This window comes from Pinus tabuliformis, chromosome Q, assembly GCF_031772625.1.
Source record: "Pinus tabuliformis cultivar Carrire ecotype Pingquan chromosome Q, CPIR1, whole genome shotgun sequence".
NCBI lineage: Eukaryota > Viridiplantae > Streptophyta > Pinopsida > Pinales > Pinaceae > Pinus > Pinus tabuliformis.
Genome location: NC_142296.1, coordinates 664861663 through 665005841, shown reverse-complemented (window position 1 = coordinate 665005841; position 144179 = coordinate 664861663). Strand labels below are relative to the sequence as shown.

The 144179-nt window shown below is 35.5% G+C and overlaps 1 protein-coding gene and 1 long non-coding RNA gene across 3 annotated transcripts; both read right to left on the bottom strand.

Annotated features, from left to right (window-relative positions):
• Positions 1 to 48595: 48595 nt before the first annotated feature.
• On the bottom strand, positions 48596 to 143364 carry LOC149221298 (acyl carrier protein 1, chloroplastic-like). Its single transcript, XM_089382951.1, has 2 exons — positions 143246 to 143364; positions 48596 to 48749 (listed from the first exon to the last, which is right to left on the bottom strand). Exons 1-2 carry the CDS (start codon positions 143321 to 143323, stop codon positions 48603 to 48605), a joined length of 225 nt encoding a protein of 74 aa, XP_089239077.1. The 5' UTR covers positions 143324 to 143364; the 3' UTR covers positions 48596 to 48602.
• On the bottom strand, positions 81952 to 82857 carry LOC149221299 (uncharacterized). Of its 2 annotated transcripts, none has more exons than XR_016248836.1 (3): positions 82584 to 82857; positions 82398 to 82479; positions 81952 to 82290 (listed from the first exon to the last, which is right to left on the bottom strand). It is a non-coding gene; the product is annotated as an uncharacterized LOC149221299 (long non-coding RNA). The 2 variants fall into 2 exon arrangements; XR_016248835.1 differs by having other exon boundaries at positions 81956 to 82290.
• Positions 143365 to 144179: the final 815 nt, after the last annotated feature.

Sequence of the window (144179 nt, the reverse complement as noted above, 5' to 3'; positions counted from 1 at the left end):
TTGTCTCGCATTGTAATGCTCAATTTCCCGAGAAACCATGACCACTCTGAAGCGAAAAATGAAGCAAATTGTTCCAACGACAATTTACATACATTTTAATGTTAATACAGTTCGCTCGAACTATTAGTTCTTACTCAGTGTTGCATGAAGCTTTTCTTTTCATGCTTATGTTAATTTTCTTGTAGTTCATAAGTTATGAATATGTATAAATTTTAAAAAGGGTTTCATGAATATACACTGTGGTCGTTTGTTGTTTTCACTTAAATTAGAAGATCGCTTTAGGATTTCCCCCCGCTGAACAAATACTGAGGCCTTGCCCAAGAACTAACTTAAAACTTGTGTCATAGCAAGTTTGTTGATTCAAACAATTTTGTTGACTCAAATTTTATTATTATTGAATACATCTAGATTTATCATTATATTGTTGGGATAGTTGATCATTATATTGTTGGGATAACTTTAATATAATCTAGGTTTAGCTTTATTATTATTGAATACATCAGGGCGCCAAGAAGAAAACTGAGGATCTGCCACACGGGAAAGTTAACAATTTTCATGCTTTAGTTGCAATTACTTCTTCTCCTGATGCATGGATTATAGATTCTGGTGCATCACATCATATGGCTGCTGCAAAAGAAGTCTATTCCTCTTTGGATGCATGCCAAGGACCTCCCATCCTCATGGGAGATGACTCACCTATTGAGGTCACCGGAAAAAGGTAGAGTGGAACTTTTACACGGAAGCTTTGAAGATGTGCTTCATGTTCCAAAACTTTCGGTAAACCTGCTTTCAGTTTATCAGATCACTCATTCTGACACCGGAAAGAGAGTGGAATTCACTCCAGATGTAGTGAACATATATGATCTAGTTAGCAGCACCAAAATTGCAACTGGTGAGGTAAACAATGGAGCCAGACTGTATGCATTTTCTGAATTTATTGAATCTGAATCCTCCTTATTGCTTACACATGCTGATGATAGTAGTAGGCTTTGGCACGAGAGGTTTGGTCACTTAAATTACAAGTATATGCAGCAGCTAAGCAAGAATGAGATGGTGGAAGGCTTGTCAAATATCAGTTTCTCCAAAGGAGTCTGTGAAGGGTGTGTTCTTGGCAAACATCCCAGAGAAAAGTTTGACACCGACAAGACTCACAGAGCATCCTCTCCTCTAGATCTGATCCATAGTGATCTCATGGGGCCTTTTCCTCATCCTTCCATCAACAAAGCAAGGTATGTGCCTACATCTATTGATGATTTCTCACGGTATACTTGGGTGTATCTTCTCAAGAACAAATTTGAAGTTTTTGAGCACTTTGAAGATTTCAAAGCACTAGTTGAGACACAGTCAAAGAGAAAGATCAAAGCCCTCCGTACAAACAATGGGGGGGAATATGTTAACACAGCACTTCAGAACCTTTGCCTTCAGTCCGGCATACAGTTGCAATACACAGTTCCATACACTCCGCAACAGAACGGAGTTGCTAAGAGAAAGAAACGATCTCTCAAAGAGATGGCTTCCTGCGTGTTGCATGCCAAGTCACTGCCTCATAAGCTCTAGGCTGAAGCACTTAATTGTGCTAACTACATCCAGAACAAATCTCCTCATAGGTCTGTCAAGGATCAGACCCCCTTTGAGGCTTGGAGCGGCACTAAACTAGAGGTCACTCACCTCCGTGTTTTCGGCTCTCGAGCATGGGCCCGGATCCCCTCTGAAAAGAGGAAAGCTCTTAATCCACAGAGAATTGAGTGCATCTTTGTTGGATACCCTGATGGTGTGAAGGGATATCGACTCCTGATTCCCTCTACGGACAAGCTCATCATTGAGCGAAGTGTCAAATTTGAGGAAAGTCTCTTGCATGCACCTCAAGCGCCGCATACAGATACTTTTTATCTACCTCATGTCCGAGATGATGACTTAGTTCACTCAGATGTAGATTCAGATCACGCAGATGCCGAGGAAGAGCATGCAGTTGCAAAGACAGAGTCTTCAGATACAAATCTATTGCATGCAAATGATGATCCACATCCAAGCCCAGATCGGGCTTCCAACAGTGAATCATATTCCCCTGTCATAAATCGGAGAACAAGGAGCTTACATGAGATATATGCACAAGACCAACCAGCTACTAGAAATGGTCTTGTGGGGGATAATTCTGATCTGCAAAGGACTAGCTCAGAGTTTATTGAGCCTCCTCTTGTCCTCACCGCCACTGAACCATCGCCCTCCTGGCATTGTCATTTGGTTCAGTCTTTTGATCCACAGTCTTATGCTGAGGCTGCTGGGCATCCATCTTGGGAGTCCACCATGGAGGAGGAGTATAACTCCCTCCTCGAGAACCAGACTTGGGATCTGGCTCCCCTTCCTTCAGGAAGGAAACTTGTCCGATGCAAATGGGTCTACAAGACCAAGAGTGCTGCAGATGGGCAAATCACCAGACAGAGAGCAAGGCTAGTAGCCAAAGGCTTCCAAGAAGTGCATGACATTGATTATGATGAGACCTTTGCTCTAGTAGCAAATATGGATTCCATACGCCTTACACTTGCCATTGCGGCTACCCAGCGGTGGGAAGTCCATCAGATGGATGGGAAGAATGCCTTTCTTCACGGAGACCTATCTGAGGAGATCTACATGGAGCAGCCACATGGTTTCATTCAGGATTCATCTTTGGTCTGCAGACTGAAGAATTCTCTCTACGGCCTTAAGTAGGCCCGAGAGCTTGGTACGGAAAGATGGGTTCTTTTCTCTTATCACAAAACTTTGAAAGATGTAAGTTTGATCTAAACGTTTACATGCTTAGGACACATGATTCTCTTCTTATCTTAGTTTTGTATGTAGATGATCTTCTAATCACTGGCAGCTCGGCTTCAGCCATTGCTACAGTCAAGAGGGCCTTGCATGATAGGTTCTTGATGATGGACATGGGTCCACTACACTTCTTTCTTGGTCTTGAGATTAGTCAGAATGCCACAGGCATCAAACTCTCTCAGGCTAAGTATGCACGGGATCTCCTCGAGAGATTTCGCATGACTGACTGCAAGCCAGCACCGACTCCTTTTCTGTCTGGGGTCCGCCTTGAGGATGGAGGTGACACTCCATTAGTTGACAACACTCTCTACCGACAGCTAGTGGGGAGCTTATTGTACTTCACCCACTCCAGACCAGATCTCTCATATGCAGTAGGGGAAATTTCCAGATACATGCAGGAGCCGCATGAGCTACACTGGAATTCTGCCAAGCGCATCCTCCGATATGTGCAGGGCACCATCACCTTCGGGATTCACTATGCAGCAGGCACTGCATTGAATCTCCTTGGCTTCACAGATTCTGATTGGGTAGGAGACAACATTGATCGAAATTCCACCTCTGGATATTCACTAACTCTAGGATTTGGCCCTATCTGTTGGTTGAACAAGAAGCAGGCTGTTATTGCTCTCTCTTCAGCTGAGGCTGAGTACCGAGGAGTAGTCAACATCACCATTCAAGCTCTGTGGCTACAGCACTTCCTCACTGAGTTGGGCGTCCAGTTCCACCAGCCCATTGTCATCTGGTGTGACAACGAGAGCACTCTCAAATTTTGCAGGGATCCAGTACAGCGGCAGCGAACGAAGCACATAGAGATCCATATGCACTACATCAGAGACTTAGTACATGATCGGGTCATTGATTTACAGTTCTGTTCTTCAGCAGAACAGACTGCAGACATCTTCACCAAGACATTCACTGAGCAAAAGTTTCGCTCTTTGCGCGATCGTCTTGCAGTGAAGGACACGATTGCTTAGCAATTGTATTTTTCTTCCTCTTTTCTTTTGATTACATTGTATTTTGAGGGGGTGTTTTCCCACGAGGTTTTCCCTCTTTCCTCAATTTTAGTACAAGTTGCACTGTATTTTGGGTGACCTTTGGCCTTAGTTTCCAGGGCCCATTTTCTATTTTTCCCCATAGTGGTGTTAGTGGGGGTGTTGGAACTACTACACACTTACATGCAGACTCTTAGTTAGAGCATGGGACTGCATGCAAGATTCCTTTTGCATGTTGGAACTACTACACACCTACATGCGGACTCTTAGTTAGAGCATGGGATTGCATGTAAGATTCCTTTTGCATGATTTACTCCTTGATTTGCTCCTTCTTTAACTCCGCAACTGACTAGTTATCTCCATAACTTCTTGTAGGTGTTGAGTCTTCTCATTGATCACCACTAGAGTGTATTACCTTGGGATGTTCACCCAGTGATGCTATATGATGAACATTGTAACATATTTTCGAATGTATCATTATTTTCTTCTTTCGATTTTCTTTTAGTGTTGTTGCTCTGCAAAGGTATGTGTTCAACCTTTACTAGCTAGATTCATCTGTCGAGGTTTTCTAACACATTTACATAGATAAGATAGCATATCTATTTGCTGTAAAATAAAACCAACAAAACAAAAGAAATAAACAACAACACATAAACAAAGAAACAATAACAACCAAAAAAAACTTGCATCTGTATTGTAATTAGTATTTCCATCTGCATATGGGTTCTGCTGTAAATATATATATATATATATATATATATATATATATATATATATATATATATATATATATATATATATATATATATATTTATATATATTTATATATTTATATATTTAAACCAGAAAACATACCCAGTAAATCAGAACTAGGGCGTCGGGCAAGAGAGCAAATTTCCTCAGTCAAGCAGTAAATGGAAACAATCTATGACAGCGCGCTGAGGAGGATCTAGGGTGGAAAATTCAGGTTTTCTTTTGTTCCAAGTGTTATCAAGATTTACGTGAGGGTATTACCTCCGTGTGGGAACTTAATTGTCTTAGCGTAGGAATTTCACATGCCTAGGCCGCAAAGCTGCCCCAGGAAGCCGGCAAGGGTGGGAAGGGCTGTAAGCTACGTCGGGACTTCGGACCATGGGGTAAAAGGGTTTCAGGCATGTATGGTAATGGGTCAAATCCTCTTAAACAGATAAGGAAGACATGACACATGCATCGCCGTGGTGAGAATTGTAACCATTGAGCCATGTAAATAAATATTATCCAAATAGAAAGCCAGAAATTTCCAAAACCATTTGATGGAAAACCGCAATTCATAAAATTAAAAGACTGAAGGGAAAACCTATAACAGGAAGCCGTGTAATGGTACTTTCCTTGACATGATTAACATTAAGTTTTCATAAAATCTATCCAATGAAAACGACAGACAAATGAAGCAGTAACCCTGAGGAAAAAACAAGATATCTATCCTTCAATTGGTAGTATGTAGAATGAAATGTACTCCATATATTTACAAATGTCGCGAATGAGCAGTAAGCGCTTATGCGCATATAATAAGAGTATTCACATACATATAAGACGAGCCGAGAACTATAGTCGGCCTAATAAAAACAGGCATTATTCGCACAATAAATACAGTGCGGAGCTGCTCCTAAACCATGCCTATTAACATTTACCAAGAAATGTAAAACCCTGAAATTTCTTGTAACAAAAGAGCTCTTGCGCTGGCCAGCAAAAGCTGTAGCCGGAGAAACTCCCGTACCTGCGAATGGAAATGGTAGAAATGGGATTTATGCCTAATCCAAGCTAGCCACCGAACTAGGGATGGCGCCCCGCCTGAAATAACATAAGGATAGACAAACAAATAAACTCAGGTAGGTACTAGGCATGCGGCAGTCAGTGATATCTGCATAAGAGAATTAACTTAGCTTATCATAACTTACCTGTAGAAATCCCCAGCGGGAGTGAGTGCGGCAATGTTTACTTTAGTAGTTTTGCTGGCTGACTCATAACCGAAGCCTGTCGCTGCATTATACGAATCACATCAGAAGCTTAAAAAAAAACAGAACAAAGGTAAAAGAAATATATAACAAAGGCAGCAGAAAATTCATAACCCTGTTCGCTCTTACCTAAGGAGCTTTGTACCAATCGCGGGTAGTTGTTCAGAACCTGCAAGTCGCCTCCGGGATAAGGGCGGACAAAGAAAACTAAACAAACCCTCCGGGTGGGAAGAACGACTAACCCAAATGAGCCGATTTCGAGGCCCGCTGCAGAATAGGTTGGTAAGCCACGAATATGCTACATCCATTCACCGTCGGATTGACTGAGGTAACGCCCCTCCATCGATTCAGCGAGATTTACCATGTAGAGCAGAAGGTAGGACGTGCCTGCATGCCTCGTATAGCAAGGGGCCAGGCAACAATTAATTCCCTTGAAAAACGGATAAGACTCATCACCGGGTGGCACATGAAAAGTCCGGGCTCAGCTCGGCAGCAAGCGCCGCGTGGAGTGTTCTTGCATCAGGTTTATGATGCATCAAATGCCAGCAGTACGATGTTAATGTAGGCGGTGGAATGAGTTAATAAATCTTTGGGAGATTCATAGCAATAAGGATTTTATTAAATGTCAATCCGTAGATTTTAATTATATATGTGTGTAATTTTTTTTTTTACGTGTGGAGACATTACAATCGGTTTATTCTACAAATAAATGCTTTTTCATGACTCCATGTGCGCTATTTAAGAATAAAGAAGATATAACTTCAATCTTTAAAAATGCCTTCAATGTTTGCGCTATTTAAGATATAAAGATATGCTTTAAAAGTAAAGAAGATAAAGAATAAAGAAGACCTAACTTCAATGTTTGCGCTGTTTAAGATAGAAAGATATGCTTTAAATGTAAATATGACTTTAACATTTAAAAGTAATCAGATTAGGAAGGCTAGTTATTATCATATTTTTAACTGTAATGACCCCAGACGATGTAAATGTGAAATTTTACTATGGTAAAAGACAGTATGGCAGTTGTTGTTTTATGTTTAAAAAACAAAACTTTGACAAACTATTTTATTAAAGTAATTTAAATATTTTCTTGAAATGCTGGCAGCCTCTAGGGGGTGGATTTCAAAGAAAGAGATTAGTTGTAATAACTGATTGAAACTACCCTCCCAAACAGGAAAAGTCCTGGCTGTAGGGAGGAAGTTCTGTGCTGTTGGGACAGACAGAAGAGATCTTTTCCAAGGAAAAGGAAAAGGAAAAATACAAAAGGAAAATTGGTTAAGTCTGGTAAGGACCAGATAACCAGGCACAAGGTGCACAGATCTTGTTGAGGGCTTGAGGCCTGCAAGATGGCTCGGGGGGAGAATTCCGTCTGAGAGATGGATCTCATGGCTGGGTGGAAGAGCAGAATCAAAGTACAGGTGACTTGCTTGAGTACCTATTTACGACTCTGGTGAACCAGGTATGGTTTCAAACTGCAGAGTCTCTGTTGAATTCAAATGAGAAAATATACAGTGAACTTACAGTAGTCAAATAAGTCTGTGTTTCATTCTCTTAGAAACTGTCATATTATTAATGTAACTGCACAGGTGTAGTATTAAATTAAAGGACAGATTATCAATCGATAGACATGACCTGAAAACTAGTCATGCTGTTAATAAAGCTACATGGGTGTAGTTTGATTCAAAGACCGATTATCGAATGAGAGTCATGGCACGAAACAATCAGAGAGACAGAGGTATTTTAAGTAAAGAAAAGCTACTAACGAGACAAACAGTCCCGAATACCTTGAATATAATCAAACTGTTAATATAAAGTGCCAACAAGAACGAGACTAGAAAACCTCAGAGCCTGGGTAGAAACCACCGGCTGTAGTCGGATTCTAAACACATCGACAGGGAAGAGAAGAATCCCCTTTTTATAAGACAAACTGTTGACAATGCGAATAGTTAACATACTGTTCCAGACAAAGAAAAGCAACCTCTGCAAATTGCACGAGATGAAGAAAGAGTCAAACCGTATTCAGTTACAATCAATGTTATCAAACAACAGTGTTGCGGTTATGGAAACAGAGAAACCAATTCATTAGAGTGACAAAGAAAGCGAAATATCAGACCAAGAAACCTGTGTATACTGCCATAGGAAGAGAAACTTCATAAATGTGCATATTCTGACATTCTCAAAAGAAAAGAAGGAAATATGGTATACTGATTGAACTGAACCGAGAACATCCATTGCAAATCTATTAACGACGAGAGTCGCATGGGAGTACCAGAACGATTTCCCGATAAATGTAACATAATCTAAGTAAATTTAGGAGCCCTGCTGTCGCTGTGACGGGCAGTCTATTCATAGATGAAGATGAAAATCAACGGTAAGCAAAGCAAACAACCCGTGCATTACACAGAACATATTAACAAATGATTCAAAGCGTAAGCAGCCCGGAGGGGCTCAGACAGAGTAACATTTACATATACAAAATAACAAAAATAATACCCAGGTAGTATAACCATGGAAGAGTAACATTTGTATGCATTTATATAAACGGAAAACTTCAAAATATAGCCGCTAACCCAAAGCTGGGCATTACGGTCAAACCCTGTGCAGTATGTCATAAATTAAACACAGAGACCCCATGTCCCGATATGCCGAAAGAGCGGTTAAACAATAAAATTAATCCACAAATAAATGACCACGAGCACATGGGTTCCGCCGTGAACCATATCTCATCAGGGCTGGTCATAGACTCAAGCCGGATAACAAGACACAAATGTAAACCGTGAGGGATCCCTTTGGGAAGACCTCGGCAAATTGAAGCAAGAGAAACCAGCACACGGCCGACGGTCTGCAACAAATCATAATGCGAGTAGATCAAGGTCAAGGGGCTCTGAGCTCTCTTATGCCGAAGGAAAGTGAAATAAGAGATGTAAGCTTACCCGTAGTCGCTGTGAGAGCCGAGGCGTTGAGGATTAGTCACCTTGACACCGTTGGAGGGGTTCGAACAATCCCATTTGCACGTTCTACCAGTGAAGAAGAAAAACCATTCAGCACGAATCGCTACAATAAACAATTTAACTCTAATTGCAAACCAGTAAATTTAGAGATAGACGGTCATTACCTGTGTTGGCTTACTGCTGGGCACTCCACGGCCTCTAGAGAGTTAGCAGGTTGGGAGAACGACGCTGGTGGTCTCGATCCAGTGTCTGAGCACGAAAGCGGAGCCGGAAAGACTGTGCATGCAAATGAACTCTGAGCTCGCCCCGGTGTGTTAAGTACTGACCTAAAACCCTCGGGCTCTTTCCAGCCCTTCGATCCAAGGGTTAGATCTTGACCGTCAAAACAGAGCGGGAAACTGAGGTGAGAAAGCCGAGAAACCCGAACCCGAGGTGTCACATGGCCGGGTGGGCAAGCCATGCCACCTGCCATGGTGTGTACAGAAGTCATTAAGGCAGCGGATGACCTGGCACCTGCAAGGGCTGCGGTCGGACCACCAAATCCCGCGCCTAGTTAATATACATCGCATCGCATACTGTGGTAGGTTAAGAGTTAGGCTCCAGCTGTGAAGTCAATATTACTCATAACCAAATTACCGTGTAAACATAATACCATGGCAGCAAAGGCCCGACATGTGGTGAATGTTAGGCTATGCAGCATACATTTGCAAAATTAAAAGAATATATATATCAAATGTTAGGCTAAGTGGTATGTGTTACGATGTACATGATATAAAGCATTAGGTAATGCCGCATCGAGTTAATATGTGGCATTGCATAGGTTATAAAGTTTATAGAATAGTGAAGATCTGAAGTACGATATTCCTTAAAGTTTTTTTTTATGTATATGTAAACAGGGGTGTGACATTAACTACCACTAGATATTGCCATTTCTGATTGGGTCATGGGTTCGATCCACATTGACTGATGCTGAATGCATTTTAGCAAACAAGAAACCAAACAATACCTCCATTACAGATCAAATAAAAGGTTTAGAAACTCCAAGAAACCATGCAGAATTTGAAACAGAAGGTTCTAAACTTCATGAAACTACGGATAATTTGAATAAAAATAGAACTCCATATATGATGTATATGTATTCTAATTCTTCAATTATTTAAGAATGTCGTTAACAAAATTCTTGCCTGGTTTTGGTGGGTGGATGGAATGAGAGTAGCCCCGATCCTAATCGAACTCGTCAAAGTAGTTGCCATGAATCTTCAGATATAAAAATCATAATATGAAAGTAATGAAAATAGAATCCCTGCAAAATCAGATACAAAGAATAGGAATTGCACTTCAAGAAAATGAGCAGAACCAAGGACTAGCTAGAAAAACTCAGACACTTCAGAGGTGAACTCGTTTGAGCTGCTCGTTACATGAATTCAATATATACACACGCAGGCTTTTTCTGTCTTCATTTATTGCTGTTGGAGAGCGTTGTTGTTAGAGCGTTGGTGAGCCAACATGACAGTACCTATTCTCAGTGAATTGTCAATATAATTAGTATAGATTTATTTTAATTAAGGATTAAATTTCAAACTTGAAAATATTTACACATAAGAGATTTAATTTTTTTTGGTACTTGGTAAATATGTAATTAAGATAGATCTATAGTGGTAATTTTTCATTGTTTATATTATATTTTTTAATATTTTACCATTATTAATATTTAACATTAAAAATTAAATCAATTACACATTTTTCTTTTTTAACCAGTGACTACATTATTTTATCTTTAATTACTTTTTCTTTTGAGCATTGAGATATTTTACTAAGGTAAACATTAATACATACATAATAGAAAGAGACAGAGTTCATAGTGAAATGTATATATATATATATATATATATATATATATATATATATATATATATATAACTTTATCTCTATAAAATTATATTATTTAAGATAGACATGGAAATATTTTATTTATTATTTGAAGAGTGAAAGTGAAATGTCAAAGAACTAAGTATAATGAAAGTGAAACACTCGATTGTAAAATGAGTATCTTGTAGATTTTTAATTGTTTATTTATATGGTTATTTAATTTTTGTTTTTTGTTTTGGTTGACATTAGCCAATTTTATTTTTATTATTTTTGAGTACAATTACATACTTACAAGTAGCATGAGCCTCTCCGTGATTTCTAATTATTTATTTATATGGTTATTTAATTTTTGTATTTTTTTGTTTTGGTTGACATTAGCAAAAAATATTTTTATTATTTTTTGAGGACTTGACATACTTACACGTCCCTCATACTAGACTATAGAATAAGTCTCTCTTCTATTTTTACTTATTTATTTATATGGCTATTTAATTCTTGTTTTTATTTTATTTTGGTTGACATTGGTTAAAATTATTTTTATTATTTTTTGAGGACGTGACATACTTACACCAGCTTATATGAATATAATTTTGGTATTTTTATAGCTAAAAAAATTCATTTAAACAATTTAATATTCATAATTTAAAAAATGGTAATTAAACTAATTGTAATATTGTAATTCTGACCACTAAGATTTTTAACATTTTAACAATCCATTTTAAAAAAATTCAAATAATTCTCTAAAAGTAATTATGTTCAAAGTTATATAATTGCAAGGGTTAAACATGGTATAGTTATTATTACTAGCACAACTACATTAATAAGTGGTTGATAAACACATATAGGCCTATATCAACAACATTTATAAATACACATTAATATAGAATATTGTATATGAACTTCGCTATATACAATGCATTGAAATGTACATTAATGTACTTAACTATATATACACTATTATGTATATTAATGTACTTAATTACATATACATTTCTGTTATGCACACTAATGTATATTAATGTATATATGTATAGTAATGTTTACACGTGACAAGAACTTATACATTTATGTGAACTTATCTATATACAATGTGTACCAATGTACATTAATGTACTTAACTATATATACAATATTGTGTATATTAATGTACTTAAATACATATACATTACTATTATGTGCACTAATGTATATTAAAGTATAGATGTATAGTAATGTTTAGTTATGGCAACTACAATGACAAGGGACATTATTGCACTATGAAAAACATAATAAATTTAAAGTAGGGTTTAACATTATTCCCTTGAGTTTTTGCTAGAAAACCAATGTATTATAATACGAAGTGAAATACAAACCAAAGGGGTTTGTGAATGTCTAGCATTAAAAACCCAAGGGATAAAGGGGTTAATAGCATTATAAACCAAAGAGAAAAAGATTATAAACCCAAGGTATATAAATCCCACTTGATAAATATTAAAAACGCTTAAATGAACATGTAAAGCCTTAAATATTCACACAATCCTTCATAGAATAATAAATGTTGGCTTGATAATACATTGGGGTTAATAAGCCGAAGGGGTTAATAAAAACCCCATAGGTATACAATATCAATCCCTTCACTCACTACTATTATTATTAATAAATATTATTGACCCAAGTGATTAATTCTACAACCCATATGTTTTGTTTACAGAAGCAAATAATATTGTAAAACCAAACTATATAAACCCTTGGATAAATATTATAAAACCAAACAAATAATAAACCTAAAGGATCAAAACCAAAAACCGAAGAGATTATAAATCCAAGGAATAATACGAAACCCAATCGAAAATATCATAAACCCAAGACATAAATATTAAAACCATTAAATAAACATGTTTGACAAGAGTTCAACACGGTAGATTTAGGACCAAAGAAGCCCTTTTACAATGCAAAGCTCGACTATGGTTGGCTACATTTGGGACAAACTTTACCAAAATGCGACATCAGACAATGGCTTACCATGGGTGATTTTTCTATTGAGACAATATTTGTCATTAAGCAACATTGAACCATGGTTGATAATGTAATTTGTACAAAGAGACAATGATTTCATTACATCCAACACACACATATGCTCATCAATAAAACAAGGATGGAAGCCATGTTTCTTATCTAGTCTTTTGCAAATATATGAAACAAAACTTATGGTTGCAACAATAGATTTGATCATTTTAATGTAATAATTTCCATCATGGTTGTCCATAAATGCATTTCAATGAAAGAAAGACTTAATAAAAATTAGTACATAAAGAGAGAAAGAAACAAATATGTAGAAACATAAAATAGTTTGAGTTTTTTCATTTTTGTATTTTCTTTTATTGCCCAAAAAACAATTTATTTAACATAAATCTAATACAATTCAAAGTAAGGAGAGAAGAAAGAAAAACGATGTTATAATTATAAAACCAAGGTATATAAACCCTTATATATTTTCTTTAAAAGGCATGAAAAAATTAATGGTAAAAAAAGTAATAGCATTACAAAAAATGAGAAAAGATAGAATAAACAGGTCAAATGTAATCAATCAAACAACCAAAACACCACCAACAAATCAAAGACCCATGCAATATCATCCAAACACTCAATTTACTAACTTTATCAATCAAAATATATATTCAAATTGCGAGTAAGAAAGACAAAGAAATTATCAAGCCGCACAAAAAATATGCAAAAAACAACAACAATTATATAGAACTAATCATCTTTTTCTCAAAGGCATGAAAAACCACTAAACGTTCGAACAATATTATACCCTTACACTTCGAATATGAATTGTAACATTAATAAACAAAACAAATTGATAATATAAACCAAGTTATATTAACCGTACGATAAATATTACAAATGCAAAGAAATAATAAACAAAAGGGATTAATACTAAAAACACAAGACATTGTAAACCGAAGGGAATTATATTAAACTAAAGAGACAAAGATTACAGACCCAAGGTATATGAACCCCAAGACGCACTTGATTTTTTTCCAAACATTCAATATGACAACTTTAACAAAAAAAACAAAACTAATAACTAAATCATGGTACAAAAAAACAAAAACCATAAATAGAATTTCCAACCACTCGGCCACACCAGTGAACTTAGTTTCAGATAAAAAACCTCAAAATGACATAGGCTTCAATCACTCCTCCTTTTTTTTTCGTAGTGTAACATAAGAATTGTTTTGCATTTTTGCATAACGTTGATAAGAAAAAGGTGGTGAAATCCATAAACCATCAATCGTTCTCACTGTCGATGTAGCTATAAATGTCAAACCCTGCCTCTCTCTCTCTCCAATATATATAGTGGATCGTTCCAAAGTCAGCCCTTGTGAGTTATGTATAGTTAAGCCCCATGTCATTTTTAAAGTCATTTATCTAAGGTTCCCTCTAACAAAAGGTGTTATGGGCACAACATTAGGACAATCATTATCAAATGGAACAATAATGTACTTCTAGAAAATAATTGTAGCGAACTATGGAAGTTGAGGCAGCTGTGTATGAGGTGAATAAAATATATCTTCTACAAACCCAACAACACCATTTACCAAACCAACTTCCACCCACCAATTACACATAACCATGACACACTGACCACAACACAACAAAACCGCACGTTCCAAGACATCATCATCACTATCAACAATATCCAATCTCCTAGAACATTTCAAAACACATCTTGCAACTCGTCAATTCAAGTATTTGAACATTTTACAATTGTGAAAATTAATGAGATTATTCATTGCAAACAGGTGAACTAAAGAATCAGATAAAATATTTTCCTCACAATCCAAGCAACTATCGAAACACGTCATAAGAAGATCCCAATCATCAAAATAAGGCTTCACATTTCTTATATTAGTTAAAAGATTGAAAAAATATGCCTACCTAGGATCATCTCCCTGTTACCTATAAATTTTATCCAAAGTGACAACAATGTTTAATCTTTCCCACAACACTTTCCTGGTTGTTCTTCCTGCATACATGGGGTTTATCCTTAACTGGAGGAATCTTCCCAAGCTCATCCATAAGAATCAACAACCTGCCACCAAAAGGATAATCTTTCTTTCTTGGAAAGGCTTCTCACAAACATGAATCTATTTGCATAAATAACCTTGGCCCAAAAAAGCTTATTTCATGAATTAAGATATAACAAAACGGGCCTCATTTCTTCCTGGAACCTTGATAGAGCTTGAAAATTTAGTGGTTTCATATCTTTAATAGGTATTCTCAAAGGGCAGTGTATTATTTTTCCTTGTATATTAAAAGCAGCTAAACCTGTTGGAGCAAGCAATAATATTGGATTGTTTTCACCCATTGTTGAAGTTGAAAGAGCATTACAAATACAATGAATAAGGGAATAATTTCTAGTTCCAACAGTTCCTTGAATAATAATTCACAAAGCAACATCATCCTAGGCATTAACAAAGCGGCGAAACACAATTTCAAAAGCAACATGTTGTTTTTTTGATAAATTTGAAGGCAAGAAAATTGTCTCCCTAGCAAAATTCATATTCAGAACACCGAAAGACTCTGTGTCTTGTATAAAGTCAATTTCTTGTTCAATACTTTCATCTAACAACATTGTTTGCTACCAAATATGGTGAATATCAAATTCCCTTCTAACAAGGTTTTGAAGATTTGAAATGTGCACATTGTTTGTGGGAACTATTCGAGAAAAAAATTGCCACTCTTTAGAATCCTAATCAAAATTCTCCTCATGCACTACGGGATCAACATCTTCTTCAATTATTTTAATTTTGTAAAGGAGTGTGATCAACATGCCATACATTATATCTCATATTCCTCCAATTCTCAATGATTATTTGTCTTGTGATCCCAATATCCAAAGCAATGTCATGAAATGGCTTGCACAACAACAACTTTGTCCAACAAAATGTTTCAAACTCTTCACACTCTTCATCAGGAACAACATAAAAACATGGCTAGACATGAACAAAAACATCAGAATTTCATGCTTTCTGTTTCTCAGGTCTACGCAAACATCAAAACTCCATGACCTCGTCGTTTCAATGAGGCACAAATGGGCCAAAAAATGGGCCTCGTTTGATAAATCTCGATAAAATTTTTCCCACAATAAATGTCATTAGAATTTACTATAAGCCTTTGGTAAATGTTTTTCCCAATGTTCAACGTGAAGAATTTACGACTACAAACAACAAGAGGTAACTTTAACAACATATGGAAACTTTCCTGTGCTCCAATTTCATGCTCCACAAGTGTTTCATCAAGGAACCTTCGATATGAAGACAATGCAAGAACAACCCATGCACTGCCAGAAGAAATTGTTGTTAAAATATCATGATAAATTTCATATCTTCTTTATTCCTATGAAGAATACTTCACCATATATTTCAACACATCATAATGAGAAACAGGTTGCCACATAGTCAATAGATATACATTGTGAACATTTAAACAATCATCGTTCTAAGAAGGTTCACATTTTTTTCCTTTTTCATCAACATACAAACTTGAATTTGCATGAACATCCCATCGAGCTTCATACCGGTAGGAAATGATCAACCCTTTCTTCCTCAAACACGAATCTACACTGCATTTCGTGTGTCTATGCACTCGATTGACAAAATGCTCATAATATTCTTCAACATTGTAGGAAACAAATTGGTGGGTATTTAATAGGCATGGATCATCATTTACGCTTCTAGGTATCATGACATTCCAACAATGTATGCCACGTGGATTCCAAGTTGTCACATATTTGTCAAAAAACGGCTTTGCTGCGTAGAGACTGAAAGGTTTCAACCAATCCATTCTTTCCACATCAAGAGCTCCAAGAAACCATAGGAAAATTTGGATGTGTGTATAGCCTCTATGTTTCGTCTCATATCCAAAAAAATGAAACATGCAATCAAGAAATATAAACATAAGACAATTCCAAACATTATGTTGAAAATTTAGTAGGACAAAACAAAAAGAAACGAGAACAAGCCTTTACCAAAAATCTCTTGCCGCAATATATTTATGTAAAAATCCTCCGAAAAGTAGTGAATCTTTGGTGCATATAATTAGCAACAATATGTGAATACTTAATAACATTATAAACTTTTCTCACATGCTCATTTTGATGTCCACATTGGTTATTCAAAGGCACAACACTATGCAAGTTTGGCCACTTTGTGTCAACTACAGTTAACGTAAAGAACAAAGTAGGGAAACCCAATTGGGTGCTCATGTGAGTCAACTTACACTGACACTTTGTCTAATATTCCCTTATACCCCTAAGAGACAAACCAAAATGCACTAATTTTTTAGCCAATTTATTTTTTGGCAAATCATGTCAAAGTTCTTGATGCAATTGTTCAAAAATAGAAGGTACATTTTCACGTAAATACTTAAAAAGAAAAAAAATATTGTTCCTTGATTATGATGCTGCATAATCATATTAAGAAGAAAGTACTGAAATATAGGATGCCCTCCAAATATTTGATCATAATATCTAAGCATGTGCAAACCATATTGATGCATTTCAATGTTGCAAATATGAGGATGCAACCAATCAGCATCTCCAGTCGGGAAATACTTGGGAATGCAAAGTCTAGTAACCCTTCCATATTGTATTCATTAATAGGAGATGTTCCAATATCTGCCCATTATAAATACTCTGCATCTATAGATTTTTCATTTTCAATAAATATTCTTATTTGATCAACCTCCTCGAATCATTAGGAAAGCGAGATATAAACGACGACAAATGAAACAAAAAATAATTAATACCCTCTCTTTCTATGTGCTCCTTAGCCCTACTTGTTTCATCTAAATTACTATAGACATGTTGTAGCATGCTGGACACATCAGTAGGTCTTTCTGGGAGAGTTGAAACTCAATCCATATCAATTTCAACATCCCTGTAATATTTATCCATTTGCATTTTGTAAATCAATGCATACATCATATGTTGTTTCTCCATGTAGCGTTCATAATATCTCGATTCAACACCGCGTCTTCTCACAATAACATAATCAAGTTGTTCAATATGTCTAGAAAGTTTCTTTGCAATATTAGATATATCTTGTGGACTTATTCTATGACCACTATTTGTATATTGACCACTACGAGCATGTGACACATGCAGTATTCAGTTCACCATTTCTATAAGCATATCTTCCACTTGTGTTAAAACTCATATAACTTGAGGCTGCTCACCTATATCCATGTTTTTAAAATGAGAAAAATGATGTGACCCTATATCTCCTCTACACCCTTCTATAAATGGGCCCTTCATGCCATCTTAGAACTTGTATACTTGGATAACATTCATTACACACTTGGCACCTATACAATAGATAGATCATCAACCTTGGAATGAAATTTTCTATGTGCTTCAAGCATGTCGTTGCTAAAACAAAAACAACCAGCTATGTTCCACCTACGAAAATGCATTAAAACATGTCAATGATATGAAACAACGGGGATGGTTATGGCACGAGAAACGTAATTTCTTCCCATGGAATGACGAACATCCATTCCCCTTACTTCATTTTAAAAAAAATCGTTCTGCAAACCAAAATATAAAAACCATTGTGTAAAGTTGAAGAACGTTAACAATGAAAACACAATTTCTCCAAATGAGCAACCATTTGAAAATAGAGAGAATATCCATTTTAGTCATTACTGCATTCTCCAACCACAAGTTGAGGAACCGACATAGATTTTGATGCATGCAAATATGATTGTCGTCACATATTGAATTCAACATTGTTATAAACAACATAAAATAATGATTAAACAAAAAAACCAACTCCTTTATTGAAATATTCAAAACATAAGAAAGTAGAGAAAACACCTACGCATTCCTCAAAGGACAAGTTTGGAGACTTTCTTTGTGGCGAACAACATTAGCAGCAAAGTTACAAGGAGGGAAATTATGCACAACATACCCAGTAGATTGTCGCAAATTGTGAACCATCCTAGTAGTCATGCTACTATCAACAAACAAATCATATCCACGCAGTTGTTCAAGGACTTCATTTCATCCACCTTCCATTATGGAAATTCCCCCATTGTTTCCAGACTGCCCACAATTCCCACTTCTTCGAACATGGGCTTTGTAAAGATAATGCACCGAAATAACACAAAAAAAGAGCAAAATTTCATAGAAGTGGTAAAGAATTATGGAACGAAGCATGCACTAAAATGAATATTTCAAAACATTTTTACTGGCAAGGAACACCAAATCTTCCATACTATCTTCAATAGCACCAGGCTCAACATTTGTTCCTATTTCACAACCCAATCAACAGGGTTCAAATCTTACAAACGATTCTCTCTGCCCTAACACCGAACATGAACGAACAACAAAATTCGTCACCAAAACATTAAGGGAAGAAAAAAATGGAGAGAAGAAAAACTAATTGACATCAAATGTTTTTTGATCAACACCAAATAATAATTTAAAGTAAAAAAAAGTTGAACTACCTGTACTTATTCAACATAGATAGCACACAAAGATTCAAGCGGACTAACAAAGTTGGCTATATAACTACTATTTGGAACACCAAAACCAACATTTCTAGTAGATCGATCTAAATTGTCGAAAATTCGAGGAAACATGTCATTATCAACAAATAAACCAGAAACCACAAATTTTCCATTTGCAGCTGACAACTCTTCTGGCAATGATGAATTTCCTCGATTGTGTTTAGATGATGGTTCATTGTTCATTGCTTGGCTACTCTCTTAGAGAAGAGGAAGGTGCATAAATAAGTCAAATTTAAATTTGTTTATAAAGATAAACATTTTTCCAGAATAAATGTCAATGAAATAAACATTCAAACAAATTATCATTCCAAACACAATTTTCCTATTCTGATACTCACGAATGTCAACCGTGGCATCTCTATGGTTTGTTTAAGCATTTTTCTTTCGTTGGTAAGCATACCGTATACAATCATTTATAACTTCCTTGTTCTATTGATACCACTGCCTCTGATATTTATTTTTTATCTCACGAGAGGAGGGAGCAAACTTTTTTACCTACACCTTTTCTCGTTTCTTCACTCCGCATTTCTACAACCATTTTAAACTCTGTTTTTTCAAAACCCCCAATGATGGTAAACAAACCATATTCACAACATAATGAACCCCTAATAGTTTTCAAAAATAAATCTATAAATGAGATGAACACTTCCTAAACATAAATAAAAAACAACCAACAAACTATGAAACAAATGGCAAAAAAGTAACGATATATTAAAAAACTGGGAAACAAATTTCCCACCGTTTCCTTTTAAACAACTAATGCCCAAAATAGTATTTTTCCCACAACAATGTTAAGAGAGATTTTAAAACATGACAAAGAACATATAAATTAATATTGATCTCCAAAACAAAAAATCAATGTCAACATAAATATGTGCTAAGTAAAACATGACAATTCAAAACACAATGATTTCAAATTCAAATTTGAAAATATTGCACAAAGTCTACATTTCGAAAAATATGTAATAACAAACATATCCAATAGTCAAAAAGTATATTACGACACCCACAATTAATGGTTGTATGTCTACAATAGAATCAATCTTTGGAAGAAGCGAGAATACATTCCCATTTTCGATGTATTCATTGAAACGATCAATAGTTGGAACATGGAACACTAATGTTTACAACATGGAGACACCGTCAACAATTGCTTTTGTGCAAGGCCCACTCACCAAATCATATAGCTTTAATTGCACTTTCATGGAACCGAAAAGAAGCACTTTTTCCTGCACAACATGACAAGGAAGTTACCTCGGGCATTTACTATTTATATCCACAAACATCTCTTCAAGAAATTTCCAACTGAACCCCAATCATCTTCAAAATACTCAACAGTTCATTCATTCGAAGGTTGCCCAATTACAAAATTATCTATTTCTTCTAGTGACCAAATAGACATAGAACCATTATTCACAAACCAAAGAAGTTGGTTCTTGTAGTGGCCTATTGCCATACACCGTATGTTTGAAATAGGCACAAATGCAAAACCCTAACTCTTCCTTTCTAAGTCCAACCAATATATGGTTTACCCATACATAGGATAATCATCATAATCTTTGTCCAAATACAACAATTGTTTTTTTGCCCTTATAAAAGATAGCCTCCTTTGACAATGGCATGCCACCATAAGGAAGTATTTTTCTCCTCCAAACCATGTAATCACTATTACAGAGTAAAACTTTAGATCCATATCATAGAAAACATGTTTTAAAACAACCCAAACATATTTCCAAGGGCTAGTGTTTTAAAAAAAAAATAAGAATCCTTGCTCGCCAAGATGAAGAAAATAAATATTTCTATACGTCTTTGTAAAAGGGCTGACAACAAAGAAACTCTTAAAACCAAAAGAATTTGGAGGCGAACTAAATAGCATCATCGAGCCAATAACACTTCAATATGAAATCCAGGTTCAAGAAAAGGGAAAAGCATGGAAGTATTACTCCCTTATCACTAAGGTAAATATAATCATCGAGCTAATAACACTTCAATATGAAATTCAGGTTCAAGAAAAGGGAAAAGCATGGAAGATATTACTCCCATATCACTAAGGTAATACCCAAAGAAACAACGAGGGCCCATATGAACTGCTAAAGCAATAAAGCCAAAATATTTGACACCACAACGATCACAACGAGTAAGAAAGATTGGGTCTTCCAACAAAAGACACCATTATTAAATCTCATCAGCACAAATGAAGGAAATGAAAAACAAGTGCAATAATTTCAAACAGTAAAAATTCCCAAAGAGTCACATCCATGGATATGGGAAGAACTTTGGTGAAAGAAAAGAAGACGTCGCAAGTTTTATGGCATAATAAAACAAAAAGGATGTTAACAAAATGCACACAATATTCAACATTGAAACATCTAAAAACAAGGTAACATTTTTGAAAATATGGCATATAGAAAACCTCAAATGTAACTATTGTCCTGTGAAAAACAACCACATCATAACTTCTTTCCAGAACCAAATGTTTTCCATTTATTAAAACTATAAAGAGGAGTGAAACTATAAAGAGAAGCGAATAATAAATCGTAGCCAATAACACTATAAACCCAAGAAAATAACTTCTTTGCATAACCAAACATTTTCCATTTATAAAAACTATAAAGAGAAGTGAATAATAAATCATAGCCAATAACACTATAAACCCAAAAAATAAGAATGGTTAGTAATACAAAAATATAAATTTTTTTATAGCAATTTCAACTGAACAAATTGTAAATGTAAGGAAAATTAATATCTCTATTTCTCAATTTATATGATAAGTTAATAAGCAATTTCTCAATTGATATCATAATTTTCGAAATACATAATTTTTTTTAGCAATTCATATGTAATCTCAAATATTTGATATGTGAACCACAATTTTGTTAAACACATATATTTTATTTATACCATTGTAATAACTTTATAAATTTTTGATTTCAACTTTTGTTTAATTAATTAATTAAACATCAATTAATTAAAAAAATATTATAAAAAAATCAATAACATATTATGTAAAACGGAAACTTAAACAACATCAACATAAATAAATTCATTAAAAATAAAGATGTATTTAAAATTTGTGTCTAAGAAAAATATACATAATGTTAATATACATAAATTATTAATATTAAAAAAAAAAAAAATCTTTGCTAACATAACATTCACCCAACCTTACTTATCACAAAGGTTCAATATTATTAAATGCTTATTGAGAGTACTCCTCTTACACCCATAATTTATGGCTTGCCCAAGATCCATAAAATTTGGGGTCCGCTTGAGACCTATTGTCAAGCGGAGGCAAGAGTCCACTTTTAGAAGGATGTCACCACAAAGTATGCAGACACCATAACAGACTACCAAGCTTCACATCAGTTTGCCACTGTCAATCATCACAAGGATGTCGAATATTTAGACTTCCCACAACATCTGAGTCTTAGTGATGCCTTGTGTGGCTGATTCAAGCCTATTTTTTCTCACATGGGTACATGTGCATATTTTAATGTAAACATGTTGCACAAGTGAAAGACCAAGTGTCAATAGTAGAATGTAACAATCATGTAGTAGTTGAAGAGTCATGAGGGTAGGTGAAGAGTCACAAAGGGGAATGTCAAGGGTCACCCCGCCCTTCTCTATTTATAGAACCTCATAACTCATTCTATAGGATTTTGGGAGCCAAGCTTCCTATAGGTGTAACTTAGAGAAAGCTTGGAGTGTATTATAACGAGCCTTGGCTTCTCCATAGTGCAAAGCTAGTACATCTCCTTAGAGGAGCAGGGGCCAGTGACTGTAATGTTCTACTATCGGGGCTAGTGGAGGTGTTGGGTGTATGTATGATTGGATATTTCACCTTTTTAATATAATAGAGCCAACACATTTCATGCATATGTTGTTATTGTTGTTCGACTATCTTGGTTGCCTTAATGATGCATGTAGATGTTATTTACGCATGTATGTATGGACTATTATGTATGTGATTATATGAATGTTATCCAAGCATGTTGTGGATATAACCCATCACTTTGGATCATTGGCTACCCTTCTTTTCATCTCGTGATGTCCTTGTACTCATGTGTTCCCTTTCAAGGTGTGTGATATCATAGGTTTCTAAGGGGCATACTCACTCCCACTTCCCTGTGTTAGAGCCTTTCATGCACCTTCCTTGACGTGATGCAAGGTCACACCCTTGCCACCAACAAGGACATCTTACTTAACTATTCACAAAACTACAATCAAGGCGATACAGTACTACCCACTATTGGGACTCCTACACCAAATAATCTGAGGTCTGGTTGGGAATTCTTATCGGGGAGATCCCCTAATATGTTGGCGGGTCCATCACCATAAACACAAGGTAAAGCCAAAATTAATAAAACTAGAGGAGAAGGTGATGCTTTATTAGTTCAAGGGTTAAAAGTAGAATAGTCTAAGTGTAGGTCAAATGGAAAATAAGGGAAATATAATTTTGTTTGCATCAAGCAAGTGCAAGGTTATGAACGAATTAACTAGAAAATTCATAGTAAGAGGATATATAAATCCAAACAAATTATATTTATTTGAAGAATGGAATTCTCATAGATATGAGAAATATTCACACTTAGAGTAAAAGAAGATGGTGCCCATTGCAGTCCATTATTTCTTAAAGGAATACTTCCAACAATGACTGCAAAAGTGGAAGGAGGTACTTGACCTTATGAGAATAGAAGATGATTATCGGGTCCTCGGGATCAATGATTTGTAATCTCAGGGGGAGTAATACATGTTTTTCTTCATGATGATTCCCATGGTTCTTTTTTATTTTAATGCTGCCTATACTACTCGCAATGCCTCTAGTGTAGTAACAGTAAACAGGTATAGAAAGAACAAATTGAAGGGGCGCTGAAGGTGCAAAATTTTAGTATTTCACTTTCTATACATGGATCCTATGAAGACATGTTGCGTATATACATGAGTTATGAACTGATTAGTCACGTATATCTTGGTATGATGAAGAAACAATGGGACAAACTCAGGAAAAGGGTCTGATCTACTTCAGTCAATTATTGTTTGGTTTTTCATGTTCTGATGGTTGATGATTACAGTTTGTTGATTATATTTAGAAGTGTTTTTGGCTTTTATAAGTTATTTATATCCTAATGGATGACTGGTTAATGAAGACACTTTGAAATTCTTGATGATATATGAGATGATATGATCAGATCTGACAGTGAAAAATTGGCACGGGTTCAGGGGGACCATTTTCTATGCTTCTAATAATGCGTTGTTGGCATTATGTTTTCTTCATACATAATGGTGCTTATTAATAGTTTGATGATATTGAAGCTACATTGTCTTACCTTGAAAATTGATGATGGACATGTAGCTGTTGTTATTCTTGCAACTGCTGACAGATGTTTATGGTGTAGATCATATATGGTGTATAGTTGTTGATGACTATCATGGTCTTATTGAGATATTTTGTGTCTTGTTTATAAATGGCATATCTATCATATGATGTAAAGGTCATGTAAGGACCTATTATGTAATCATTGTAAAATTCAATCATGTAATGATGTCAAATATGTAAACCCACTGTGATTGGGTGATTCATGTAAGATTGAGTCCTTGGTGATAAGACAATTCATATGAGTCATAGAGTCATGTACTTCATTGTAAATCATTCAGAAATTTCAACATGTGCTCAGAGGGAGCATGGTTAGTATTCAGTACTCAAAAATTTAGATCTACATTACTTAAGATAGAAGCATTCATTCAGTATTAGTAAGCCATTTTCCCTTGATGTCAAAGGGGGAGAGTAACTTGGCATTCAAAAATCTTGGTGCTTGTCTTGATGTGTTTTACAGGTATCTACTGGTTGTGGTGACCAAACATTAAAGTGGTTCCCATCAAGTCCAAAGGGGAGATTGTTGGAAATATGAATTATGTGTTGCCCTTTATGGAAACCTACCTGATGAGTTGTCCTTTGATGAAAACCTAGTTGATGAAGATGTAAATAGGATGTGTCTACATGTGACATAGAATTTGATGAAAGGCGTAGTAGTTCAAAGGTAAAGGAATGACAAAGTTGAAATTTCAAGAAGTATACACTGGTTCTATTAAGAAAAGTCACGTGCACATGTGGGTATGAAGGAGCAAAGGCACATACAGTTTCCACACCATGGTATTCTAAATACCAGGATTCCTTACCATGGTATTTCCCTATGGTATTAAGCCCAACAATGGATGTTTTGATCGTGTGTAAGAAAACCATAAGATAGAGTACAGTTTTCATGTGTGGTATTGGATAAGGGCTATGCTATATAAGGAGATGGAGATTAAAGTGACAGAGTGTGAAAGTGATGAGTACTTTATGAATAGTTAGATTTGAATCAAATATGCATGTAATGGGTTGTTGATGAAACTAAGTATGCACCCTAGAATTTGATGATCGATCAGATCCAATAGATCTGAGATGACAATATTGATTATGAGGTAATTATATTTTTGTTGATAGTGTCTTGACACATGATTTTTCTGTGTATGCTGAGATCTCGATATGTCTGAAGTTATGTGTTACAGAAAAGTTTTGAATCATAAATTACAGATATGTAAGGAGGTTTTATAGCCTAAAAGGTGAGTACAAAAATGGGTGTGATATTCGTAAGTCGCATATACGCAGGTTTGCTTCCTAAAAATCACATATACACATGGATATGATTTAAGGAAAGCACTTACAAAAAATAGGGTTTTGATGAAACAGATGTTTGATTAGTTTAATCAGTCTTGTTGTGTTTATCTTGTCTTTCAATGAAGTCTTCAATGAAGTGTATGACACAGTGTTAGTTCAGGATGACAGTGGTTCACTTTCAAGATTTAATGGTTTAAGATCTATATGCGGGTATGCTTCATGGAAAACATGTACACACGCGGGTTTGCTACTGTAAAGTAGCACACACACACACACACACACACACACACACACATATAGATAGATAGATAGATAAATAGATAGATATTGACATATAGTTGATCAAGGTTTGCAGTAATAGAATCTGGTTTTTATGATGTGTAGTATGTTGATTGGTATCATGGTTTCAGTGATTGATTGGTTCTATTGGTTCAATTATTGGTTGGTTCAATGTTTGAGTTACAATGATAAGTTTCAGTTTTGATGATTGGTTTTGACCTTAAATGTTGGTAGTGGGTCCAGTCTAAAAATTTGATGAAACATGGCCTACAAGTTGTGATGTGTTGTATTAGGTCGATCTAGTATGAAAATTTATGAAACATGGTCCCCGAAGGTGTCGAAGGTTGGAGACTTCAATGATGGAGTTAATTCTTCCTTCTAATGGTAGCTAGGAAGTCATGCTGGGGGGTTGGATCTCCCTTCTGCTGGGTGCTCGTAAATGAGATGAGGGGGTTGGTGTTTACTTCTAGTGAGTGCTTGAGAACGAGTGAAGTTTGCAGCCTTCTATAGGTGGGTTCCTGTTGAAAAGTGTAACTAGGTTTGGTCTTCATAATTACTCATAGTTGTGATGACGTAATAACAGGAAATAAAATTATTTTTGTAAGCGTTGCTTCATGGGTTTCATGAGCAAGGGATTTTATTTTAGATGGCTCGCATTGAGGGCCCTAGGATTTGTCATTAAGAATTAACGTCACATATGAAGAACTCTTCTCGAGCATATGTAAAAAGTATATGAGTCTATGTGTATGTCTAAATAGCCCTCCAATGAGAAGAACAATCCTGCTCTTCATGTCAACTTCAACTAAGAATAAGAACTCATGTCAGCTCACAGTTAAAGGGACACATCTCTTCAATATAACATGTCGGCTTATTATGGTGACAAACTACTATATATACCTAGGAAGTCTCTTCGAATTAGTGAGAAAATAAAGCTGCGAAATTTTGGTAACAAATAGAAGACAATTTTAGTCAAAATACAAAACTGTAATGAAGACAAGTTCAGACAAAATACAGAAGTGTAATGAAGGGACGACTAGGGTTTGTTTAGGGCCAAACATAGAAATATCAGTTTAGATTTAGGAAGGAAATTCTTGGTATCTCAGAAAAGGAGCACTTCCTAATCAAGCACATATATATACTGCAATTTGGTACTATGGAGAAGCCACAACTCACTGAAATGATAGGACTATGATTTGGTACTGTAAAGGAGACATCTTAGTAATATAACATGGATTTTAGGTGTTGCTTCAGTCATATTCCAGTGAAGTATTTGGTGCTACCTGAAGAGGAAAGTCAAAAGTGTGTGATATAATCTCAATACTAGTACGAGGGAAAAATATCTCTGTGTTATCAATAGTATCTATGGTGCAATAACATGACTTCAGAATTGGTGCTATAGGAGAAGGAGAAGTTCGACATCCTTAACTAGTGATTACAGTTCAATGTCATCACATATGGTTCAAGATATCAAGTAGGATAAAAAATGTAAGTCTAAACAAGAAGGTGAAAGAGAACTTGTTTCATGGTCTTGGAGGGGTTAATAGGTCAAGCATCTTGGTCTTAGTATTTGTCAATTGGAATCTCTATAAGAATAATTTGTGTGGGTTTTCATCTCAAAGAGTGAGAGGTTTTAGCCCTAACTTATAGCCTACATGGTGTGTCTCTTGTGTATTTATGTTCATGAATTCATTACTATTTGATGAATAAGAACACTAATAATCTAACGTGAAGAAGATCCTAATCTAAAGAAGTAAAAAGAATTCACAAGCAGTCACTAATGGAAGAGAAATCAACTAACACTAATGCCTTATATTTCTCAACATGGTATCATAGCTAAGGTGTTGAAGTCAAAGGAAGGGCATCTAATCAAAGAGACATTGAAGGATCAAGTTTCAAGGAAAGGCATCAAATCAAAGTTGAAGACTATGAAGGAGAAAGATCAAGATCCACATTGAAGAATCAAACATTAGATCAAAAAGGTAGTCTGCAACAGCAAGAGATTTTGATTTTATAATTATCATAAAAAGGCCACAAATACTCTCATCACGTTATCTACAAGAAAATATAGCTCGAAGGACTTTAAATATGAAAATCACATCATCTTGGAAAAAATTAAAACCCTAGAAGCATTTATGGTCTACATTACAAGAGAAGTTGAAGTCTTGTGAAGGCGATAAGGCATTGTCATAATTTTCAAGTTTATAAAGCAAGCAATGATCCTCTTTTCCTCAAGGAAGTTCATTCAATGAATAAGAAAATCATTCTCATCAAAAGGAACAACCTTCACTACTAAAGAAAGGCTTTTTGATTTCGAAGAAGATCATCCAAGAGGGAGCTCTAATACATCTTCTTTAACCATCATCAAAGTGATAAAGGTGAATATTTCATGTTCAATTGTCATGTAACTATCTTTTATTCTTTAATGAATTTGGTAAATTAACTTTGTGTTTTCAAGGGAGTCTATAAGTTGGATGGGTCATCAAAATTCCTTGCATGAAAAAGGAGGATAGACATAGTCCTCTAAGAAGGTGAAGTCATTGAAAATATTAAAAGGTCTCCTCTAAATTCATGGAAAATGATTCTTATAAAACATTCCCTCATATAGCCATACTAGAGACATCAAAGAGATGTATATGATAAACTCATAAGAACTCTGAAGATTCGGTAAAGAATGTCACATGACTTAGATCTGATATACACAAAAAGTAAAGGTATCAAAGGATGAAGGATATCTTCATAAGATCTCATCTATGAGATCTAGGAAAGAAGATAATCGTCATTGATCTATAATGCACTAACTGATAATCAAGGTAACAAATATCCATGGGGATAAGAAAGTTACCTCATTCTACAACTTGTGGTTTCTATGAAAGGTAAGAAAAAGGAAAGTTGAGGGAAAACGTGTTGAAGGATCAAGTGAAAGGATTCAGACACTTTGTCAAAAGGAAACAAGAACACAACTAAGAACATTACAGGAAAGAGTTTCCTTTTCTTAACAAGGACAATAACAAGAAGGATAGAGAAGAAGTCCATTTCACCAAGTGGATGAATATGAAATAAGGAAGTCCAAGGAAGAGAAGCATTAAAAGAAAGATCTCATGACATCACCATATGGAAATATGAAGGACCACTCGAACAAAATCTATGGTAGTCAACTTTCAAGGCTATAGCTCTTAGTGACCTCATTATAAGATCAAAGGAAGATGTCATCCAGGATAAGTCTCATCATACATCAGTTTAAAAGGGAAACATCTCTTAAATAACGATATGTGAGATGGAATCCTTATTGAAAGATTCACCGATTTATAAAGGCAGTGAGTGTTTCCTCACGAACTTCAACTTATGGAGGTCATGGGATGATGGTATGATGACATAAGAGATGAAGAAAATCAAGGGGTTGGAGATAATTTGAATCAAGGAAGGTGCTGAAATAAGCCTAGATAAACTAAAGTTAAATAAGGTATGCTTGTATTTAGTGTTATAAATTCATGTCATATGGTTGCAGGTAATAAGGATCACTACTTCTATTTTAGGAATGATGATCAAAGGAAAGGAATCTCCTCCAATGAAATAATATCTAAAGGCATGAGTCACGGTAGATGAAATCAACATTAAATGTCCTCATATGAAGTATGAGGTGGTTGACTATGATAGAAGAACTCTGATTGGAAGCCCTTGGGAATGAAATGCGTGGAAAGATAGGAATATATCATGATAATATGCAACAAATAAATAAGGTGTTCAACATCCAAAGTCCAATACGATTTGACTAGAAGATCTCCTGGAAGAATGTGAAGATTTAGATGAAAGTTAGAAAAAGATAGAGACCTTTGACACTGAATATATGAGGGAGATGTGTCAATATGCATGCGGGATGTTGATACTTACAAGAATATGTCATGGTGAAATATCATCACAAAGGTAAATCTTATTTTAGGTGTTCAGTGATTATTTTTGAACTAACAACTGGTTGGGCTTATGTACGACTATCAAAGGGAATATCTGTGAATGACTTCCAAGCAGACCATATAAGAGGATGTAATATCATTCCAAGAACATGGCATGAAAGAAGAATGACATGAAGTAAAACCAGATGGAAAATCTGATGGATCATTTTATGATGAGTTAAGGACATGACTAACTCATAGATAAAAGTGATGGATGATATGTGCCCTACATATAGAAGTTCCCAAAAGTTGAAGACTCGTTAAAGAAATTCATGACATCGAAGAAAGGAGCTCTTCATGTAGATGATTTTTTTAGGACCTCCACATGAAGAGATGCTATAGGTCCCCGTTAAAGAGGGAGCCTTAGAAAAGGTTTCTTACATGGAAGAAACTAAAAAAATATTAAGCCAGAAGCTTAGCTACATTCCTCTGTGATAAGAATTAGTACATTCATTTAATGGAATAAAACCTCCCGATATAAAAGGGTGTGATAGACACGTTGTTATATTCTTCAGTTGGTAAGAAAAAATGAAGGATTGTGTAATCATTTGGAATCCAATGCTCTTGCGGGATGAGATAGGGCATCCTATGAAAGAGTAATCATGGAGGAACAATATTCTTTTGGGACTGGGGAGTCAAATAAAAGAATAGTCCTTATGGAGCATATCTTGAGAGAACCCAGGTGGGGTATGTTCCGAGAGAGACAGTGATGAGTATGTCTATAAATGATTGGTCTTACTAGCAGTGTGCTCTGATCTTATGGAGAGATAGATATGTTAGTCAAGGCCTTTCTATATAACAATTTTGGTTGGTATGATTCTGTAAAAAAGAGTTACAAATCCAAATTATTCTTATGAGAAATTATTTAGATTGAGAATAACCAAGTACCATTATGAATACCTCCCTAGTTAAGAGGGAGTGTTTGAAAGTGTAACTAGGTTCAGTCTTCATAATGACATGTAATTGTGATGATGTAATAAAAGGAAATAAAATCATTTTGTAAGCCTTGCTTCATGGGTTTCATGAGAAAGTGATTTTATTTTAGATGTCTCCCATTGAGATCCCTAGGATTTGTCATAGAGAATTACTGTCATGTATAAAGGGTTCTTCTTGAGCATATGTAAAAAGTATATGAGTCTATGTCTATGTCTAAATAGCCTTCCAATGACATGCACAATTCTACTCTTCATGTCGTCTTCAAGTAAGAATAAGAAATCATGTCGGCTCACAGTTAAAGGGATGCATCTCTTCAATAGAACATGTCGGCTTATTATGGAGACAAACTACTATATACAACTAGGCAGACTCTTCTCATTAACCAGACAATCAAGCTCTGAAATTTGAGTAACAAATAGAAGACAAGTTCGGAAAAAATACGTAAGTGTGATGGAGGGAGAATGAGGGTTTGTTTAGGTCCAAACATAGAAATATCAGTTTAGATTTATAAAGGAAAGTCTTCGTATCACAGAAAAGGAACACTGACTAATCAAGGACATATATATATATATATACTACAATTTGGTACTATGGAGAAGCCACAATGTGTTGAAATCATAGGACTATGATTTGGTACTGTAAAGGAGGCAGTTCAGTAATATAGAATGGTGTTTCAGTGATTCTTCACTGATATTCCAATGAAGTATTCGGTGCTACCTCAAGAATAAAGTCACAAGTGTGTGACATAATCTCAGTATTTCTATGAGGGAAAAATATCTCCATGTTATCAATAGTATCTATGGTGCAGTAACATGACTTTAGAGTTGGTGCTATAGGAGAAGAAGAAGTTTGACATCCTTAACAAGATGAGTTATTAGAGTTGATTATCATCACACATGGTGCAAGATATGAAGTAGGGGAAACAAGGGAAGTGTAAAGAAGAAGGTGAAAGAAAACTTGTTTCTTGGTCTTGGAGGGGCTAACAGCTCAACAGACTTGGTCTTCGTATTCGTCAATTGGAATCTCTATAATAATAATTTGTGTGGGTTTTCGTCTAAAAGAGTGAGAGGTTTTGGACCTGGCTTATAGCCTACATGATGTATCTCTTGTGTATTTATGTTCATGCATTCGTTACTTCTTGATAAAGAAGAACACTAATAATCTAACGTGAAGAATATCCCAATATAATTAGGTAAAAATAATTCACAAGAAGTCATTAATGGAAGAGAAATCAACTAACACTAATGCCCTAGATTTCGCAACAGTGCCTGCATACTAGTATGAGTTTGCACCACTACAATATTTTAAGAATCTTTTCTTTATATTAAAAGGAAGACAAAGACAAAAGTCGTGGTGGTTTTTTTCCACGTTGGGTTTCCACCTTAAATCCAAGTGTTCATGTGTGTTTATTGCGTTTGATGGTTTATTTTATTCTTACTTCACGTGGTTACTATTTATATAATGTTGAATAAGGTACCGATGAACTGGCTTAAGATAAACAAAATATGATTTAACTGAAAAATATGTTTTAGTGGATATACGCTAGTTGTATGAATAACAGTTGCGTACACACATGAGTTCCCTTCAGTAAAGTCGCGTACAAAAATAAGGATATGAAATTGAAAAGGTTAATGGTTTGATAACACTGTTTCACCCCCCTGCCTCTCAGTATTTTTCCCAACAATAATATAGAATAAATGGAAAAGACAAAAAGAGTGAGTTAAAACAAAATAGTGTATGAATTCCAAAAAGGAATGATGTAGATTTGTGAAGCTACACTTTGTTGTTTCAACCATGAAACTTGAGTATGTCAATCTATCCATTAATTACTGATGTTTGTATTATGAATTTTGTATTTTATGTTTCCTCATACTTTTGTGGTTTAGTTTTTATGCTTATGAACAAGTTTGAAATACGTGGTAGAATAAATAGCAAGGACTCGACTAAGTCCACTTTGGAATGGAATTGACAAATAATATAACAACCACGAAAGTGATAGAGACAATAGGTTGTCCTACAAATTAGTTATACATTAAAAATCCATTTTTGAGATTGTGATATCAATATAATATCATAGAATGTTACGTGATATGTCATGTAACTAGATGTGACTGACAAGGAGTAGCAAAGTAAGTAACTGGACCTTTAAATTTTATTTCCATTAGGTAAATGAAATTAAAATAAATTAACAATTTTTGTTTCTATAGATATTGCAGAAGAAACATTCGATGAGATCCATATCACTTGGCATAACCAATGGTTAAGTGTGCAAGAAGGGACTTATTGTTATTGTTGAAATGCTATATTGATATTGATGACACTGTTTGGTGCAAGTTGATGACCCCGTTCAACATGTATGGAAACATTTTAGGAAAGAAGGGTGAATTAACGATGAGAGTAGATTTTACTCTCGAATTGTGCCATTGCTCAAAATAAAGTGCAATGTAACCACTTTAGCATTGAATAGACTATTGTGAAAAAAAAGAGCCTTATAAAATTGCACTTGTGAAATCTTCAATTCTTGATTGCAAATTGTGTAGAAATTTCATTACTATGTTTCATAAGTGGGGGTTTTTTACGAGAAACTAGGGTTTTCAGGATAAATGAATCTGAAGTGATATATCTTTTTAATATACTATGTGGTTCCAAGAGAAAAACTCAACCAAATATTTTACAACATAAATTAAGGAGGATAGACCATACTCTTAGATATAATACTTGATTCCCTAGTATGTAAGAGTTATATTTTTTATTGTTGTTCTTGGTGTACTATAGCAACAATGTTACTAATAGGATGTTCACTTTAGGTGCACCTAGGGAGCTTATAATTAACACAAAAGCAGGTAGAAAAAAATCCATATATAGCTATTGTTTGATTTGGTACTACTTAAAGGGGTGTTTAGAGAGGTTACAAGGGTTTCCAACTAGGTGATGCCTATTGTATCTTCTATATGCATTCTTTGCCAATAGAATGTCTACTTACTTTTTTTTAACACAAATGGATATATTTATATTGATTTAGAAAGGTTGAATCCGTGTTCAGCTACACATACGTTTATAGAATTGTGTTGAGCAAAAAGCTTCCATCAAGTTTGAAAGAAAGCAGTTTGATTGTTTCTTTAGCCCAAAAATTCTACTAGAGAAACTACTAACCCTATTGAAGCTACTATAAAATCTATAAAATGTAAACAAAATGTAAAATTATAACCACAACATTGACCCATAAAAGACCTATTAATTTGAACCTGAATCCCAGGCATGTGCTACCTATGTCTAGATGATCACCTCTAGAATTAGTGCCCAAATTCAACAAGGAGACAAAACCTTACATCCACCTTTGACCCCAGGCACCCGTGAATGGAGGATATTACTAGGAATTATGAGGTGATGTGACTTGTGTTTGTTACATAAAAGGAGCCTATGTGTGAACGTAAGCTTCCACATGACAAACACGTGGCCTATTAATCCCTCAATCATGACACTGATCCACATAAAAACTATACTTAAATTAATCATGGGATGGGGTGATGAAAATATTCCCCTCCGATTTTAATTCAGCCTTGCGGAAAGCGAGCTTTGAAATTAGCTTGTTTATCTGCCTAGGTGTTTTGGCCTCGTAAGATATGAAATGCTTCAATGTGGTCATCTTTTTTAATGAGCTCTATGATTATGATCCAAAAGGGTTTTGAGGGAGTGCCCGCCTTATGGTAAAATTTCTTGATCTTTCTGATAACCAAGGTTGAATCCCCTATGACTCTCAAATTTTTCCAATTTGATTATAGAGATATTTTGAGACCTTTCCAATGCGCTAGTGTTTCTGCCTTGTTTTTTGTTAAATTTCCCAAACCCCAAACACAATTTAGACTCCCTAGTTCTACAGGGTGAAGGAAATTCCCTACCGCTCATGCCTCTCCTACATGTTTACCTACTTAATGATAAATATTTGTGTTATTTCAAGATATTAAAACACATCTATATCCTAAAAGAAATTTTCTCAAATACATTAGAGGAAATTTCATCCTAAAAGTTGCCTCCTAATGAAAAATAATAAAATACGAGTTATGAGATTTGGAGAGAAAAGAAAAAACTACTTTTTTAATTGTATTTTTGGCTTATCTCCTTATAGGTTTACCCAAATTTCAAGTGTAGACACTTGTTGGAGGGGGAATTAAATTTCACATCCAACGAGCACCTATCATGCATACTTTTGAGAAGACTGACATTGACAAAAATGAGGATACATTAAGAAAAGTGCATTGAACACACTTTTTCAATGTATCTTCAATTTTTATCAATGTGGATCTTCTAAAAAGTATGCATACTGGATACTCGTTGGATGCGGAATTTAAATTTGCATCAAATGAGTGCTTACACTTGAAATTTGGGTAAACCTATAAGGAGATAAGAAAAAAATACAATTAAAAAAAAATTAGTTTTTCTTCTTTTCCCTCCAAAATATTATTTACATGTACCTCTATTTAAATATAAAGGATTTTGATTGGTCTACATGCTATAACATGGAAATTATGTGAAAATTTCTTCGGCACATTTAGGCTAAATTTTCCTCTAATGTGGATTGGGTGTTGGCCAAGAAAGGTTCTAATACCACTTCTTTGTGTACTATGTTGAGGGAAGAGAACTCTAAGTTGGGGTTTGGTCCACAAACCTATTACAAGTAAATTTTGATATAAAACTTTTGTTAGTTCTTTCATCAAATATTGAATCCATAAAATAACAATGTACTAAAAGAATCGAACTATGAATTACCTATAGGAATACCAAGCAACCCTAAATTCAATTTATTTGTAAGGATTACATGAATATTTTGGAGTCGAATAATGATCTAGAGCCAAAAAATTAAATCAAGGATAAAATATTTCATAGATAAGAGACTCTTTATTATAATGATAAACTAACAACAATTCACAATAAAACAAAGTAATTAAAGAATAAATGGTTTACAAAATAGTAACAAAGCTAGTATAAAACTTGATAATAATTATTTTTTCTCATGGAAAGCTCAAACTCTGAAACTGTCGAGTGATTAACTTGACTAGTGTACTTTGCATCCAAACCTTGTAAATAAGTGAGGAAGGGAAAACCTTTATGAAAAACTCTAGTTGAAAACTCCTTTTAACAAGTGCATTAAGGTATTGAGACTCAATTAACAAATTAATAATAACAAATGAGAAAACGGGTCTATAGTTCCCTATATCATTTAAATGATATTAATGTTTAGTAAAAGAAAAAACAAGAATGATGAGAAGAATATGGATAAACAAGCCTTAGAAATGGGAAAGAAGAATATTATTAAAGAATTTGGTGGGGCTCTGTGATAGCCCCAGTTATTTTCCACTTATGTATACAATGTAAATATTGATAATGTAGGTTTTAACCTTGTACAAAAATTACCTGCATACGAATAATTTTAAAAACATAAAATAAACAATGGTGAGAAAATTAAACATAAAACATATATACATAGAGATTTCCCCTGGATCCCAAAACTAGGACTACCAGATTGATTTTTCATTACGTTCCTTTCAATGTTACAATACATATATATACACATGTCAAATAATTCATAAACCCCAATCCATTAACCCTAGATTAGAAAATAACTACAACTCTCTTGACCGGATCTACAAAATACCATAGGCACCAAACCATCATGCCCAAAATCATGTGAAAAGCACATGCAAAAACTATAGGTAGGTCTGCCCACCTAATATAGGGTCCAAAAAAAATATCCTGGGGGGCTGCCCTAGACCCTATGCATGGGGACTATCGCTCCCTTGAAACTTGCCGACAAGGGGGTTGTGTCCGCCCTATGATTTCCCTGCTACACCCGACACAATGAACAAGGGGGCCTCTCATCCCCTTGCACGTACGACTAGTCATGGAAATAATATATAACACACACACACACAAAATTCTCCCACTTTTTGTTTTCTTTTCTACACAGGGGGTCATAGGAGAGTTTAGTCATTGTTTCAGCCCTGTAATGCCCATTGTTTCTCTATACCAATAAAACTTCTCAATGCTCACATAATTCGTCAATGCATCACAACATTCTTCGAAGTGTCCACCTTTACCAACAACACCTTTTTCCCTCAACCATATCCCTCACAATGTGATATTGAACATCAATGTGTTTTTTCTTTGAATGATAAGAAGGGTTTTTTTTCCAAGAAAATTGTACTTTGACTTTCACAGTCTATCATTATAGCTCATTGTACTAATCCCATAATTGAACACAATCTATGCAACCAAACTGCTTTGTTGCTTGCATGAGTGGTTGCCATGTATTCTGCCTCTGTAGTTGAAATGCCACTACAGACTGTCTCTTGCTCATCCAAGTGATTGTTCCTCCAAGTAGGTTAAACACATACCCACTTGTAGATCTTCTTTGATCTATGTATCCAGCTTAGTCCCAGCCTAGTGTCCATCAACAAAGCCACGGATGTCCAAAAATTTGTCCAATCCTGGACTTCCTTGGTAGCACATACCATATTCACTAGTGCCATAGAAATACTTGAAAACCTGCTTAACTATTATCCGATGCCCTTTCCCTGGTTTTAACATAAACCTACTTAATACTCCCACTACATGTGTAATGTCTAGTCTAGTACAAACCATCGCATACATCAGGCTACTGACTGCACTTGCATATGGAAAATGGTACATGTCCTCTTCCTCTTCTTGTGTCTTGGGACACTGTTCAATGGATAAATTTACACCTACAAGAATAGGAACCTTCATCGATTTACTATCCTGCATATTAAACCTCTGGAATATTATCTTACAATACTTCCTCTGGTTTAACCAGAGCTTCCTCCTTTCCCGATCTAATTTAATTTCCATGCCCAAAATATAGTTTGCAACACCAATATCCCTTATTTTCAATTTGGAGGACAACTGGGTCTTCAAATGTTGGATAATTTCTTTGTTATTTCCAATCACTAACATATCATCGACATACAAGACCAAATAAATAACAGGGTCACCAATTAATTTAAAATACACATAGTGACCTGATTTGCTTCTGGTCAAGCCATGTCCCCGTATATATGTATCAAATTTATGATACCACATCCCTGGTATCCGTTTTAACCCATAAAAAGACTTTTAGCCTACATACCCATTCTTTTTTACCCTTCACAACAAAGCCTTCAAGTTGCTTCATGTATATCTCTTCTTCCAGATCCATGTGAAGAAATGTTGTCTTCACATCCATCTATTCTACCTAAAAAGAAAAAACAGTAGCACCAAATAAAAGTAATCTAATAGAAGCTACCTTGGCAACATGAGAAAAAATATCACTAGAATTAATTCCCGACCCTTGGGAATAACCTTTTTCTACCAACTGATATTTTTATTTCTCCACCTTGCCTTCTACATCCATATTCTTCTTAAACATCCATTTTTTCCAATGAGTTTCCTTCTAGCTAGAAACTCCACGAGATCCCAAGCCTCATTTTTGTCCATAGATTCCATATCATTAACCATGCCCTCTTTCAATATTTTTCCATCCTCTTTTTCTACAGCCTCCCTGATAGTTCGAGGATCATCATCAATAATAGATAAAGTAAAATTTGAATAGAAAGAAGATGGACTATACCTTTCTTGCTTCCTTCTTTCTCCAACTGATATTCTCATAGCTGGAGTTTATGGTTCTTCATGTTCTAATTCTTGTTCTACTGTAGAGTCTGATTCTTACTCCTTTAGCTCAAACTCTATCTTCTCAAGTTCCTTTGGTAGGACTTAATGTTTAATAACACTTTTCACCTCTCTAAACACCACATCTCGGTTGTACAATACATTCCTTATTTCTGGGTTTCAAATCTTATAACCTTTTAAACCATCCTTATACCCAATAAAGGCACACCTTTTAGTTTTACTATCCATCTTGGTTCTTTTCTCCATTGGAGCATGCACATATGCATCACAACCAAATTCCCTTAGATGTGAAAGATAAGGTTTCCTACTCATTTGTACCTCATATGAAGTCTTATCTTCCAATGCTAATGAAGGTGATCTATTAACTAGGTAACATGTAGTCTCAACCGCCTTTGCCCATATTTCTTGTCCTAACCTGACACCGTTGAGCATGATTATTTCCTTTTCCATCAACATTCAGTTCATGCTTTCTGCAACTCGGTTTTGCTGAGGTGTGTATAGAGTATTCTTTTTCCATTTTATACCACACTTCTTATAAAACTCTTCAAATTCCTTCTTGTATAACTCTCCACTATTATCTGTCCTCAACACCTTTATCTTCCTCTCAATCTAGTTTTCCATTAGAGCCTTAAATTTCTTAAACCTATTAAAGACTTCATATTTCTTCCCAAGGAAATATATCCATGTATTCCTTGAGAATTTATCTATAAATGATATATAGTACATAGACTTACCCAGTGGCAGAACCGACACAGGTCCAAACACATCACTATGCACAAGCTCTAATATCCCTTTTGCCCTCTTAGCACCCAAGGGGAACTCACCATATTCTTCTTACCATAAATGCAATGTTTATAGAAATTGAAACCCAAAGAGAAATTAGACATATCTTCTACCATACCATTACCATGAAGTATTTGAAGTACCTTCTCTTGAATATGTCCAAGACTTTGATGCCATAGTATGGTATTTTCTCTATATACCACTAGATTTTCTACTCCACTTTTGATAACCACAGAACTGTTGCACCCATCAATAATAATATTACACAAATGCTTGTACAAAGTTCCAATCCAAACTCCCCGCGCCAATACCAGTGCTCCCTGAAACATCTTGTAGGTATCTTTCTTAAACACTTTTTTATACCTGCATCATCCATCTTACTTACAAAAATCATATTTTTAGCTAATGCAGGAATATGTGGAACACTCAAAAGGGTTTTAATCCTTCCACCTTGCAACTTCATCTTGACTTTTATGTGTCGAACGATTCTAGCTTTCCTATCATCCCCTAAGAATACATCACCACAATCATATTTCTCATACTCACATAACCACTCCCTATGGGGCATGACATGAAAGGATGCACTTAAGTCAATCAACCATGCCTCATGATCTACATGTGTACTTGAAGAAGAATCCAAGTACACATCCCCACCTTCATTTGAGGTGGTTTTTGCCTGAGTGGATGGAGCATCATCATATCCCTTTCCTTTCTCAGGAACTTTAGATCTATAGTCCTTTTCGAATTTGCCTTCCTTCCTAAGTTTCCAGCACACCTTTATAGGTTTTCCTGAAGATTTAGATCTCACTCTAGATTTAGATCTACAACTCGAGTTTTTTTTTTTTGGGACTATCCTTATACAGAAAAGGCATCTCCATTCTAGCCCTCCATATTTTTCTGTCTCATCTCCTCCAACAGAAAGGATGAGACAATTTCATAAAACTTCAAGGTAGTTATATTGCTAGCTATTGCCACAGCCAAACTATCCCATGAATTTGTAGAGAACACAACAAATTGATGCACTTATCTTGATTTGAATATTTAATATCAATAGATAATAACTGGCTTACCATAGTATTAAAGGCATTTAGATTCTCTGTAACAAAGTCTCCATCCTTTATCCTCATGTTATACAACTTTTTCCGTAGGATAAATTTATTCACCAGATACTTAGATTGGTATAAAGTCCCTAACTTTTCCCACAAAGCCTTCATTGTATCTTCCCCTGTTACATACAACAATACTAAATATGAGATACACAACCATATTGTGCTCTTTGATTTCCGATCCAACTTCATCTAGTATTCATATGACTCTTTTGTTGGTTTAGTACCCGGATCTATTGTGATGCACTGATCTTTATCCAGTAGTAGATCCTCCATCTTGAGTTTCCACAACTCAAAATTATGACCATTAAATTTCTCGATCTCTATCTTTCGATTGCTCACGATCTTCTTTCACCACAAGAATCGATCACGTAGATCTCCAACTAAAAAAGGTCTACCAGAAGCTTGAGAAAAAACCCTAGCAGCAAAGGCATCCCTTTAAATATGAAACGTAGCTCTGGTAACAAATGTAGGTTTTAGTAATATACAAAAATTACCTGCATACGAATTCTAAACAGATAAAATAAACAATGGAGAGAACATAAAACATAAAACAAATATATATAGATATTTTTCCCTAGATACCAAAGTCGGGACTACCAAATTGTTTTTTCATTACATTCCTTGCAATGTTACAATACATATATATACATGCCGAAGCATTCATAAACCCCAATCCATTAACCCTATATTAGAGCATAATCACAGTTCCCTTGACTCAATCTACAAAATAACATGGGAAAAAAACCATCGCGCCAAAAACCATGTGCAAAACCCATGCACAAAATCCTTAGGTAGGTCAACCCAACTAATATAGGGTGCATAATTTTTTTGTCGGGGTGCTTCCTCAGTCCCTGTGCAAGGGGACTACCATCTCTCTGAAACCCCCTGACAAGTGGGGCTGTGCACCCCCTGTGGCCCTCCTGTTGTGCCTGATGCAAGGAACAAATGGAGATCTTTCCCCCCACTCGTGCAACTAGTCATGGAAGGAATATAAAACACACGCAAAATAAAATAAAACGGGCTGAGTCAAAGGAACATGAACTCCGGCGTTAATGGGGTTACTTGCTTGGGATAGTTCAAGGTTTCTTTATAGTAGGAAATATGAACTGGTTCATTGAAGTTGGTAGCTGCGCAAAAAAGGACAATTTGTATTATCTTATTGGCTAGAAGCAAAGAAAAAAACATGTCCTTCTTTGCAGCAATATATAAAGAAATAGGGAAAATAAAAAATGGGAAAACTTCCAGTTCATAAGATGCGTTGGCCACTCACTGTAACAAATTAACCAAGAACAAACAATCAGGGGGACATACAGGCAAGTGGCACCATTTCAATATGCTATTAAGATTTTGGTAGACAGAGGTAATTGTCTAAAGGACTATGGAAGGGACAAAGGAAAATATCATTCGAACAACCTGGTATGGAGGGAGAATATTTTTCTGAAGTTTGTTGTTGGACGGAGAAAAAAGAGATAGGGAAGACAAGGAGCAACATGAATGCAACGGAGAAATCAATTTTTGATAGGTATGAAGGAAGGAAGAAATTTCTCTCAAGTGAGGAAAAATGCTCTCTAAATTCCTTGAAAACGAGATGGTGTAGATGGTTTCCTTTGGATTTCCTTAATGTTTGGGGTGGAGAATCTTAACACCCATATGTATTTTTTTTAAGACATGAATATTTTTAGACTATTATATTATTTTTGGACTTAAAGTCTATGGAAGTAAGGATGGAAACTATGTGATGAGGCAATTGTGTTCTATTTTATTAAATTAATAAATAAAATTTCTTGAGAATATTCTAGAAAGAGCACTATTATATTAGAGACTTCTTGTAAACTCATGCAAAGTTATTAAGTGGTTAGTCCACATGGTGGGCCTTGCCTAAAATTATCCTAAAAATCCCTAGGAGAAATTTGTCAAATATATGACCATAATGAGAGAGAAATATTATGTTAATAACTTAGATGGATAGAAATGCTAAGTTGGGTGAAAGGAGGAATAAAGCACAACACATGATTCAAAAATCCCATGTTGATCCATGGAAAGTGATTGTTAGACATGGGATTTTCAATGGATCAACATATGCATATAAATTATATGTAAGAGAATATGTTTCTTTTAGTTATTATTTGAAATTTTATAATTAACTTATAAAGGAGTTGGATAGATGAGACCCTCTAGTGTCTAGTTATTTCTTTGGAATAAATGTTAGTGTTAAATTATGATACAAATAGAAAAGAGAGAAAATGTATTATTGTATAATTGTTCTACTAATTTAAACTGTAATAGACTTACTGTAATGGGAATGAATAAAATATTTAGACCTATGAAAGGAAATTGAAATAGACCCTTAAATGGGTAACAAATCCTTTATGGCTTAGTCATGGAAAATGAAATATATATAAGGTCTATATGAATTACAAATGAGTATGGATAATTGATCAAATTGGTTTATTTTATATGCATGATCAATATATAAAAGAGTTGATTGGTTGAATTATGTAGTAGGATAAATAGGTGGACATTGAATGCATTTTTTGGAACAAACCCATGGAACTGCAAAAATAAAATACACATGATACAACCCGAGGATAATGTAGAAGTTTATGGTTGAATGGTGCAACCATAACTACGAAAGGAAATATTTTAACATGAAAATTGTGTAGTCTCTATAATGTTAAAATAAACACACACACAAACACACACACACACACACACACATGTGTGTGTGTGTGTGTGTGTCAGAGAGAGAGAGAGAGAGAGAGAGAGAGATAAGATGTCTTAAATGGATATGCTAATATAGTGTGTTTTAAAGTAGCCGATGTGCATGGAAATACAAGGGAAAGACCCCATGGTTATACAAAGGAGTAAGATGCACATAACCTTTATCAATAACCTGCAATACAAAATAAATGGAAAATCTCAAAAGAGTGAGTTAAAGGAAAATGGTGAATGAAGTGCAAAAATGAATGTTGTAGATGTGTGAAGCTACATTTTGTTGTTTCGACCATGAAACTTGAGTATGTCAAGATACCTGTTAGTTACCGATGTTGGTATTATGAATTTTGTGTTTTATGTTTCCTCATAATTTTGTGGTTTAGTGTTTATGCTTATGAACATGTATGAAACAAATGGTAGAATAACTAACATGGAATCTACTAAGTCCACTTTGGGATGGAATTGACGAATAATATAACAACCATGAAAGTAATAGAGATAAGAAGTTGTCCTACACTTCAATTATGCATGACAAATGCATATTTGAGATTATGATATCAATAGAATATCATAGAACGTTACCTGATATGACATGTCACTAGTTGTGACTAGTAAGGAGTAGAATCGTAAGTAACTGAACCTTTAAATTTTATTGCCATTAGGTGGATGACATTAAAAGAAATTGGCAATTTCATGTCTATAAATATTGTGGAAGGAACATTCAATGGGATCCATATCACTTAGCACAGCCAATGGGTAAGTGTGTAAGAAGGAACCTATTGTTATTGTTGAGATGATATATTGATATTGCTGACATTGTTGGGTACAGTTTGATGACCCTATTCAACATGTATGGAAACATGTTATGAAAGGAGCATGAATTGAAGACAATAGTAGATTTTACTCTCAAATTGATCCATTGCTAAAAATAATGTGCAATGGAAGCACTCTAGCACTGAAGAGACTATTGTGAAAATAAAAATAAAAAAGCGATAAAATTGCAATTATGAAATCCAAACTCTCGATTTCAAATTGTGTAGAAATTTCATTATATATGATGTAGAGGTGGGGGTTTTAGGGAGAAATTGGGGTTTGCAGGATAAATAAATTTTAAGTGAAATATATCTTTAATAGACTATATGTTTCTAAGAATAAAACTCAACCAAATCCTTCACAATATCAATTTAGGAGGATATACCACACTATTAGATATAATGCTTGATTCCCTAGTATGCAAGAGTGATATTTTAAATTGTTGTTCTTGGTGTACTATAGCAACAATGTTACTAACAGGTTGTTCATTTTAGTTTCACCTAGGGAGCTTCTAATAAACATAAAAGCATGTAGAAGAAAAATCCATATATAGATATGGTATGATTTGGTACTACTTAAAGGGGTGTTGAGAGAGGCTATAAGGGTTTCCAACTAGGTGCTGCCTCTTGTATTTTCTATATGCATTCTTTCCCAACCAAATGTTTACCTAATATTTTTTTATCACAAACAAATAGATTTATATTGATTCAGAAATGCTGAGTTTGTGTTCAACTACCACATAGTTTTATACAATTGTGTTAGGTAGAAATCTTCCATCAAGTTCCAAAAAAAGTAGGCGAATTGTTTCTTTAGCCCCAAAATTCAACTAGAAAAACTAATAACCTTATTGAAGTTGTTATAAAGTCTATAAAATGTAGTCTACAAAATGCAGAATATTAAGCACAACATTCACCCATAAAAATACACATTAATTTGAACCTGAATCCTAGGCATGCTCGCCTACGTCTCGACGATCACCTCTAGAATTAATACCCATATTCACCAGGGAGAGAGAACCTTGCATCCACCTTTGATCCCAAACACCCATGAATGGAGGATATTACTGTGAATTATGAGGCGAGGTTACTTGTGTTTGCTGCATAAAAGGAGCATGTGTGCGAAACATGAGCTTCCATATGACGAATGCATGCTCGATTAATTCCTCCATCGTGACACCAATCCACATTAAAAATATACTTAACTTAATCATGGGATGGGGTGATGAAAATATTGCCCTTCGATTTTGATTCGGCCTCGGGGAAAACATGCTCAGAAATTAGCTTGTTTATTCGCCAAAGTGTTTTGGCCTCGTAAGATATGAAACGCTTCGATGTGGTCAACTATTTTAACGAGCTCTATGATTATGATCCAAATGGGGTTGAGGGTAGTACCTGCCTTATGGTAAACATTCCTGAGCTTTATAATAACCAAGGATGAAACCCCCATGACTCTCAAATTTTTCCAATTTGATTGGAAAGCTATCCTGAGACCTTTCCAAAGCGCTAGTGTTTCCTCCTTCTTGTTTGTTAAATTTACCAAACCCCAAGCATCAGTTAGACTCCCTAGTTCTGCAGGCGAAGTAAAGCCCCTCCTGCTCATGCCTCTCCTACATGTTTACCTACTTAATGATATATATTTGTGTTATTTCAAGATCTTATAACACATCTATAGCCTAAAAGAAATTTGCTAAAATATGGATTGTGTGTTGGCCAAGAAAGGCTCTAATATCACTTGTGGTGTTGCAGTTAGCGAAAACCAAATATTCAGAGAAAAATCAAAGGAATATGCTATATGGTTGTGGGATGTAGTTTAACATAGAAAGACATATGTAAATTCAACTTTGGAAATTAAATAAATGGAACTAAAATTGGAAAATAAAAATAATAAGAAAACCTTTATTTGTTTTTAGAGGTAGATGAAATGTTTACTTTCCTCTTCAAGGGTAATATTTTACATGAATATACATTTGAATATAATAATATTCACTTAAACACCTATTACATATATTTTTCTACTATATATAGCAATTAATTGGCAAAAACCCTAACCACCTACTAGAACTCGATAAATGAGGCCTTAACCATTGGCTAGTAGACGTCCTTTAATGAGACCATTTACATGTATTGATGTCACAAACTATTAACTCATGGGACATTATTTAAAATGGATGGCTCTTAATACATTAAATGCTTCAACCTATTCAACTACAAGGGATATTGGGTGGGGCTAACAAGGATAATGTTGAATCTTCTCAGCCTTAAGAGCCTTGAATAAGCCCTCAAACCAACATGTGAGTCCTCTATAGCATTTCTTAATAGACTTTTGATTCAAATATAGTTGTCATGAGTAGGTAAATAATGGCCTTACTCCGTAATTTAACCATCTCGAGCTAAAGTTCTATGAACAAATTGTAAACATTGGAAAACGATCTCTCACTAGGTAGATTTTACCCTAAGAGTTAGATGTGGGTCCCATTAGGTGTTCCATGCATTGTAGGTGGGCAATGAGGCCTTAACCACAACCAACTTAGATAAAAAGCATCCCTAGGCCGTTGAAATTGATCTAGGGAGGGAAATAATAACCTTATGGCCTAAACAAAGATGCTTAGGCTCAAGCACCATGAACATATAATCATACCACCACATGAAATCATGGATTTTTTGTGGGGTCTTCATAGTCTTCAAACACTGAAATTAGGTTTCTTATGATCTTATTGAGGATTCTTAACATTAAGAGGCTTAAAAAAATACTGAACCAACATTCATTGTAGGGAGTAATTGGCCTCAGAGTGGAATACATGCACCATGGTAGAAGTTTTTCACTAGAAACGTGTGCCTAGGCATAAACATGGTTAGGGATAAAGTATGGCCTTAAGCCCTATTGAACCTTCTCAAGCTTGATGCAAATACACTGGAGAAGGACGTCTCTATGGAGTTTCCTAAGACCTATCACCCATGGGCTACTACATAACACAATCTTCCTTTTTTATTATCTCTCTTTATCCACACTTAGCTGCATTGATCTACTATGGAACAAAATGCAAGAAAATAGAATGGAAACCATTTTCCTCCTGGTAGCATAGTTATAACATGCATTGATAATCGACTAGGGGTTAAAATTGACTCATTCAACTTCAACATGAGTTTAAATTCAACCCCTTTAGAGTCTTCATTATCATCCTCATCTAGCTAGCACCCTTTCCATGAGTAACAGGGGTTGATGTGGCATCCTCTCGAATTATGGTTGTCAAACATGACATGCCAACTTCTGGGAAGCATAACTTTTGCATTTGAACTTTGATTGATATCTTTCTTTGACCATTGGAAAGCTCTCTAAGTGTTGAATAACATCAAAGGGTGCCACACTTAAGCAAGAAATTTTAACCTGGAAAAGCATCATTTAAGGATTCAAATTGGCCTTAAAAGGTTTCTAAGCCTCACTCTCCAAATTGGGTTAGGTTCTAAATATGCTGTTGTAAGTTGACCTTTTTTATTTTTCGACCTTGAAAGCATCGGGATAAATGAAAAACAATATAATGATCCAATCTAGATCATCAAAACTTCACATCTAACCTTTGTTGGTTATCAATCACCTCTAAGGTTGTTATGGGCACCATGACTAGATTAATTTTGCTCCAAGAATGTATCTAAATATCTAACAAAAGTCATAAGAGGATAATAATGGGCCTTGTGCTCATGAACAACACTTAGGATCAACAAACATTACATATCTTAGGCATCTTTCAACTATGAGTAGTTGAGTAGGGGGCACTATGATGTTTTCGACAATACTAATAGGTTTTTTTATCTTCACAATGATTAAGTAAATATAAGAAGAAATTGGGTATTTTTTTTCCTCTAAATATTGAATGAGTTAGTTGGTTCACTTTTATGGTGATCCCAGATACATAAACAATAACATATCCATTTTTTTAGTTCCCTATTTTTATCTCATTTTAAACCACTTCATCAATATAATGCTCTAAAAAACCAATAAACTCTACATTTATATAGTTTTTAACACATATATATTACATTTTATTGATTTTATTTGTATGTATATCATAATTCTTAAATATAAAATTCTTTTATAGGTATAGTAAATTTATATTGTCCTATACCTCATTGAAATAAATTATATAATAAATAAATATAGAGTTAAACCTTAAAAATAATTAATAATTAAAAATTAAAATTAATTGACTGTGTTAAAACTCCCCCATCATAATATTAATAATTAAATTCATAATTTTGAAAAGGGAAAAAAAAATATTTAAAAGTATGGAAAAATAGCACACATGAACCACTTCTATGTGTATAACCATACAGATTTGTTTCCAGCAGCATATCTTTTTCCATATTAAAATAATATTTATTTATATGTGAGGAGTTCTAAAGTCATAAAGAACAAAGATAACAATTTATAGGTTCGAAGTTCGAATAGCCCAACTCCCTAATAAATAGATAAAAAATAGTGTAAATCCCCTACTAAAGAGTGACGGTATTTGGGTGGCTATGCCCTCAAGCTACTTTTACTTTCTTCCAAATATTTCTCTATCTTATCCGCTACCGCCCGCACGGTTATGATATTGTCTGAACGTCCCTTCTCCTCCTGTACGATGATTTCAAATTCTTCCTCCAGAACCATTAGTATCTCCAGCTGAAAGTAAAGTAAAAGATGTGACTGTGAGTGCAGAAACGGAAAATAATGAGCTAAAACACCAAATACTTGTTGTGCACAAAAGAAAAAAGATACCATATCAAGGGGGATGGGCCCCCTTGATATTTGAAGATTTGATTCTGAAGGCTAGTTCTTATATTTTTTTAACTACTACTAGATATTGCCAGTAATACACGCTAGCTGCAACGATGTATTGATCAGCGCAACCAGGGTGACAAGTTCACTCAAACAACCTCTCAAAGCAGGATTCCCATTAGCGAAATTTCTGATTGGGTCATAGGTTCGATCCACTGACTGATGCTTCAATCCATACAGCACGTTTCAAATACACCATGCAAACCATACAACCTCACCCAAATAAAAATTTGAGCTGAATGCGTTTTAGCAAACAATACCCAAGCATCTTTGACCCAAAACCTCGATTACACATCAAATAAAAGGTTCAGAAACTCCAAGAAACCATGCAGAACGGAAGGTTCTAAACTTCATAAAACTACGCAAAATTTGAATCAAAATAGAACTACATATATTATAGATTGTTTTCTAATTCTTCAATTATTTTTCAATTATTTAAGAATGTCATTGACAAAATTCTTGCCTGGTTTTGGTGGGTCGGAGGAATCAGAGTAGCCCCGGTCCTGATCGAACTGGTCAAAGTAGTTGCCATGAATCTTCAGATAAAAAATCACAATATGAAAGTAATGAAAATAGAATGCCTGCAAGATCAGATACAAGGAACACGAATTGGACTTCAAGAAAATGAGCAGAACCAAGGACCAGCCAGAGAAACGCAGACGCTTCAGAGGTGAACTCGTTTGAGCTGCTAGGTACATGAATTTAATATAAATACACGCAGGCTTTTTCTGTTCATTTATTGCTGTGGGAGCGCGTTGCTGTCAGAGAGCGTTGGGCCAACCTGACAGTAACCCATTCCTACTAAATTGTCAATATAATCAATAAAAATTTCCATAGGGTGGTCCGGTTTGGAACACATGATCCTATAGCAGTTTATTTATTCATGTTGCAAAAGTCCCAGCTGATCAGCTATCGCTGTTTCGATACAATGAATATAATTTTGGCAAGTTCGTAACTTAAAAAAAATTCATTTAAACAATTTAATATTCATAATTAAAAAAATGGTAATTAAATTAATTGTAATATTGTAATTCTGACTACTAAAACTTACAATTTTAACAATTCATTTAAAAAAATTCAATCAATTTTCTTAAAATAATTATGTTGAAAGCTATATAATTGGAAGGGTTAAATTTGGTATAGTTATTATTACTAGCAAAATCAAATTAATAATGTGGTTGATAAGTAAGGATAAACCACATTTATAAATACACATCAATATACAATATTGTATATGAAGTTATACATTTATATGCAATGTATAACAATATATTGAAATGTGCATTTTTTTTTTTTTTTTTTTCTGGGTAAAGGCTACTTCTATATTAAGAAAGAAAAATATTTACATAAATTACATCATCCAAGGGGGACGAGGCCACCCTCTAACAAAGACACCTGAGACAACTGAAACAGACTTTCAGACAACTGAGCTGGCATTACAAAAATGTCCGTATGAGTTTCTTGGATCCCATATGGTTTCGGATAGGCAAAAATAGACATTTTAAGCTTACTCACTCTGACTTTTAACAAACTGCCTCTATAGGGCTTATAACAGAAACTGAACAAAGGGAAAGTTTAACCAACACAGACATGAACAAGTGAGCAAAAACCTTGAGAAACACCTCCGAACAGGTTCAGGTAAGGTGACTGGGCGATACAGGTGGCTGCCTCTGCTCCGGACTTGGCGGATCAAGCCAAATGACCGACTCCTCATCATCCTGCTGCTGGCCCTCCGAACCCGGATGAACCGAATCATGTCCTTCAATTCTATTCTGATCTCGGTTCCGCAGAGGCAAGATCTCCTGCACAGAAACATCACGGAGTGCGTTGTCCTGTTCCGGAGCCGGCTGAGGCGGGTCTACTTGATCTGCGGCTGCCAACGGATGGGGCATACGATATACTCTGCCCTGCATATCCCCCATAAGAATTTCGCTGCCCTGGAGGCTAGCAGAAGCAGGGGAAGACCATGAGGGGCTGACCGAGGGCGCTTCAGATAGATACACAGAAAAATTAACGATTACGTCCGACTGAAGGATCCTTCGAGGAATTCGGAAGCGAAAAGTCTGGTAAAAGTCCGGCAAGAACAGGAATTCCTCCTCTGAACTGGATGACGAGGTGGTTCTGGCCGCTATGGGAGCTATGGGATGCGGCGCCTCCTCATCCCTCACAATGCGCACCCCAGAACGACCGCCTCGACGAGGCACTCCTCTCCGACGCATGACAGTATCCAAATGGAGCGTCTGGAGCCTTTGCTCCGTTTCTTTGATTAACTCTTGCAGCACAGTATCCTGCCCATCGCGCGCATCAAACGACATTCTCTGAGCCTTGGAGGTCTGGGCAATGTGGTTAAATAACCAGGCCCCTGCCAATACCATATTCCTCGTACCAAAATCCATAACTCCCGAACTCCTCGAGACCGGAGCAGACTCGTTCGGCTTCAATGCAGTAGCTACCATGCTCTGCCTCTCCTTACCATCGTTTGCCCTCAGCATTAAATAAAAACTGGTTGTCATCACTGTCTTGTACCTGCGATCCTCCTCGGCCTTGTCAACATGTGTTGAGGCTCGGGATGGCCTTAATGGCATGTCAATACACCCGCATCCGGGTGATGAAATGTGCATTAATGTACTTAATAACATATACATTAATATTATGCACACAAATGTATATTTTTTTCTCTGTAAAAACTATCTAAGTAATATATTATATGTACAAAAAGATTACAAACTGCATGACATGCCTTCCAGAGCCTGAAGAGTAGCCCTGGGACTCCTGACTGTAAACCTTATAGCTCCCTCGCAGGGGCAGCTTCTCCAAAACCAAACTGAATTATCCATGAAAACAAAAAACCCATACAGGGGCAGCAACGAACCAAACTCTCAAGACAATAAACTAGACACATGATTGCCCACGCAGGGGCTAGCAGCAGAGATAGTCTGACCTTTATATCTGACAAATGTAAGCGTGACTGTGTTACTGATGTCAGCTATCCAATTCGACTTCCCAATGATGAGGCAAGACCATAAACATGACCAAAGACTCAGAATTAACCAGGACCAAGAAGTAAGAAGCGAATGCCAAAAGACTGAGACAGAGGAAGCAAAAGCCAGAGGACCAAAAGACAAAATCAAGGCGTTACCCGCCACAACTTCAATCTTGGGGACGAACTGAAGATGGCTGGATGGACGCGAAGTATGCATCTGCCGCCTCAGCCAGGCTCGGATCTTCCACGACATAAGCCCACCCGTCACCTTCCGCGCGCCCTTCCCACATTTTCCGCCATGTATCTTCTTCCACACTTGGAGGAGGTGGCCCCATCGGAGGGAAGCGGTCTTGCAGACTTGATTCCCCCTTGCTTCCAACAACAGACGCTGGAAGCACCTCAGCAGCGTTCTTTTCCACAGACGAGTGTTCTTTTCCAAGACTGATCTCTCTGCCCGAGTCTTCCAGTTGTTTTTCCTGCGGGTCCTGGAGATGTTCTTCATCTGGAATTTTTGTAAACATGATGGAGATGTGGGCGTTAACGCCTGCATTATCCTCGGTGCTTGGCAAGGTGAAAACCACGGAACCGAAAGCCGGGAGCTCCGTTTTCCTTTCACAGGAACCCCCAACCTCCACATATTGTCGAATGGGAAGCGGGGTTGCTCTAGCTCTCCTGTGACAGTAGCAGCAGCAGCAGTGGTGGTGCTCATCTGCTGCAGGTGATCTTGAGGAGGACCCTCTAGATGGGCCTCTTCTGCATGGCTGTCGTTCGCGAAGTTTAGCCATTGTAAGTCTAAAGCTACCTCTGTATACTCGATGGTGAACCTGGAATTGGTAGCAGCAGCAGTTTCCTTCCAATTCACTCTCAGATGTCCAGCTTTCCCCTTGGCTACCTTCGCTTGAGAGCCAACATTTTCTTTTCCAGACTTGATGCTGCAAAGCATCAAATTGCCATCTCCTCCCAACCCAGCAACCAGAATGGCCACCAAGACAATTCTCCAGGCTGCAGGGGAATGAAACGGTGCTTGGCCGGAGCTTGCTATGCTTCCACGACCGCCAACTTTCCTCAGGCCAATATGCCTTGAACGAGCCATCAAACCTGTGATATTTTCCCCCAAATTCTCGTTGCAGGTGCACATTAATGCCGCCCTGCTCCTCCATCTACCCCGCCTCTTCTTCATTGAATGCATTATCAACTTGGGTGGCTTAATTGCCATACGACGGCCTCCATTACACGAGGCAGCCCATGCGCTGCATGTGGCGTGCCTGTACTTCTCGACTCGACACCCGCATCCGGGGTTTCATTATCCCTGAGAATGAGACTCTCACAATCCTGCTGGAGTTGATTGTTGGGGATAATGTTCAGATTTCCTTCAAGGAAGGGCTGGTCTGAGTCTACCCCTATATTAGCTAGAAGATCGGCTACCTTATTGCTATCTCTTTTAGTATGATGAAAAGAGATGGCATTGTAGCTGCATATTTCCTCAACCATGTGGCTAAGCCTGGCCTCCAATCTCCAGCTGTTGGCTACCTTCCTGGCTTGTGACCCATTTTGAATTCGAATGGCCATATTTATGAGAATTTGGGAGTCTCCTTCTACAATCAACGGTTGAAGATTGTGTCGTCTAGCTGTAAGTAATCCTTGCCACATACCCTCCAGTTCTGCTGAGTTGTTGGTGTCCCAACCTAGGTTGCCAAAGTAAATCTGTTGTAGGATTCCTTGGTGATCCCTGATGATTCCGCCAAATCCTGCAGTGCCCGGATTACCTTTTGAAGCCCCATCAAAGTTGAGCTTGTATGAGTGCATGGGTGGAGCTTCCCATCTCCCTTCTTCCTTGCCTTTGCAATTTGTTGTCTGCTGTGTAGTTAATTGCTGTAGCATTTGCAGTCCCCAGTTGTTTAAGATATTTTTCTCATTGTCTTCAGTGGGGAGATCCTGTTGAGTCCAAGTTTTTAGTAGCATGGTTTCTTGAATGTTGGCATGAACTCTGTTCCAGATGTCCTCCTTATTCGAACTGAGGTTTTTGAATATGCGCCTATTCCTTTCCTTCCAAATGTTCCACAGCAAAATACCTGGAATTATGTTCCATAGGTGGTTGAGCAACCCATTGTTGTAGGGGCTTTTCGGCCATTGCCGTATGGTTTTTATTATGCTTCCCGCCTCTCTGCATCGTCTTTGACTCCTGAATTCCACCTTCTCCCAAATTTGAGTTGCAAGCGGACAAGTATCCAGTAGATGCTGCAGGGTTTCTTCATTCTGATGGCAGTTGTGGCATAACGAAGGTCCTTGGAAGTTGCGCTTCTGCAGTTTATCCCATGTAAGAATCTTTTTATGTCCCACCATCCAAAGGAAGTGAGATATTTTGGGCCAAGTCTTGAAGCTCCATATTCTTGCCCAGAGAGGATCCGGGATGGTGGTGGTACCTTCTAAAAGGTTATAGGCTTCAGAAGTGGAGTAAGAACCTTTGGGAAGATAGCCCCATCTAAGTATGTCCTCCCCATTATTGTACCTGATGCTCCTCTTTTTTAATTCACTGTCAAGAGCTGCTGCTTCCTGGGTGTTGCTGGTGTTGGTTATATGATTACTTGATTGCCATTTCCTGAAGCTCGTGCCCGAATCCGGACTCCAAAATTGATGAACTTTATCCTGCTGCTGCTCTTGTTGTCCCGGAATTAAGGTAGCTGGAAGAACCGCTGAGAGTTTAGGAAGCTGATTCCAAGCGTCGCTCCAGAATCTGGCACTATGTCCATTTCTTATTTCCCAGAAGCTGTGTTTCTGAACCAGCTGGTGGTGGAGTTTTGCCGCATTCCAAATGAGTGAACCTGTGCTGGTAGGTGTAAATCTAATAAGCTCTGCTTGGGGCATGCTGTTGGTATATTTGCCTATCCATAGTTTGGCCCACGGTTTGTCCGGGTTTGTCAACCATTGCCACCAAATTTTGGCGGTCATGATGATATTACTGTGCTCAGGATCGCGGATGCCTATACCACCTTTGTGCTTGGGTTTGCAGACAGTGTCCCATTTCACAAGAGCCCACTTGCGATTCGTGGCTGAACTTCCCCAAAGAAAGTTGCGCTGTAGATTCCTTAGGCTCTTTAAAACCCACTTTGGAGCGGTCAGGATGGAAAATAGATAGAGAGGCATGGCTTGAAGGATGGACTTTAGGAGCACAGCTCTGCTAGCCAGGTTAAGGGAGCGGTGTGTCCATAGGTTTAGTTTGAATTCCAATTTTTCAATAAGCCCACGCCAAGCTGGTTGCTTTATTGCTGAAGCCGTGAGAGGCGCCCCAAGGTATGTAGAGGGGAGAGAGGCAGATTGAAAACCCAATATGCGTGAGACAGCCCTTTTTACAGAGGGAGGGGTGTGGAAGAAGAAAATGTGGGATTTGGCATTATTGATTTGAGTTCCTGAGGCGTTGGAGAAGTCATTGAGCAAAGATTTCAGACAAGAGGCTTCTTGAGCAGAGGGGTAGCCATAAAGCATAGTGTCATCAACAAATTGCTGATGGGAGGAGGCAGGGGTATTATGAATAGAAATTCCCCGGAGTTGATTTGAACACAGGGCCTGCTTGATATGCCTTCCTAAACCTTCTGCCATGATAACAAATAAGAATGGGGATAAGGGGTCCCCTTGCCTAATGCCCCTGGAGGGTTTAAAGGGGCGAGAGGGCAGGCCGTTTACAAGAATGGAGAAATGGGAGGAGGAGATGAGGCTCATTATCCATCTTACCCAGGTGGCGCTAAAGCCAAAGGCTCTCAGCATGCTCTGTATATAGGGCCAACTGAGTTTATCAAAGGCTTTTGAGAGGTCGAGCTTGAGTAACATGCCCGCTTGTTTATCCACCTTAAGCGAGTGAATGATTTCATGGGAGAGAATTATACCGTCCATTATCTGCCTGCCCTCCACATAGCCAGACTGCTCCGGAGATATAATCTGAGGAAGAAGGGGTTTGAGTCTGTTGGCTATGACTTTGGAAATGACTTTGTAGAGAACATTGCAGAGGGCAATGGGCCTAAATTTGTCAGGGGTAGTGGGGTTCTCTTCTTTGGGGATGAGAGTGATGAAGGTGGAGTTAAGGGAGGGTAACAGCCAGCGAAGAGCTCTAGACTCTTCTACAACTTGCCAGATCTCTTCCTTAATCAAATCCCAGAAAGCATGGAAAAAATTACTTGTAAAGCCATCAGGGCCAGGAGCCTTACCGTCTTTGAGCTGCGCCATTGCTTCATCCACTTCTTGGCTTAGAATAGGGCTCATGAGCAAGTCGTTTTGCTCATCTGTTATTAATCTGGGGATGTTGCCGGTGATTTTCTCAATGGCAGCCTTGCGATCCATTATTTGCTCTTGGTGAACCTGTTGGAAGTGATTAAGGAGGATTTCCTCTATTTTTTCATGCTCCTCCTCTTTCCCTCCTTCCTGGTTTTTTATGAAGGAAATCTTGTTGTGCATTCTTCTTTGCACTGTGGTGTTATGAAAGAATTTGGTGTTGCGTTCCCCTTCTTTGAGCCATCTGATCCGCGATTTTTGTCTCCAATATATTTCTTCTTGCTTCCTTCTTTCTTCTAGCTGACTGTGAATGTGCTTTTCTTGTTCCAATGTTGCCTCTGTGTGCCCTGTATTGATAACTATCTGATGGAGAAGCTTGAGCTCCTGATTGAGTTGCAGTTGGGCTTCAAAAATGTTCCCAAAGGTCTCCCTATTCCATCGTTTAAGATGTCCTTTTAAATATTTTAACTTTTGCTGAAGTTGGAACATTTTGGTACCTTCGGGAGGAACAAAGGAGGCCCAAACGGATTTGACGAAGTCCTTGAATGCCGGGTGAGATAGCCAGAAGCTTTCAAATCTAAACGGCTTCCTGGTGCTGTTCCCTGGCCTTTGCCATTGCAGGGCTATTGGCCAATGGTCCGATCCCGAGTGTGCCAGGATCTCCGCAGTGAAGTCCCCTCCAACGTGCACTGCGTTGTCCGAGATCAAAAATCGGTCTAGCTTGGAAGCGATCTGATGTTTCCCCTTTCTGTGATTGCTCCAAGTGTAAGTTCCATTGCAGAAGGGCAGGTCGATGAGTGAGGCGCTTAGTATGAAATCCTTGAAGTGTTCTACTTCAGGTTCCATTCTAGTTCTTCCTCCTGTTTTGTCCTCGATCTTGGTGATCATGTTGAAGTCCCCCGCTACAATCCAGAGTGGGTGCGGTCTGTAGACATTAAGCTCCTTGATGGTGTCCAGAAGCACTTTTTTACTGCCTCCATCCTGTGGGAAATAGACATTGGAAAGGTTTCCATGAACCTTTGTGCCTAGGATGTGAAAGGCAGCTTGTATGAGATGGTGTGAAGCATGGAAGTCAGTGAGCGCTATGGTTTGAGTGTTCCAAGCTATAGCAAGCCCTCCCGAAGCGCCAGTTGCGTCCACGGCCACTGAGTGGCAGCCTGGCCAGGCCTTTGAGAGTATTTGTCCCAGAGTTATGCTGTTGCATTTTGTTTCTTGGAAAAAACATATTTGCGGTTTTTCCATCTTGATCATGTTTTTGAGCATTCTGTATTTTGCTGGGCCGTTGAGCCCTCTAAGGTTCCAAGAGATGAGCTTCATTGATAACTGGGTTGAGAGGGACTGAAGTACTTTGTAAGCTGCGCATAGTGGCCTGAATCCACTAGGACTTTGCCAACCTCTATTGTTCGTTGAAGAACGGTTTTCCTTCCCCTTTTTTTGAAGTCTTTTGGACGTAGTCTACCATCCCAGGTGCTTCCAGCTTGAATCCCTAGCTGATGTTGTTGGTAGACTTTGGAGATGACTATTTCTAATTTTTCCAAATCGGTTGCTGCTATAGTTTCATAAGCTTCTTTCCTACATGCCAGCTCTAACTCATTTATATCCAGCCCTTGAAGGTCTACAGTGTCGGCCTCTTCATCCATTATCTCCACAGTATTGGCATCTTCCTGAGTGTTCTCTGAAATCTGGGTATCCTTCAATCTCCCATCTGTCTCCATGTTCTTGGGGGTGTTCATCGGGTCCTCTTGGACTCTGGATAAAATGGTAGGGATGATAATGGGGGCTTTCGAGTTGGGCGGGGGGCTAGAAGGGGGTGGGCGGCTTGAGGAGGATGGGAAATCTGATTTGCTGGGATTTTCTGGAGGTTGTTCTTCCGGCATGTCACTGAGGGTTTGAAAGCTGTTCTTGGACGCTTGATCTTTGAAGTTACTCTGCTGAGACTTTTGCCCACTGGCATTTTTCCTGTTCGAACGCCTTCTGTTAGTAACTTTGGTAAACCCATCTTGGTTGGGCTTGGCTGCAGGGTTCTGAGATAGATCTGGGACATTTAGAGGACAGTCCCTGAATAAGTGCCCAAGAGCATGGCATCTCCTGCACCGGAAGGGCACATGCTCATAGTCCAGGGGCTGAACCCATTCTTCATCCCAATGGGAGAGCGTTATCGATTCTGGTAGCGCTTCATTCAGCCTAATGAAAACACAAATTCGTGCATATGATATGAATCTGCGAGATTTGGTTTCCTCAGCTGTTCTGATGTATTCTCCCACGCCATTTCCAATTCTCCGGAGGGAGTCTTCATCCCAATATTCATCAGGGAGTCCATATAGACGAATCCAAACTGGTGCCCAGGTTAGGTCTTCCCGATCTGGGTTAAATCTGGGCTTCCAATCGCGCATGTACAGACCCGCTGCATTGAAGAAGTGTGGGCCTGTTCCTAGCACTCTGAGTTTGTCTTCAACACAGTAGAAAATCACTGTAAAAAAGCCCTTTGGTCCTAGTTGCAGTAGGACATCCCCTTTCGGTTTCCATTTGGCAGCTATCCAACCAGAGAGGGCTTTTTCCGTAGGCCAGAAGCCTATAAATTTCCCTATTATGGCATGTTCCTTCATGAACTCTATTCTGGCGTTTACCAGGTGTCCCTGTAGTTCGATTCTTGGCCTTTCTGCAGCTACAGGTTTGCAGGTTGCTGAGGTCACTTTTGGCGTTTCCTCTTTGTCTTTTTCCCTTTTGTCTTGCGGTCCGATGCCCTGGCCATGCGGATTTTTCGATTTGTTTTTCTCCTGCTGCGTTGAACCATCTTTATTCAGGAATTCCTTATTGAATGTACCGAAGAGGAGGTCATTATTCTGCTCTTGCTGCATTGGGGAGGGCCCTGACGCCCCCCCCTCTGGTGTCTCCATGGCGCCTTGACTGGCGCAGCAGACTACTCTGATCGCTCAGAGCCTAGAGTAGGGATGATTACAGGGTCTCTGTTCGGCTGTTTGCGCCGTCACGGATGCAGAGAAACCCTAGTCGTTCTTGCAGAGCTCAAGTTTTTTGAGTTTTTTCGCACACAAATGTATATTAATGTATATATGTATAGTACTTTTACACAAGACAACAATAATGACAAGGGACATTATTGCAATATCAAAATCGCAATAAATTTAATATAGGGTTTAATATTATTCCCTTGAGTTTATAACATTGTTCCTTGGGATTTTTATACTAGAAACCCAATGGATTATAATACGAAGTGAAACACAAACCAAAGGGGTTTGTGAATGTCTAGTGTTAAAAACCCAGGGGACAAGGGGTTAATAGCATTATAAACCCAAGTGAATAATAATAAACCTAAGGGAGAAAGATTATAAACCCAAGGTATATAAATCCTAAGATAAATATTATAAACCCTTAAATGAACATGCAAAGCCTTAAATATTTGCACAATCCTTCATAGGTTAACAAATGTTGGCTTTATAATACCATGTAGTTTTACAATATCAATCCCTTATGAAACCGTTGTTATTATAATAAATATTATTAACCCAGTTGATTAAATCTACAACCCATACATTTTGTGAACCTAAGGAATTAATATTATAAAACCAAGCTATATAAACCATAGGATAAATATTATAAACCAAAATAAGTAATAAACCCAAGGGATCAAAACGAAAATAAATTATACTAAACCGAATGGATAAATATAGAAAACCCAAGACATACATATTAAAACCCTTAAATTAACATGTTTGACCAGAGTTCACCATTGTAGATTTTGGACAACATAAGCCTTTTAAGAATGCAAAGGTTGCCTATTGTTGACCACCTTTGGGACAAGCTTTGTCACAATGCGACATCACACAATGGTTGACCATGGTTGAGAATGTCAAGTTGTACAAAGATACAATCCTTCACACAATAACAAAAGTAGGGTTTATAATCCTTTGGAATTCTAATTCTAAAAACCCAAGGAATTATAAAACCAAGGGATTATAATCGAAAGGGAAATATAAACCGAAGATGTTGATAAAAACCCCTTTTCGTTACAATATCAATCTGTTGGGTTAGTAAATATATACTATTATAGAATTATAAATGCATGCGAATAATCATAAACCTAAGGGACAAATATTATAAACTCAAGGTATATAAACCCCAAGATAAAAATAATAAACCCTTAAATGAACATGTAAACCCATAAATATTCGCACAATCCTTCACAGAATAACAAATGTTGGCTTTATAATACCTTCCGGGTTAATAAACCCAACGGGTTAATAAAACGACTGTAAACCGTACAAAGATACAATCCTTCACACAATAACAAAAGTAGGGTTTATAATCCTTTGGAATTCTAATTCTAAAAACCCAAGGAATTATAAAACCAAGGGATTATAATCGAAAGGGAAATATAAACCGAAGATGTTGATAAAAACCCCTTTTCGTTACAATATCAATCTGTTGGGTTAGTAAATATATACTATTATAGAATTATAAATGCATGCGAATAATCATAAACCTAAGGGACAAATATTATAAACTCAAGGTATATAAACCCCAAGATAAAAATAATAAACCCTTAAATGAACATGTAAACCCATAAATATTCGCACAATCCTTCACAGAATAACAAATGTTGGCTTTATAATACCTTCCGGGTTAATAAACCCAACGGGTTAATAAAACGACTGTAGGTTTACAATATCAATCCATTCGGTAACCACTATTATTATTAATAAATATTATAAACTAAATTGGTTAATTATACAACTCACATGTTTTGTGAACCCAAGGAATTAACATTATAAAACCAAGATATATAAACCCTTGAACAAATATTATAAACCCAAAGAAACTAGAAATGAAAGGGATCAAAACCAAAAACCCAAGGGATTATAAACCCAAGCGAACAATACTAAGGCCAATGGATTTTTGTTATAAACCAAAGACCTAAATATTAAAACCATTAAATAAACATGTTTGACGAGAGTTTAGGATGACACATTTTGGGAAACATAAGCCTTTTTACAATGCAAAGGTGGGCCATGTTTGACTAAGGTTGACTACCTTTGGGACAAGCTTTGTCAGAATGCAACATTAGAGAATGGTTTACCATGGTTAATTTTTCTACTGAGATAATCTTGGTCATTATGTGACATTGGACCATGGTTGACCATGGTCAAGAATGTCAAGTTGTATAAAGAGACAATCCCTCTCACAATAAAAAAAAGTTCAGTTTATAATCTTTTGGCATTCTAATACTAAAAACCCAAGGAATTATAAATCTGAGGGATTATAATGGAAACCCCTTGGAATTATAATCCCAAGGGGTTGATAATAACCCCTTGGATTTACAATACCAATCCATTGGGTTAGTAAATATGCAGTAAAGATATTACTACTATAGCATTATAAACCCAAGCAAATAAAAAGAAGCCCAACAGAGAAACATTATAACCCAGTGTATATAAACCCCAAGATAAATATTATCAACCCTTAAACAAACATGTAAACCCTGAAATATTCGTACAACCCTTCAAAGAATAAGAAATGTTGGCTTGATAATATGATGGGGTTAATAAACTAAATAGGTTAATAATAACCCAGTAGGTTTACAATATCAATGCCTTCGCTCACCAATATTATTATTAATAAATATTATTAACCCAAGTGATTAATTTTGCAACCCATACATTTTGTGCACTGAAGGAAATAATATTATAAAACCAAGCTATATAAACCCTTGGATAAATAATATAAAACCAAACAAACAATAAACCCAAAGGATCAAAACCAAAAACCCAAGGGATTATAAACCCAAGTGAATAATACTAAACCCAATCGACAAATCTTATAAACCAAAGACACAAATATTAAAACTATTAAATAAACATGATTGACAGAAGTTTAGCATGGTAGATTTAGGACTATAGAATCCTTTATACAATGCAAATCTCGGCTATGGTTGACTACCTTTGGGTCCAGCTTTGTCAAAATACGACATCAAACAACGTTTGACCATGGGTGATTTTTCTATTGAGACAATCTTTGTCATTATCTGACATTGAACCATGGTTGACCATGGATGAGAATGTCAAGTTGTACAAAGAGGCAATCCTTTTTAGAACAAAAAAAGTTGGGTTTATTATCCTTTGGTATTTTAATACAAAAAATGCAAGGAATTATAAACCCAAGGGATTATAATTGAAAGGGAAATAAAAACCCAAGGGGTTGACAAAAATCCCTTGGCTTTACAATATCAATCCATTGGGGTAGTAAATATACAGTAAAGATATTACTACTATTAATAATAAATATTATATTTATTACTACTAAAATTAAAACAAGTCAGTTACCACAATAGCGCCAATGAATTATAAACAAAACAAAAAAATATTTAACCTAAGGGAGAGATATTATAAAGCCACGTATACGGACCAAAGCAAAAATAAAGAAAACCCTTGCCTATTATGAACCAAAATGCATTCAGCAATACTAACAAGAAAGTAGAATGTTTCACAAACGCACGAAAAAAATATTCAATAGAATGGAATAATATTAAACACTATGAAAAAATCAACTATGTAAATATAAAAAATTAAAAAAAATTGACAAACCATATAAGGCATGGCAACAACAATGACAAGGAAATCAAATTTCCTCACATTTAAAGCCAAAAAATAAACTTTTTATTGCCATTCTATTGAAATCTCTATATAGATAGAGATTTATTTCACATTTCTTAACATCTACAAATTGTACAACAAAAATGCAATCCAAATACTCAACCATAACAAAACTATTTCATGCGAACTTCTTCCAAAAGACACCGTGAATGTTGAAAAAAGCATCACCAATTCAAATCAACAGGATAATGCTCATGATATTTAATGCTCTGCAACCAATCCCTTCTCGTTTTCCTCCAAGCTTCTCTTTGGTGCAAATGATACAAGGTTTCCACATATGATTTCATTACATCCAACATGTGGATATGCTCATCATTAAAACAAGGATGGAAGCTATGTTTCTTATCTAGCCTTTTGTGAATATATGAAACAAAACTTATGGTTGCAGCAATATATTTAATCATTTTAATGTAATAAATGTCATCATGGTTGTCTATATATACATTTCAATGATAGAAAGACAGAATAAAAATTAGTATATAAAAAAGAAAGAAACAAATATATAGAAACACAAAATAGTTTGAGTTTTATCATTTTTATATTTACTTTTATAGCTAAAAAATAATTTATTGAACATAAATCTAATACAATTCAAAATAAGGAGAAAAGAAAGAAAAAATGGCATTATAATTATAAAACCAAGGTATATAAACCCTTATATCTTTTCTTTAAAAACCATAAAAAATTTAACGGTAAAAGATGTAATAGCATTAAAAGAAAGGAGAAAAGATACTAGAAACGTGTTAAATGTAATCAATCAAACACCCACAAAACCACCAACAAATTAAAGACCCATGCAATATCTTCTAAACACTCAATTTACTAACTTTATCAATCAACAAATCTATTCAAATGATGAGTAAGCAAGACAAAGAAATTAAAGTTGCATAAAAAAAATTGCAAAAAACAACACCAATTATATAGAACTAATAATCTTTTACTAAAAGGCATGCACAAACACTAAACATTCGAACAATATTATAACCTTCGAATATGAACCATAACATTAATAAACAAAACAAATTAATAATATAAAACAAGTTATATTAACCGTATGATAAATATTACAAATGCAAAGAAATAATAAACCAAAGGGGTTAGTACTAAAAACGCAAGGCATTGTAAATCGAAGGGAACTATATTAAACCAAAGGGACAAATATTACAAACCCAAGGTATATGAACCCCAAGGCGCACATGATATTTTTTCCAAGTATTCAACATGACAACTTTAACAAGAAAAAACATAAACTAATAACTAAATCATGGTATGAAAAAAAACCATCAATAGAATTTCCAACCACTTTGCCACACCAGTGAACTCAGTTTTGGATCAGAATCTTCAAAATGATATAGACTTCAATCACTCCTTCTTTTTTTTTATCCATAGTGGAATAGAAGCATTGTTTTGCACTTTTCCATAACGTTTATAAGAAAAATGTTATGAAATATGTAAAGCATCAATCGATATCACTCTCGATATGGCTATAAATTTCAAACCCTGCCTCTCTCTCTCTCTCTCTCTCTCCAATGTCTATGGTGGATCATTGCAAAGTCAGCCCTTGTGACTTGTGTATAGTCAAGCTCCGTGCCATTTTTAAAGGCATCTGTCTAAGGTTCCCTCTAACAACAGGTGTTACGGCACAACATTAGGACACTCGTTTTCAAATGGAACAACAATATAATTCTCAAAAATAACTATAGAAAACTGTGGAAGTTGAGGCCATTGTGTACCAAGTGAATAAAATATATCTTCTACAAACCCAACAACACTATTTACCAAACCAAATTCGACCCATGAATTACAAGTAAGCATGACATGCTGACCATGATACAAAAAAACCTCACGATCCAAGACATCATCACACTGTCAACAATATCTGATGTCCTAGCACATTTTGAAACACATCTTGCAATTAGGCAATTCAAGGATTTGAACATTTTGCAATTGTACAAATTAATGAGATCATTCGTTGCAAAAAGTGAACTAAAGAACCAAATAAATCATTTTCATCGCAATCCAAACAACTATTGACACACGTCATCAGAAGGTCCCATTTATCCAAATAAGGCTCTGCAATTCTTATATTCATTAAAAGATTGCAAAAAGATGTCTACCTAGGATCATCTCCCTATTGCCTATAAATTTTATCCAAAGTAACAACAATGTTGAATCTTTCCCACAACACTTTCCATGTTGTTCTTCCTACATACATGGGGTTTATCCTTAACTGGAGGAATCTTTCCAATATCACCCACAAGAATCAACAACCTGCCACCAAAAGGAGAATATTTCTTTTTTGGAAAGGCTTCTCGCAAACGTGAATATATTTGCAAGAACCTTAGCCAAAAAAATCTTATTTCATGAATTAAAATATAACAAATGTGACTCATTTCTTCATGGAAACTTGATAGAGCTTGAACATTTAGTGGTTACATATCTTTAATATGTACTTTTAAAGCAGAGTGTATTGTTTTTCCATGTATATTAAAAGCAGCTAAACGAGTTGGAGCAAGAAATAATATTGGATTGTTTTCACCCATTGCTTAAGCTGAAAGAGCAAGAAAAATACAATGAATATGAGCATACTTTCCAGTTCCAACAATTTCTTGGGCATTAATAAAGTGGAAAAAACAAAATTTTAAAAGCAACATGTTGTTTCTCTGATAAATACAAAGGCAAGAAAATTGTCTCCCTAACAGAATTCATATTTAGAACATTAGACGACTTTGCACCTTGTATAAAATCGATTTCGTGTTCAATAATTTCATTTGACAACATTGTTTGCTACCAATTATGGTGAATATTAAAGTCCCTTCTACCAAGGTTATGAATATTTTAAATGTGCACATTGTTTGGGGGAGCTATTCAAGAAAAATTTCCACTCTTTAGAATCATGATAAACATTCTCCTCATGCACTACAAGCTCAACATCTTCTTCATTATTTTCATTTTGCAAAGGAGTAAGATCAACATTCCACACATTATATCTGATATTCCTCTAGTTCTCAATGATTATTTCTCTTGTGATCCCAATATCCAAAGCAGTGTTACGAAATGGCTTGCACAACAACAAATTTCTCCAACAAAATGTTTCAAACCCTTGAGAGTCTTCATCGGAAACAACATAAAAACATGACTAGACATGAACAACAACATGGCATATCGTGTTTCCATTTCTCATGTCTATGCCTAACATCAAAACTCCGTGATCTTGTCATTTCAATTAGGCACAAATGGGCCAAAAGAGGGGCCTCGTTTGATACATCTCGACAAAATTGTTCCCACAATAAATGTCATTAGAATGTACTATACGCCTTTGGTAAATGTTTTTTCCCAACGTTCAAAGGGAAGAATAAATGACTACAAACAACAAGAGGCAACTTTAATAACATATGGAAATTTTCATGTGCTCCAATATCATGTTCCATAAGTGTTTTCGCAAGGAACCTTCTCTATGCAGACAATGTAGCAACATCGTATGCACTACCAGAAAAAACTGTTTTCAACATATCACGACAGCTTTCATGTCTTCTTTCTTCCTTTGAAGAATACTTTGCAAGATTGAACACATCATAAAAAGAAACAAGAGGTTGACAATCAACATTTGCTTGCCACATAGTCAAAAGATTTGCATTGTGAACATTTAAACAATCATTATTCTAAGAAGGTTCATATTTTTTTCCCTTTTCCATCAATATTAGAAAATTACTTTGCACGAATCTGCCATGGAGATTCATACCGATAGGAAAGGTTCGACCCTTTCTTCCTTAAACACAAATCCACACTAAATTTCATATGCCTATGGAGTCAATTGACCAAATGCTCATAATCTTCTTCAACATTGCAGGAAAAAAATTGATGGGTATTTAAGAGGCATGTATATTCATTTACACTTCAAGGTATCATGACATCCCTACAATGTATTCCACGTAGATTCAAAGTTGTCAGGTATTTTCCAAAAAATTTCGTTGTTGCATCGAGACTCAAAGGGTTCGACAAATCCTTTCTCTCCACATCAGGAGATCCATGAAACCATAGTAACTTATTCATGTGCGCAAAGCCTCTATGTTTCCACTCATATCTGACAAAATGACACATGAAATCAAGAAATATAAACATAAAACAATTCAAAGCATTATGTTCAAAATTAAGCTAATGACAAAAAAAAAAGAAGCGAGAACAAACCTGTACCAAAAATCACTTGCCCCAATATATTTATTTAAGAAAAATTCACAAAAAATAGTGAATCTTTGCTGCATATAATTAGCAACAATATTCAGATACTGAATAACATTGGAAACTTTTCTCCCATGCTCATTTTGATGTCAACATTGGTTATTCAAAGGCATAACCCTATGCAAGTTTGACCAATTCATGTCAACTGCAGTTACCACAAACAACAAAGTCGGGAAACCCAACTAGGTTCTTATGTTAGTGAGCTTAGACTGACACCTTATCTAATATTGCCTTGTACCCCTAAGAGATGAACCAAAATGCATCAATTTTTCTGCCAATTTATTGTTTGGAAAATCACGAAGTTCTTGACGCAATTTTTCAATGGTAGAAGGTGCATTTTTATGTAAACCCTTTATAAAAAGAAAACCTATTGTTCCCTGACTACAATGCTGAATAATCATATTCAAAAGAAAGTACCGAAATATAGGATGGCTTCCAAATCTTTGATCATAATATCTAAGCATGTGAAAATGATATTGATGAATTTCAATGTTGCAAATACGTAGATGCAACCAATCAGAATCTCTAGTCAGGAAAAAATTTGGGAATGCCATGTCTAGTAACCCTTCCATATTGTATTCATTAACATGAGACATTTCAATATCTAGCCATTCTAAAGATTTTGTGTCTATAGCTTCTACATTTTTTATCAATCTTCTTATTCGATCATCCTCCCTACAATCATTAGGCAAGCACAATGGAAATGATGATAGATGGAAACAAAAATAATTAGAACCCTCTCTTTCTATGTCCTCCTTAGCCATACTTGTTTCATCTAAATTTCTATTGACATGTTGTAGCATGATAGACACATCGGTAGGTCTTTCTGGGAGAGTTCCAACTGAATCCATATCAATTTCAACATCCCTATAATATTTATCTATTTGTATTTTGTAAAGAAATACATCCATCACATGTTGTCTTGTCACGTCGCATTCACAATATCTCGATTAAACACCACATCTTCTCACAATAACATAATCAAGTTATTCAACATGTCGAGAAAGTTCCTTTGCAATCGTAGATATATCTTGCAGAAAACTTATTATATGAGCACTATATTTATATTGAACACCACGAGCATGTGACACTTGCAGTATTGGATTCACCCTTGTTATAAGCATTTCTTCCACTTATGTTAAAACTCTTATAACTTTGGATTGCTCACCTATATCCATGTTGTTAAAATGAGAAAAATGATTTGAGCCTTTTTCCCCTATACACCCTTTTACACATGGGTCCTTCATGCCATCTTAGAACTTGTATACATGGATAGAATTCATTTCACACTTGGCACATTTGCACAATAGATGGATCCTCAAACCTGGAACGAAATTTTCTATGTGCTTCAAGCATGTCGCCGCTAAAGAAAAAACAACAAACTATGTTCCATCTATGAAAAGGAATTAAAACATGCTGATGATCTGAAATAATGGGGACGGTTGTGACATGAGCAATGTCATTTTTTCCCATGGAATGATGAACATCCATTCCACTTACTTCATTTAAAAAAAATTCATTCTACAAACGAAAATATAAAAACCATTATGTAAAAGAAAGAACATTAACAATTAAAACATAATTTCTCCAACTCAAAAACCATTTGAAAATAGAGAGAATATACATTTCAGTCATTACTACATTCTCCAACCACAAGTTGAGGAACCGACATAGATTGTGATGCCTGGAAATAAGGTTGTTGTCACATATTGAATTCAACATTGTTATAAAGAACATAAAATATTGATTAAACAGAACAAACCAACTTCTTTATTGAAATATTCAAAACGCAAGAAAATAGAGAAAGCACTTGCACATTCCTCAAAGAAAAAGTTTGGAAACTTTCTTTGTGGCGAACAACATTAGTAGAAAAGCTACATGGAGGGACATTATGCTCAACATCCGCAGTGGATTATCGAAAATTGTTAACCATCCTAGCAATCATGCTACTATCAACAAACAAATCAGACCTAAGAAGTTGTTGAAGGCCTTCATTTCAACCGCTTTCCATTATAGAAATTCCCCCATCATTTCCAGACTATCGATGGTTCCCACTTCTTTGAATGCAAGCTTTGTAAAGATAACGCACCGAAATAACACAAAAAAAGTGCAAAACAACATAGAAGTGGTAAAAAAATATGGAACGAAGCATGCACTAAAATGAATATTTCAAAAAATTATTGTTGTAAAAGAACACCAAAGCTTCTATACTCACCATATTTAGCAGAACCAAGCTTACCATTTGTTGTTATTTCACAACCCAATCCACAAGGTTCAAATCTAACATACGATGGTCTCTAACACACCATCGAACATGAACAAACAAAAAAATTCGTTACCAAAAAATTAAGGGAAAACAATTAAAGAGAAGAAGACCACTCAACGGAAAATGTTTTTGATCAACACCAAAGAAGAATTGAAAGTAAAAAAAATTGGACTACCTATACTGCTTCAATAGACATCATGCAAAGATTCAGGGAGACTGATAAAGTTGACTATATAACTACTATTAGCAACACCACAACCAACATTTCCAGTAGATTGCTCTAAATTGTAGCAAATTCGAGGAACCATATCGTTATCAACAAACAAACCAGGCACCACAATTTTTTCCATTCGTAGCTGACAACTCTTCTAGCAATGATGAATTTCCTCAATTGTGTTCAGACAATGCTTCGTTGTTTGTCGCTTGGCCAGTTTCTTAGAGAATAGGAAGGTGCATAAATAAGTCAAATTTAAACAAAGTTATAAAGAGAAACAATTTTCCACAATAAAAATCAATGAAAGAAACATTCAAATAAATTATCATTTCAAACACAATTCTCCTATTTTGATACTCACGAATGTCAACCCCAACATCTCTATGGTTTGTTGAAGCATTTCTCCTTCGTTGGTAACCATCCCATTTGCGATCATTTATAATTTCCTTGTCTACTGATAATTGTGCCTCTGATATTCATTTGTTCTCTCACTAGAGGAGGGCAAGCAAACTCTTTTACCTACACATTTTCTCCTTTCTTTGCTCAACATTTCTACAACCATTTTAAACTCTATTTTCTCACTTTCTTTTTTAAAACACCCAGCGACGGTAAAATAACCATATTCGCAACATAATGAACCCCCAATAGTTTCAGAAAATAAATCTATAAATGAAACGAACACTTCCTAAATAGAAAAAAAAAACCAACAAACTAAGAAAGAAATGGAAAAAAAGTAAGGATATACTAAAGAACTCACAAAAAAATTGCCACCTTTTCTTTCCAAACAACTAATGCTCGAAAATATATTTTTCCTACAAAAATGTTAAGAGAGATTATAGAACATGAAAAGAACATATAAAGTAATATTTATGTCCAAAAGAAAAAATCAATGTCAACATAAATATGTGCTAAGTAAAACATGAGAATTCAAAACACAATGATTTCAAATTCAAATTTGAAAAATATTGCACAAATATACCTTTTCAACAATATGTAATAACAAACATCTTCAACGCTCAAACACTATATAACGACACCCACAATTACAAGTGGTATGTCTACAATAGAATCAACATTTGGAAGAAGCGAGAATACATTCCCATTTTCGATGTATTCTTTAAAAAGATTAATAGTGAAAATGGGACACTGATGTTCACAACATGGAGACACCATTAGCAATTGATTATGTGCAAACCCCACTCACCAAATCATATAACTTTAATTGCACTTCCATGGAACCCAAAAGAAGCACTTGATCCTGCGCAACACGAAAAGGAAGGTACCCTAGGAATTTACTATTTATATCCACAAACATCTCTTCAAGAATGTCCAACTGAACCCCCAATCATCTTCAAAATACTAAATAGTTCGTTCATTTGAAGGCTGCCCAATTTTGAAATTATATATTTCTTTTAGTGACCAAATAGACATAACACCATTATTCACAAAACAAAGAAGTTGGTTCTTGTATTTCCCTATTGCAATATATCGTATGTCTGAAATAGGCGCAATTGTAAGACCCTGACTATTCCTTTCTAGGTCTAGCTAATATATAGTGTACCCATATGTAGGATAATCATCATAATATTTGTCCAAATACAACAAAAAAAATCCCTTATAAAATATAGCCTGCTTCGACGATGGCACACCACCATAAGGAAGTATTGTTCTCCTCCAAACCAGGCACTCATTGCTATAAAGTAAAAAAATTGGATCCATCTCATAGGACACATGTTTTAAAACAACACAAACATATTTCCAAGGGCTACATTTTTAAAAAACAGATAAGAATCCTTGCTCGCCAAGATGAAGAAAAACAATATTTTTATACGTCTTTGTAAAATGGTAGAAAAAAAAAGAAACTTTTAAAACCTAAAGAATTTGGAGGCGAACTAAATAGAATCGTCGATCCAACAACACTTTCAATTGGAAATACAGATTCAAGAAAAGCGAAAAGCATGGAAGATATTACTCCCTTATCACTAAGGTAAGACCCAATAAAACAACCAGGGCCCATATGAATTGCTAAAGAAATAAAGCCAAATTCTTTGACACAACAATGATCAAAACGAGAAAGAAAGATGAGGTCTTCCAACAAAAGACACAATTGTGCGCAAACCAGATTAAATCTCATCAACACAGACAAAGGAAGGCAACGAAAAACAAGTGCAATAATTTCAAACAATAAAAATTCCCAAATAGTCGCATCCATGTTTATAGGAAGAACTTTTCTAAAAGCAAAGAAAATGTTGCAAGCTTTATGACATAATAAAACAAAAAGGATGTCAACAAAATGCAAAAAATATTCAACATTGAAACATCTTAAAATAACACTATAAACCCAAGGGTTAAACCCAAGAAATAAGAATCGTTAATAATACAACAATATAGCTATCTGTATAGCAATTTGAACCAAATGGATTGTAAATGTAAAGAAAATCAATATCTCTATTTCTCAATTTATATGATAAGTTAGTATGCCATTTCTCAATTGATATCATAATTTTCCAGATACATATTTCTTTACCAGTTCCAAATATTATAAAATTTTGAATTTCTAGAATTCATATTTCATCTCAAATATTTCCTTTTTCAACATTTAAATTTTTCAAATTTGTCTACACATATTTAATATTTGATATATCAACCATAATTTTGTTAAAGATATATTATACAATTGTAATAATTTTATAAATTTTTATTTTGACTTTTGTTTAATTAATTAATTAAACATAAATTAATTAAAGAAAGACATTATGGCTCGCAGGGGTTTGGTCTCGTGGTTAGCGAACGGTCTGCTAAGTCGTACGTGCTGTTGTGCAGGTCATGGGTTCAAGTCTCATCTTATCCTGAGGGGCCGTTCTTTGCAGGTTGGGTGGTTCCTCCTAGTTGTTATAGTAGCAGCCGGTGGGATTCGACCCCATGTAGCACGAGTATGATACCACTGCCGTTGCCGATTGAGCGAGATATCAAAAAAAAAAAAAAAAAGAAGAAAGAAAGAAAGAAAGAAAGACATTATGAGGAATCAATAACATGCCATGTAAAGCACACACCTAAACGGCATCAACATATATAAATTCATTAAAAATTAAGATGTATTTGAACTTTGTATGTCTAAAAAATTATACATAATGTTAATATACATAAATGGTTTATATATATATATATATATATAAGTGTTTGCTAACATGACATTCACCCAACATTATCCACCTTATTTATCACAAAGGTTCAATATTATTAAATGACTTTCTCTTTTTTAATAGGAACTGTTTGGTTAGTAATTATATAGTGCATTAATATTTTAACATTTTAAATTAATTCTTATTATATGTTTCTTAGTTTTGAATTGTTAACCACCTTTCCATGTTTATGCCACAGTAAAATAACTTTTCATCTAAATTTAAAATCAAATAGTAGTGAAAAGTGTTAATTGTAATTATATTTAAATTTATTTTCAATTTTACCATATATTTTTAATAGTATTTAGTTTAAAAATAATTTTTTATGTTCCCCAAAAATTAAATTATACTTATATATTTTTAATAGTATTTAGTTTAAAAAGTAAATTTTCATCTTCACTAGGAATTAAATAATACTTATACTTCAAATTATCATCATTTTTAAATATTATTAAATTTCATATCTTAAAAAACATAAATTTAAATATTTCAAAGTATCACATAATTTAGAAGTATTCTTTCTTATTATACTTAAATTTATCATTAATTTGATTATATACCTTTCAATAACATTACTTTTATACAATATGTAAAAAATAAATATAATTCTAATCACTATTTAATATTATAAAAAATATAAATAAGATGTTAAAGTATATTAATTTGATGATTGACACTGTGATTCATTTTACTAGTTTCAATCCCACTTTTTCATCCTTTGAGTATCACTGGATACAATGAGTGTTAAGTGGACTATTCAAAATTCATGAGAAATTAATGAGTTATGACTATTTCTTATGGAAATCGGCATACATGAATGACTTACTTAAAGTAGTGGAATCCCAAAAATTGATCTAATATAATACATTGTGAAAACCCTTTAATACTTAAATACATTAATCTTATTTTCTTCTTATTAAAAACTTAAGTGTTTCAATTATTCAAATTATTACCAATATTATTAATAGTAAATAAATGTAAAAATTAAGACATGCCATACCCGGGAGCCATGGCTAGCCGCCCGTTTACGATACCTGGGAGAGTGACATTACCAATCATAGCACATAGCAGCTATTGCCCTCGAACCATACCTCGATCTCGACCTCACTTAGCCATACAGAAAATCGCCAGTCATATCTGGGCTGGGATAAAGGGCTGGGCTCCCGGGCTGCTTGCTGGCTGGAATAATATAGAGGTAGGTTCGCTTTCAATTACCTATTTCGCCTATCCATCTATCCATCTAGCCACCGTCCCTATCTAGCCTATCTTGCTTGCCTATCTTCCTAGCTTCCAACCTAGCTGTCTTCCCTATCTATATCGCCTTAGGAAATCGGTAAAAGAAGTATACTATTGGCGTTGTGAAGTGAATAATGTAACGAAGTATCCTATTGGGAAGGAAATGAGTGGTACCTATAGTACTTGCACCAGAACCCGCAGAGGAAGGCGTAGCTTTACGGGATATATTGATTGGTTTTATTAGCTGGGAAAGAATCGATACCATGGCAAGACCAAGGAAACTAGACCAAGGACCAGAGACCAAGGAAAATAGACCCTTTATAGATTGATTAAGTGGTTCTCCTCACTATCATTATATATGAATCTACACTAATGCTTGCTCTAATGCTTGTGCTCTCCGGCGCTATAACGAATGATCATACGATAACCTATGAGAATCTAAGATGATATTGCCCTCAGATGAGAAGATAGATTGATTCGACTGAATAGCCTTTTCACCCGGATAGACTTATGGCTGTTCGTCAACCACTTGACCGCTTCAATTCATTCTGGCTCTACCTTAAAAAGTGCTTGCCGGAGACCGTCCCCATTTCCTAAAGATGAGACCTGCATAAAGATCGGATTTTAGGAATACTAGTGGTTTCGGAGAAGTACCTATCTACCTACCCATCTGAAGGTCTTCTTTCACTTCTCCCCCCTAAGAGTCAATGGGGTGGGTAAGCCCCAGTTTATCCCGGCTACTTTTTGTTGTTCCCAGCATCTCTCCTCTCGATGGCGGCCCTTAAGGTCGAGCAACTAAAGTTCCTCTCCTTATCAGTCGAGCCCCTCCGGTCCTCTCCTTAACAGTCGAGCCTGCTTACGCATCCTCTCCCTCTCCTTAACAGTCGAGTACCTAAAGGTCCTATGGTCGAGCGCCTCCCCCGCCTCCCTTAAAAGGAGAAGGTTTCTAGACAGCATACTGGTAAAAGGATTCTAGTTAAGATGATGGCTTGGCCCTCCAGCGGAATAAAGAGAATATATGCAAATTAGATATAAAAAGGTAAGTAGCAGGGCCCTCCAATGTCCATTGTTCCTTATGCGAGACCCTAATTGGCAACGGTATTTCATAAGAAAGAGCTAAAGAACCTCCCCAACTCTTTACTTATATAAGAAATCTACGCCTCATATCTTAGCTGGTTTTTTGAATGAAAATTGAGCATGTTAAGCACCTTTTACATATGGATTCGCACCTCATATATGAACAGTTCAACCCTACTTTTAACTCATGCTAGCTCAAGATCAGACCAGCACTCCAACTTTTAACAATCATATTATTCTAATACTACTGTATAATTATAAAATTTTAATTATAATATTGTTAATAATTTTTTATTAAAATTAAAAAATATATAATATAAAGTATGTTTTTTTATGGAATTTAATTAAAATAGTTTTGCAATAAAATTATTTTATAAATGCTATAATCTATAGCATTTAATTTATGGTTCGTTATAAACAAATTGTTTATTAAACTATTTGAGTTAAAAACTTTTGGTTCGGAAAATATTATATTAAAATTATATAATTTTTTACATTTTACATATTTAAATATTATATCATCGTTTTAGTGGGAAAATAGAAATAGATGAATCACACCCACTTCAGCAAAATCTTGGACTTGAACTTATAATGTTTATCTAGACTTGAATTTATAATGTTTATTTAGAAACCAATGATATTACAATGTCATATGAGGGTGATATTACTATGTCAGCATGATATTGTCAATGTTATACCATGGTATAGCACGATGATATTCCATGCGCACCAGCTGTCTCGTACTACAGACAAAATTTCTTGAGAGTTCAGGTGAATTGATCATAGGCGTCGATCCTCTCGGGTTAGGATACTATAGTCAGCAATTTTCAGAAGGAGATAAGGGTAATCTCTAGTGTTTTTGTCTCGTAGAGGTTCAGTGAGGGCTTTGTATTCCGCTTCGTAGAGGTAAACAGACCGAAATAGATGAAGCAGGAAATCTGCCGATTGCTCCGTATGTCTTATTTAGAAACCAATGATATTACAAAATCTACCGCAATGTAGGTTGCGGTAGATTTTGTTATATATATTAATCAATAATTTTCTCCTTTGCGTTCCAATGGGGTCATTTTTACTGTGTCGACCTCGCCTTTGGTCTCTGTTCTTCTTATTTTTACCGAACATTTGGGAGCAAAAATTTTGTAATATATGTGGTTCTTAATTCCCTGTGTTCCAGCGATAATTTCCATACTTTTTAATGTTAATATAGTTCGTTCGAACTATTGTTTCTTACTCAATTTTGCATACATGTTTGATTCCATGCTTATGTCAATTTTCTTGCACTTCATAAGTTTTGAATATGTATAAATTTAAAAATGGTTTCATGTATATATACTGTAGCTGTAAAATGATATTCTTTCCTGCCAAATTGCTTTAAATATATGGTTCCATTTTTTTTTTTGTCTATTCAATAGGGCAGTTTGTTGCTCTCTAGGTCAACATGATATTACCAATGTTATACCATGGTATAACATCATGATATTACATGCAATTCTCCCGAGTTGGGTGGGCACCAGCTATCCAGCACTATAGACAGAACTTCGGGAGAGTTTTTTGGACCCGACAGGTGGAACGATCATAGGTGTTGAACCTCTAGGGTTAGGATCTAATGGTCAACAATTTTCAGAATGAGATAAGGGTAATCTTTAGGGTTTTGTCTCGCATTGTAATGCTCAATTTCCCGAGAAACCATGACCACTCTGAAGCGAAAAATGAAGCAAATTGTTCCAACGACAATTTACATACATTTTAATGTTAATACAGTTCGCTCGAACTATTAGTTCTTACTCAGTTTTGCATGCAGCTTTTCTTTTCATGCTTATGTTAATTTTCTTGTAGTTCATAAGTTATGAATATGTATAAATTTTAAAAAGGGTTTCTTGAATATATACTGTGGTCGTTTGTTGTTTTCACTTAAATTAGAAGATCGCTTTAGGATTTCCCCCCGCTGAACAAATACTGACGCCTTGCCCAAGAACTAACTTAAAACTTGTGTCATAGCAAGTTTGTTGATTCAAACAATTTAACAAACAATTTTGTTGACTCAAATTTTATTATTATTGAATACATCTAGATTTATCATTATATTGTTGGGATAGTTGATCATTATATTGTTGGGATAGCTTTAATATAATCTAGGTTTAGCTTTATTATTATTGAATACATCAGGGTGCCAAGAAGAAAACTGAGGATCCGCCACACGGGAAAGTTAACAATTTTCATGCTTTAGTTGCAATTACTTCTTCTCTTGATGCATGGATTATAGATTCTGGTGCATCACATCATATGGCTGCTGCAAAAGAAGTCTATTCCTCTTTGGATGCATGCCAAGGACCTCCCATCCTCATGGGAGATGACTCACCTATTGAGGTCACCGAAAAAAGGTAGAGTGGAACTTTTACACGGAAGCTTTGAAGATGTGCTTCATGTTCCAAAACTTTCGGAAAACCTGCTTTCAGTTTATCAGATCACTCATTCCGACACCGGAAAGAGAGTGGAATTCACTCCAGATGTAGTGAACATATCTGATCTACATAGCAGCGCCAAAATTGCAACTGGTGAGGTAAACAATGGAGCCAGACTGTATGCATTTTCTGAATTTATTGAATCTGAATCCTCCTTATTGCTTACACATGTTGATGATAGTAGTAGGCTTTGGCACGAGAGGTTTTCTCACTTAAATTACAGGTATATGCAGCAGCTAAGCAAGAATGAGATGGTGGAAGGCTTGTCAAATATTGTTTCTCCAAAGGAGTTTGTGAAGGGTGTGTTCTTGGCAAACATCCCAGAGAAAAGTTTGACACCGACAAGACTCACAGAGCATCCTCTCCTCTAGATCTGATCCATAGTGATCTCATGGGGCCTTTTCCTCATCCTTCCATCAACAAAGCAAGGTATGTGCTTACATTTATTGATGATTTCTCACGGTATACTTGGGTGTATCTTCTCAGGAACAAATCTAAAGTTTTTGAGCACTTTGAAGATTTCAAAGCACTAGTTGAGACACAGTCAAAGAGAAAGATCAAAGCCCTCCAAACAAACAATGGGGGGGAATATGTTAACACAGCACTTCAGAACCTTTGCCTTCAGTCCGGCATACAGTTGCAATACACAGTTCCATACACTCCGCAACAGAACGGAGTTGCTGAGAGAAAGAACCGATCTCTCAAAGAGATGGCTTCCTGCGTGTTGCATGCCAAGTCACTGCCTCATAAGCTCTAGGCCGAAGCACTCAATTGTGCTAACTACATCCAGAACAAATCTCCTCATAGGTCTGTCAAGGATCAGACCCCCTTTGAGGCTTGGAGCGACACTAAACTAGAGGTCACTCACCTCCGTGTTTTCGGCTCTCGAGCATGGACCCAGATCCCCTCTGAAAAGAGGAAAGCTCTTGATCCACAGAGCATTGAGTGCATCTTTGTTGGATACCCTGATGGTGTGAAGGGATATCGACTCCTGATTCCCTCTACGGACAAGCTCATCATTGAGCGAAGTGTCAAATTTGAGGAAAGTCTCTTGCATGCACCTCAAGCGCCGCATGCAGATACTTTTTATCTACCTCATGTCCGAGATGATGACTTAGTGCACTCAGATGTAGATTCAGATCACGCAGATGCCGAGGAAGAGCATGCAGTTTCAAAGACAGAGTCTTCAGATACAAATCTATTGCATGCAAATGATGATCCACATCCAAGCCCAGATCAGGCTTCCAACAGTGAATCATATTCCCCTGTCATAAATCAGAGAACAAGGAGCTTACGTGAGATATATGCACAAGACCAACCAGCTACTAGAAATGGTCTTGTGGGGGATAATTCTGATCTGCAAAGGACTAGCTCAGAGTTTATTGAGCCTCCTCTTGTACTCACTGCCACTGAACCATCGCCCTCCTGGCATTGTCATTTGGTTCAGTATTTTGATCCACAGTCTTATGCTGAGGCTGCTGGGCATCCATCTTGGGAGTCAGCCATGGAGGAGGAGTATAACTCCCTCCTCGAGAACCAGACTTGGGATCTGGTCCCCCTTCCTTCAGGAAGGAAACTTGTCCGATGCAAATGGGTCTACAGGACCAAGAGTGCTGCAGATGGGCAAATCACCAGACGGAAAGCAAGGCTAGTAGCCAAAGGCTTCCAACAAGTGCATGGCATTGATTATGACGAGACCTTTGCTCCAGTAGCAAAGATGGATTCCATACGCCTTACACTTGCCATTGCGGCTACCCAGCGGTGGGAAGTCCATCAGATGGATGGGAAGAATGCCTTTCTTCACGGAGACCTATCTGAGGAGATCTACATGGAGCAGCCACATGGTTTCATTCAGGATTCATCTTTGGTCTGCAGACTGAAGAATTCTCTCTACGGCCTTAAGTAGGCCCCGAGAGCTTGGTACGCGAAGATGGGTTATTTTCTCTTATCACAAAACTTTGAAAGATGTAAGTCTGATCCGAACGTTTACATGCTTAGGACACATGATTCTCTTCTTATCTTAGTTTTGTATGTAGATGATCTCCTAATCACTGGCAGCTCGGCTTCAGCCATTGCTACAGTCAAGAAGGCCTTGCATGATAGGTTCTTGATGACGGACATGGGTCCACTACACTTCTTTCTTGGTCTTGAGATTAGTCAGAATGCCACAGGCATCAAACTCTCTCAGGCTAAGTATGCACGGGATCTCCTCGAGAGACTTCGCATGACTGACTGCAAGCCAGCACTGACTCCTTTTCTGTCTGGGGTCCGCCTTAAGGATGGAGGTGACACTCCATTAGTTGACAGCACTCTCTACCGACAGCTTGTGGGGAGCTTATTGTACCTCACCCACTCCAGACCAGATCTCTCATATGCAGTAGGGGCAGTTTCCAGATACATGCAGGAGCCGCATGAGCTACACTGGAATGCTGCCAAGCGCATCCTCCGATATGTGCAGGGCACCATCACCTTCGGGATTCACTATGCAGCAGGCACTGCATTGAATCTCCTTGGCTTCACAGATTCTGATTGGGCAGGAGACAACATTGATCGAAAGTCCACCTCCGGATATTCACTAAGTCTAGGATTTGGCCCTATCTGTTGGTCGAGCAAGAAGCAGGCTGCTATTGCTCTCTCTTCAGCTGAGGCTGAGTACCGAGGAGTAGTCAACATCACCATTCAAGCTCTGTGGCTACAACACTTCCTCACTGAGTTGGGCGTCCAGTTCCACCAGCCCATTGTCATCTGTTGTGACAACCAAACCACTCTCAAATTTTGCAGGGATCCAGTGCAGCGGTAGCGAACGAAGCACATAGAGATCCATATGCACTACATCAGAGACTTAGCACATGATCGGGTCATTGATTTACAGTTCTGTCCTTCAGCAGAACAGACTACAGACATCTTCACCAAGACATTCACTGAGCAAAAGTTTCGCTCTTTGCGCGATCGTCTTGCAGTGAAGGACACGATTGCTTAGCAATTGTATTTTTCTTCCTCTTTTCTTTTGATTACATTGTATTTTGAGGGGGGGTTTTCCCACGAGGTTTTCCCTCTTTCCTCAATTTTAGTACAAGTTGCACTGTATTTTGGGTGACCTTTGGCCTTAGTTGCCAGGGCCCATTTTCTATTTTTCCCCATAGTAGTGTTCAGTGGGGGTGTTGGAACTACTACACACTTACATGCAGACTCTTAGTTAGAGCATGGGACTGCATGCAAGATTCCTTTTGCATGTTGGAACTACTACACACCTACATGCGGACTCTTAGTTAGAGCATGGGATTGCATGTAAGATTCCTTTTGCATGATTTACTCCTTGATTTGCTCCTTCTTTAACTCCGCAACTGACTAGTTATCTCCAGAACTTCTTGTAGGTGTTGAGACTTCTCATTGATCACCACTAAAGTGTATTACCTTGGGATCTTCACCCAGTGATGCTATATCATGAGCATTGTAACATATTTTCGAATGTATCTTTCTTTTCTTCTTTCGATTTTCTTTTAGTGTTTTTGCTCTGCAAAGGTATGTGTTCAACCTTTACTAGCTAAATTCATCTGTACAGGTTTTCTAACACATTTACATGGATAAGACAGCATATCTATTTGCTGTAAAATAAAACCAACAAAACAAAAGAAAAATTACAAAAACAAAACAAAAGAAATAAACAACAACACATAAACAAAGAAACAATAACAACCAAAAAAAACTTGCATCTGTATTGTAATTAGTATTTCCATCTGCATATGGGTTTTGCTATATATATATATATTTAAACCAGAAAACATACCCAGTAAATCAGAACTAGGGCGTCGGGCAAGAGAGCAAATTTCCTCAGGCAAGCAGTAAACGGAAACAATCTATGACAGCGCGCTGAGGATCTAGGGTGGAAAATTCAGGTTTTCTTTTGTTCCAAGTGTTATCAAGATTTACGTGAGGTGATTACCTCCGTGTGGGAACTTAATTGTCTTAGCGTATGAATTTCACATGCCTAGGCCGCAAAGCTGCCCCAGGAAGCCGGCAAGGGTGGGAAGGCTGTAAGCTTGAAGGAACTTACAATCTGCCCTATCACCGCCGCAGTACGTCGGGACTTCGGACCATGGGGTAAAAGGGTTTCAGGCATGTATGGTAATGGGTCAAATCCTCTTAAACAGATAAGGAAGACATGACACATGCATCGCCGTGGTGAGAATTGTAACCATTGAGCCATGTAAATAAAGATTATCCAAATAGAAAGCCAGAAATTTCCAAAACCATTTGATGGAAAACCGGAATTCATAAAATTAAAAGACTGAAGGGAAAACCTATAACAGGAAGCCGTGTAACGGTACTTTCCTTGACATGATTAACATTAAGTTTTCATAAAATCTATCCAATGAAAACGACAGACAAATGAAGCAGTAACCCTGAGGAAAAAACAAGATATCTATCCTTCAATTGGTAGTATGTAGAATGAAATGTACTCCATATATTTACAAATGTCGCGAATGAGCAGTAAGCGCTTATGCGCATACAATAAGAGTATTCACATACATATAAGACGAGCCGAGAACTATAGTTGGCCTAGTAAAAACAGGCATTATTCCCACAATAAATACAGTGCGGAGCTGCTCCTAAACCATGCCTATTAACATTTACCAAGAAATGTAAAACCCTGAAATTTCTTGTAACAAAAGAGCTCTTGCGCTGGCCAGCAAAAGCTGTAGCCGGAGAAACTCCCGTACCTGGGAATGGAAATGGCAGAAATGGGGTTTATGCCTAATCCAAGCTAGCCACCGAGCTAGGGATGGCGCCCCGCCTGAAATAACAAAAGGATAGACAAACAAATAAACTCAGGTAGGTACTAGGCACGCGGCAGTCAGTGATATCTGCATAAGAGAATTAACTTAGCTTATCATAACTTACCTGTAGAAATCCCCAGCGGGAGTGAGTGCGGCAATGTTTTCTTTAGTAGTTTTGCTGGCTGACTCATAACCGAAGCCTGTCGCTGCATTATACGAATCACATTAGAAGCTTAAAAAAAAACAGAACAAAGGTAAAAGAATTATATAACAAAGGCAGCAGAAAATTCATAACCCTGTTCGCTCTTACCTGAGGAGCTTTGTACCAATCGCGGGTAGTTGTTCAGAGCCTGCAAGTCGCCTCCGGGACAAGGGCGGACAGAGAAAACTAAACAAACCCTCCGGGTGGGAAGAACGACTAACCCAAATGAGCCGATTTCGAGGCCAGCTGCAGAATAGGTTGGTAAGCCGCGAATATGCTACATCCATTCACCGTCGGATTGACTGAGGTAACGCCCCTCCGTCGATTCAGCGAGATTTACCATGTAGAGTAGAAGGTAGGACGTGCCTGCAGGCCTCGTACAGCAAGGGGCTAGGCAACAATTAATTCCCGCTTGGAGTGTTCTTGCATCAGGTTTATGATGCATCAAATGCCAGCAGTACCATATTAATGTAGGCGGTGGAATGAGTTCATAAATCTTTGGGAAATTCATAGCAATAAGGATTTTATTAAATGTCAATCCGCAGATTTTAAATATATATGTGTGTAAATTTTTTTTTTACGTGTGGAGACATTGCAATCGGTTTATTCTACAAATAAATGCTTTTTCATGACTCCATGTGCGCTATTTAAGAATAAAGAAGATATAACTTCAATCTTTAAAAATGCCTTCAATGTTTGCGCTATTTAAGATATAAAGATATGCTTTAAAAGTAAAGAAGATAAAGAATAAAGGAGACCTAACTTCAATGTTTGCGCTGTTTAAGATAGAAAGATATGCTTTAAATGTAAATATGACTTTAACATTTAAAAGTAATCAGATTAGGAAGGCTAGTTATTATCATATTTTTAACTACCACTAGATATTGCCATTTCTGATTGGGTCATGGGTTCGATCCACATTGACTGATGCTGAATGCATTTTAGCAAACAAGAAACCAAACAATACCTCCATTACAGATCAAATAAAAGGTTCAGAAACTCCAAGAAACCATGCAGAATTTGAAACAGAAGGTTCTAAACTTCATGAAACTACGGATAATTTGAATAAAAATAGAACTCCATATATGATGTATATGTATTCTAATTCTTCAATTATTTAAGAATGTGGTTAACAAAATTCCTGCCTGGTTTTGGTGGGCGGATGGAATGAGAGTAGCCCCGATCCTGATCGAACTCGTCAAAGTAGTTGCCATGAATCTTCAGATATAAAAATCACAATATGAAAGTAATGAAAATAGAATCCCTGCAAAATCAGATACAAAGAACAGGAATTGCACTTCAAGAAAATGAACAGAACCAAGGACTAGCCAGAGAAGCTCAGACACTTCAGAGGTGAACTCGTTTGAGCTGCTCGTTACATGAATTCAATATATACACACGCAGGCTTTTTCTGTCTTCATTTATTGCTGTTGGAGAGCGTTGCTGTCAGAGCGTTGGTGAGCCAACATGACAGTACCTATTCTCAGTGAATTGTCTATATAATTAGTATAGATTTACTTTAATTAAGGATTAAATTTCAAATTTGTATTTTAATTAAGGATTAAATCTCAAACTTGAAAATATTTACAAATAAGAGATTTAATTCTTTTTGGTACTTGGTAAATATGTAATTAAGATAAATCTATAGTGGTAATTTTTCATTGTTTATATTATATTTTTGAATATTTTACCATTATTAATATTTTACATTAAAAATTAAATCAATTACACATTTTTCTTTTTTAACCAGTGACTACATTATTTTATCTTTAATTACTTTTTCTTTTGAGCATTGAGATATTTTACTAAGGTAAACATTAATACATACATAATAGAAAAAGACAGAGTTCATAGTGAAATATATATATATATATATATATATTACTTTATCTCTATAAAATTATATTATTTAAGATAGACATGGAAATATTTTATTTATTATTTGAAGAGTGAAAGTGAAATATCAAAGAACTAAGTATAAGAAAGTGAAACACTCGATTGTAAAATGAGTATCTTGTAGATTTTTAATTGTTTATTTATATGGTTATTTAATTTTTGTTTTTTGTTTTGGTTGACATTAGCCAAATTTATTTTTATTATTTTTGAGTACAATTACATACTTACATGTAGCATGAGCCTCTCCGTGATTTCTAATTATTTATTTATATGGTTATTTAATTTTTGTATTTTTTTGTTTTGGTTGACATTAGCAAAAAATATTTTTATTATTTCTTGAGGACTTGACATACTTACACGTCCCTCATACTAGACTGTAGAATAAGTCTCTCTTCTATTTTTACTTATTTATTTATATGGCTATTTAATTTTTGTTTTTATTTTATTTTGGTTGACATTGGTTAAAATTATTTTTATTATTTTTGGAGGACGTGACATACTTACACCAGCTTATATGAATATAATTCTGGTATTTTTATAGCTAAAAAAATTCATTTAAACAATTTAATATTCATAATTTAAAAAATGGTAATTAAACTAATTGTAATATTGTAATTCTGACCACTAAGATTTTTAACATTTTAACAATCCATTTAAAAAAAATTCAAATAATTCTCTAAAAGTAATTATGTTCAAAGTTATATAATTGCAAGGGTTAAACATGGTATAGTTATTATTACTAGCACAACTACATTAATAAGTGGTTGATAAACACATATAGGCCTATATCAACAACATTTATAAATACACATTAATATAGAATATTGTATATGAACTTATACATTTATATGAACTTCGCTATATACAATGCATTGAAATGTACATTAATGTACTTAACTATATATACACTATTATGTATATTAATGTACTTAATTACATATACATTTCTATTATGCACACTAATGTATATTAATGTATATATGTATGGTAATGTTTACACGTGACAAGAACTTATACATTTATATGAACTTATCTATATACAATGTGTACCAATGTACATTAATGTACTTAACTATATATACAATATTGTGTATATTAATGTACTTAAATACATCTACATTACTATTATGTGCACTAATGTATATTAAAGTATAGATGTATAGTAATGTTTAGTTATGGCAACTACAATGACAAGGGACATTATTGCACTATGAAAAACATAATAAATTTAAAGTAGGGTTTAACATTATTCCCTTGAGTTTTTGCTAGAAAACCAATGTATTATAATACGAAGTGAAATACAAACCAAAGGGGTTTGTGAATGTCTAGCATTAAAAACCCAAGGGATAAAAGGGTTAATAGCATTATAAACCAAAGAGAAAAAGATTATAAACCCAAGGTATATAAATCCCACTTGATAAATATTATAAACCCTTAAATGAACATGTAAAGCCTTAAATATTCACACAATCCTTCATAGAATAAGAAATGTTGGCTTGATAATACATTGGGGTTAATAAGCCGAAGGGGTTAATAAAAACCCCATAGGTTTACAATATCAATCCCTTCACTCACCACTATTATTATTAATAAATATTATTGACCCAAGTGATTAATTCTACAACCCATATGTTTTGTGTACAGAAGGAAATAATATTATAAAACCAAACTATCTAAACCCTTGGATAAATATTATAAAACCAAACAAATAATAAACCTAAAGGATCAAAACCAAAAACCGAAGAGATTATAAATCCAAGGAATAATACGAAACCCAATCAAAAATATCATAAACCCAAGACATAAATACTAAAACCATTAAATAAACATGTTTGACAAGAGTTCAACACGGTAGATTTAGGACCAAAGAAGCCCTTTTACAATGCAAAGCTCGACTATGGTTGGCTACATTTGGGAAAAACTTTACCAAAATGCGACATCAGACAATGGTTTACCATGGGTGATTTTTCTATTGAGACAATCTTTGTCATTATGCAACATTGAACCATGGTTGATAATGTAATTTGTACAAAGAGACAATGATTTCATTACATCCAACACACACATATGCTCATCAATAAAACAAGGATGGAAGCCATGTTTCTTATCTAGTCTTTTGCAAATATATGAAACAAAACTTATGGTTGCAACAATAGATTTGATCATTTTAATGTAATAATTTCCATCATGGTTGTCCATAAATGCATTTCAATGAAAGAAAGACTTAATAAAAATTAGTACATAAAGAGAGAAAGAAACAAATATATAGAAACATAAAATAGTTTGAGTTTTTTCATTTTTGTATTTTCTTTTATTGCCCAAAAAACAATTTATTTAACATAAATCTAATACAATTCAAAGTAAGGAGAGAAGAAAGAAAAAACGATGTTATAATTATAAAACCAAGGTATATAAGCCCTTATATATTGTCTTTAAAAGGCATAAAAAAATTAATGGTAAAAAATGTAATAGCATTACAAAAAATGAGAAAAGATAGAATAAACAGGTCAAATGTAATCAATCAAACAACCAAAACACCACCAACAAATCAAAGACCCATGCAATATCATCCAAACACTCAATTTACTAACTTTATCAATCAAAACATATATTCAAATTGCGAGTAAGAAAGACAAAGAAATTATCAAGCCGCACAAAAAATATGCAAAGAACAACAACAATTATATAGAACTAATCATCTTTTTCTCAAAGGCATGAAAAACCACTAAACGTTCGAACAATATTATACCCTTACCCTTCGAATATGAATTGTAACATTAATAAACAAAACAAATTGATAATATAAACCAAGTTATATTAACCGTAAGATAAATATTACAAATGCAAAGAAATATTAAACAAAAGGGATTAATACAAAAACACAAGACATTGTAAACCGAAGGGAATTATATTAAACTAAAGAGACAAAGATTACAGACCCAAGGTATATGAACCCCAAGACGCACTTGACTTTTTTCCAAACATTCAATATGACAACTTTAACAAAAAAAACAAAACTAATAACTAAATCATGGTACGAAAAAACAAAAACCATAAATAGAATTTCCAACCACTCGGCCACACCAGTGAACTCAGTTTCAGATAAAAAACCTCAAAATGACATAGGCTTCAATCACTCCTCCTTTTTTTTTCGTAGTGTAACATAAGAATTGTTTTGCATTTTTTCATAACGTTGATAAGAAAAAGGTGGTGAAATCCATAAACCATCAATCGTTCTCACTGTCGATGTAGCTATAAATGTCAAACCCTGCCTCTCTCTCTCTCCAATATATATAGTGGATTGTTCCAAAGTCAGCCCTTGTGAGTTCTGTATAGTTAAGCCCCATGTCATTTTTAAAGTCATTTATCTAAGGTTCCCTCTAACAAAAGGTGTTATGGGCACAACATTAGGACAATCATTATCAAATGGAACAATAATGTACTTCTAGAAAATAATTGTAGCGAACTATGGAAGTTGAGGCAGCTGTGTATGAGGTGAATAAAATATATCTTCTACAAACCCAACAACACCATTTACCAAACCAACTTCCACCCACCAATTACACATAACCATGACACGCTGACCACAACACAACAAAACCGCACGTTCCAAGACATCATCATCACTATCAACAATATCCAATCTCCTAGAACATTTCAAAACACATCTTGCAACTCGTCAATTCAAGTATTTGAACATTTTACAATTGTGAAAATTAATGAGATTATTCATTGCAAACAGGTGAACTAAAGAATCAGATAAAATATTTTCCTCACAATCCAAGCAACTATCGACACACGTCATAAGAAGATCCCAATCATCAAAATAAGGCTTCACATTTCTTATATTAGTTAAAAGATTGCAAAAATATGCCTACCTAGGATCATCTCCCTGTTACCTATAAATTTTATCCAAAGTGACAACAATGTTGAATCTTTCCCACAACACTTTCCTGGTTGTTCTTCCTGCATACATGGGGTTTATCCTTAACTGGAGGAATCTTCCCAAGCTCATCCATAAGAATCAACAACCTGCTACCAAAAGGATAATCTTTCTTTCTTGGAAAGGCTTCTCACAAACATGAATCTATTTGCATAAATAACCTTGGCCCAAAAAAGCTTATTTCATGAATTAAAATATAACAAAACGGGCCTCATTTCTTCCTGGAACCTTGATAGAGCTTGAAAATTTAGTGGTTTCATATCTTTAATAGGTATTCTCAAAGGGCAGTGTATTATTTTTCCTTGTATATTAAAAGCAGCTAAACCTGTTGGAGCAAGCAATAATATTGGATTGTTTTCACCCATTGTTGAAGTTGAAAGAGCATTACAAATACAATGAATAAGGGAATAATTTCTAGTTCCAACAGTTCCTTGAATAATAATTCACAAAGCATCATCATCCTAGGCATTAACAAAGTGGCGAAACACAATTTCAAAAGCAACATGTTGTTTTTTTGATAAATTTGAAGGCAAGAAAATTGTCTCCCTAGCAAAATTCATATTCAGAACACCGAAAGACTCCGTGTCTTGTATAAAGTCAATTTCTTGTTCAATACTTTCATCTAACAACATTGTTTGCTACCAAATATGGTGAATATCAAACTCCCTTCTAACAAGGTTTTGAAGATTTGAAATGTGCACATTGTTTGTGGGAACTATTCGAGAAAAAAATTGCCACTCTTTAGAATCCTAATCAAAATTCTCCTCATGCACTATGGGATCAACATCTTCTTCATGATTTTAATTTTGTAAAGGAGTGTGATCAACATGCCATACATTATATCTCATATTCCTCCAATTCTCAATGATTATTTGTCTTGTGATCCCAATATCCAAAGCAATGTCGTGAAATGGCTTGCACAACAACAACTTTGTCCAACAAAATGTTTCAAACTCTTCACACTCTTCATCAGGAACAACATAAAAACGTGGCTAGACATGAACAAAAACATCAGAATTTCATGCTTTCTGTTTCTCAGGTCTACGCAAACATCAAAACTCCATGACCTCGTCGTTTCAATGAGGCACAAATGGGCCAAAAAATGGGCCTCGTTTGATAAATCTCGATAAAATTTTTCCCACAAGAAATGTCATTAGAATGTACTATAAGCCTTTGGTAAATGTTTTTCCCAATGTTCAAAGTGAAGAATTTACGACTACAAACAACAAGAGGTAACTTTAACAACATATGGAAACTTTCCTGTGCTCCAATTTCATGCTCCACAAGTGTTTCATCAAGGAACCTTCGATATGAAGACAATGCAAGAACATCCCATGCACTGCCAGAAGAAATTGTTGTTAAAATATCATGATAAATTTCATATCTTCTTTATTCCTATGAAGAATACTTCACCATATATTTCAACACATCATAATGAGAAACAGGTTGCCACATAGTCAATAGATATACATTGTGAACATTTAAACAATCATCGTTCTAAGAAGGTTCACATTTTTTTCCTTTTTCATCAACATACAAACTTGAATTTGCATGAACATCCCATGGAGCTTCATACCGGTAGGAAATGATCGACCCTTTCTTCCTCAAACACGAATCTACACTGCATTTCGTGTGTCTATGCACTCGATTGACAAAATTCTCATAATATTCTTCAACATTGCAAGAAACAAATTGGTGGGTATTTAATAGGCATGGATCATCATTTACGCTTCTAGGTATCATGACATTCCAACAATGTATGCCACGTGGATTCCAAGTTGTCAAATATTTGTCAAAAAACGGCTTTGCTGCATAGAGACTCAAAGGTTTCGACCAATCCATTCTTTCCACATCAAGAGCTCAAAGAAACCATAGGAAACTTTGGATGTGTGTATAGCCTATATGTTTCGTCTCATATCCAAAAAAATGACACATGCAATCAAGAAATATAAACATAAGACAATTCCAAACATTATGTTGAAAATTTAGTAGGACAAAACAAAAAGAAACGTGAACAAGCCTTTACCAAAAATCTCTTGCCGCAATATATTTATGTAAAAATCCTCTCGAAAAGTAGTCAATCTTTGGTGCATATAATTAGCAACAATATGCGAATACTTAATAACATTAGAAACTTTTCTCACATGCTCATTTTGATGTCCACATTGGTTATTCAAAGGCACAACACTATGCAAGTTTGGCCACTTTGTGTCAACTACAGTTAACGTAAAGAACATAGTAGGGAAACCCAACTGGGTGCTCATGTGAGTCAACTTAGACTGACACTTTGTCTAATATTCCCTTATACCCCTAAGAGACAAACCAAAATGCACTAATTTTTTAGCCAATTTATTTTTTGGCAAATCATGTCAAAGTTCTTGATGCAATTGTTCAAAATAGAAGGTACATTTTCACGTAAATACTTAAAAAGAAAAAAAATATTGTTCCTTGATTATGATGCTACATAATCATATTAAGAAGAAAGTACTGAAATATAGGATGCCCTCCAAATATTTGATCATAATATCTAAGCATGTGCAAACCATATTGATGCATTTCAATGTTGCAAATACGAGGATGCAACCAATCAGCATCTCGAGTCGGGAAATACTTGGGAATGCAAAGTCTAGTAACCCTTCCATATTGTATTCATTAATAGGAGATGTTCCAATATCTGCCCATTCTAAATACTCTGCATCTATAGATTTTTCATTTTCAATAAATATTCTTATTTGATCAGCCTCCTCGAATCATTAGGAAAGCGAGATATAAATGACGACAAATGAAACCACAAATAATTAATACCCTCTCTTTCTATGTGCTCCTTAGCCCTACTTGTTTCATCTAAATTACTATAGACATGTTGTAGCATGTTGGACACATCAGTAGGTCTTTCTGGGAGAGTTGAAACTGAATCCATATCAATTTCAACATCCCTGTAATATTTATCCATTTGCATTTTGTAAATCAATGCATACATCACATGTTGTTTCTCCATGTAGCGTTCATAATATCTCGATTCAACACCGCGTCTTCTCACAATAACATAATCAAGTTGTTCAATATGTTTAGAAAGTTTCTTTGCAATATTAGTTATATCTTGTGGACTTATTCTATGACCACTATTTGTATATTGACCACTACGAGCATGTGACACATGCAGTATTCAGTTCACCCTTTCTATAAGCATATCTTCCACTTGTGTTAAAACTCATATAACTTGAGGTTGCTCACCTATATCCATGTTTTTAAAACGAGAAAAATGATGTGACCCTATATCTCCTCTACACCCTTCTATAAATGGGCCCTTCATGCCATCTTAGAACTTGTATACCTGGATAACATTCATTACACACTTGGCACTTATACAATAGATAGATCATCAACCTTGGAATGAAATTTTCTATGTGCTTCAAGCATGTCGTTGCTAAAACAAAAACAACCAGCTATGTTCCACCTACGAAAAGGCATTAAAACAGGTCGATGATATGAAACAATGGGGATTGTTATGGCACGAGAAACGTAATTTCTTCCCATGGAATGACGAACATCCATCCCCCTTACTTCATTTTAAAAAAAATCGTTATGAAAACCAAAATATAAAAACCATTGTGTAAAGTTGAAGAATGTTAACAATGAAAACACAATTTCTCCAAATGAGCAACCATTTGAAAATAGAGAGAATATCCATTTTAGTCATTACTGCATTCTCCAACCACAAGTTGAGGAACCGACATAGATTTTGATGCATGCAAATATGATTGTCGTCACATATTGAATTCAACATTGTTATAAACAACATAAAATAATGATTAAACAAAAAAACCAACTCCTTTATTGAAATATTAAAAACATAAGAAAGTAGAGAAAACACCTACGCATTCCTCAAAGGACAAGTTTGGAGACTTTCTTTGTGGCGAACAACATTAGCAGCAAAGTTACAAGGAGGGAAATTATGCACAACCTACCCAGTAGATTGTCGCAAATTGTGAACCATCCTAGTAGTCATGCTACTATCAACAAACAAATCATATCCACGCAGTTGTTCAAGGACTTCATTTCAGCCACCTTCCATTATGGAAATTCCCCCATTGTTTCCAGACTGCCCACAATTCCCACTTCTTCGAACATGGGCTTTGTAAAGATAATGCACCGAAATAACACAAAAAAAGAGCAAAATTTCATAGAAGTGGTAAAGAATTATGGAACGAAGCATGCACTAAAATGAATATTTCAAAACATTCTTACTGGCAAGGAACACCAAATCTTCCATAATGTCTTCAATAGCACCAAGCTCAACATTTGTTCCTATTTCACAACCCAATCAACAGGGTTCAAATCTTACAAACGATTCTCTCTGCCCTAACACCGAACATGAACGAACAACAAAATTCGTCACCAAAACATTAAGGGAAGAAAAAAATGGAGAGAAGAAAAACTAATTGACATCAAATGTTTTTTGATCAGCACCAAATAATAATTTAAAGTAAAAAAAAGTTGGACTACCTGTACTTATTCAACATAGATAGCACACAAAGATTCAAGTGGACTAACAAAGTTGGCTATATAACTACTATTTGGAACACCAGAACCAACATTTCTAGTAGATCGATCTACATTGTCGAAAATTCGAGGAAACATGTCATTATCAACAAATAAACTAGAAACCACAAATTTTCCATTTGCAGCTGACAACTCTTCTGGCAATGATGAATTTCCTCGATTGTGTTTAGATGATGGTTCATTGTTCATTGCTTGGCTACTCTCTTAGAGAAGAGGAAGGTGCATAAATAAGTCAAATTTAATTTTTTTTATAAAGATAAACATTTTTCCAGAATAAATGTCAATGAAATAAACATTCAAACAAATTATCATTCCAAACACAATTTTCCTATTCTGATACTCACGAATGTCAACCGTGGCATCTCTATGGTTTGTTTAAGCATTTTTCTTTCGTTGGTAAGCATACCATATACGATCATTTATAACTTCCTTGTTCTATTGATACCACTGCCTCTGATATTTATTTTTTCTCTCACGAGAGGAGGGAGCGAACTTTTTTACCTACACCTTTTCTCGTTTCTTCACTCCGCATTTCTACAACCATTTTAAACTCTGTTTTTTCAAAACCCCCAATGATGGTAAACAAACCATATTCACAACATAATGAACCCCCAATAGTTTTCAAAAATAAATCTATAAATGAGATGAACACTTCCTAAACATAAATAAAAAACAACCAACAAACTATGAAACAAATGGCAAAAAAGTAACGATATATTAAAAAACTGGGAAACAAATTTCCCACCGTTTCCTTTTAAACAACTAATGCCCAAAATAGTATTTTTCCCACAACAATGTTAAGAGAGATTATAAAACATGACAAAGAACATATAAATTAATATTGATGTCCAAAACAAAAAATCAATGTCAACATAAATATGTGCTAAGTAAAACATGACAATTCAAAACACAATGATTTCAAATTCAAATTTGAAAATATTGCACAAAGTCTACATTTCGAACAATATGTAATAACAAACATCTCCAATAGTCAAAAATTATACTACGACACCCACAATTAATGGTTGTATGTCTACAATAGAATCAATCTTTGGAAGAAGCGAGAATACATTCCCATTTTCGATGTATTCATTGAAACGATCAATAGTTGGAACATGGAACACTAATGTTTACAACATGGAGACACCGTCAACAATTGCTTTTGTGCAAGGCCCACTCACCAAATCATATATCTTTAATTGCACTTTCATGGAACCCAAAAGAAGCACTTTTTCCTGCACAACATGACAAGGAAGTTACCCCGGGCATTTACTATTTATATCCACAAACATCTCTTCAAGAAATTTCCAACTGAACCCCAATCATCTTCAAAATACTCAACAGTTCATTCATTCGAAGGTTGCCCAATTACAAAATTATCTATTTCTTCTAGTGACCAAATAGACATAGAACCATTATTCACAAACCAAAGAAGTTGGTTCTTGTAGTGGCCTATTGCCATACACCGTATGTTTGAAATAGGCACAAATGCAAAAACCCTAACTGTTCCTTTCTAGGTCCAACCAATATATGGTTTACCCATACATAGGATAATTATCATAATCTTTGTCCAAATACAACAATTGTTTTTTTGCCCTTATAAAAGATAGCCTCCTTCGACAATGGCATGCCTCCATAAGGAAGTATTTTTCTCCTCCAAACCATGTAATCACTATTACAGAGTAAAACTTTAGATTCATATCATAGAAAACATGTTTCAAAACAACCCAAACATATTTCCGAGGGCTAGTGCTTTAAAAAACAAATAAGAATCCTTGCTCGCCAAGATGAAGAAAATAAATATTTCTATACGTCTTTGTAAAAGGGCTGACAACAAAGAAACTCTTAAAACCAAAAGAATTTGGAGGCGAACTAAATAACATCATCGAGCCAATAACACTTCAATATGAAATCCAGGTTCAAGAAAAGGGAAAAGCATGGAAGTATTACTCCCTTATCACTAAGGTAAATATAATCATCGAGCTAATAACACTTCAATATGAAATTCAGGTTCAAGAAAAGGGAAAAGCATGGAAGATATTACTCCCATATCACTAAGGTAATACCCAAAGAAACAACGAGGGCACATATGAACTGCTAAAGCAATAAAGCCAAAATATTTGACACCACAACGATCACAACGAGTAAGAAAGATTGGGTCTTCCAACAAAAGACACCATTATTAAATCTCATCAGCACAAATGAAGGAAGGAAATGAAAAACAAGTGCAATAATTTCAAACAGTAAAAATTCCCAAAGAGTCACATCCATGGATATGGGAAGAACTTTGGTGAAAGAAAAGAAGACGTCGCAAGTTTTATGGCATAATAAAACAAAAAGGATGTTAACAAAATGCACACAATATTCAACATTGAAACATCTAAAAACAAGGTAACATTTTTGAAAATATGGCAGATAGAAAACCTCAAATGTAACTATTGTCCTGTGAAAAACAACCACATCATAACTTCTTTCCAGAACCAAATGTTTTCCATTTATTAAAACTATAAAGAGGAGCGAAACTATAAAGAGAAGCGAATAATAAATCGTAGCCAATAACACTATAAACCCAAGAAAATAACTTCTTTGCATAACCAAACATTTTCCATTTATAAAAACTATAAAGAGAAGTGAATAATAAATCATAGCCAATAACACTATAAACCCAAAAAATAAGAATGGTTAGTAATACAACAATATAACAATCTTTATAGCAATTTCAACTGAACAAATTGTAAATGTAAGGAAAATTAATATCTCTATTTCTCAATTTATATGATAAGTTAATAAGCAATTTCTCAATTGATATCATAATTTTCGAAATACATAATTTTTTTTAGCAATTCCAAATATTATAAAATTTCAAATTTATAGAACTTTCATATTTCATATGTAATCTCAAATATTTGATATGTGAACCACAATTTTGTTAAACACATATATTTTATTTATACCATTGTAATAACTTTATAAATTTTTGATTTCAACGTTTGTTTAATTAATTAATTAAACATCAATTAATTAAAAAAATATTATAAAAAAATCAATAACATATTATGTAAAACGGAAACATAAACAACATCAACATAAATAAATTCATTAAAAATAAAGATGTATTTAAATTTTGTGTCTAAGAAAAATATACATAATGTTAATATACATAAATTATTAATATTAAAAAAAAAAAAATTCTTTGCTAACATAACATTCACCCAACCTTACTTATCACAAAGGTTCAATATTATTAAATTCTTATTGAGAGCACTCCTCTTACACCCATAATTTATGGCTTGCCCAAGATCCATAAAATTTGGGGTCCGCTTGAGACCTATTGTCAAGCGGAGGCAAGAGTCCACTTTTAGAAGGATGTCACCACAAAGTATGCAGACACCATAACAGACTACCAAGCTTCACATCAGTTTGCCACTGTCAATCATCACAAGGATGTCGAATATTTGGACTTCCCACAACTGTCTGAGTCTTAGTGATGCCTTGTGTGGCTGATTCAAGCCTATTTTGTCTCACATTGGTACATGTGCATATTTTAATGTAAACATGTTGCACAAGTGAAAGACCAAGTGTCAATAGTAGAATGTAACAATCATGTAGTAGTTGAAGAGTCATGAGGGTAGGTGAAGAGTCACAAAGGGGAATGTCAAGGGTCACCCCGCCCTTCTCTATTTATAGAACCTCATAACTCATTCTATAGGATTTTGGGAGCCAAGCTTCCTATAGGTGTAACTTAGAGAAAGCTTGGAGTGTATTATAACGAGCCTTGGCTTCTCCATAGTGCAAAGCTAGTACATCTCTTTAGAGGAGCAGGGGCCAGTGACTATAATGTTCTACTATCGGGGCTAGTGGAGGTGTTGGGTGTATGTATGATTGGATATTTCACCCTTTTAATATAGTAGAGCCAACACATTTCATGCATATGTTGTTATTGTTGTTCGACTATCTTGGTTACCTTAATGATGTATGTAGATGTTATTTACGCATGTATGTATGGACTATTATGTATGTGATTATATGAATGTTATCCAAGCATGTTGTGGATATAACCCATCACTTTGGATCATTGGCTACCCTTCTTTCCATCTCGTGATGTCCTTGTACTTGTGTGTTCCCTTTCAAGGTGTGTGATATGATAGGTTTCTAAGGGGCATACTCACTCCCACTTCCCTGTGTTAGAGCCTTTCATGCACCTTCCTTGACGTGATGCAAGGTCACACCCTTGCCACCAACAAGGACATCTTACTTAACTCTGCACAAAACTACAGTCAAGGCGATACAGTACTACCCACTATTGGGACTCCTACACCAAATAGTCTGAGGTCTGGTTGGGAATTCTTATCGGGGAGATCCCCTAATTTGTTGGCGGGTCCATCACCATAAACACAAGGTAAAGCCAAAATTAATAAAACTAGAGGAGAAGGTGATGCTTTATTAGTTCAAGGGTTAAAAGTAGAATAGTCTAAGTGTAGGTCAAATGGAAAATAAGGGAAATATAATTTTGTTTGCATCAAGCAAGTGCAAGGTTATGAATGAATTAAATAGAAAATTCATAGTAAGAGGATATATAAATCCAAACAAATTATATTTATTTGAAGAATGGAATTCTCATAGATATGAGAAATATTCACACTTAGAGTAAAAGAAGATGGTGCCCATTGCAGTCCATTATTTCTTAAAGGAATACTTCCAACAATGACTGCAAAAGTGGAAGGAGGTACTTGACCTTATGAGAATAGAAGATGATTATCGGGTCCTCGGGATCAATGATTTGTAATCTCAGGCGGAGTAATACATGTTTTTCTTCATGATGATTCCCATGGTTCTTTTTTATTTTAATGCTGCCTATACTACTCGCAATGCCTCTAGTGTAGTAACAGTAAACAGATATAGAAAGAACAAATTGAAGGGGAGCTGAAGGTGCAAAATTTTAGTATTTCACTTTCTGTACATGGATCCTATGAAGACATGTTGCGTATATACATGAGTTATGAACTGATTAGTCATGTATATCTTGGTATGATGAAGAAACAATGGGACAAACTCAGGAAAAGGGTCTGATCTACTTCAGTCAATTATTGTTTGGTTTTTCATGTTCTGATGGTTGATGATTACAGTTTGTTGATTATATTTAGAAGTGTTTTTGGCTTTTATAAGTTATTTATATCCTAATGGATGACTGGTTAATGAAGGCACTTTGAAATTCTTGATGATATATGAGATGATATGATCAGATCTGACAGTGAAAAATTGGCACGGGTTCAGGGGGACCATTTTCTATGCTTCTAATAATGCGTTGTTGGCATTATGTTTTCTACATACATAATGATGCTTATTAATAGTTTGATGATATTGAAGCTACATTGTCTTACCTTGAAAATTGATGATGGACATGTAGTTGTTGTTATTCTTGCAACTGCTGACAGATGTTTATGGTGTAGATCATATATGGGGTATAGTTGTTGATGACTATCATGGTCTTATTGAGATATTTTGTGTCTTGTTTATAAATGTCATATCTATCATATGATGTAAAGGTCATGTAAGGACCTATTATCTAATCATTGTAAAATTCAATCATGTGTGGATGATTATGGTCAAGTCCTTTTGGACATGTGATGTAATTTGTAACCCCACTATGCTTGGGAAGTTGATGTAATAATGATGTCAAATATGTAAACCCACTGTGATTGGGTGATTCATGTAAGATTGAGTCCTTGGTGATAAGACAATTCATATGAGTCATAGAGTCATGTACTTCATTGTAAATCATTCAGAAATTTCAACATGTGCTCAAAGGGAGCATTGTTAGTATTCAGTACTCAAAAATTTAGATCTACATTACTTAAGATAGAAGCATTCATTCAGTATTAGTAAGCCATTTTCCCTTGATGTCAAAGGGGGAGAGTAACTTGGCATTCAAAAATATTGGTGCTTGTCTTGATGTGTTTTACAGGTATCTATTGGTTGTGGTGACCAAACATTAAAGTGGTTCCCATCAAGTCCAAAGGGGAGATTGTTGGAAATATGAATTATGTGTTGCCCTTTATGGAAACCTACCTGATGAGTTGTCCTTTGATGAAAACCTAGTTGATGAAGATGTAAATAGGATGTGTCTACATGTGACATAGAATTTGATGAAAGGCGTAGTAGTTCAAAGGTAAAGGAATGACAAAGTTGAAATTCAAGAAGTATACACTGGTTCTATTAAGAAAAGTCACGTGCACATGTGGGTATGAAGGAGCAAAGGCACATACAGTTTCCACACCATGGTATTCTAAATACCAAGGTTCCTTACCATGGTATTTCCCTATGGTATTAAGCCCAACAATGGATGTTTTGATCGTGTGTAAGAAAACCATAAAATATAGTACAATTTTCACGTGTGGTATTGGATAAGGGCTATGCTATATAAGGAGATGGAGATTAAAGTGACAGAGTGTGAAAGTGATGAGTACTTTATGAATAGTTAGATTTGAATCAAATATGCATGTAATGGGTTGTTGATGTTTTGCTTGATCTTAAACTAAGTATGCACCTGTTGAGGGCCCTAAAATCGGGTCAACAACAAGGGGGATACCCACCCGGTCGGGAACCTGGTTGGCGGCTCCGTGCCCGTTTGGTGTAGCGGGTCCGACTGGGGATAACGGGACCAGCTTCCCGTTCTAAGGGGGTGTGTGTGTGTAGAGTTTGGTGATGTGTGTGTGTGTAGAATATGATAATGAAAATATGGAATTATTTCTAAGCTAATCTAGTTCTGAACTCTGAGAGTGAATTTTATACTACTTTAATCTACAAAGAATAACACATCTAATCTACGCTAACCCGGGATAGAACTTTTTCCATTATGCGATCTAGAAAGGTTTCACACAATAACTGGTAATGAAGATTATTTAGCTATTATGAGAATATAAATCAATTAAGATGAACCATCCTGCAAGGATAATTTTAGGGGCGAATGTTCGCCCTTTGGCGAAATTAAGGGGTTTTAAATTTTTAGTGGGCGAATATTTTGTATCATAGTACATTTTTACAAATCACCTCACATAGCCCACCTTATTTTAAGGGAGAGCGTAAAAAAGGTAAATTTAGCCCTTGAAATTAGGACTTACAACCTTCCGTTCGCCCATTTTCAAGAATATGTTTTATTTAAGTGAATCCATTCGCCCATTTTCAAGAATAGGTTTTATTTAAGTGAATCCTATGGGCCAAATACCATATTTATAAAAGAGGTATGGTAAATTAATAAAAATATAAATAAATGAGAGGTATGGTAAATAAATAAAACATTTTTTATATTTACTCAATAAGTCACCTTATATACATGTAAGGGTGCAAACAAATAAAAATATAAGTAAAGTGGAGGTATGGTAAATAAATAAAAATATAAATAAACTAGACGTATCGTAAATAAATAAAACCTCTTTTTATATTTAATCCATAACCCTCATTCTATTTATGAAAGCTCAAGAAAGAGGTTTTATTTAAGTGAATCCTATGGGCCAAATACCATATTTGTAAAAGAGGTATGGTAAATTAATAAAAATATAAATAAACGAGAGGTATGGTAAACAAATAAAACATTTTTTTATATTTACTCCATAATTCACCTTATATTTACGAACACTCAAAAAATGGGTTATATTTAGGTGAAACCTATGGCCAAAATACTATGGGACAAATACCATGGACTAGATTGTTATTAATACCATGCAAAAAACCATTATTAACCCTAATATTAGAATTAATAAAAATAAAAATGGCACATGGTATTGACCCATGGTATTCACCAAAATGGCACATGGTATTGACTCGTGGTATTCACGTGGAAAGTAGCCTATTTAAATGGGGGAATTAAACCAGCATGTAGCCTATGCTAAGATTGACTAGGAATTTACAAAGTTTTATTATTTAGTGAAAGACTCACCAAGATCTTACAAGATTTTATAATTGAGTAAAATATTCGCCATGCCTGGTGAGAGATTCGCCAAAAAATTATATATACATATTATATTATTGATAAAATCGCCTTCCATTTTTCCTATATACCATGGAGATTCGCCCATTTATTATATTTATAAATTTAGGGGGGGTTCTTTAAATTTTCCCTGCCATCCTGCATAAAAAGTTAAGCAGAACGATTGTGAACATCATATTGCATAATCAGTTATTCATGTATTAAGCACAAATCAATGACTCCACCGTACAAAAGTGCCAAATGGTAGTCCACTCATTCATACGTTAACATATAAACAACATCAGCTGTATATTACTCTAAGAATGCAAGCAGAAACTCGTCAAGAGATAAAAGTACCATTTATGACTGACTTTATACTCACAGACCTGAAGCAATAATGATCTATTTCTAATTACTTCTAATGCCTACTAAGAGTACATAAGTGCAACATCAATAGCAGGTATTAAAATGCAAACATAAATAAATCTTGATCCGTCCATTCATCAAAAACCCCCTCCGAGGGTGCAAAAGTGCATGTTCTGAGGACAAGTTTTTTGACAAATTTCCGGACCCTTCTCCAATGCAACGAGAAGGGTTAAATACTACTAACCGGATAATTTTAATTACACAAATTGAGGGAACGGCTTCAAATGACCGCCCTTTTACTAAAAGCAAATTTATTTCTAAAAATCAAATCTAATTTCTAACCGTTTTTGTATCTGTTCTTTAGTGCTGTAAGCAATGCGCTGCCCGCCCTGAAAGAGTCGGCTGGTTGTCCTTTCCTTTTGTTCGAGCTTGATAATTAGAAATAACAAGAGCTGGCACCTCTTTCTGACAGGCTAGAAGATATTTTCGAAAACCTTTCTCTGGCTGGGTGTATTCGCTGTGCGCACACTTAGTATAACCCAGTTTCTTTTCGAATTGATTTTGCTGTTGCTATTTCGGTTTCTGGTCGTGCGAATGACTCAATGAGTTAGAAGTTGCGCTGTATGGACAATCCCCTGTTTCGAGAATTGTTTCCATTCTTTGTTCCAGGCTTTTCTGGAGCGTCTTCCTTCTCTTGCGCTTCTTTCTCTGCTTTACCAAGTCTGAGCTTCAGGATCTTTTGTAAACACGCTGCTTTTGTGCGCCTTTAACTCTGAGTCTTGGACAGTCTATTTTCATCAGTGCCTATTGGGCGATATTCTGGAATCCGCGGTTCTGCTGCATGCGGCATCCAATTACGGAGGCATCTTCTCTCTGTTGTCTTATTGGCGCTCTTCCCTTAGATGTTTCCTGCATATAGATTTATATCAGTCGCATGTCTTGCAGTGTACGCAAAGAAGAAGAGAAATGACGAAAAGATTGACATGAAAGCATTAAATTCTAATGAATGCGTAATTCTGACATTCATCATGACTTGACTCTTGGATAAATGCGATGCAATCATTTCTGGATACTCAAGCATGCGGTCATTAATTTCCCGTAAGGTGCGCGCCTAATTTTGGGCTCACAGATCATGCTGAGGAATGCCTGCGATGAATGATTTCTGCGATTTGCATCGCAGTCTTGAAAATTGCGATGTAAATAGGTGGCGTCACAGCAATTGACAGTCTCATTCGTCGCAAACCATAGATCGCAGATCGCAGCTTTGCATGGTCGCAGATCGCATATCGCAATATCGCAAGATCGCAAGGTTTTCGCTTTGTCACTTTGTGCTGCTCATGTGACATTGCGACGTGCGACGTCGCATATCGGCCATCGGCGTTTCTTCAGGTTTTCCCTTTTCAAGCGCTTTTAATGCTCGCGATGCAATGGGTTCTCGCGTCGCTTGTTTTCAGTGCGTTTATGCGCTTTGGGCAAGCGCTCCTTTTTCCATTGCGATGTGATATAGCTCTTAGGGAGTTGATACAAAAGATTTTTCAAACAAAAATATTTTTTTGGATTTTTGGCTAAGGGTCCCCCTTTGCTTGATGTTATTACTAATATCAAACGAAGAGGGGGGTTGTTGATGACCACAACAATGGCGATTCACTGTGAAGAACCAATTATCTCTGTATTTCTATTGACCGTTCACTTCCGAAACAACAAAATTTTTATATGTCTAAATTTTGTTATGGACAGATAGAGTAGATTACCCCTCACCTTGTCGACGATATTTTGTCTCAACCTTTTTATATCCCAATTTCTTGTTTCCTCATGCTTTTTTCTTGCATTCGCACCAGGCATTACTTGGTCTTGATTAAAGATAAAATAAGGTCTTCTATGTGTACTGCCTTAAAAGTATACTCATTTGTCGTAGGTAGAGCCTCTGCTGCCCGCAAGCGTCCATAGCCTCGACAGGGTTACCATGTTATCCAGCAATGATCCTTTTTCCTGCTTGAGGTTACTCGCAACATTCCAGAGAAAAATCCTTTTTGACACACTTTTCCTTTTTTAATTCTCTAAAGAACAATGTCTTGGTTTGGTGGCCAAATTATGACACAGTCATTCACTCGATTTACACTTTTGCTGAACAAGCCGGCTCGTGATGAGACCTCTTGTCTTTTGATTGCAACAATCTTAAGTCGTTGCCCTGTTTTGGTGGACAGTATTGGCAAAGTCAGCAAGTTATAATATCTGTGATCATGATAAGCCGGCTCGTGATGAGACCTCTTATTCTTTGAGATATAGTGTTATCCTTGGATTATTTCTCTGAACGCTGTAATTTCCTTTTAGCAGGGAGGAAGTCATTGTTTTTCCTTAAGAAAGCTCTGGACGACAATACTAGAGTTTTTGAAAACAACAGCTTTGCAGAGAGTACTTATTTTATTATTGATGATACCTTTCATGGTGCTGATACAAAACAAATTTTTGCCAAAGGCTGCTTTTGTCAAAGTTTCTTAAAGGTTGAAACGAGTATCGTGATCAAAGTGAAGTTAACTCTTTTTGTCAATAATAAAATTCAGACTTTTCAAAAATTTTGATATTTGTACAAGCGAAATCAAAATCTGATAGAGAATTGACGTGCTCTTTCATGAATCCTTTTTAAATGATCATTTACAACGGGTTTTATAAAAAGAAAAAAAAAAACAAAACAAGATGAAATCTAAGAACTAAATCTATCCTACAAAAATTAGAAGAATTCTCTTCTATGGAAAATATGATTTAAGAATCAGTCCGTTGACAGGTAAAGAATCTCTCCTACCTGCCAGATCCTGCAACACGAATGTAGACGGGCCTATGACTTCTACAATCTGAAAAGGGCCAAGCCACAGCTTTTGAAATTTTGTATGTTTGCCCTTTTCTTCATGAGCCTTATCCCATTTCAAAACTAAATCACCCATCTGAAAGTTTTTTCTGGTTATGATGCTTGAGTCAAAAGAAGATTTTATTAGCGCTTGGTGATGTGCATGGGTTTTCCTAGCTTGTTCTCGTTGTTCTTCTAGTTTGATTATTTCCATTTGTCTTAATTGTAATGAGGAAGTAGGTACTTCATCGATGTATTGCACTAAAGACAAAGAGGGAATGACTAAGTGAGTCGGAAGAACCACTTCCCTCCCATAAACTAAATTAAAGGGAGAAGTGCCGATTGAAGCTTTCTTTGTGATTCTATCAGCCCATAAAGCATTTACCAGCGCTTTGTGCCAATTCCTTTGGTTTTGGTCGACTGTTCTTTTGATAATTCTGATTAGGTTCTTGTTTGTTGATTCAGCCAATCCATTACCTTGCGGATAGTAGTTGGCAGAATATTTCAGTTTGAACCCTCTTTTAAGCGCAAACTCAGTCATAGCATTTCCAGAAAAATATGAAGCGTTATCAAACATTAAGGTTGTTGGCAATCCGAACCTAGTTATGATAAATTGGTCTATGAATTCAATAATGTTTTCAGAATGAACTGTCTTGAGAGGAACTGCTTCTACCCATTTGGTAAAATAATCAGTTGCCGTAAGGATATACTTATGCTGCTTAGAAGAGTGAGGAACGATCTCACCTATTATGTCCAAGCCCCATTGACTAAATGGTTGGTCGATGTTGACCGGTTGTAGCGGCATGGATGGTTTCCTTTGTTTTCCTGCAGCAGTCTGGCAGACTTGGCATTTCCTTACGTGATTGTATGAGTCTTTGAACAGCGTGGGCCAATAATATCATGTACGCTAGATTTTGTGTGCAGTCGCATCTCCGGCATAGTGTCCACCTGCTGGTCCATCGTGAAGTTCCTGCAAAACCTTTTCGGCTTCAGTTTTCTCAAGACACCTAAGGAGTACAGAATCGTAATTCCTTTTAAACAGGACATCATTTATGAGCTGGTATTGTTTAGCTTTTAATCTCAGAGCTCTTTTCTTGGTATGATCCAGATGTGATGGAGCATACCCGTTCTTAAGAAAATAAATGGTGTCAGCATATAATGATTCTGCATCGTTTAGGCTTACCTCATATGCTTGTACCTCTTCAGATGAGTTCTCTGGGATTTGCGATGCTCCGGCTAACATCTTGCAGAAGCCTTGACCTCTTACGATGTTTGCTGGTTTGATCTCAAGATCATATTCTTGTAAAGCGGTAATCCAATTAGCTCTCTTCTCGCCCACGTCTTTCTGCACCAAAAGGTTTCTTACCGCTGGAAACGGTACTACGACTTTGGTGTGGGCTTTAAGCAAGAAAGGTCTGAAATATTTGATTGCTTTGAAAACAACATATGCTTGTTTCTCTACGTCTGAGTAATTAATTTCAGCACCTTGTAAGTTCGAGCTAAAGAATGCAATTGGAGCTTCCGCTTTCTCTTGATTTGCTTGGGTCAAAATCGCGGCATAGGATTTCTCTGAGGCAAAAGTGTATAAGATGAAAGATTCTGAAAAATTTGGGGTGGCCAAAGATGGAGCATTGATGATAGCTTGTTTGATTAAGTTAAATGCTTCGTGCTCATCTAGACCCCATTTGAAAGTTGAATTCTTTTTTATCATATTTTGTAAGGGAGAAATAATACGTGAAAAATCCGGGACAAATCTTTTGACAAAATTGATCTGTCCAAGGAAGGATTGCATGGCTTTCTTGTTATGAGGTATGGATATTTCGGAAATTTCCTTGATTCTGTCGGGCTCTATGTGAATACCATATTTCGACACTATGAATCCGAGCAATTTCCCTTCGCTTAACGCAAAGAAAGATTTCTTTGGGTTGAGCGAAATCCCATACCTCAAGCATCTTTGAAAGATTTGCTTCAAATCTTTGAGGTGGTTGTTTCGATTTTTGGAGTACACTGTTATATCATCCAGGTAAATCACTACTGATTTATTGACTAACCCTTTAAATGCGATGTCCATGGCTCTCTGAAAGGTAGCTCCGACATTGATCAGACCAAATGGCATCTTCCGATATGCATAAGTGCCCCATTTGGTTCGGAACGTAGTCTTTAACTGATCATCGGGATGCACCAGTACTTGATTGTATCTTGAGAATCCATCCAGGAATGACATTAATTCTGAGCCTGCTACTTCCTGTAGAATTTGCTCCATAGGTGGGAGGGGAAAGTTATCCTTCTGACAGGCTTTGTTGAGATTTCGGAAATCAATACAGATTCTAATGTCTCCGTTTTTCTTCCTAACGGGCACCATATTGGATACCCATTTAGAATGCCTGACGGGGAATATTATTCTGGCTCTCAACAACTTATTAAGCTCAGTTTTTATCTAATTTTCTAGGTTAGGGTGTATTTTTCTGAGCTTCTGCTGGACAGGTTTTTCATTGTCAATCATAGGGATAACATGTTGAATGATAGAAGTGTTGTAAGTCTTCAGCTCATCGTAATTCCAGGCAAAAACGTTTTTGTATTGTCTCAGAAGACGGATATATGCTGATTTTTCTTCAGGGGCTAGGCCCTGGCCTAGGTTAACGTTCTGTGGCTTCTGATCGGTCCCTAGGTTTACTAATTCATAGTTTAGGGTAGAACTGCAAAGTTTAGCAATGGCGGACCTTTTAAACCGACTCTTCAAATCATATAGATCTTCTAGCTTGACCACCGATTTCGGTATAGCATTGTCAGAGCTATTTTGTTGTATTTGATGATCATGATGGTCTTCGTCGATTATCTGATTTGAGTAGGATCCTTCAGAAGTAAGGAAATTTACGATGTCAGGATCGTCGTTGAACACTCTCCAATTGGTGATATTGTCAGGGATGGATGGTTTAAAGATCAATTCTATTGAAAACCTATCAGGACTAAAATCTTCAGAAGGGATAAGTCTAGAGGCTACGTTAGCTAACAGGTCTGCACTCGCGTTTTGAATTCTTGGAATTGACGAGATGTTGAATGCTACGAAATGTGCAGTGAGATCTTGAACTAATGATTGATAATGCTTTAAATGACTTGACAGGCAATGTATGGTGTTACGTACCTGTTTTACAATGATCTCCGAATCTCCAAAGACTTGAAGATACTTAACGTTCAATCCGATTGCTTTGTATAGGCCTTGAACCAAGGCTTCGTACTCCGCTGTGTTGTTCGTGCAATCGAACTCAAGTCTGCATGTGAGCATAATCTTGTTCCCATCTGGGTTAATCAGAACGCATCTTGCTCCTGCTCCCTCATTTGATTTAGATCCGTCAAAATATAATTTCCAAAATAAAGATGTATTTACAGAATTATCTAAAAAACTAAAACATTTTGAGTCATCAGTTTGTGAGAAATTTTCAACTTGGGATAAAATTGAATTCTCTAAGTATGGTGAAATATGAGCATTGAAATTACCTAAGAAAGAATCTATTGCGTAATTGCCTACAATGCTGCTATTGTACGTTATGGCCTCATTTTCTCCTTCCAGTTCTGTCACTATGTATTTTTGGTGCAACTCTCGTTCAACCTTTATCTGATTTGGTTTACCATTGTATGGTAACCACATGTGCAACCAATCGGTTGAAAAATATCCGTGGAGTTTTTCCGACCAATCCCTGCTAAGAATCAAACCATAGAACTCAGGGATATCAGCTACTAGAATGTCGATAACCTGACACATTTTCGGGTTAGATGACAATCTTATGGTCACCTGATTGAGTTCACCAATCACTTCGACTTGGGATCGATCAAGTTGAACTATGCGTACTGCGGATTTTTGAGGTTGCACATTCAATTTAGCACATATTGACCTGGGTAAAATATTCGTTGAAGCACCAGAATCGACCAAGCAATTGTGCACATTTTTGTTGAAGATTTCATATGTGAGAAGAAAAGGAGGAGTATGAGATCTTGATCTTCCTCCAATCAAGGCGATGTCATTTGGATCAATTTTATCGATCGTGTTGGTTGGAGGCATTCCCAGATTGTGGGAAGCTACCGCTGTAGGTAAATATGTAGTAGGCACAACATGTAATTCTTTCATCATTATTTTCTGCTGGTGTTTCAATTTACTCAATTCATACAGAGTGATATTAGCCCTAGTCTTCTTCATGTCATCAATGATGTTATACTCCATTTCATCCGACACTATTAGTGTTCTTGATGGAGGCGTTTGATCAGATTGGACTGGTCTAATCTGGGTCGCTTTAGCAGTTGTCTTTTTTGTTGCGACCTTTTCTTTTGTTGCAGGGCTTGCGCCCTTTTGTTTTGGGGTAGTTATGGGAGGATCAAGTTGATTTTTGCTTCTCGTGCTAACAGGAAATGCTTCTTGATCCTCTTCTTGTGGGAGGATGAAGTCCCACATTCCTTGTAGTTCTACGACCTCTTCCTCGTCGGTCTGTCCTTCAGTGGTATTCTCTTCTTCTTCGTCTTCTTCAGATTCAACGTTTGAGACAACACTAGGTGGTCTTACCTCCATGGGAGGATTTCTTTTAAAAGTCCTAAAGGGCTTTTCCGAAGAAGTATCTGCTACTTGTTTCTTAATATCAATCATCTCATTTGACATGGCTTTCAACACTTTTTGTAATCCTTCCAAATCGAAAGGATCTTTCGTTTGCTTCTTCTTGGTGTCTTCTTTAAAAGAGATCTTCTTAGATTTGCGTTCTTCTATAGCAGATCTCTTTTCTAGGGCTACCACGCATTTTTCCACTGCTAACGCTTCTGTCAAGTTGTCGACTAAGGTGGTCTTGTTTGCCCTATCTACGAAGATAGCCAAGTTTGGAGGTAAAGCCGTGATGTACCATTCACATATTACTTCCTCGCTGGGTTGTGAGGTAGCGGGGATTTTGTTGAGGATCTTATTGAACCGTAAGTTAAAATCTTTAATGGGTTCTCTAGCCTCAGCCTTAAGATTAGATAGGTCACTGATCAATGTCGCCGTGGATCTGTCATCACCAAACTTGGTGAGGAACTGACTTTGAAAAATGTCCCAGCTAGTGATGGATCCGGAAGGTAACGAAAAGTACCATGACCCAGCTGTTCCTTGCATTGTATAAGGGAATAGCCGGACAACAGCGTCTTCGTTAGTGACTCTGTTGAGATTAACAGAAAGCATGAAATTATTGATATGTTCCTCAGCTAGCATGCCTGCTTCCGGATTGAATTTAGGAAGCCATTTCTCAGGATGGGCCGGTATAGGTCTCAGGGGTGGAGGCATTAAAACCGCCCCAGGATTGTTCCATGGAGACTGGGCCATCGTTGAGCTGCTAGTTAATGGAAGTGTAGAAGATGAATTCTGATGCTGAGAAGATGAAGATATTAAGATCTTTGATGTTTGAAGAGGAAGGTTTGTAGAAGATGGGTGAGTGAGCTGGAATGAAAGAGTGGGCGGTTGACTTCGCGGTGAGGGAGTTGATATGGACGAAGTGGATGAAGGAGTCTGACTGTTAGACTCTGGTGGTGTTTTCCTTGCTCTTTTCCTGGTAGGGAGAGGGAGTTCACTTGGTTGTATGCCAAAATTTTCACTCTTTGATCTGGTAAGGGGATGAGCAGGGTTATACTGCGAAGTCACGCTGCTTTTAGATTTATCAGACTTCTGGTTAAAAATAGAAAATCCCCGGAGTTTACGAATCAAAGTCCGAATTTTAGGGGGTTCAATGATAGATTGGTCTGATATATTCGAATATGTAGCAGTGGTAGTTACTCGAGCGACTTCAAATTCCGGGTTTAACCATGTTGGAGAAGTCGAGGGAGTTGATGAGGGTGTATTACTCTCAGAATGGTATTTAGATATTTCTTTAGGTGCCATTCATAGTTCGCGCCCTCCTTCTAGCGCCAAATATGTTGAGGGCCCTGAAATCAGGTCAACAACAAGGGGGATACCCACCCGGTCGGGAACCTGGTTGGCGGCTCTGTGCCCGTTTGGTGTAGCGGGTCCGACTGGGGATAACGGGACCAGCTTCCCGTTCTAATGGGGTGTGTGTTTGTAGAGTTTGGTGATGTGTGTGCGTGTAGAGTTTGGTGATGTGTGTGTGTGTAGAATATGATAATGAAAATAAGGAATCATTTCTAAGCTAATCTAGTTCTGAACTCTGAGAGTGAATTTTATACTACTTTAATCTACAAAGAATAACACATCTAATCTACGCTAACCCGGGATAGAACTTTTTCCATTATGCGATCTAGAAAGGTTTCACACAATAAATGGTAATGAAGATTATTTAGCTATTATGAGAATATAAATCAATTAAGATGAACCATCCTGCATAAAAAGTTAAGCAGAACGATTGTGAACAGCATATCGCATAATCAGTTATTCATGTATTAAGCACAAATCAATGACTCCACCATACAAAAGTGCCAAATGGTAGTCCACTCATTCATACGTTAACATATAAACAACATCAACTGTATATTACTCTAAGAATGCAAGCAGAAACTCGTCAAGAGATAAAAGTACCATTTATGACTGACTTTATACTCACAGACCTGAAGCAATAATGATCTATTTCTACTTACTTCTAATGCCTACTAAGAGTACAGAAGTGCAACATCAGTAGCAGGTATTAAAATGCAAACATAAATAAATCTTGATCCGTCCATTCATCAAAAACCCCCTTCGAGGGTGCAAAAGTGCATGTTCTGAGGACAAGTTCTTTGACAAATTTATGGACCCTTCTCCAATGCAACGAGAAGGGTTAAATACTACTAACCGGCTAATTTTAATTACACAAATTGAGGGAACAGCTTCAAATGACCGCCCTTTTACTAAAAGCAATTTTATTTCTAAAAATTCAAATCTAATTTCTAACCGTTTCTGTATCTGTTCTTTAGTGCTGTAAGCAATGCGCTGCCCACCCTGAAAGAGTCGGCTGGTTGTCCTTTCCTTTTGTTCGAGCTTGATAATTAGAAATAACAAGAGCTGGCACCTCTTTCTGACAGGCTAGAAGATATTTTCGAAAACCTTTCTTTGGCTGGGTGTATTCGCTGTGCGCACACTTAGTACAACCCAGTTTCTTTTCGAACTGATTTTTCTGTTGCTATTTTGGTTTCCGGTCGTGCGAATGACTCAATGAGTTAGAAGTCGCGCTGTATGGACAATCCCCTGTTTCGAGAATTGTTTCCGTTCTTTGTTCCAGGCTTTTCTGGAGCGTCTTCCTTCTCTTGCGCTTCTTTCTCTGCTTTACCAAGTCTGAGCTTCAGGATCTTTTGTAAACACGCTGCTTTTGTGCGCCTTTGACTCTGAGTCTTGGACAGTCTATTTTCATCAGTGCCTGTTGGGCGATATTCTGGAATCCGCGGTTCTGCTGCATGCGGCATCCAATTGCGGAGGCATCTTCTCTCTGTTGTCTTATTGGCGCTCTTCCCTTAGATGTTTCCTGCATATAGATTTATATCAGTCGCATGTCTTGCAGTTTACGCAAAGAAGAAGGGAAATGACGAAAAGATTGACATGAAAGCATTAAATTCTAATGAATGCGTAATTCTGACATTCATCATGACTTGACTCTTCGATAAATGCGATGCAATCATTTCTGGATACTCAAGCATGCGGTCATTAATTTCCCGTAAGGTGCGCGCCTAATTTTGGGATCACAGATCATGCTAAGGAATGCCTGCGATGAATGATTTCTGCGATTTGCATCGCAGTCTTGAAAATTGCGATGTAAATAGGTGGCATCGCAGCAATTGACAGTCTCATTCGTCGCAAACCATAGATCGCAGATCGCAGCTTTGCATGGTCGCAGATCGCATATCGCAATATCACAAGATCGCAAGGTTTTCGCTTTGTCACTTTGTGCTGCTCATGTGACATTGCGACGTGCGACATCGCATATCGGCCGTCGGCGTTTCTTCAGGTTTTCCCTTTTCAAGCACTTTTAATGCTCGCGATGCGATGGGTTCTCGCGTCGCTCGTTTTCAGTGCGTTTATGCGCTTTGGGCAAGTGCTCCTTTTTCCATTGCGATGCGATATAGCTCTTAGGGAGTTGATACAAAAGATTTTTTCAAACAAAAATATTTTTTTAGATTTTTGGCTAAGGTTCCCCCTTTGCTTGATGTTATTACTAATATCAAACGAAGAGGGGGGTTGTTGATGACCACAACAGCACCCTAGAATTTGATGATCGATCAGATCCAATAGATCTGAGATGACAATATTGATTATGAGGTAATTATATTTTTGTTGATAGTGTCTTGACACATGATTTTTCTGTGTATGCTGAGATCTCGATATGTCTAAAGTTATGTGTTACATAAAAGTTTTGAATCATAAATTACAGATATGTAAGGAGGTTTTATAGCCTAAAAGGTGAGTACACAAATGGGTGTGATATCCGTAAGTCGCATATACGCAGGTTTGCTTCCTAAAAATCGCATATACACATGGATATGATTTAAGGAAAGCACTTACAAAAAATAGGGTTTTGATGAAACAGATGTTTGATTAGTTTAATCAGTCTTGTTGTGTTTATCTTGTCTTTCAATGAAGTCTTCAATGAAGTGTATGACACAGTGTTTAGTTCAGGATGACAATGGTTCACTTTCAGGATTTAATGGTTTAAGATCTATATGCGGGTATGCTTCATGGAAAACATGTACACATGCGGGTTTGCTACTGTAAAGTAGCTCACACACACACACACACACACACACACACACACACACACACACACATATAGATAGATAGATAGATAAATAGATAGATATTGACATATAGTTGATCAAGGTTTGCAGTAATAGAATCTGGTTTTTATGATGTGTAGTATGTTGATTGGTATCATGGTTTCAGTGATTGATTGGTTCTATTGGTTCAATTATTGGTTGGTTCAATGTTTGAGTTACAATGATAAGTTTCAGTTTTGATGATTGGTTTTGACCTTAAATGTTGGTAGTGGGTCCAGTCTAAAAATTTGATGAAACATGGCCTACAAGTTGTCATGTGTTGTATTAGGTCGATCTAGTATGAAAATTTATGAAACATGGTCCCCGAAGGTGTCGAAGGTTGGAGACTTCAATGATGGAGTTAATTCTTCCTTCTAATGGTAGCTAGGAAGTCATGTCAGGGGGTTGGATCTCCCTTCTGCTGGGTGCTCGTAAATGAGATGAGGGGGTTGGTGTTTCCTTCTAGTGAGTGCTTGAGAACGAGTGAAGTTTGCAGCCTTCTATAGGTGGGTGCCTGTTGAAAAGTGTAACTAGGTTTGGTCTTCATAATTACTCGTAGTTGTGATGACGTAATAACATGAAATAAAATTATTTTTGTAAGCCTTGCTTCATGGGTTTCATGAGCAAGGGATTTTATTTTAGATGGCTCGCATTGAGGGCCCTAGGATTTGTCATTAAGAATTAACATCACGTATGAAGGACTCTTCTCGAGCATATGTAAAAAGTATATGAGTCTATGTGTATGTCTAAATAGCCCTCCAATGAGAAGAACAATCCTGCTCTTCATGTCAACTTCAACTAAGAATAAGAACTCATGTCAGCTCACAGTTAAAGGGACACATCTCTTCAATATAACATGTTGGCTTATTATGGTGACAAACTACTATATATACCTAGGAAGTCTCTTCGAATTAGTGAGAAAATAAAGCTACGAAATTTTGGTAACAAATAGAAGACAATTTTAGTCAAAATACAAAACTGTAATGAAGACAAGTTCAGACAAAATATAGAAGTGTAATGAAGGGACGACTAGGGTTTGTTTAGGGCCAAACATAGAAATATCAGTTTAGATTTAGGAAGGAAATTCTTGGTATCTCAGAAAAGGAGCACTTCCTAATCAAGGACATATATATACTGCAATTTGGTACTATGGAGAAGCCACAACTCACTGAAATGATAGGACTATGATTTGGTACTGTAAAGGAGACAACTTAGTAATATAACATGGATTTTAGGTGTTGCTTCAGTCATATTCCAGTCAAGTATTTGGTGCTACCTGAAGAGGAAAGTCACAAGTGTGTGATATAATCTCAATACTAGTACGAGGGAAAAATATCTCTGTGTTATCAATAGTATCTATGGTGCAATAACATGACTTCAGAATTGGTGCTATAGGAGAAGGAGAAGTTCGACATCCTTAACTAGTGATTACAGTTCAATGTCATCACATATGGTTCAAGATATCAAGTAGGATAAAAAATGTAAGTCTAAACAAGAAGGTGAAAGAGAACTTGTTTCATGGTCTTGGAGGGGTTAATAGGTCAAGCATCTTGGTCTTAGTATTTGTCAATTGGAATCTCTATAAGAATAATTTGTGTGGGTTTTTATCTCAAAGAGTGAGAGGTTTTAGCCCTAGCTTATAGCCTACATGATGTGTCTCTTGTGTATTTATGTTCATGAATTCATTACTATTTGATGAATAAGAACACTAATAATCTAACGTGAAGAAGATCCTAATCTAAAGAAGTAAAAAGAATTCACAAGCAGTCACTAATGGAAGAGAAATCAAGTAACACTAATGCCTTATATTTCTCAACATGGTATCATAGCTAAGGTGTTGAAGTCAAAGGAAGGGCATCTAATCAAAGAGACATTCAAGGATAAAGTTTCAAGGAAAGGCATCAAATCAAAGTTGAAGACTATCAAAGAGAAAGATCAAGATCCACATTGAAGAATCAAACATTAGATCAAAAAGGTAGTCTGCAACAGCAAGAGATTTTGATTTTATAATTATCATAAAAAGGCCACAAAGACCCTCATCACGTTATCTACAAGAAAATATAGCTCGAAGGACTTTAACTATGAAATTCACATCATCTTGGAAAAAATTAAAACCCTAGAAGCATTTATGGTCTACATTACAAGAGAAGTTGAAGTCTTTTGAAGGCGATAAGGCATTGTCATAATTTTCAAGTTTATAATGCAAGCAATGATCCTCTTTTCCTTAAGGAAGTTCATTCAATGAATAAGAAAATCATTCTCATCAAAAGGAACAGCCTTCACTACTAAAGAAAGGCTTTTTGATTTCGAAGAAGATCATCCAAGAGGGAGCTCTAATACATCTTCTTTAACCATCATCAAAGTGATCAAGGTGAATATTTCATGTTCAATTGTCATGTAACTATCTTTTATTCTTTAATGAATTTGGTAAATTAACTTTGTGTTTTCAAGGGAGTCTATAAGTTGGATGGGTCATCAAAATTCCTTGCATGAAAAAGGAGGATAGACATAGTCCTCTAAGAAGGTGAAGTCATTGAACATATTAAAAGGTCTCCTCTAAATTCATGGAAAATGATTCTTATAAAACATTCCCTCATATAGCCATATTAGAGACATCAAAGAGATGTATATGATAAAATCATAAGAATTCTGAAGATTCGGTAAATAATGTCACATGACTTAGATCCGATATACACAAAAAGTAAAGGTATCAAAGGATGAAGGATATCTTCATAAGATCTCATCTATGAGATCTAGGAAAGAAGATAATCGTCATTGATCTATAATGCACTAACTGATAATCAAGGTAACAAATATCCATGGGGATAAGAAAGTTACCTCATTCTACAACTTGTGGTTTCTATGAAAGGTAAGAAGAAGGAAAGTTGAGGGAAAAAGTGTTGAAGGATCAAATGAAAGGATTCAGACACTTTGTCAAAAGGAAACAAGAACACAAATAAGAACATTACAGGAAAGAGTTTCCTTTTCTTAACAAGGACAATAACAAGAAGGATAGAGAAGAAGTCCATTTCACCAAGTGGATGAATATGAAATAAGGAAGTCCAAGGAAGAGAAGCATTAAAAGAAAGATCTCATGACATCACCATAGGGAAATATGAAGGACCACTCGAACAAAATCTATGGTAGTCAACTTTCAAGGCTATAGCTCTTAGTGACCTCATTATAGGATCAAAGGAAGACGTCATCCATGATAAGTCTCATCATACATCAGTTTAAAAGGGAAACATCTCTTAAATAACGATATGTGAGATGGAATCCTTATTGAAAGATTCACTGATTTATAAAGGCAGTGAGTGTTTCCTCACGAACTTCAACTTATGGAGTTCATGGGTTGATGGTATGATGACATAAGAGATGAAGAAAATCAAGGGGTTGGAGATAATTTGAATCAAGGAAGGTGCTGAAATAAGCCTAGATAAACTAAAGTTAAATAAGGTATGCTTGTATTTAGTGTTATAAATTCATGTCGTATGGTTGCAGGTAATAAGGATCACTACTTCTATTTTAGGAATGATGATCAAAGGAAAGGAATCTCCTCCAATGAAATAATATCTAAAGGCACGAGTCACAGTAGATGAAATCAACATTAAATGTCCTCATATGAAGTATGAGGTGGTTGACTATGATTGAAGAACTCTGATTGGAAGCCCCTGGGAATGAAATGCGTGGAAAGATAGGAATATATCATGATAATATGCAACAAATAAATAAGGTGTTCAACATCCAAAGTCCAATACGATTTGACTAGAAGATCTCCTGGAAGAATGTGAAGATTTAGATGAAAGTTAGAAAAAGATAGAGACCTTTGACACTGAATATATGAGGGAGATGTGTCAATATGCATGCGGGATGTTGATACTTACAAGAATATGTCATGGTGAAATATCATCACAAAGGTAAATCTTATTTTAGGTGTTCAGTGATTATTTTTGAACTAACAATTGGTTGGGCTTATGTACGACTATCAAAGGGAATATCTGTGAATGACTTCCAAGCAGACCATATAAAAGGATGTAATATCATTCCAAGAAACATGGCATGAAAGAAGAATGACATGAAGTGAAACCAGATGGAAAATCTGATGGATCATTTTATGATGAGTTAAGGACATGACTAACTCATAGATAAAAGTGATGGATGATATGTGCCCTACATATAGAAGTTCCCAAAAGTTGAAGACTCGTTAAAGAAATTCATGACATCGAAGAAAGGAGCTCTTCATGTATATGATTTTTTTAGGACCTCCACATGAAGAGATGCTATAGGTCCCCATTAAAGAGGGAGCCTTAGAAAAGGTTTCTTACATGGAAGAAATTAAAAAAATATTAAGCCAGAAGCTTAGCTACATTCCTTTGTGATAAGAATTAGTACATTCATTTAATGGAATAAAACCTCCCGATATAAAAGGGAGTGATAGACACGTTGTTATATTCTTCAGTTGGTAAGAAAAAATGGAGGATTTTGTAATCATTTGGCATCCAATGCTCTTGCGGGATGAGATAGGGCATCCTATGAAAGAGTAATCATGGAGGAACAATATTCTTTTGGGACTGGGGAGTCAAAGAAAAGAATAGTCCTTATGGAGCATATCTTGAGAGAACCCAGGTGGGGTATTTTCCGAGAGAGACAATGATGAGTATGTCTATAAATGATTGGTCTTACTAGCAGTGTGCTCTGATCTTATGGAGATATAGATATGTTAGTCAAGGCCTTTCTATATAAAAATTTTGGTTGGTATGATTCTGTAAAAAAGAGTTACAAATCCAAATTATTCTTATGAGAAATTATTTAGATTGAGAATAACCAAGTACCATTATGAATACCTCCCTAGTTAAGAGGGAGTGTTCGAAAGTGTAACTAGGTTCAGTCTTCATAATGACATGTAATTGTGATGATGTAATAAAAGGAAACAAAATCATTTTGTAAGCCTTGCTTCATGGGTTTCATGAGAAAGTGATTTTATTTTAGATGTCTCCCATTGAGATCCCTATGATTTGTCATTGAGAATTACTGTCATGTATAAAGGGTTCTTCTTGAGCATATGTAAAAAGTATTTGAGTCTATGTCTATGTCTAAATAGCCTTCCAATGACATGCACAATTCTACTCTTCATGTCGTCTTCAAGTAAGAATAAGAAATCATGTCGGCTCACAGTTAAAGGGATGCATCTCTTCAATAGAACATGTCGGCTTATTATGGAGACAAACTACTATATACACCTAGGCAGACTCTTCTCATTAACCAGACAATCAAGCTCTGAAATTTGAGTAACAAATAGAAGACAAGTTCGGAAAAAATACGTAAGTGTGATGGAGGGAGAATGAGGGTTTGTTTAGGTCCAAACATAGAAATATCAGTTTAGATTTATGAAGGAAAGTCTTCGTATCACAGAAAAGGAACACTGACTAATCAAGGACACATATTTATATACTACAATTTGGTACTATGGAGAAGCCACAATGCGCTGAAATCATAGGACTATGATTTGGTACTGTAAAGGAGGCAGTTCAGTAATATAGAATGGTGTTTCAGTGATTCTTCACTGATATTCCAATGAAGTATTCGGTGCTACCTCAAGAATAAAGTCACAAGTGTGTGACATAATCTCAGTATTTCTATGAGGGAAAAATATCTCCATGCTATCAATAGTATCTATGGTGTAGTAACATGACTTCAGAGTTGGTGCTATAGGAGAAGAAGAAGTTTGACATCCTTAACAAGATGAGTTATTAGAGTTGATTATCATCACACATGGTGCAAGATATGAAGTAGGGGAAACAAGGGAAGTGTAAATAAGAAGGTGAAAGAAAACTTGTTTCTTGGTCTTGGAGGGGCTAACAGCTCAACAGACTTGGTCTTCGTATTCGTCAATTGGAATCTCTATAATAATAATTTGTGTGGGTTTTCGTCTAAAAGAGTGAGAGGTTTTGGACCTGGCTTATAGCCTACATGATGTATCTCTTGTGTATTTATGTTCATGCATTCGTTACTTCTTGATAAAGAAGAACACTAATAATCTAACGCGAAGAATATCCTAATATAATTAGGTAAAAATAATTCACAAGAAGTCACTAATGGAAGAGAAATCAACTAACACTAATGCCCTAGATTTCGCAACAGTGCCTACATACTGGTATGAGTTTGCACCAGTACAATATTTTAAGAATCTTTTCTTTATATTAAAAAAGAAGACAAAGACAAGAGTCGTGGTGGTTTTTTTCCACGTTGGGTTTCCACCTTAAATCCAAGTGTTCATGTGTGTTTATTATGTTTGATGGTTTATTTTATTCTTACTTCACGTGGTTACTATTTATATAATGTTGAATAAGGTACTGATGAACTGGCTTAAGATAAACAAAAGATGAATTAACAGAAAAATATGTTTTAGTGGATATACGCTAGTTGTATGAATAACAGTTGCGTACACACATGAGTTCCCTTCAGTAAAGTCGCGTACAAAAATAAGGATATGAAATTGAAAAGGTTAATGGTTTGATAATACTATTTCACCCCCCTACCTCTCAGTATTTTTCCCAACAATAATATAGAATAAATGGAAAAGACAAAAAGAGTGAGTTAAAAGAAAATAGTGTATGAATTCCAAAAAGGAATGATGTAGATTTGTGAAGCAACACTTTGTTGTTTCAACCATGAAACTTGAGTATGTCAATCTATCCATTAATTACTGATGTTTGTATTATGAATTTTGTATTTTTATGTTTCCTCATACTTTTGTGGTTTAGTTTTTATGCTTATGAACAAGTTTGAAATACGTGGTAGAATAAATAACAAGGACTCGACTAAGTCCACTTTGGGATGGAATTGACAAATAATATAACAACCACGAAAGTGATAGAGACAATAGGTTGTCCTACAATTTAGTTATACATTAAAAATCCATTTTTGAGATTGTGATATCAATATAATATCATATAATGTTACGTGATATGTCATGTAACTAGATGTGACTGACAAGGAGTAGCAAAGTAAGTAACTGGACCTTTAAATTTTATTTCCATTAGGTAAATGAAATTAAAATAAATTAACAATTTTTGTGTCTATAGATATTGCAGAAGAAACATTCGATGAGATCCATATCACTTGGCATAACCAATGGTTAAGTGTGCAAGAAGGGACTTATTGTTATTGTTGAAATGCTATATTGATATTGATGACACTGTTTGGTGCAAGTTGATGACCCTGTTCAACATGTATGGAAACATTTTAGGAAAGAAGGGTGAATTGACGATGAGAGTAGATTTTACTCTCGAATTGTGCCATTTCTCAAAATAAAGTGCAATGGAACCACTTTAGCATTGAATAGACTATTGTGAAAAAAAAGAGCCTTATAAAATTGCACTTGTGAAATCTTCAATTCTTGATTGCAAATTGTGTAGAAATTTCATTACTATGTTTCATAAGTGGGGGTTTTTTACGAGAAACTAGGGTTTTCAGGATAAATGAATCTGAAGTGATATATCTTTTTAATATACTATGTGGTTCCAAGAGAAAAACTCAACCAAATATTTCACAACATAAATTAAGGAGGATAGACCATACTCTTAGATATAATACTTGATTCCCTAGTATGTAAGAGTTATATTTTTTATTGTTGTTCTTGGTGTACTATAGCAACAATGTTACTAATAGGATGTTCACTTTAGGTGCACCTAGGGAGCTTATAATTAACACAAAAGCAGGTAGAAAAAAATCCATATATAGCTATTGTTTGATTTGGTACTACTTAAAGGGGTGTTTAGAGAGGTTACAAGGGTTTCCAACTAGGTGATGCCTATTATATCTTCTATATGCATTCTTTGCCAATAGAATGTCTACTTACTTTTTTTTAACACAAATAGATATATTTATATTGATTCAGAAAGGTTGAATCCATGTTCAGCTACACATACGTTTATAGAATTGTGTTGAGAAAAAAGCTTCCATCAAGTTTGAAAAAAAGCAGTCTGATTGTTTCTTTAGCCCAAAAATTCTACTAGAAAAACTACTAAACCTATTGAAGCTACTATAAAATCTATAAAATGTAAACAAAATGTAAAATATTAACCACAACATTGACCCATAAAAGACCTATTAATTTGAACCTGAATCCCAGGCATGTGCTACCTATGTCTAGATGATCACCTCTAGAATTAGTGCCCAAATTCAACAATGAGACAAAACCTTGCATCCACCTTTGACCCCAGGCACTCGTGAATGGAGGATATTACTAGGAATTATGAGGTGATGTGACTTGTGTTTGTTACATAAAAGGAGCCTATGTGTGAATGTAAGCTTCCACATGACAAACACGTGGCCTATTAATCCCTCAATCATGACACTGATCCACATAAAAACTATACTTAAATTAATCATGGGATGGGGTGATGAAAATATTCCCCTCCGATTTTAATTCAGCCTTGCGGAAAGCGAGCTTCGAAATTAGCTTGTTTATCTGCCAAGGTGTTTTGGCCTCGTAAGATATGAAATGCTTCAATGTGGTGATCTTTTTTAATGAGCTCTATGATTATGATCCAAAAGGGTTTGGAGGGAGTGCCCGCCTTATCGTAAAATTTCTTGATCTTTCTGATAACCAAGGTTGAATCCCCTATGACTCTCAAATTTTTCCAATTTGATTATAGAGATATTTTGAGACCTTTCCAATGCGCTAGTGTTTCTGCCTTGTTTTTTGTTAAATTTCCCAAACCCCAAACACAATTTAGACTCCCTAGTTCTACAGGGTGAAGGAAATTCCCTACCGCTCATGACTCTCCTACATGTTTACCTACTTAATGATAAATATTTGTGTTATTTCAAGATATTAAAACACATCTATATCCTAAAAGAAATTTTCTCAAATACATTAGAGGAAATTTCATCCTAAAAGTTGCCTCCTAAGGAAAAATAATAAAATACGAGTTATGAGATTTGAAGAGAAAAGAAAAAACTACTTTTTTAATTGTATTTTTGGCTTATCTCCTTATAGGTTTACCCAAATTTCAAGTGTAGACACTTGTTGGAGGGGGAATTAAATTTCACATCCAACGAGCACCTATCATGCATACTTTTGAGAAGATTGACATTGACAAAAATGAGGATACATTAAGAAAAGTGCGTTGAACACACTTTTTCAATGTATCTTCAATTTTTATCAATGTGGATCTTCTAAAAAGTACGCATACTGGATACTCGTTGGATGCGGAATTTAAATTCGCATCAAATGAGTGCTTACACTTGAAATTTGGGTAAACCTATAAGGAGATAAGAAAAAAATACAATTAAAAAAATAAAATTAGTTTTTCTTCTTTTCCCTCCAAAATATTATTTACATGTACCTCTATTTAAATATAAAGGATTTTGATTGGTCTACATGCTATGACATGGAAATTATGTGAAAATTTCTTCGGCACATTTAGGCTAAATTTTTCTCTAATGTGGATTGGGTGTTGGCCAAGAAAGGTTCTAATACCACTTCTTTGTGTACTATGTTGAGGGAAGAGAACTCTAAGTTGGGGTTTGGTCCACAAACCTATTACAAGTAAATTTTGATATAAAACTTTTGTTAGTTCTTTCATCAAATATTGAATCCATAAAATAACAATGTACTAAAAGAATTGAACTATGAATTACCTATAGGAATACCAAGCAACCCTAAATTCAATTTATTTGTAAGGATTACATGAATATTTTGGAGTCAAATAATGATCTAGAGCCAAAAAATTAAATCAAGGATAAAAGATTTCATAGATAAGAGACTCTTTATTATAATGATAAACTAACAACAATTCACAATAAAACAAAGTAATTAAAGAATAAATGGTTTACAAAATAGTAACAAAGCTAGTATAAAACTTGATAATAATTATTTTTTCTCATGGAAAGATCAAACTCTGAAACTGTCGAGTGATTAACTTGACTAGTGTACTTTGCATCCAAACCTTGTAAATAAGTGAGGAAGGGAAAACCTTTATGAAAAACTCTAGTTGAAAACTCCTTTTAACAAGTGCACTAAGGTATTGAGACTCAATTAACAAATTAATAATAACAAATGAGAAAACGGGTCTATAGTTCCCTATATCATTTAAATGATATTAATGTTTAGTAAAAGAAAAAACAAGAATGATGAGAAGAATATGGATAAACAAGCCTTAGAAATGGGAAAGAAGAATATTATTAAAGAATTTGGTGGGGCTCTGTGATAGCCCCAGTTATTTTCCACTTATGTATACAATGTAAATATTGATAATGTAGGTTTTAACCTTGTACAAAAATTACCCGCATACGAATAATTTTAAAAACATAAAATAAACAACGGTGAGAAAATTAAACATAAAACATATATACATAGAGATTTCCCCTGGATCTCAAAACTAGGACTACCAGATTGATTTTTCATTACGTTCCTTTCAATGTTACAATACATATATATACACATGTCAAATAATTCATAAACCCCAATCCATTAACCCTAGATTAGAAAATAACTACAACTCTCTTGACCGGATCTACAAAATACCATAGGCACCAAACCATCATGCCCAAAATCATGTGAAAAGCACATGCAAAAACTATAGGTAGGTCTGCCCACCTAATATAGGGTCCAAAAAAAATATCCTGGGGGGCTGCCCTAGACCCTGTGCATGGGGACTATCGCTCCCTTGAAACTTGCCGACAAGGGGGTTGTGTCCGCCCTATGATTTCCCTGCTACACCCGACATAATGAACAAGGGGGCCTCTCATCCCCCTGCACGTACGACTAGTCATGGAAATAATATATAACACACACACACAAAATTCTCCCACTTTTTGTTTTCTTTTCTACACAGGGGGTCATAGGAGAGTTTAGTCATTGTTTCATCCCTGTAATGCCCATTGTTTCTCTATACCAATAAAACTTCTCAATGCTCACATAATTCGTCAATGCATCACAACATTCTTCGAAGTGTCCACCTTTACCAACAACACCTTTTTTCCCTCAACCATATCCCTCACAATGTGATATTGAACATCAATGTGTTTTTTATTTGAATGATAAGAAGGGTTTTTTTTCCAAGAAAATTGTACTTTGACTTTCACAGTCTATCATTATAGCTCATTGTACTAATCCCATAATTGAACACAATCTATGCAACCAAACTGCTTTGTTGCTTGCATGAGTGGTTGCCATGTATTCTGCCTCTGTAGTTGAAATGCCACTACAGACTGTCTCTTTCTCATCCAAGTGATTGTTCCTCCAAGTAGGTTAAACACATACCCACTTGTAGATCTTCTTTGATCTATGTATCCAGCCTAGTCCCAGCCTAGTGTCCATCAACAAAGCCACGGATGTCCAAAACTTTGTCCAATCCTGGACTTCCTTGGTAGCACATACCATATTCACTAGTGCCATAGAAATACTTGAAAACCTACTTAACTGTTATCCGATGCCCTTTCCCTGGTTTTAACATAAACCTACTTAATACTCCCACTACATGTGTAATGTCTAGTCTAGTACAAACCATCGCATACATCAGGCTACTGACTGCACTTGCATATGGAAAATGGTACATGTCCTCTTCCTCTTCTTGTGTCTTGGGACACTGTTCAATGGATAAATTTACACCTACAAGAATAGGAACCTTCATCGATTTACTATCCTGCATATTAAACCTCTGGAATATTATCTTACAATACTTCCTCTGGTTTAACCAGAGCTTCCTCCTTTCCCGATCTAATTTAATTTCCATGCCCAAAATATAGTTTGCAACACCAATATCCCTTATGTTCAATTTGGAGGACAACTGGGTCTTCAAATCTTGGATAATTTCTTTGTTATTTCCAATCAGCAACATATCATCGACATACAAGACCAAATAAATAACAGGGTCACCAATTAATTTAAAATACACACAGTGACCTGATTTGCTTCTGGTCAAGCCATGTCCCCGTATATATGTATCAAATTTCTGATACCACATCCCTGGTATCCGTTTTAACCCATAAAAAGACTTTTAGCCTACATACCCATTATTTTTTGCCCTTCACAACAAAGCCTTCAAGTTGCTTCATGTATATCTCTTCTTCGAGATCCATGTGAAGAAATGTTGTCTTCACATCCATCTATTCTACCTAAAAAGAAAAAACAGCAGCACCAAATAAAAGTAATCTAATAGAAGCTACCTTGGCAACAGGAGAAAAAATATCACTAGAATTAATTCCCGACCCTTGGGAATAACCTTTTTCTACCAACTGATATTTTTATTTCTCCACCTTGCCTTCTACATCCATATTCTTCTTAAACATCCATTTTTTCCAATGAGTTTCCTTCTAGCTAGAAACTCCACGAGATCCCAAGCCTCATTTTTGTCCATAGATCCCATATCATCAACCATGCCCTCTTTCAATATTTTTCCATCCTCTTTTTCTACAGCCTCCCTGATAGTTCGGGGATCATCATCAATAATAGATAAAGTAAAATTTGAATAGAAAGAAGATGGACTATACCTTTCTTGCTTCTCCAACTGATATTCTCATAGCTGGAGTTTATGGTTCTTCATGTTCTAATTCTTATTCTACTGTAGAGTCTGATTCTTACTCCTTTAGCTCAAACTCTATCTTCTCAAGTTCCTTTGGTAGGACTTAATGTTTAATAACACTTTTCACCTCTCTAAACACCACATCTCGGTTGTACAATACATTCCTTATTTCTGGGTTTCAAATCTTATAACCTTTTAAACCATCCTTATACCCAATAAAGGCACACCTTTTAGTTTTACTATCCATCTTGGTTCTTTCCTCCATTGGAGCATGCACATATGCATCACAACCAAATTCCCTTAGATGTGAAAGATAAGGTTTCCTACTCATTTGTACCTCATATGGAGTCTTATCTTCCAATGCTAATGAAGGTGATCTATTAACTAGGTAACATGTAGTCTCAACCGCCTTTGCCCATATTTCTTGTCCTAACCTGACACCGTTGAGCATGATTATTTCCTTTTCCATCAACATTCGGTTCATGCTTTCTGCAACTCGGTTTTGCTGAGGTGTGTATAGAGTATTCTTTTTCCATTTTATACCACACTTCTTATAAAACTCTTCAAATTCCTTCTTGTATAACTCTCCACTATTATCTGTCCTCAACACCTTTATCTTCTTCTCAATCTGGTTTTCCATTAGAGCCTTAAATTTCTTAAACCTATTAAAGACTTCATATTTCTTCCCAAGAAAATATATCCATGTATTCCTTGAGAATTTATCTATAAATGATATATAGTACATAGACTTACCCAGTGGCAGAACTGACACAGGTCCAAACACATCACTATGCACAAGCTCTAATATCCCTTTTGCCCTCTTAGCACCCAAGGGGAACTCACCATATTCTTCTTACCATAAATGCAATGTTTATAGAAATTGAAACCCAAAGAGAAATTAGACATATCTTCTACCATACCATTACCATGAAGTATTTGAAGTACCTTCTCTTGAATATGTCCAAGACTTTGATGCCATAGTATGGTATTTTCTCTATATACCACTAGATTTTCTACTCCACTTTTGATAACCACAGAACTATTGCACCCATCAATAATAATACTACACAAATGCTTGTACAAAGTTCCAATCCAAACTCCCCGCGCCAATACCAGTGCTCCCTGAAACATCTTGTAGGTATCTTTCTTAAACACTTTTTTTATACATGCATCATCCATCTTACTTACAAAAATCATATTTTTAGCTAATGCAGGATTATGTGGAACACTCAAAAGGGTTCTAATCCTTCCACCTTGCAACTTCATCTTGACTTTTATGTGTCGAACGATTCTAGCTTTCCTATCATCCCCTAAGAAGACATCACCACAATCATATTTCTCATACTCACATAACCACTCCCTATGGGGCGTGACATGAAAGGATGCACTTAAGTCAATCAACCATGCCTCATGATCTACATGTGTACTTGAAGAAGAATCCAAGTACACATCCCCACCTTCATTTGAGGTGGTTTTTGCCTGAGTGGATGGAGCATCATCATATCCCTTTCCTTTCTCAGGAACTTTAGATCTATAGTCCTTTTCGAATTTGCCTTCCTTCCTAAGTTTCCAGGTTTTCCTGAAGATTTAGATCTCACTCTAGATTTAGATCTACAACTCGAGTTTTCTTTTTTTTTGGGACTATCGTTGTACAGAAAAGGCATCTCCATTCTAGCCCTCCATATTTTTCTGTCTCATCTCCTCCAACAGAAAGGATGAGACAATTTCATAAAACTTCAAGGTAGTTATATTGCTAGCTATTGCCACAGCCAAACTATCCCACGAATCTGTAGAGAACACAACAAATTGATGCACTTATCTTGATTTGAAAATTTAATATCAATAGATAATAACTGGCTTACCATAGTATTAAAGGCATTTAGATTCTCTGTCACAGAGTCTCCATCCTTTATCCTCATGTTATACAACTTTTTCCGTAGGATAAATTTATTCACCAGATACTTAGATTGGTATAAAGTCCCTACCTTTTCCCACAAAGCCTTCACTGTAGCTTCCCCTGTTACATACAACAATACTAAATATGAGATACACAACCATATTGTGCTCTTTGATTTCCGATCCATCTTCATCTAGTATTCATATGACTCTTTTGTTGGTTTAGTACCCGGATCTATTGTGATGCACTGATCTTTATCCAGTAGTAGATCCTCCATCTTGAGTTTCCACAACTCAAAATTATGACCATTAAATTTCTTGATCTCTATCTTTCCATTGCTCACGATCTTCTTTCACCACAAGAATCGATCACGTAGATCTCCAACTAAAAAAGGTCTACCAGAAGCTTGAGAAAAAACCCTAGCAGCAAAGGCATCCCTTTAAAGATGAAACGTAGCTCTCGTAACAAATGTAGGTTTTAGTCATGTACAAAAATTACCTGCATACGAATTCTAAACAGAAAAAATAAACAATGGAGAGAACATAAAACATAAAACAAATATATATAGATATTTTTCCTTAGATACCAAAGTCGGGACTACCAAATTGATTTTTCATTACATTCCTTGCAATGTTACAATACATATATATACATGCCGAAGCATTCATAAACCCCAATCCATTAACCCTATATTAGAGCATAGTCACAGTTCCCTTGACTCAATCTACAAAATAGCATGGGCAAAAAACCATCGCGCCAAAAACCATGTGCAAAACCCATGCACAAAATCCTTAGGTAGGTCAACCCAACTAATATAGGGTGCATAATTTTTTTGTCGGGGTGCTTCCTCAGACCCTGTGCAAGGGGACTACCGTCTCTCTGAAACCCCCTAACAAGTGGGGCTGTGCACCCCCTGTGGCCCTCCTGTTGTGCCTGATGCAAGGAACAAATGGAGATCTTGCCCCCCACTCGTGCAACTAGTCATGGAAAGAATATAAAACACACGCAAAATAAAATAAAATGGGTTGAGTCAAAGGGACATGAACTCCAGCGTTAATGGGGTTACTTGCTTTGGATAGTTCAAGGTTTCTTTACAGTAGGAAATATGAAATGGTTCATTGAAGTTGGTAGCTGCGCAAAAAAGGACAATTTGTATTATCTTATTGGCTGGAAGCAAAGAAAAAAACATGTCCTTCTTTGCAGCAATATATAAAGAAATAGGGAAAATAAAAAATGGGAAAACTTCCAGTTCATAAGATGCGTTGGGCACTCACTGTAACAAATTAACCAATAACAAACAATCAGGGGGACATATAGGCAAGTGGCACCATTTCAATATGCTATTAAGATTTTGGTAGACAGAGGTAATTGTCTAAAGGACTATGGAAGGGACAAAGGAAAATATCATTCGAACAACCTGGTATGGAGGGAGAATATTTTTCTGAAGTTTGCTGTTGGATGGAGAAAAAAGAGATAGGGAAGACAAGGAGCAACATGAATGCAACGGAGAAATCAATTTTTGATAGGTATGAAGGAAGGAAGAAATTTCTCTCAAGTGAGGAACAATGCTCTCTAAATTCCTTGAAAGCGAGATGCTGTAGATGGTTTCCTTTGGATTTCCTTAATGTTTGGGGTGGAGAATCTTAACACCCATATGTATTTTTTTTAAGACATGAATATTTTTAAACTATTAGATTATTTTTGGACTTAAAGTCTATGGAAGTAAGGATGGAAACTATGTGATGAGGCAATTGTGTTCTATTTTATTAAATTAATAAATAACATTTCTTGAGAATATTCTAGAAAGAGCACTATTATATTAGAGACTTCTTGTAAACTCATGGAAAGTTATTAAGTGGTTAGTCCACATGGTGGGCCTTGCCTAAAATTATCCTAAAAATCCCTAGGAGAAATTTGTCAAATATATGACCATAATGAGAGAGAAATATTATGTTAATAACTTAGCTGGATAGAAATGCTAAGTTGGGTGAAAGGAGGAATAAAGCACAACACATGATTCAAAAATCCCATGTTGATCCATGGAAAGTGATTGTTAGACATGGGATTTTCAATGGATCAACATATGCATATAAATTATATGTAAGAGAATATGTTTCTTTTAGTTATTATTTGAAATTTTATAATTAACTTATAAAGGAGTTGGATAGATGAGACCCTCTAGTGTCTAGTTATTTCTTTGGAATAAATGTTAGTGTTAAATTATGATACAAATAGAAAAGAGAGAAAATGTATTATTGTATAATTGTTCTACTAATTTAAACTGTAATAGACTTACTGTAATGGGAATGAATAAAATATTTAGACAAAAGAATGGAACTATCATCTCAGGTAAAGAAGGCATGGAATATTCATGTAAAGCCTACTCTTAGGAAAATAAAGGCTTTTGTTTTTAAGTTCAGCTTCAAAGTAAATAGAGTACATGGAATTATTATATGTATGTATGGTTGAATCTAAATTACATTTTTTGTTTAACTTTGTTATTGACTATACACAATGCATTCCCTAATAAATTAATATTCTTCGCAACTAAGAAGATATACTGGAGGTTACTATAAGGGAGAAAATATTGAAGCTTAGTGAAAAATATATATATATATATATATATATATATATATATATATATATATATATATATTAAGAGAATACATAAGTTAATCTAATAAAATAAATAAACTCACAAAGCCTAGGAAAAATCCTTTAATGTTTATTCATCATGATTGGAAAAATAATCCATAAAGTAAGAAATGTAACCCAAGCATGGTTATAGGTAGAACAATAGTATAATATCATAACGACATAGAAAGAGGGAAAGAGAAACTAGTTATTGATTCCAGACAAGCAAGGAAAAGCATAGAAAAGTTATAAAATATACCTTTCTATAAGAAGTATAGAAGAAGGATAATAATTTATTTTGTCTAGTATAGTAGCATAAGTCGTGCAAGACCAATATGCAATTATGGTACATGATAAATATTTTAATACATTACGTAACAAAGAAACAAATCATTACATGTTGGTTCTAAACTAAAACTCATTATAATATAGAATGCAACTTCACGAGAGAACAATCTTTTACTAGTGTGAAATTATTCCTATAACCGAGTTACTTACATCTTAGATGAGTTAGGAATGCACACAGAGAGTAGAGAACACAAAACTATGAGAAGATAGAGATTCATATCAGTGAAATCCAAAAGGAAAGAGTCAAGATCTTGTTATATATTTAAGAAAGTGCATACAGTGGTCTCAGATATAAATTGCACAAACAATTTGCATATATCAAGAAATAGAAAGTCTATAAATTTGACAACACAATACTTGGATATTTATCTAGTAAATTAATAAGCCTATGTTATAGTCAAGGTTCTAAGCCAAAATATTCTTTAAAAGTAAAATTTCATGTCATAACACTCTTATAAAACCTAGGTAGGGTAAAAAATAAACACTTAAGAAAAACTTAAGAAAACCTTGTATTGGGTTTCAGAAACCCTAGTTCAATCTACACACCATGTGTCTTGATGGAGTAATATAGAGTATGGAAATTTTAGAGAAGGATGACCTATAAGTAAATGGCAGAGGAATCAAAGTGTTGAAAAATAAAATGAATTTTTTACACCAAGTGGAACCAATAGCCCTTCTCATAATGTGAAATCCATACTTGAAACAAAAAGATCACGTATTGGGATTAGAACCTTTGATTAACTAGGAAATTAATACACGAAAATAAGAACAATAAGATATAAATAATGGAGAAGAATTATTATAAAACCTTATCAATGAAAATAGTCTTGACACTAAGGTCGCAAAGATATATCAACAGTAACAAAAAAAAAGGATAATTCAAAATATTTAGGGTTCTTGAGTTCCAAAACCTTCTATCTCTATAATGAAACCCTAAGGTCATTACTTCATATGAATGAGAAATAAAAAGGGACACTACCCATTTCAATACATTGTAATTCAAAATATTTAGGGTTCTTGAGTTCCAAAACCTTCTATCTCTATAATGAAACCCTAAGGTCATTACTTCATATGAATGAGAAATAAAAAGGGACACTACCCATTTCAATACATTGTCCCAATTCCAAATTGAAGGGACTCAACTCGCTATAGTAATAATCTATGATAGAAATTCGAAATAACGTTCAAGGAAAAAATAAAATCTCATTACCTTGCATATATTCCAACGCTGTCGCTTTTCTCTCTCACCATAATATTTCAGAGTTAAGATGTGTTAAATGAATATGAATTGGTAACTATCGCAAAGAAATTTCATAGTGATAACACAATTACCTTGAACAATGACCTATGTGAGCACAACCGCAGACTATACAGGTTTCACATTCATAAGATGTTGGCTCCAAAACTTATGTAAGCACCTGGGAGCAAGATGAAAGAATAATTGAAAACGTGAATGCGAGCATTCTACCATTCTCTATTACATAAAGAGAAAATTCAGTCAAATTGTATAAATGGAAAATGGTTCTAATCAATTACAAGCCAACCATTGTATAGAGAAAATTACTTCCGACTTGTAGCTCCATAATCAAAATTCCTTAAAACCAGAACACTCTTATTAAATATTAAATTATAAAATGTTCTTGGAAGTAGGAATGGAACCAGGTAAGCTACATAGCTATGGCACACAGAAAAACAATAATAGAAATGGCTTCAGTTAACTGCATTATATACACGAATGGAATTTATCTTCCTCTAGTAACAAAAGGTGAAATAGTCTTGTGCATGACCACGTTTATCATCATAGTTGCTAGGTATACACATAAAAATATGGTCATCAAAGACTACGACACCTTGCGAGGTTTCAAATCATGTTCCATGGCTACAAACACCAAAAAACCGGAATGGAACGAGGTTGTAAATTGGGGTGTGGGTTTTGAATAATCTTAACCATTTTTTTATCATTAGACGAAGAACAATTAATCTAAGCCGTCAACAATGTACATACTCCCAGGCCATATGGAGGGGGTAACGTGGCATTGGATCATAGTTACGAGTATGATATAACACTAAGCCTTCAGTAAAATGATATCCCACATAGCCGAGTTAATCAGAAGGCATGGGGTGTATAAACTAGATTTTCAATGTACCGGAACATACGAAAATATGAACATGTTCGTTATTGTTTTACGAAGGGCTCAAGTTTACAAGAAATATAGTTATATTATATTTTGAATATGTAATTTCTTGAAAAGAGGTGGGCTATGATCATTTAAAGGGAAAAATACTCTTTAGTTAATTAAATAAACACATACAAAAGTTTATAATGAATTATATCATAAGCATATAACATGTAGACAAAACTATAATATATTTTGAATATGTAATTTCTTGAAAAGAGGTGGGCTATGATCATTTAAAGGGAAAAATACTCTTTATTTAATTAAATAAACATATACAAAAGTTTATAATGAATTATATCATAAGCATATAACATGTAGACAAAACAAGGATAATAAAGATGTATTTTAAGTTAGTGGGTTGATGTATGTACAATTATAGTAATGTTAAAAAATAAAAATAATTGGTAGGCCAAATGGAGGTATGTTACATATGGTATCAGATTTGTAGGTTTAAATGTGAGGCCTAAGGGTCAAACCATAACTAAAATTATTTTGCAAAAAGTGTTATGTTATGAAAAGTTGAAATAGTTTTGTCCTAATGATGTAAAGAACTTTGAGGCTTATGGCCCAACCCAAAGTCTAACATTAACAAATTTATTGTGTAAAGGAAAGTAGACATGAATGATAAAATATCTACTATATCTCCTCATAAAGGAGAGTAGATATAAGTGTAGATAATAAATAAATTGTCACCTCCTACAACATAATTGCTGGAAGAAGAAAAAGACTAAGAGATAAAATTCTAACATGTTATAAAATAATTTTACAGAAGATGGTTTTAAAGAGGAATAAGGGACCAAAAATATTTTACTCCATTAAATAAACCATATCTAGAGATGTTTGCATGGGATTAAATATGTTGAATTAGTTAAGACAAGTGTACAAGGACGTTTTGGCGATAGCTAAGCACAAAAAAAAAAAAACGAAAAAATAAAAGAAAAGCCTCTTGTGTTTAATATAGCCACTATACCAGGAAAATAGGGAATTTAAGGAATGATTTTATTAATCTTGTCCAAAAATATATACATTACACAGGATTCAGACACATGGAGATAATGTAATAATGAAACAAAAGGGTTACACCGATACACAAATTTGTTATAAGAAAAAGAGATAGCCTCCTTAAACCATTTGGAGTTGGTCGCTGAGGCAAGTAAAAAAAATAAAAATAAAAATAGAAGAGGTGGCTCCATTCCCAATTAGGAAGGTAATAATAGTACAAAGAGCAATTTAATAAGGGCCATTGCAGAAAATGCAAGGAAGTAGTACATGTGGTAGTAAATGGAACATTGAATTGATATAAAGTAGTACACATGGTAGTTAATATAATATTGAATGCATATGGTATTAAAGAAGACCTAACCTTCAACAGGGAGGATAAAAATTATAAAACCAATTATTATAGATGGCAATGAGAAGTACCCAAGGAAGGATTAAAGGGAATTCCTTCATTCATAATTTGAAAAGAAAAACAAGGAAAGAAGTATAATATAAAGTCATCTGCATAAAAATAAGTATCTAGTTGTATAAGCTAGAAAGTTTTTAAATTAAAATTTGATATAGAAGACATACTGCTTTTTTTTTATAAGCTATTGTGGGTCCTTTTCTATTATATGCAACTAAGATTAATATGTACAAGCAGAGGGTGCGCTCAACCCACCCCGAAGGGAAACCGGGTCTTTTGGTCCCCAAAATCTGAAAGTGTCAACCACAATGTATGTCTATGTCATATTTCTTACTCTACCAACGACCACTCTATAATCCTATCCGCTATAACAGTTCAACAGTTTTTCAAAAAATTTGATTCTCCTAGTGTCTACCATAATATTCATTTTGAAACAGAACAAAAAATTTAATCTACCATGGACTCCAGCTTGATCTCCTCCTCGCGCTGCTCATTCGCGATCTTCTTCAGCAGAATTTCAATTTCTTTTAATCTGCTGTCTTGCCTCAGAAGAGTAAGTTGAATATTTTCCATCTCCTTTCTCAGGTTTGGAATTCCTTGAGATATTTCAGTCATCTCTTCAGCCACCTTTTCCATGGCTTTAGCTAATAACCGTTTCATTACCCAATAAATGTGCAGAGCTTGTTTATAGAGGGATAGGCGATCCCTTGTATGTCCTGGGTCCAGTAAGAGTCTGTTCCAATCTTCCATTTCAGGGTATGAGGCTTCCTGCAAAATGTTATTTTCGAGCTCCTGGATAATTCTTCTAATGTATGCATGTGTCCCGTCATTATATGCCTTTTCTGCTTCCTAATCCATTTGCTCTGACGTTTTTCTTCCTTTTTTCTGCTGGTTTGAAGGTGGCATCTCTGCTTCATCTACATCCGCATGCCAAACTCTTCGCCTACCCCTGCGTCTTCCACCTTTGCCTCTTTGGGAGGGTCTTCCCCTGCTGATGCTCTGGCTCCCCTGACCAACCTCAAATGTCGCCTTTCCCACTGGCTGTTTCCTGCCTACCTCCATTTCACCTTCTTCACATATTTCCCCCTCCTCCAACTGCTCCTCCTCAGACTCGTTAGCCCTCACCGCTCTTCCTTTTGCATGCATATGAATTTCGGTCTCCATGGGGCTTCCACGCATCTCAGCTCCCTGCTTATCTTGCTCACTACCATTCTGACCACCCTGATTCTTTCTATCCTTGCTTTTCCAGCTTCCTTCCATTTTTGTATTGTAACTTACCTTCCTTCTTCTCTCCACCATTGCTTCCTGCCTGCCTCTGCGATAGATACAGGGATTCTTTGACAGTTGCTCTCTGATTTCATCTCTTCTCTACACCTCTGATCTTTGCCTTCGTCTACTCTTCAGGATTTATCTACACCTATCCTATGTTTCACCGCCCAAACGCCGCCATCCTTTACCCCTGCCGTCATCATTATTTTATCTCCTCCATACCTTGAGTTATCAACCCATATGCATGCCGGTTTTGCATACCAGAGGATGATTAGTTTGGGGGGTGGCTTGACCTTCCCCTCCCTGACTGTCATCATTTCACCGCATTGCGTCCTTATCCCCACCCTGATCGGGGGAGAAGACATACTGCTTTGAAGTATATTGTTATTTGATAAAGATATGATGGCAAATTATTTTCGACTAATCTTATCCATGGGATTTGTCCATTTATTTCCATTATTTTAAGTTCTTCATGCCAGATTGGTATGCTTTGCCTAAGGGAGATGACCCTTAGATGTTAAATTCAAGACTTGAGGGGATTCCATTAACTGGCTAGTTGTAACTAAGAGAGAGATGGAATGTAAATCATTAATCACATGTAGTAAATATTACACAAGAAATGGTATAAATCAATGAATGTCTAAAGAAAGCATAGATTTATATATTTTTATAGCATGGAATTGTTATTAAAAAATTTATGAGCTTTTTTAAAATGTTGTATAAATATGTAAACTAGAAAATTACCGCACATTGACCTAAGCGTGTAATAGAATATTATATAAGGTGCAAAATCTGTGTAGAAAAGGTACTTATTAAGTAAATTAGGTTAAGCATAAAGATGAGTGTTTCACTCATTACATGGAGACGAGACTTGAAATATGAGGTAGTGAAGAGAAACCCCAATATATAAAGAGTGAGGATTTAATAAAGGTTATGGAACTAATTGTTCCGAATGCAGGAATTAATTGATATTCAATAATACTTATTAAGGTATGTAGTTTCTCTGATAACAAAAGAAGCGGTGACCTATGAATCAAATTAGCAAGTCATAATAAATACATATGTTCTTAGGGATCGAAATAAGAACAAAACAACAGGGAAATTACAAAATAAAGTCAAATAAATTGTTATATATTCATGATTGTATCAAATAGAAAATGCAAAATCATATATAAACTCTCAAAATTGCTACTATTCTATGGAGGAATAGGAAAAAGGGGAGAGAAACCTTTGCATAAATCTCATACAAGTGAGATAAAATTAAATAAAAAGGTTTGGGTAAGTCTTAGTGGCCAGTAAACCGATAAAAATATGGACATTGAACAATTTAATGGAACCAAAACCTTATAACCATCCTTCCATTTATGGTATTGTTTAGAGGAAATTTTTTGTTTTACATTAAGTATGTTTCAAAAAAAAATGTACTAACAATGGTTAAGATGCTTTGCAATAAATATATCCATGAGTATACCTAAATTATAATATGAGAATGCAAAAGCAAGAATTTAGAGTAATAAATAGAGAATGAAAATAATTACTATGTATAAATGATCTATAAACTAAGTTATGCACACATACTCTAGAGATTCAATCGATAAATGTTAAATACATGCAACCATATGAGAAGGGTTGAATCGTGGAATTAGTAGTGTGCTCTAGTTTGAACATAAAGAAACTTAACAACTTCGATAGATCAATAAAGGAATCACGACCCTACTTATAAAAGAAATTAGTATCAAATGAGATTTCTATCTGAAAAATTAATCCATAATGCCATAATGGGAAACTCGAAAAATTCTCAGATTTAAAGCTACATGGAAATGGATTATTGATAGTATTCTTGTAAATGTATATATGAAATACCAGGAAAAGAAATGGGTGACCAAGAGAGTCAGTTGAGAAGAGGATAACTTAAGAATAAGTGGATGATCACATAGGTGAGAAACCTATTAAATAGTTGATATGTCTATAAGATGGGATGGAATATCCCAATAAATTAGAGATTGTCAAATTGGAAATAACAATAATAATGGGTTTTTGGTTATCGAAAGAACTAGGAAAACATGAAAGCATCGAAGAATAGTTGAAAGTATGTTGAAAGTGTCACATCTATGGGCAAGTGTGAAGCTAATTAAGGAAAAAATCAAAAGTGAAGACCTGTAAATTCTTAAAAGGAAATTGAAATAGACCCTTAAATGGGTAACAAATCCTTTATGGCTTAGTCATGGAAAATGAAATATATATAAGGTCTATATGAATTACAAATGAGTATGGATAATTGATCAAATTGGTTTATTTTATATGCATGATCAATATATAAAAGAGTTGATTGGTTGAATGAATTGTTAGCTAACTAAAGATTGGTTGAATTATGTAGTAGGATAAATAGGTGGACATTGAATGCATTTTTTGGAACAAACCCATGGAACTGCAAAAACAAAATACACATGATACAACCCGAGGATAATGTAGAAGTTTATGGTTGAATGGTGCAACCATAACTACGAAAGGAAATATTTTAACATGAAAATTGTGTAGTCTCTATAATGTTAAAATAAACACACACACAAACACACACACACACACACATGTGTGTGTGTGTGTGTGTGTGTTTGTGTGTGTGTGTATGTGTGTGTGAGAGAGAGAGAGAGAGAGAGAGAGAGAGAGATAAGATGTCTTAAATGGATATGCTAATATAGTGTGTTTTAAAGTAGCCCATGTGCATGGAAATACAAGGGGAAAAGACCCCATGGTTATACAAAGGAGTAAGATGCACATAACCTTTATCAATAACCTGCAATACAAAATAAATGGAAAATCTCAAAAGAGTGAGTTAAAGGAAAATGGTGAATGAAGTGAAAAAATGAATGTTGTAGATGTGTGAAGCTACATTTTGTTGTTTCGACCATCAAACTTGAGTATGTCAAGATACCTGTTAGTTACCGATGTTGGTATTATGAATTTTGTGTTTTATGTTTCCTCATAATTTTGTGGTTTAGTGTTTATGCTTATGAACATGTATGAAACAAATGGTAGAATAACTAACATGGAATCTACTAAGTCCACTTTGGGATGGAATTGACGAATAATATAACAACCATGAAAGTAATAGAGATAAGAAGTTGTCCTACACTTCAATTATGCATGACAAATGCATATTTGAGATTATGATATCAATAGAATATCATAGAACGTTACCTGATATGACATGTCACTAGTTGTGACTAGTAAGGAGTAGAATTGTAAGTAACTGAACCTTTAAATTTTATTGCCATTAGGTGGATGACATTAAAAGAAATTGGCAATTTCATGTCTATAAATATTGTGGAAGGAACATTCAATGGGATCCATATCACTTGGCACAGCCAATGGGTAAGTGTGTAAGAAGGAACCTATTGTTATTTTTGAGATGATATATTGATATTGTTGACATTGTTGGGTACAGTTTGATGACCCTATTCAACATGTATGGAAACATGTTATGAAAGGAGCATGAATTGAAGACAATAGTAGATTTTACTCTCAAATTGATCCATTGCTAAAAATAATGTGAAATGGAAGCACTTTAGCACTGAAGAGACTATTGTGAAAATAAAAATAAAAAAGCGATTAAATTGCAATTATGAAATCCAAACTCTCGATTTCAAATTGTGTAGAAATTTCATTATATATGATGTAGAGGTGGGGGTTTTAGGGAGAAATTGGGGTTTGCAGGATAAATAAATTTTAAGTGAAATATATCTTTAATAGACTATATGTTTCTAAGAATAAAACTCAACCAAATCTTTCACAATATCAATTTAGGAGGATATACCACACTATTAGATATAATGCTTGATTCCCTAGTATGCAAGAGTGATATTTTAAATTGTTGTTGTTGGTGTACTATAGCAACAATGTTACTAACAGGTTGTTCATTTTAGTTTCACCTAGGGAGCTTCTAATAAACATAAAAGCATGTAGAAGAAAAATCCATATATAGCTATGGTCTGATTTGGTACTACTTAAAGGGGTGTTGAGAGAGGCTATAAGGGTTTCCAACTAGGTGATGCCTCTTGTATTTTCTATATGCATTCTTTCCCAACCAAATGTTTACCTAATTTTTTTTTTATCACAAACAAATAGATTTATATTGATTCAGAAATGCTGAGTTTGTGTTCAACTACCACATAGGTTTATACAATTGTGTTAGGTAGAAATCTTCCATCAAGTTCCAAAAAAAGTAGGCGAATTGTTTCTTTAGCCGCAAAATTCAACTAGAAAAAATAATAACCTTATTGAAGTTGTTATAAACTCTATAAAATGTAGTCTACAAAATGCAGAATATTAAGCACAACATTCACCCATAAAAATACACATTAATTTGAACCTGAATCCTAGGCATGCTCGCCTACGTCTCGACGATCACCTCTAGAATTAATACCCATATTCACCAGGGAGAGAGAACCTTGCATCCACCTTTGATCCCAAACGCCCATGAATGGAGGATATTACTGTGAATTATGAGGCGAGGTTACTTGTGTTTGCTGCATAAAAGGAGCATGTGTGCGAAACATGAGCTTCCATATGACGAATGCATGCTCGATTAATTCCTCCATCGTGACACCAATCCACATTAAGAATATACTTAACTTAATCATGGGATGGGGTGATGAAAATATTGCCCTTTGATTGTGATTCGGCCTCGGGGAAAACATGCTCAGAAATTAGCTTGTTTATTCGCCAAAGTGTTTTGGCCTCGTAAGATATGAAACGCTTCGATGTGGTCAACTTTTTTAAGGAGCTCTATGATTATGATCCAAATGGGGTTGAGGGTAGTACCTGCCTTATGGTAAACATTCCTGAGCTTTATAATAACCAAGGATGAAACCCCCGTGACTCTCAAATTTTTCCAATTTGATTGGAAAGCTATCCTGAGACCTTTCCAAAGCGCTAGTGTTTCCTCCTTCTTGTTTGTTAAATTTACCAAACCCCAAGCATAAGTTAGACTCCCTAGTTCTGCGGGCGAAGTAAAGCCCCTCCTGCTCATGCCTCTCCTACATGTTTACCTACTTAATGATATATATTTGTGTTATTTCAAGATCTTATAACACATCTATAGCCTAAAAGAAATTTGCTAAAATATGGATTGTGTGTTGGCCAAGAAAGGCTCTAATATCACTTGTGGTGTTCCAGTTAGCGAAAACCAAATATTCAGAGAAAAATGAAAGGAATATGCTATATGGTTGTGGGATGTAGTTTAACATAGAAAGACATATGTAAATTCAACTTTGGAAATTAAATAAATGGAATTAAAATTGGAAAATAAAAATAATAAGAAAACCTTTATTTGTTTTTAGAGGTAGATGAAATGTTTACTTTCCTCTTCAAGGGTAATCTTTGACACGAATATACATTTGAATATAATAATATTCACTTAAACACCTATTACATATATTTTTCTACTATATATAGCAATTAATTGGCAAAAACCCTAACCACCTACTAGAACTCGATAAATGAGGCCTTAACCATTGGCTAGTAGACGTCCTTTAATGAGACCATTTACATGTATTGATGTCACACACTATTAACTCATGGGACATTATTTAAAATGGATGGCTCTTAATACATTAAATACTTCAACCTATTCAACTACAAGGGATATTGGGTGGGGCTAACAAGGATAATGTTGAATCTTCTCAGCCTTAAGAGCCTTGAATAAGCCCTCAAACCAACATGTGAGTCCTCTATAGCATTTCTTAATAGACTTTTGATTCGAATATAGTTGTCATGAGTAGGTAAATAATGGCCTTACTCCGTAATTTAACCATCTCGAGCTAAAGTTCTATGAACAAATTGTAAACATTGGAAAACGATCTCTCACTAGGTAGATTTTACCCTAAGAGTTAGATGTGGGTTCCATTAGGTGTTTCATGCATTGTAGGTGGGCAATGAGGCCTTAACCACAACCAATTTAGATCAAAAGCATCCCTAGGCCCTTGAAATTGATCTAGGGAGGGAAATAATAACCTTATGGCCTCAACAAAGATGCTTAGGATCAAGCACCATGAACATATAATCATACCACCACATGAAATCATGGATTTTTTGTGGGGTCTTCATAGTCTTCAAACACTGAAATTAGGTTTCTTATGATCTTATTGAGGATTCTTAACATTAGGAGGCTTAAAAAAATATTGAACCAACATTCATTGTAGGGAGTAATTGGCCTTAGAGTGGAATACATGAACCATGGTAGAAGTTTTTCACTAGAAACGTGTGCCTAGGCATAAACATGGTTAGGGAGAAAGTATGTCCTTAAGCCCTATTGAACCTTCTCAAGCTTGATGCAAATACACTGGAGAAGGACGTCTCTATGGAGTTTCCTAAGACCTATCACCCATGGGCTACTACATAACACAATCTTCCTTTTTTATTATCTCTCTTTATCCACACTTAGCTGCATTGATCTACTATGGAACAAAATGCAAGAAAATAGAATGGAAACCATTTTCCTCCTAGTAGCATAGTTATAACATACATTGATAATCGACTAGGGGTTAAAATTGACTCATTCAACTTCAACATGAGTTTAAATTCAACCCCTTTAGAGTCTTCATTATCATCCTCATCTAGCTAGCACCCTTTCCATGAGTAACAGGGGTTGATGTGGCATCCTCTCGAATTATGGTTGTCAAACATGACATGCCAACTTCTGGGAAGCATAACTTTTGCATTTGAACTTTGATTGATATCTTTCTTTGACCATTGGAAAGCTCTCTAAGTGTTGAATAACATCAAAGGGTGCCACACTTAAGCAAGAAATTTTAACCTGGGAAAGCATCATTTAAGGATTCAAATTGGCCTTAAAAGGTTTCTAAGCCTCACTCTCCAAATTGGGTTAGGTTCTAAATATGCTGTTGTAAGTTGACCTTTTTTATTTTTCCACCTTGAAAGCATCGGGATAAATGAAAAACAATATAATGACCCAATCTAGATCATCAAAACTTCACATCTAACCTTTGTTGGTTATCAATCACCTCTAAGGTTGTTATGGGCACCATGACTAGATTAATTTTGCTCCAAGAATGTATCTAGATATCTAACAAAAGTCATAAGAGGATAATAATGGGCCTTGTGCTCATGAACAACACTTAAGATCAACAAACATTACATATCCTAGGCATCTTTCAACTATGAGTAGTTGAGTAGGGGGCACTATGATGTTTTCGACAACACTAATAGGTTTTTTTATCTTCACAATGATTAAGTAAATATAAGAAGGAATTGGGTATTTTTTTTCCTCTAAATATTGAATGAGTTAGTTGGTTCACTTTTATAGTGATGGGAGATACATAAACAATAACATATCCATTTTTTTAGCTCCCTATTTTTATCTCATTTTAAACCACTTCATCAATATAATGCTTTAAAAAACCAATAAACTCTACATTTATATAGTTTTTAACACATATATATTACATTTTATTGATTTTATTTGTATGTATATCATAATTCTTAAATATAAAATTCTCTTATATGTATAGTAAATTTATATTGTCCTATACCTCATTGAAATAAATTATATAATAAATAAATATAGAGTTAAACCTTAAAAATAATTAATAATTAAAAATTAAAATTAATTGACTGTGTTAAAACTCCCCCATCATAATATTAATAATTAAATTCATAATTTTGAAAAGAAAAAAAATATATATTTAAAAGTATGGAAAAATAGCGCACATGAACCACTTCTATTTGTATAACCATACAGATTTGTTTCCAGCAGCATATCTTTTTCCATATTAAAATAATATTTATTTATATGTGAGGAGTTCTAAAGTCATAAAGAACAAAGATAACAATTTATAGGTTCGAAGTTCGAATAGCCCAACTCCCTAATAAATAGATAAAAAATAGTGTAAATCCCCTACTAAAGAGTGACGGTATTTGGGTGGCTATGCCCTCAAGCTACTTTTACTTTCTTCCAAATATTTCTCTATCTTATCCGCTACCGCCCGCACAGTTATGATATTGTCTGAACGTCCCTTCTCCTCCTGTACGATGATTTCAAATTCTTCCTCCAGAACCATTAGTATCTCCAGCGGGAAGTAAAGTAAAAGATGTGACTGTGAGTGCAGAAACGGAAAATAATGAGCTAAAACACCAAATACTTGTTGTGCACAAAAGAAAAAAGATACCATATCAAGGGGATGGGCCCCCATTTCAGAAAAGTTAGATTCGGGTGTCACCGAGACATCGTCGGACAATGCCAACATCTTTTTCACAACTTCACATACTTTTCTCAGAGTCTCCGGTTTGGCCTGTTCAAAAAGTGGAGCCGATCATTTTAAATTGAGAATTGAAATGAATTTAATTGTAAATTTTAGAGATATTTTGAAATTTGATTGGCAAAAATCCAATCAAAATATTAATTTATCTATGTGATTTAAAAATATTTTAGAAATCTACGATTAAAATAAAAATTCAGTAAATGTAAATTCTATTTAGAAATGGATCAATCATTATGGAAGAAATGCAAAGGAACCACCAAACAAATAAATAGTTGAACAGGATAATTATAAGAGTACTACACAGAAAGGAAATAATTAATCATACCACACAAAACACACGGCAAGCAGAGGAAGAGCTTGATGGTCACTGCAGTGAAGGGAAAGCCCGTTTTTGTGGAGTAAAAGACACCGCCTTCAGTCCCACGAATCTACTGCCAACCTGACAAGAACTCATGAAGAATCTGTTAGAAAGTACTATTCACGGAGTAAATAATTACAAATTCATAACCAAAAAAATCAAGAACAACAATGAATATAGAAACAAATGCCCTCTCAAAGATGACATAATTTCTAATGAAATCCTTGAAAATATATATTATTTTCTTAAATTTTGTTAATAGTAAATTTCAATATCCAATTAATAGGGAGAACAGTCCACCATTAACTTTAAATACACAAAAACTAATTTACATACGGCAAAAATTAAATGAACTTTTTTCCATGTACATGAAGTGTTTTTAGATTTATCATAATTAAAAAATAAATAGTAAAAATAAGCTTAGACTTTTAAAAAAGCTTCGAGGATAGATTTTAGTGATTTATTATAGTTAAATAATTCATT

Coding starts and splice junctions, on each gene's coding strand:
- LOC149221298 (XM_089382951.1), bottom strand. CDS start 143,323: ATGTTGGCATTGTCCGACGATGTCTCGGTGACACCCGAATCTAACTTT. Junction 48,750..143,245: donor GGGCCCATCCCCTTGATATG/GTATCTTTTTTC, acceptor CTTTACTTTCAG/CTGGAGATACTAATGGTTCT.